The sequence below is a fragment of the Phacochoerus africanus genome, chromosome 2, assembly GCF_016906955.1.
Source record: "Phacochoerus africanus isolate WHEZ1 chromosome 2, ROS_Pafr_v1, whole genome shotgun sequence".
Taxonomy (NCBI): domain Eukaryota; kingdom Metazoa; phylum Chordata; class Mammalia; order Artiodactyla; family Suidae; genus Phacochoerus; species Phacochoerus africanus.
The window spans coordinates 32,870,199-33,014,377 of NC_062545.1; the positions used below are offsets into that span (position 1 = coordinate 32,870,199).

Consider the following 144,179-nt stretch of genomic DNA (forward strand, 5'->3'; position numbering starts at 1 on the left):
TCCTTTAATCCATCGTGTGGTGTTGGGGATGGAACCCTCATCTCCACAGCGGCCTGAGCCACTGCAGTTGGATTTCTAACCCACTGTGCCATAGAAGGAACTCCACAAAATAGTTTTCCTATCCTCTATGTTTTTAAAAAGATATACACAGCTTTTGAAATCACTTTGTTTATTCATTCTAGGGTCAAAAGACCAAGAGCACCACTGGATTAATTCCTTCTTTACCTTCCAGCAATTGGTTTATAGGTCAGTCCATGCCTTGTAGTCCAGTGAAACTTAAAATGTTATAACCAGCCACATATGTTCTCCCTTTCTTGTCATAGAGTCCTTTGCAAACTGACCCATAAACATAGGACAATGAAATATAGCCTGTATTTTCCACTGTGAAAAAAAAGTACCTTAATTCCATCAATAACCCCTGGGAGCCTAATATGTGTCAGCACTGTGCAAGACTCTGAAGCATTCTGATGGGTAAAGTTTGAAGTCTAGAAGAATAGAACTATTGAGAAAAGAGTCTACAAAGACTGGGTGAAAAATCAATTCCAGACTTCCCTCAATTTTCCAGTATATGGATCAGTGACACCTGAATTGACAATAAGCTCCATTCTGACCAAGAGTCAACTCTTGGTGGACTATGGCAACCAGAGTGAGAGAAGAAAAATAACAAATACAAAATGCATACTCTGAAATACCCCCATTGTAGCACGTTCTCAGATTTTCTCCCTTTGCTTCCAATGTAAACCCATGGCAGTGTTACTATGAAATGGCAGAATGGTCAACACCTCTCCTTTAACTCATCACCCAGAGGACAAAATCATCACACCCTGTTAACAAAAGTAGTAGTGAAAAATGTAAATAAATTTTAAAAGTTGAAAGAGAAGAGCATGAATAACACAGAGATTAAATGCTAAATAAGTAAATATGTGAAAGCAGGCACACTTGTAGGAATAGACCCTTTGGGTATAACTTTATAAACATACAATAATTGTGTATCAGAATTTCTTAGTGTATCATTGCCAGAACTCTAGAGTAAGAAAAGAATGGCTTGTATGAAATTTACTTTGTAAGCTGCTGGACAGCTTGTCAGCTAATATAAAACACAATGTAGTGTTCACACACCGAAGAGAATATATTTTACTTAGATTACTTCATAAGATAATTTTTTTCCTGTCTCTTAAACAATAATGATCATGCTAGACTGTAAGGGAGAATTATTTATAGCCTATATTGAATATGATCCATGTTCTAAATGTCCTCCATATTTTTTATTCATATATATTTTATTTGACCCTCTTAAAGCTCTGAAACAGTAATAGACTATAATAGTGAACTCATAAAACGCAAGAGCCTTTGAAAGATATTTCCTTAACTCAACTAACTGGCTGGAAAGTTAATTTGACTGCTCAGGTTATTAACATTGTAAATGATAACACAAGGTAACACATTTGGAATTTGGAGATGCTTTAGGGAAAAATATATACCTAATAAATACAGAAAATATCTGAGGGAAGAAAAAAAGGGATTTCATTTTTAAGATAATAATCTCTGAACAGCTCTGAGCTATTGATGACTCATTAGTGACAACCTCAAATTAATGATTAATTCCCTAACCCTGAGGGCAATTGATTCAAATAAGCTGGATAATAAACACTGTTCATGCCTACTAAAATATATTTTAAATCAACTAAGAATATTGTTTCACTGCTCCAGTGATTAAAAATTATAAGCTTGGTTTTGTTCCAAAATTAAGTATAAATGGAATACCCTTGGCTGTGCATGGGTTTTCAAAAAGCAGAAAAAAACATATGCCATTCTCTCCTATCTCTATTTCCTAAATCCCTCACTTCTTCCATCCCTCCTCGTCTTCCTGCTTTCCTCCTAGTATGTGTGGTTTGTTGAATATGGATACAAAGGACTCATTTTAGTTCCACAGATCTTGCTAAAGATAATATAATGGCTCAGAGGGGCATAATGGCATAATTTTCATGGCAGAGTTACATAGTTAAGCCATCAAACATAGGAAATCAATGTATAAAATAAGTACTGAAAATTCTCATTCTAAATTCTGTGGCTTTTCTCCTTTCATTCCCTAGTACATCACTGCCCCCATCAACCCTACACACACCTCTGTATGTGATGAAACAGTCAAACTATTTTCTGCCTGAAATGTTAGATACTTTTCTCTTTACCAGTCCTAATGAATCCAAAATCTATTCATCGGATTTCAAATGTGTGGTTTTTAAAAAACATTTTTTAAAAATCCCTTTTTGATTTTTTTAAAGTTTTAATTAAAGTGTAGCTGATTTACACTGTTCCTCCTATTTCTGCTGCACAGTAAAGTCACCTAGTCATACATATATATACATTCTTTTTTTTTTCATATTATCTTCCATCACGTTCTAACCTGAGAAGTTGGACATAGTTCCCTGTGCTGTACAGTAGAACTCCATTACTTATCCATCCTAAATGTGGAATCTAAAATATGGCTCAAATGATTCTACCTACAAAACAGAAGCGTAATTTGATTTTAACTGGTGTAGACACTGGGAATCAACAGTCCTGGATTCAAATCTTGATTTTGCCATGAACTTATGTGTCACCCTGGGTGTCGGTGCCCATGTCCTTATTGCTTCTTAATTTCAGGTTTGGATGTTTCTATTAAAAAGGATTCTATCTTTTGTGCCACGAATATTGTGACCTTGTCTAGATTATAAACCATCATATTATAAATAAAAGCTCTACATTTTGCTTAGAGTACACATGCTCCTGGGGACACAGTCTACACCATGTGGTGATTAAAAAAAAAAAAAAACTAGAGTTAGAGAGTTATTACAAACCTCAAATGGTGAATTAATAGAGGAGACAAAAATGAAAGTAATTTTCTTAATCATGTCTGTGATAAAGCAAGTTCTGAATTAACAGGTAGTAAAGGGAAAGGATAAGAGGAGAACACAGAAGCTTAAGGTTGTGGGAAAAACAAATGAGGTGAGAATGACAAGATCCTATGTGTAGAGATGTATCATCTTTATGACTTATTTTCTCTTTTCTTATATTGTCAGCAATAGAACAAACACAAATGTAAATAAGTTTATTAAGGATGTGTGTCAAGAATAGGAATTAACCTGCTAACAGGTTGAGGGACCTCATATTGTCATGTTAATGAGTCCTATCCTTGGGCAGGTCTGATCTTTATTTTTACTATTATTTTTAAATATTTTAAAATTGAAATATAGTTGATATACAACATTGTATTAGTTCTGGGTGTACAAATTCAGTTATTTTTTTTTTCAAACGCTTTTCCATTATAGGTTATCACAAGATATTCAGTATAGTTCCCTGTGCAACACAGTCCTTGTTGTTTATTTCATATATAATAGTGTGTATCTGTTAATCCCTAATTTATAATAACTTCCTAATTTATACTCCTCCCCGCTTTCCACGTTTTCCCTTTGGTAACCCTACGCTTGTTTTCTATGCTTGTGAGTCTGTTTCTCTCTTGCAAATAAATTCGTTTATTAGATTCCACACCCAAGTCATATCATACAACGTTTGTCTTTCTCTTTCTGACTTTCTTCACTTAATATGATAAGCTCCAGGTCCATCCATGTTGCTGCAAATGACAATATTTCATTCTTTAATTTTTAAGTTACCTCAGGATGACATCAGCTATCGAGTAAAAGACACTTCAGTTAAGTGGGCCTTTTTTCCCTGGTGCCATCATCCTGGGATAAAGAGCATATAGAGAGAAACCAACTGAGTTACTTTCGTTTTTGTTTGTTTGTTTTGTTTTTTGTCTTTTTAGGGACAAACCCACGGCATATGGAGGTTCCCAGGCGAGGGGTCCAATTCGAGCTGTACCTCTGGCTTATGCCAGAGCCACAGCAATGTGGGATCTGAGCCGCATCTGCGACCCACATCACAGCTCACAGCAACGCCAGATCCTTAACCCACTGAGCAAGGCCAGGGATTGAACCTGAGTCCTCATGCATGCTAATCAGGTTTGTTAACCACCAAGCCACGACGGGAACTCCCTGTGTTACTTTAGCTTGAATTGATTTCACAAAGGACTTAAATTATGAGATGGGGATCATCAAGCTTATACACCCTGTTATTGATATAATGTCTAAAACAGGATTGCTTATAAGGTGGGGGAAGGCTAACAGGGCAATTCATTGACAGTAAGAGACCGAAGAGTCTATGTTTGGCTCTTATAGTTCATGCCTAGAGAACAAACGATTAAGATCTTTGAATAATCTGAATATCATAGTTATATACCACTGGGCAGATCAACGTTTAGTATTTAAAATGCCTAAATAAAGTTTTAGTAAACTGATGGATTTTTCAAGAATCTATTTACTTCTTTTAGTTATTCATGGGGTGTTTCCGTAAGGATTAAAAATAGGTTAAATTCGAACCGCTAAAACAAGTAGCTAAAACCATCTTCATCTAGTAAATTGTTAAATGCTGGCACGATACCATTTTGATACAAAGTTGTGCTAAAAATGCTTTTCTGTTTACCGATTTTTACTGATTACCACCGTTTCCTCTAAAATTCTGTAGATAGAAACACTTCATTTGAGCCAGAAAATTTTATAACTGATGGAAGCTCTTAAACCATCTACAGGGTTTTCTACTTTTTTGTGTATCAAAATCAATATTTCCTGCTTCAAGGAAGCTCTACTGCTTTTGTTTAAATTGTTATATTATCAGTGCTAATGCTCATCTAAAATTGATCACCCAGAATTCCCATCGTGGCTCAGCAGAAATGAATCTGATTAGTAATCACGAGAACACAGATTCGATCCCTGGCCTTGCTCAGTGGGTTAGGGATCCAGCGTTGGTGTTGCCATGAGCTGTGATGTAGGTCACAGATGCGGCTCAGATCCAGCATTGCCGTGGCTATGGCATAGGCCAGCAGCTACAGTTCTGATTCGACCCCTAGCCTGGGAATTCCCATATGCTGTGGGTGCAGCCCTAATAAGACAAAATAAATAAATCAATTAATTAATTAAAATAAAATTGATCATCCATTCTGCTTTGGGCTACCTGCCATCACCTGGTATAGACACCTTTGACTCTGCTTCTAAGTCTGCTGACTACTGACTGGCTCACTGATCTGAAGCAGCTTATCTTGTTTGAGGCAAATATTAAACCCTTATGGCTACTGTAACAAGTTACACAAAACTAGTGGATTAAAAGGAGCTGTATTTATTCTCTTACATTTCTAGAAGCCCGGAGTCCATTTTCACCAAGCTAAAGTCAAGGTGTCAGCAAGGCTGGTTCCAATAGAGACCCTGAGGGCAGAATCCATTTCCTTGCTTTTTCCAGCTTCTAGAGCTTCCTTTCTTGCATTTCTTGGCTCATGGCCTCTTAGAGCCAGGACCTTATCATCTTCCATTCTTTCCCTGCTTTGGTTGCATCATCTTCTCCTTGTAGTCAAATCTTCAGAAGCCTCCTTCTTATAAGGACCTTTGTGATTGCATTGGGCCCACCTGCATAATCTAATCTAATCTCCCCCATTTTAGGATCCTAAATTTAGAGTTGAAAGTCCATTTGCCATGTGGGACATGGACATTTCAGAGGGCCTTTATTCACCCTACTACAAGAGGTATATATGTAGGGTGAGGACAGGGTAAAAGTTGAAAAGCTCTTAGGTGAAGCTTTTAGAGAGTGATACCTCACATAAATTGAGTGTTCACGATGTGCCCACAGTGGCACCATCCTGGACCCTCTGTGAGCATCAGACCATTTAATCTATGGCCATGGACCTTCATCCCAGGGCACCAAGAACCCCGGATGTTTAGAGTTAGAAAGGACTTTATGTTGTTAACTCATCTCACATCATGCTTGAGGAATAAATCTCAAATTTAAGAAATTAATTAAAATTGAATGAATTAAAATTGGAGAGATTAAGTGATTTATTCAAGGCTACACAGCTGCAGTGGCAAAGTCATTGGGGGCATACTCTGCTCTTTGCACCTAATCTAGGCTAAGACCCCTCGGCTTTCCCACTTCTCAAGGGCACACCTCACGTTATGAGCACATTCTCAAACTCATATATCTAAATCCTAACCTACTGTACCTCAGAATGCAACCATATTAAATTAACTTGTAAAAGTTAATTAAGGTGAAATAAGGCCTCTAAGGCGGGGCTTGAATCCAACACGGTCATAAGATGACAATGACACATGTGGTCATAAGATAACAATGACACACCAGAGGCACAAAGAGAGTGGCCTTCTGCAAGCCAAAGAGACAGGCCTCAGGACAAGCCAAACACTTTGATCTTGGACTTCAGACTTGTTAGAAAATAAATAAATTTTTATTGTCTAAGCCACCCAATCCATGATATTTTGTATGGCAGCCTGAGCGAGAGAGTCCATATACTCCAGGGAGTCCATAGGCCTTAGAACTCTAAAGGACTAGAGGCAGCCAGTTCATGGTCCAGATTCCTGGGATTTCCCAGAAGAAGAAATGGAGTTTATAAGCAATTTTCAATATTTATAAAAGCCTAAGGGAAATGCACAAATAAATCATAACTAAAATTCTAGGTTTCATTGCTTTGGGGTAGAATTGCATAGTCAATATGGCAACATCAGTTATGTCATATTTATCTGAAGCTCTACTTAGCAACACATGTCTTAGATTAATTTAAAATTAGAAATTTACTTATATTTCATAAAGTTGATTTGTCTTGTAAGTAAAAAAACTCAGGCTTTTGGACAGAAAGGAGGCCGAAGAAAAATCACTGCTTCCAGCCCCCAATTCATTTATTTAAATCTTCCAAGATCCATGCTGTTTAATCCTCTTCAAACTGCTAGAGCTCTTTCAGGGGTGAACTGAGAAAATTATATGGCTTTAGTCATTTGTCACATCAGGGGTGTTGAGAGCCTTTGTTTTCAAATCTGGGAGTATCACTGACATTTGCTAAAATGCTATGTATCTGGTTATTCTCCTGAAAGCCAATGAAATTTTAAGTGAAAATGATCCCAAGTGTATTAGTCAGGGTCCTCCAGAGAAACTAAACTAATGGGATACAGACAGACAGATACGTATTATGAAGGACTGGCTCTCCTGTTTGTGAAACTGAGAAGTCCTACAATCTGTCTACAAGTCAGAGAGGCCCAAGACAGCAGGTGGTGTTGTTCTAGCCCACATCCAAGGTCTAAAAACCAAGGGAGCCAATGGTCTAGGTCCCGGTCTGAGTCCAAAGACATGAGGACCAGGAGCACTGACCTCCTAGGGCAGGACAGGTTGGATGCACCAACCCAAGGAGAGAGAGAGCGAATCCTTCTTCTGCCTTTTTATCCTTTTCAGGCCTTCCATGAACTGTCATGTCCATCCGCATCAGTGAGGGCAATTTCCTTTCCTCAGTCTACCAATTCTTTTTTTTTTTTAAGCTGTGTATTTTTTTTCTTTTTTTTTTAATTTTTTATTGTTATTTCCCCAATAAAACTTTTTCTATTGTACAGCATGGTGACCCAGTGACACATACATGTATACATTCTTTTTTCCCACATTATCGTGCTCCATCATAAGTGACTAGACAGAGTTCCCAGTGCTACATGGCAGGATCTCATTGCTAATCCATTCCGAAGGCAATAGTTTGCATCTATTAACCCCAAGCTCCTAATCCATCCCACTCCCTCCCCCTTGGCAACCACAAGTCTATTCTCCAAGTCCATGATTTTCTTTTCTGTGGAAAGATTCATTTGTGCCATATACTCAGTCTACCAGTTCAAATGCTGGTCTCTTCATGAGATACCCTCACAGACACACCTAGAAATCTGGACATTCCTTAGCCCAGTTGACCTGACACATAAAAATTAACCATCTCATCAAAATAACAAAATATGAAAATAGCTTAATCCAATAGGTAGATGGGCGTAGCTCTTTAACCTAATAGAAGCAAAATAAAAAAGCTGCTGTACCCAGTGCATATGTTAGAGTATCAAGCACCTTCCATAGAACACATATGAAAGTTTGAAAAACAGCACTTCCAGCAGAAATGTATTTTATTCAAAAAATAAAAGCAACTATAAGAAGAACACAAACTTGTATTAAGACTGGAGATAATATTCAATACTTTATCATAAAATATTAAGCCCACTCGATTACAATACACGGGCTTAATGTTCTAACAAGTAATACTGTGCCTCAATCCAGGGAAGCTTTTGATGCCAATACAAGGTGGAACTGCGGGGAGCTACAAATACAAAGGTATCTTCCTTCTCCTTTTCCACAACAACTGCAATACTGATGTTCAGAAATGTTCAGGCGTTGGGAAAAACCTTTAAAATTTCCTGAGTATTCCATTAAATATTTTTTTAATTAGATTACCTTATTGAAAAACACGAAAAATTCTGACGGAAAATCCGTTTTCATAGTTATTCTCTTCGATAACTGAGAGCCACCATCCTAAGTATTTATTACACCATAAGAAAGTCTTTGGAGGTGTCATAAGGCTTTCTAGCACAAGGTAAATTTCAAGGCAATGTATCAAGGACTAAATTTTCTTCAACCACCAACTGAGTGATATGTGCAGATGAAAGAAATGTCAAGGTTCACTGATTCTTTTCCGAATAACAGGATCTAAAAACTATCGGGGGAGAAACAAAGATGTGGGAATTAGTGGATATTAGATAATTACAGAGATGACTAGAAGAAGTTACTTAAGACTAGTTAGCATTAACTAGCATATAATATATTTTCATTCATTAGTCAATATTTTCTTCATATACATAATTATTTCAAGATAGTACTTCTAAACACTAAATTGGTTCTTTCATGTTTCTAGTCAGTTGCAAAGAAATTCCTATCCTCAATATCTAAAGTTACAGCTACTAGAATTTTGATATTTACCCCTAAGAATATCTGGCTTCTCAGCCATTGCTCTTGAATACATGGTTTCTTATAAAATATCACTAAAATAGAACTGGTATTGAAAAAGATACCTGGAGTTCCCATTGTGGCTCAGTGGAAACGAATCTGACTAGCATCTATGAGGACACAGGTTCGATCCATGGCCTTGTTCAGTGGGTTAAGGATCTGGCACTGCCGTGAGCTGTGGTGTAGGTAGCAGACACGGCACAGATGCCCTGCTGCTGAGGCTGTGGTGTAGCATGGCAGCTGTAGCTCTGATTCGACCCCTAGCCTGGGAATCTCCATGTGCCGTGGGTGCAGCCCTAGAAAGACAGAAAAGAAAAGAAAAGAAAAGAAAAGAAAAGAAAAGAAAAGAAAAGAAAAGAAAAGAAAAGAAAAGAAAAGAAAAGAAAAAGATAACACCTACTTAGAGCTCAGGGCCCTAGACACAACCAACTTAACCATTTAGTTCACACAGAACTAAACTAATTTAACCAATTCACGTTTTTTAGCTTGCACAAAAGCTAGATCTTTTCCCTTTTAAATAATTTAACCAATACTATATAAAAACAATTATTCAGAAAATCACACCTAGGATTTACATTCACAATCATTTATAAATCTATATTGAGTTTTGGGCCCGAATTTGGTACTTCTCATCCACACCTTGGTACCCTGCCTTTTCCAAACTGGACATTTCGTTCTATGAATATGACCATCAATGAAAGAACTTTAAAGTAAAGAAAAGGAACTTTAATTTGGATGGAAGTATTCTGTATTCACATTAACAAAAGAAAGTGTGCTTTCTAAGGAATGGAAAAAACAAAATCATATGTGATAATATAAAGTACTGCAGTCATAAGTAACCCAAAGATATAACCATCTCCATTACAGAATTTAAGCAGCCAGGCCTAATACACTACAAATTATTTGATTAAAAAGGCTTATAACCAAGGCGTTAACAAGGAAACACTGGTGAAAATAGGTTTAAAATATATAGCCTTGTAAAATAATAAATTTTTCAACATTAAAACCTTGTTTCAGAAGTTCCCCGCTTCAAGCTGTTACTCAAAAACTCATCATGTTCAAAACTCAAATTATTGTGAGATCTTGAAATCATAAGAAGCTTCTCCTTATTGGTAAAGTCTTTCTTGATGGCAGCTTGGGGCACAAGCAGCCTCTCCACTGGGTCCTCTTTGTTCTCTAGTTTCATATATCCTTTGCTGTTGCTTCGATCCAACCGAGGCCAACTTGGATGTTTCCGCTGTTCTGCTTGAACAGTTAGGGTGGAAGGACCTCGGTCTAAGTCTAAGGATTTTGAGTGGGACGAGAGCAAATGCAAGGATGTGTTGGACCCAAACTGTCTTCTAGCAGCCCCAGGAGACAGGAGCTGTCCAGCTCCAGGTCCAAGGGCCACAGAGGACTTGTACTGACTTGACAATGACTCCCCAATGGAATTATTCCTTGGAAGAATCATACTGACTGGCTGGAAGGGCTGACTGCTGTTGGGTAGGGGGAGCATCAGGGAGTCCATTGACAAATTCCTTGACCTACTTTTAAGGGTATCAGCATCCTCAGTGATGTTGTCTATACTGGGCTCATCAATAACACAGTTATTAAGTTTGATCACAGGCAATGTAAAAGCACTGATGGACGATGACACAATTGACTTGGTTTCACATTTCTTAGGGCCACTGGACTTATCCTCAGCTGTCTTGGAAGGAGGTGGATAGAGGCCACACACAGAGGCAGAGCTGTCAGAGAGCAAAGGTGGTATAAGATGCCCCAAACTCTTACTTTCATTTATCACAAGCTCATCCTCCTCAACAGAACTGTCCATCCGAAAACTGCTCCTAAAACCTGAAAAAGAAGCAATGGTGTTAGCTGCCAGTCTCGAGGCACAGGAGTTCCCATTCTGTTTTACTTCTGTTTCTCCCATTAAACCAGTGTAGATGCCGTTCATATGCTTTTGCTCCTTGATTCTTAGCGTGTGGATATCAATGACTGTGGAATAGATATCCCTCATGTGTATGATTTTGGTTTCTTTGTCACGATTCTCATGAAGAATGGCATTAGCACAAATGAAAATGAAAATGCCAATCCCCATTGTGAAAGGGCCAAGCATTTTCATTTTATCGGAATGTAAATGCTGCTCAAAGAAGCGAACCACCACACCGCCTTGGTTCCGGATGACCTCAGTTTCGTTTGTTGACAACGTTGTCTCAGCATCAATAAAATGTTCTTTCTGGGGCCAATATCCAAGGACTGCCATTGCAATTCCTACAATGGAGATAAGTACTCCTAAAATGAGAAAAAAACCAGATGGGGAATAAAGCCGGATTTTGCCTCGAACAACCACAACATCGGCCCGTGGTCGACGTCTGACTGGTTTCTTTTCCTGGGCAGCAGGTGATGGGCTGAGGTTGACATGATGCTGTGATCTGGCAGAGTCTTGCCTTTTCAAGGCAGCCAGGCCAGTTATTACTCCACCAGTTGCTATCATAGCTCAGTCTTTTATTCTGAAAAGAGGAGAAAAAGGTGACAATGTAATTCCATTCTGAGGTATGTTCATCATTTCAGCCATTGCTTACATATTTTTGTTGTTGTGGTTTCATATACTGCAATGGGACAGAAGAATATCTTTTTAATTGACGTAGTTTGGGTAGAAGTTTTGTTTATCAACTAATGTAAAATTCTGGAGATGTCGGTTTTTTTGCTGAATTAATATTTCTATTAATAATGAAATGTGAGCTCAAGGTATATTTTACTTAATTTTATCATTTGTTACATAAAACAATTCCCTGGTCACAAGACACACATATTCCCTCCCTCCCTCTCTCTTTCTCTTTCTCTCTCTCTCTCTCTCACATACACACTATTTATTTTAAAGAAATAGAAAGATCCAGAAAACTTACTAGGCCCCAAACAAATGCTATATTTATAAACAGAATATATTCCAGCAACTCACAGTTCTAAGGCCACTCTTGTGAAAGTCACCAGTGAAGTCTTAACTATCGCATTTCATTCTCCTGCTCAATTCTCATCTTCCCTTCTTCTCTGTTTCCATTATATTTCTTGATGCCCTCCTTTCTTGAAACTCTTTTGTCCAGCTTTTTATGATACTAATCTTCCGGCTCTTCCCTGACCTCACTGACTATTTCAATTCTGGCTCATCTTCCCTCACCTAAAAGTAGACCTCTCCCTAAGTCCTGTCCTTGGTCATCTTCTCTTGGCATTCAGCTTCCCTCCTACCCCTCCACCATTGCCTTTAGGCTAATGAGTTCCAAGTCTGTATTTCAAACCACAGCCTGGGTTTCGATTTCACATTTTCAAGTCTCCATTGGGGAACTTATATACATACACTCATGCTCCACCAGCAAAGGTGAACTCACCTTTTACCGGTATTACTTGACTTGTCTGACTTTTTCAGCGTTCTCAGTTCTCAGGCTTGACTCCTCATAGTTCTCTTTAACTCCTCCCTTCTTCCTCTCATTTTACAACCAAGCTCTAAACCTTAGAAATATTCATGAAAGAATGTCTCTCAGTTCCATCCCTTCATTCCAATTCTGCTCCTCCCAGCCTAGTGCAGTTCTTATTAATTCTTACCATTTATTACCATTATAATAACTTTCCAACCAGTCTTCCAAATTCCATTTCTCTTCCTCCACAATCAAGCTTACATGCTGAGGGCGTGTTTAAAAAGTGGAAGCATGGATAAAATATTTCTCACTACCTGCCAAAGTTTTAATTGGGGATTTCAGACCCTTGGAATTTAGCTTTATCTCTGCTTGCTTTCATTTACATAAAACCAAAACCCAACAATATTCCCTATACTCCATACGAGACTGTTTCTGAGATTTTGTTAGTAAAATTTCATCTAACCCCCTTTTCTTCTCCCCCCATATTTCCCATATTATCACATACTCATTAAAACTAATATTCCACTTCCTTCACAAAGCCTTCTCAGAACTCACTAAGCAAATCCTACAAGAGTTCTTTCCTCAAAGCCTCTCATCAAGTTTTCTATGGTACCCACTGTACTATAATGTCTTAGTTCTTCCACTTCTTGTCGAACATCAAATTTAATTCATATTTTTATTACCAGAAACCTTTAATATAAAACACATAGCTAGTGTCACAAGATATTTGCTAAAATACTCAGTAAGAGAGTAATATTTTTTCCTGAGATTTGCTGGATGACCATCATATTACTATACTAGCTTTCCTAGTTAAAAATTTGAACAAATTTAATACCAAACCAAAGCAACATTTTGTGAGTTGGTAAAATATTTGTCTTTATTTACAGTGAATAATTCTCAAGCTGCCAAATCTGACTGGTAGGAAGCAGAGGATATTTTCAGACCCACAAGGTCTCTGGCATATTTCTGAGAAGGTTTCTTCATGGCACTGAATTCTGTCGTGTAAGTTCTCCTTTTGAATTTCTATTTATAATTTCTGAATTATGTTTAAATAAGAGAGTTGTGGATGGTATCTACAGTTGTAGCTAGCTAAATAAGCTGGTGAGTAAATTTAGCCTTTGTTGGAATTATAACCTGGAATAAAATAGTTTAATGTTGGAAGAACAAACCATATTATAACCTATAGCTCTGGTCTATGGAATGTATCCAAGTATACATCCTACAGTTTAGAACTTCTTTTTTTTAATTTTTCAAAAATTTATTTATTTTTAAAATTCTATTGGAATTCAGTTGACTTACAATGTTGTGTTAGTTTCAGGTGTACAGCAAAGCGAATCAGTTCAACATATACATATATCCATTCTTTTTGAGATTCTTTTCCCATATAGACCACCGCAGGGTCTTGAGTAGATTTCCCTGTCCTATACTGTAGGTTTTTGTTACTTATCTACCTTACATACGGTAGCATGTATATGCCAATCCCAACCTTGGCTAAAACAAAGCTTAGTGTCAACCTATGTTTTCTTGAACCAAAAACAGTTTCAGGGGTTTTGTTTTGTTTTGTTTTAATGCTTAGATAAGATAGCAGACATCCCACTCAATTATTTCCATATGGAAGGATAAAGATTCAGTCTGAAATCCTTCTGAATTGAATGAAAGCAAAGGCAAAAGGCTTTTAAATGGTTTGAAAGCAACCACCATGAATTCCCATTCCATAGACATTCCTTGTCCTCCCCAACTTGCTAAAACACTTTCTGCTAGTGATGCCATATTCTATTCCTGAAGCTGATAGAAAAAAAGGGGCTGGAAGAGAAAAAAATCTACATATTTTGAGAAAGACAGATGAGGAGAGGAAGGTGGAAAAGAGCAGCCAGTGACGAGACTTTTGTGAGCAGGCAAAGCCAGTTAGATGAGACGGGAAGAAAAGGCAAGGGCAGACTCAAGAGTGTGAATGAATGGAGGAAAGACCCCTGGAGGAGTTTAGAAATCAAGACTAGAACGAGGGGGAAAGGGAAGGCTCACACAGCTTCTGCAGCCAGTGGACCCTGGCCTGGCAGACAAGGGCACCAAGATGCCCAAGGGTTAGCGAGCTCAGGTTGGGAGCCAATGTTCTTAATTCAATTCAAGACAATTTGACACTAAGTGAGCCTCTTTTAGGACTCGGGGCCCCACACTTACCCTGAGTCGGGAAAGCAAAAGAGCACAAACTCAGTCACTGCTCCAAAGAGCTTGAAAGCTAACCAAGAGCCTGAAATAGCTACATAAAACAGAATGCAGTAACCCCTAGAATAAAAGTTTCGATCAGGGAAGACCTTGACAGTAGGCTTCATGCTGGCAATAGCATTCTAACATTTATCACTGTGAATGGCAAAAAAAAAAAAAAAATCAAGTGAATGGACTTCAGGTCAAGAGAAATATAGGCTGGGGATGGGAGCACTGGGCTGCCTTGAGCACACAGAATGGCTCGAGGGAGGGGGCTAGAGAGGAAGGAGAGAGCTGGGTCCTGGAAAGGAGCAAGAGTCATTCCCAAACACTTGAATGGTACTCTCACATGCAATGGGTTTGGGGGAGATTGCAAAATGCTGTTGTGGTCATCTTAGGAAAATTAACCTCAACTTGCAGATGAAAGCCTTAATGGGGGACAGATATTGGGAAATAGCATGTGGAGGCTAAAGACATTTTTCAGTAAGAAGCCTAGTGAAACTCTAAGACCTAGAGGCAGTGAGTACACACATCTTCATCTGCACCATCAACTTAGTCCAAAGTAGTCAGTATACACAAAGACAGCTTAAGTCTCCCTTTTTTATTTATGCTGCAAAGCCCCATCTTCTTGGACCACTTGGTTTGTGGGGTTTTTTGGTGGTGGTAAGGGGTTGCAGATAGGAATCCTGTCAACTCCAGTCTTCTTATTGTGACAAATCATAGCATTTTTTCTAAGTTTTAATAATGGCAATCATAGGAATAATAGCTAACGCACACTGCTTATAGCCAGGCACCATTCTAAGTGTTTTAGGCATAAAAATATATTTATTCACACAACAATTCTGGAAGTGGACAGAATCATGATGATCTCCATTTTACAGATGAGAAAACCAAGGCTCAGAGAGTTTAGATAACTTGCCTAAGGTCACACAGCTCGGGGGTGGCTCCAGAGCCTGTGCTCTTGCAGAATTTGAGATGCAGATGGGCTTCCAAATCTACTTTCACTTGAGGTCTTCTTTCCCTGTCTGTTTTTCTTATTTTGATTCCTGTTTCTCTCAAATCACCAGACCCTAAAGAATGCTTTGTGCCTTTAAAATTAGGACCATGAACCCACTGACTTGCATTTCTCAAATCACACTGACAACCTGGGGAAAACCACGGGGAGTAGAGGACAGTGAGGCCCATTCTTGGGTGAGCATCAGCTTGTCACATCTGCCAAGGTCCCCTTCAGCACCGGAAGGTGCCGGCTCAGAAGGGTCCACTCTCCACCCCCTCTCTCCCCTTCTCTCTACCCTCCTCGGTGGTGTAGGACCAGAACTTACTTCCTCAAACATCCATGCAAAGTGTTTTTGTTGATCAGTCTCTCTAGATCTGAAGCTTCATTCAAACTTTTGAAAAGCAAAGAAAGCCCTGTGGTAGGTATTCCACCAGAGACCCCCTCCTAGGTGGACATTGTTAATTTGTGTAGACATTCATTCATGCAATTAGTAAAAACTGATAATCTGGTACTGTAGTAGACATAGGACTCAAAATGTGTGTTCTATCCTAAAAAATATAATGATTAGCAGTGATCTTGTTGAGGAGGTCATTCAACTAGTTGTAAATAAACCTAACCATAGGGTCAGCCAGACTCAGCATTTCCATATTCTCCAAAAAGGTATCATCATTTTGTCAAATGCCAAAGTAAAAGACAGATATACTTGTGTTGACAACCCAAAACAAAAAACAATCAGTTTGGGTTAACTCTTGGCTGCATATAGATGATCCTATTTTTCATTCCCAGTGTTCATAAATCAGCTACAATTTTATCAGCAACAGCTATCAAGATTTCCAGCCTAAATTTTACACAACACGCCTTCTGCTTCACGGTACAAACCAGGATCCTTCTGGGCTATCTCCTGAACTTTGGAATCATACCCATTCATGGCAGATCTCAGAGATTACCAGTGGGAATCCAATCTCATTTGCTGTCTTCCTCACTACAGACATAGACTCCTGCGTTCTTTCAAGCACTACGTTACTGTCTACCTTGGGCGCATCTCCCCTCTGGACCTTGTTTTTTCTATGGCAAATCAAAGAAGCTCTTTGCTCTTGACTAAGAAGATTTCTGCCCATGTATCATGTATTAACACTACACCATCCCACCTAAGTGTCAAGTTCATCCTCTCCTATTCTTGCTCTGATTATATTTCTAAAAGCCTTATTGTTGTTGCCCTTTACCCTTTTCATAAGCTTAAGCTTTCTGGAATTTGCTTTCCATCGCACTAATCCATGCCAGTTTTTATTCACACCCCGTACACTTAAGTCTTCTTCTTAATGACCTACTAGTCTGACCACATGTGAGCCTGCTCTACACCAGACGTGATTCTAGATGCATTCTGATACTTATGTCTGCGGTAATGGTAGATGGTGAGACGAGCAGAGTTGAAAGCTTTAGAAAACTTTGAATCAAAACATTCCTTTTAGCCAGCTAAGAACCAAAAATGTTGTCTAAGATCCAACAGCGAATTAGAAGAAAGAATAGGATTGGAATTCAAGTTTTCCAACTCCCAGTCCAATGTTCATTTTTGGTTAGACATTCCTTTTTCTGTTTTTTTTTTTTTTGTTTTTTTTTTCCCATGCCATCTCACTCTACCTCACAGAGTGCTTGGAATGTAATAAGTTCTCAGCAAGTTTATCTGCTGATCGTGAACTGCCTTGATGAATGCTTGAATATGAGTGAAATATGTCAGAGAATTCCCATCGTGGCTCAGTGGAAAGGAGTATGACTAGTATCCATGAGGAAGCAGATTATATCCCTGGCTTCATTCAGTGGGTTAAGGATCTGGCATTGCTGTGACCTGTGGTGTAGGTCACAGATGCAGCTCGGATCCTGAGTTGCTGTGGCTGTGGTATAGGCTGGTGACTGCAGCTCTGATTTCAACCCCTAGCCTGGGAACCTCCATATGCCGCAGGTGTGTCCCTAAAAAGACAAAAAGTAAACAAATATACAAAATAAATAAATATGTTAGGCACCAGGGACACAAAGTTAATAACACCCAGGCCCTGATTTCAAGGAGTGTGGAGTCTAGCTGGAAAGCTGTCAAAGTACATGGTTTTTTTTGACCGAACCCATGGCATGTGGAAGTTCCCGGCCAATGATGGAACCCGCACCAAAGCAGCAACCCAAGCCACAGCAGTGACAATACCAGATACTTAACCTGTTGAGCCACCAGGGAACTCCAAGGTACACACTTAAAATGAATCAATTGCTCTGATGGAGGTATACCAGAGAATTCCCCTCCACACCGTCTGGAGGAATCAGGGGAGACTTTTGAGAAGCAGCAGCAGGTCACAGAGACACGGTGCATCAGGAGGAGTTAGCCACACAGATTCTAAATCATCCTCATTCCTCACTGTTTGACAAAGGTCCTTGCCCTATGGTTTTTCTTCCTCTTCTCAGCTGAAGCGTGCTTATTATTTTAAATACATTTGATAATTGTTTTACTTATACGTCTGAATTTTTATTCTTATCTCGAGGTTTAACAAGTTGCCAGACAGTAAGGCTATCTGCCAAAAGGAAGTAAAAATTAATCTAGGCCTTCAGGACCAAACAAAAGCATTACATAAAACCCCCATGTGGTATCCACAAATGTGACAGATGGAAATATTTTCTGTTCAAGCTAGAACAGTTTTAGGACTTCCTTCCCAGTAGAGACATTTTAAACTTTGAGAAGAGGATTTCTAATTTATATCTTTGCCAGAGTTGAGAGAGAAAATGCCTATGGGTGACTGATAGTTCAATCATATTAAAGTTTAAAAATAAGAATAGAATAGAAATCATTATGTCACGTGTCGCAGGATGGTTTTGTACATCGGCGTTGGAATCAGCAAGACAGGGGTTCACATGCCTGTTTTATCACTTGATACCATGCAATCTTGGACACATTGTTTTAAACTTTTCTTATCTTAGTTCCTCTACCAGTAAAGTGGCAAACTCCTCTTTAATTTGGAGTATTCAGTACAGCGGGGTCAGAAGACCAGGGAGGACTTGAGTCTCTACACTGCACTTAATAGTCTTCCTTGGACAACGGGCTCATCCTCTTGGAGCCCCGGTTTCCTCATCTGTAAAAGGAGGATAGTAATAGTACCTATAGGGTTGTTGTAAAGCAAAGGCAACAATAAAAGTAAAGCATAGCTCAGGGTCTCAGAACTAAGTTCTACACCAGTGACACAGCTGTGTCTGACTTTAAGGTCTTTTTAAGGATAAAATGCAGTAATTTACATATATAGATAGTGTTCCTTATGGCATTGTTTATAGTAACTTCTCAAGAAACAATAGCTACTATTATTAGCTCTTTGTTGTTCAGTATTATTAATCCCTTCATTGCTCAGCTAGGCAAACCAAAATATATTTTAATATATTGTGTTAAATAATTCATGACAGGAAATTATGACTCCAAGTTTGTACTGGGATTTAGAGTCGAAAACTATCTAAGTGGAGTCTACGTATTTTGGTGGCCGAAGCATTAATAAGTTGGTAGTTGAAGAGTTGAGTGTATGTAAGAGAGAAACAGGTGGGAAATATATTACAGAAAGAATAAAGCATGATTTTTCTTTTTAATTCATTCTATTTGTTGAGATTTGGAGACTTGTCTGTGTCAAAAATAATAGTACTAATTTAAAATCAAGGTAAGAAAGCCCAAACCGGTTCATCTGATGTTTTTCCTATTTTCATGATGCAACTGAATCAAATGCCTGGGTAATCTGATCAATTCTGCAAGCACCTTCCTGTTTCTACTGGACATCTAGACATTAAACAGTTTGACAATAAGAGGAGAATAGGGCTTGGGGATATGAGGACTAGAGAAGACGCTGTAAGAGTGATATAAATTTTGAAAATTTACAAAATGTGAATTTTGTAACATGAAGTTTAAGCTATGATTTTATGTATGTTCTGAAGACCTTTGCTGGCCTGCCTTGGAGAGAATGGTTTCTTTTCTTTTCTTTTCTTTTCTTTTTTTTTCTTTTTTGGCTGCCCTGCGGCATATGGAGCTCCCAGGCCAGGGATCAGATCTGAGCCGTAGTTGCAACCTAAATTACAGCTGCGGCAACACTAGATCCTTAACCCACTGTGCTGGGCCAGGGATCAAACCTGCATCCCAGCACTCCCAAGATGCCACCGACCCCTTTGTGCCACAGCGAGAACTCCAGGAACAGTTTCCTAATGCTTAGTATAGTTGTACTTCCACATGAATGCTAGAACCAAAGAGAAATATAGATTTTTTTTTTTATAATTAGCAGCATGATACTCAAATCATTAAAGATAAAATATCACATATACCCAAGTGCCTGCTAAACATGCAGACAATGCTAGGAATGAAGAATGCACTTGGAAATCTGTTATGTTCTTTGTTCCAATGCTTTCATAACCTGCCAGCCTGACAAACTCTAAAATACGAGCCTAAACCAATTACAAGCTCTGTAACAATGACATGGAGCAATTTCTCTCCAACGACTAAAAGCCATGAAGCCCACAGAACACAAAAATCTTCAGGAGGCCAAATAACAAATCCATAATGAGCTGTTAGAAAAAACCCTGCTGAGAGCCAGTAGGAGACATTTTCCACAGGAACAGAAAAAATCAGAAACCTATTTCCCCCAAAGTCGAAATACCCTCCCTGCCCTGGACCCCAATTCTTCACATCTGGACAAGTTCTTCCAATGACTGTCACAGTCAGTCGCTTTTTACTGCATTTCCTGGCAGGAAGTTGACTTGAAATTGGTGTAAAGAAACTATTGCTAAGGAAGTCACAAATTTACTAAGATGCAGGAAATTAGCTGAGATATTCTTGGATAAAGAGCTGAAGTATTTAATATCACCACCTAGACTTTTTATGTGGATCCATCCTCTATAGGAGAACATGTTTGGTAACTTCACCTCTAAGTAGTTGACCATGTTTTCGAAGACAGTATTGGTAAGTGAATTTCTTTTTCTTTCTTTTTTTTTTTTTTTGTCTTTTTGTCTTTTTGCCGTTTCTAGGGCCGCTTCCCACGGCATATGGAAGTTCCCAGGCTAGAGGTCTAATCAGAGCTGTAGCTGCCGGCCTACACCACAGCCACCGCAACATGGGATCTGAGCCGTGTCTGTGACCTACACCACAGCTCACGGCAACGCCGGATCCTTAACCCACTGAGCAAGGCCAGGGATCGAACCTGCAACCTCGTGATTCCCAGTCAGATTCGTTAACCACTGTTCCATGACAGGAACTCTGGAAAGTGAGTTTCTAATAGGTAGTAATGTCCTTTCCGGTGATTTTAAATGCCCAAAAATCTAAACAAACTGCTGACATAGCTAAAGGACAAGGGAAAATCTGGATGGCCATAGTGAGTTTCAATCCCAGTTGCTCCACTTTCTAACCAATATCTTGTATATGTCTATCAGTTTTGCACATAACACAGGTGTGCCAATACCGTTCAGAATGCAAAAGATCTTACCTTATTCTCTACTGCAAATAAGGAACCATCTCTCACCAGAGCAAAAACACCATCTAAATTAGCACTGAGCCATGCCATCTCTTAATCCATTGTAACAGTATGGTAGTACCTCAAATTTCTTATAGTTTTCCAACTGACAGTAGCTCTAAGCTACATAGCATTTTTAAAACCCTAGAAAAACATAAGGAAATAGTCCAAACTACATCGTTTCTACTAGAGAATTTACTTTTTTCCCCCATAAATAAAATCTGAGCAGGATTGCCTTTAAAGTAAAATGGAGGTATGGAGGCCTTATGAAGGATGGCAAAGTGAAACTGCTCACAACTCATACACACAAAAAGAATCACACAAAAAAAGTTATTGGATCATGCTGAATTTCTACATAAATATCAGGATAGCTGGCATTGTTATACTACTACAGCATCTTATCTAAAAAAAGGTTTATTTTATGTCCTACCTTTTTTTCTTTTTGGGTGTGCCCATGGCAAGTGAAATCGAACCTGTGCCACAGCACCAACTCAAGCCACTGCCATGACAACACTCCATCCTTAACTCGCTGTGCCACAAGAGAACTCCCTGTCATGGTTTTTTTTTAAACATTGCTCCTTCTCATTTTTTGTTACTTTTTGTTTCCTGAGTATTTTATCACTGGGTTTCTATTGCACATCAGTATTTTTTCTGTCATTATCATTTCTATCTTCAGAGGGTTGTTGTTTGGATGTAGAAAGGCGACTGATTTTTGTACATTAATTTTGTACTAAGCTACTTTACTGAAATCTCTCACTTAAAAAAAAAACTTTTCAGTTTATTCTCTTAGTTGTTCTAGAAATAGAATTATATCATCCAGATATATTTTTGCCTCCCTTTCCCCGATTTTAAACCTACAATAGCTATTATCTAACTGTATCATCTGGAGAGCAAAGGTGAAGAAGTAAAAACAGGGGTGACATGGACATTCTTGCCTCGCTTCTGGATTGAATGGGAACTGTTTCACCACAGAAGAAATACCAATCAATCAATGCCTGTTTTGACTTAAAAGATTTAAGAAGATGTAGTTTATATACACAATGGAATACTACTCAGCCATAAAAAAGAACAAAATAATGCCATTTGCAGCAACATGGAAGGAACTAGAGACTCTCATACTAAGTGAAGTCAGAAAGAGAAAGACAAATGCCATATGATATCACATATCTGGAATCTAATATATGGCACAAATGAACCTTTCCACAGAAAAGAAACTCATGGACTGGAAGAACAGAGTTGTGGTTGCCAAGGAGGAGAAGGGAGTGGGATGCACTGGGAGTTTGAGGTTAAAGGATGCAAACTATTGCATTTGGAGTGCATATGCAATGAGGTCCTGCTGTATAGGACAGAGGACTATATCTAGTCACTTGAGATGGAACACGATGGAGGAAAATGTGAAAAAAAAATATATATATATGGTGACTTTTCTGTACAGTAGAAATTGACATAACACTGTAAATCAACTATAATGGAGAAAGTAAAAAATCATAAAAATTTTGAAACTAAATTCATGGTTACCAAAGGGGAAATGTGAAGCAGGAGGGACAAATTAGGGTGTTGGGATTGACATACACACTACTATACATAAAATAGAGTGGTAACAAGGACTTACAGTATGGCACAGGGTAATCAACTCAATACTGTATAATAACCCATATGGGAAAAGAATCTGAAAACGAATGGATATAAGTATATGTATGACTGATTTACTTTGACGTACACCTGATACTAACAAAACTTTTGAGGTCAACTATACTCCAATTAATTTTTTTAAATCAATGCCTGTTTTACTGAGAGTTTCCACCTAGAATTCTGGGATTCAAAAATAGTTGATTCAGAGTTGTTGCTAGAGAGGAAGAGGAAGATGGAGAAAATGGGCAAAGGGTAGAAAAGAAAGAAGAAAGACAGGAAGGAAACGTGGAGGGCGAGACGGAGAAATGTACTGGGAGAGAAAACTATGGATTACTAGTGCAACGTTAACTATCCAAAAGCATGAACAACTCTTGCATACGTCCTTAAAGGTCCTTATTTCTTTTCATCTCTTCTTTCAAAAAAACATTTACATAAGGACAGGAATTGTCCTCCTGGAGTTGGTGGAATGACTGAACCTTCTACAATTCTGACTCTAAATAAATCAGCGAAAAGGGAAAAATTGACAAGAATGATAGGCTGCATAACACGTCAGGAATATGAAAAAGGCTGGAAAGAATGCGTGGCAGTAAAAATGATTCAAGGGAGACCTAACCTAACATCAACGGGGGATAAAACTCTGTTTCTAAAAGCATTACACATACACTTTATGACTTTCTACAAAGGTAGGTTATTTGGGGGGTCATGCCTGAGATATTTTTAGCTCCAAATATCTGTTATACTTTAAAATGGTTGGCTTCACTGGTAATTTTCTGTGAGAGGCATCAATCCAAGATAAAAATGGACAGAAGGCGTTAATAGTGAAATCATAGAAGAAAAAACCCAAATGTAGAGCTAACAAATGAAGAGCGCACATCAGTAGTAAGCAAAGAAATGCAAACTGAAGCAATTTCAAAAGTAAAGTTATAACTTCACTTGTTAATTGACATTGACACAAATGAAAAAAGAAGGATTGATTAGGCCCATTACTGGTGAGATGTACGAACATAAACTCTAATAAGCTGCCGGGGAGAGGACAAATTGGTACTTTTTGAGGTTAATTTGAGAATGTCTTTCAAAGTGTAAATATCAGTTCCCTTTGCCATGCCCCCCCCCCCCACATTTCACCTCTATGAAGACATCCTTTAGAAAGACTTGAAGAAGGATACATAAAAGTATGCATTCAGTGCTACAGTAAAGACAACAGCTTGAGAATAACTTAAAGGTTATGAGTAGAAGACTGGTTAAGTAGATCGTGTTATATCTCGGTAATAGATTATTATACAGATACTCAAAATGATTAATATAGACCAATAACGAAAATTTTCACATCGTGTTTTTGAGATTGTGCAACAGAAAGAGTGAGATGGTGTTTATGTCAAATATACAGACTTGTGTTTGGATAGGCATGAAGTAATGGGAAGGCCACATCACAGCTAACGGTGCTTGTGCTTGAAGAGTGGGATTGTGGGGGATACCTAACAGAACCCTCACTTTCTACATATCCAAATACTCTCCTTTTCGAGAGGTGCAGGCACTGCTTTCATTACATTTCCATCTGGGGGTTCTAATTAAATACAGAGCAAAAAAAAAAAATGCTGAAGCTTGAAAAATAAGAGTAAAAGGTAGACTAATTTGATAGATATTTAGGTAGTATGGTGGACTTATAAATTTTAAAACAAATATAATGTAAACTTTGAGGCAAAAACACAGGACTTGACAAAATAGAAAATGGCTAAAATTACAAACTCAAACCATAAATTCAGGAATGAAAGATGGACTTATGGGAACTCATAATCTTGAAGCACAGAAAGCAATTCAACCTACTTGGGTGACACCTGCATTTACTGGGTTCAAGGAAACAAAGGATGAATCAAGAATTGATATCTGTCTTAAGGAATTTATCATCTAGAACATGCTCAAGGATAATGCTGTGCATTGTCCAGCAAATCCTTTATCAGGACTGATCAGCTTCGTCTGGATCTGGGTCATCCCGACTTATTCACGCAGCTACTTCTGGCTTTCAGAGAGGATATGGCTTGATTTCTTTCCCCAAAGCTCAGTCCACGTTGATGACTTTTGGTTACTCTCACCATACAACTTTGATTCACTTAAGTAAATAAGCTTCTTACGGAGACTATCCTGCAACTTCAGAATTATTATTCTCATAAAGCAGGCAGCCACAGAGGCTGGACAGAGACCTTCAGCATCATTATGAGAAGGAAACTGGACTGGGACTCCAAAATGTTCTTCTACTTAAACTGATTTATATTCATCTCCTGATAAAGATGACAGAGCAAGACTAAATTTCATTTAATTTTCATGCCTTGCAATGACATCTCTGTTCTGCCCCCTCCATTTACCCTATTTCATCCTTTGTGAGCAGCACAGCCCAATGTCTAGAGTACCATGAGTCACCCCATTGGGTGAGGGTCTGTCTGGGCAGAACCTTATGGCAAGAGAAGGGTGGGATGGTGGGAAGGAGACAGTTCTGTACTCAAGGCTTACCCCATGCCAGCCTTCTCCCTGCTTAATCTGAACCTAAAGAACATATATTTACACTGAACTTTTCTTCAAGGCATTAACATCCCTAGGGCTTATTTAAGATTTTATGCTAAGGTTGAGCTGTCCTATAAATTCACATGACTTCAACCTGAATTTTTTAAATGCCTTCAATCAAATACTAATAGGATTATGATGGTATTTTTTGTAATGTCCATGCTTTTTAAATAAATACTTCACATTTGTTTACGTTTTTGATATGTTTTTGATCTTCAAACATAACTCCTATAGTACACTGAAGTATTTTTTAGATTTGCTGTCATTACATGCTATACCACAGGTTTCATTTGGAGTGTAACCAAACATTTGTTGGCTTATTCTCATATCAGCTCATTAAATCCTTACAATAACTATGAAAAGTGATTATCAACATCCCCTTCATACCGAGGAGCTAAAAGTCCAAGAAAAAATATAATTTGCATGTTCACTGCAAATATAGGACTTCTATATCACTTCTGTAGCCATGACATTACTTCCTGAAGAACTGGCTATCTTCCAAATGAAAGGGCATAGAGAATTGAAGCAATCACTCAGCTTGTTCAGCTTCAATATCCTTGGCTTTAAACTATGTATTTATAGTGTCTGGATTATCTTTGTATTTTACTGTTCAAATGATGAGGAAGACACTCCTTTCTTCCTAAAGCCTGCAAGATAATGAAATCTTGTAAGCAAATCAAATAACTTTCCTAACTCTTCCAGTTGAACACTGACTATGTGCCAGAGCTTGGAAGTGAATCTGACATTCCCTGTGCTCTTCTCAGGGTGAGTGCCTAGAGCAGAGGGACAAGCAAGTACTAAGAAGTGTTCCAGGCTTGATGATGGAAGTATTGATGGGGCACAGGGAAGGTCAAAAGGAGACAGTGACCTTGGGGTAGGGGAGGGGGGAGGGAATGAGCCAAAGAGATTTCATAAAGAAGGTGACCCTCAAGTTGTCTTAAAAGAAGGGAGGAGGAAAAGCAGAGAGGCAGAGAGGAATTCCCAGCAGAGCAAACAGAAGGAAAATAAGCCACAAGTAGATTTGCCATGAATTCAGACTGGTTGGGAGCTTAGACTCAAGAAACATCACTCTCCATCAGCAATCTCCCAAGTGGAACACAGAATTCAGTCGTAAAGTCCTTAAGCCTTGCTTGATGGGGATACTAGTCACCCTCATAGCTCCCCAGCCAGCCCTGCCTGCTTGACCCATGATCTCAGACAGTAATTCCTTCTCATAAAATAGCTGAGGACTCTGTTCTGCTTAAAAAGATATTTTAGGATTCACTCAGACTTAACCAGAATAAAGTTGACTAAACCAAGGTCTTTAGACTTACTAAGATCAAAGTAAATATCAGTTAAATGGTGACTTCTTAATACTGATGAATTCCAGAAAGAAGAAGAAAAGTTCTCTCTTGAATCTTTTCCGAGAGAACTGCCAAGAAGTTCAAATGATTCATCTGGAGATTCTGGGGGGAAGGACATAAATTGAGAAGAAAGAATCAAAAATTAAAAATGAGAAAGGAACTAGTGTTTACTGAGCTCCGATTTACGTTTTAGGGACGTAATACATATTATTGTATTTAATCTTCAGAAAAAGTCTGTGAAGGAGGAAAAACTGTACCATTTCACTGAAGATCAGAGCGTGTAAGTGATTTGTTCAATACACAGCTAGGAAGCAGAAAAGCAAGATTTCAAGTCTAGATCTGTTTAGCTTAAAATCACGTGACTTTTGCTTCAATCATACTGCATGTTAACAGCCATAGGATTAGGGGAAGGAGGCATAATTGGAGATCTTGAGAGAAAACAAGGAGATGAGGGGGAGAAAGAAGAGTTTGTGATTGTGAATTTAGGATGCAGTGAGGTAAAATACGTCATTTAAAGGAAAAATATGTTATTTAAAGCAAGACATCAAATGCACCTCTGAATTATGCAGCACAGTGCCATGCCCTCAATAACTTGCAGTAGTTGGTGATGACAAAATGAGCTCAGCTTCTAACCTTTATAAAAACCCTAAATTTATAAAAGTTATCAAGATAATACATAGGAAATAATCAAGTTCCTCAAAAACAAACAAACAAACAAATAAACCAAATACCACATCACCCAATGCATAGATAAAATAAATATCAAATATTCTCCCAAAGCAAGTAATAGATGGTAACACTGAATCTACTTAATTGCTTATGCATCCTATTGCTTTGAGGCATAATTTTTAGTATTTTATCTCTTTATTTCCAGAGATTTGACTGTCTCCAAAACTAAGAAGGAGATGAAAAACTGACTCCTAAACTATTACATTAGGATGGATAAGCAATGCGGTCCTACGTACAGCATTGGGAACTGTATCTCATCTCTTGTGAGAGAACATGATGAAAGAAAAGATGAGAAAAAGAATTTATACAACATATACAATATATACATGTTGTATCAGTTTCTGCTATGACTGACACAACATTGTAAATCAGGTATACTTTAATAAAAAAAATTTTTAAAGACAAAGAGAGGATTTAAAACTGAAAGTTACTGGAGTTCCCGTTGTAGCTCAGCAGTTAACGAACCCGACTAGTAGCCATAAAGACGCAAGTTTGATCCCTGGCTTTGCTCAGTGGGTTATGGATCCAGCGTTGCCATGAGCTGTGGTGCAGGTCGCAGACAAGGCTCGGATCCCACGTTGCTGTGGCTCTGGTGTAGGCCAGCAGTTACAGCTCCGTTTGGACTCCTAGCCTGGGAACTTCCACATGCCGCAGGTGCAGCCCCAAAAAGACAAAACAAAACAAAAAACCCTGAAAGTTATTGAAATATAATTTATATACAGCAAAATGAACACAGTAAATATAAAAAAAAAACCTGTCTCCTGTTACCCTAAACTGATAGATAATATTTTAAAATCAATCGGTTTAAAGATTTTACTTTTTCACCTAAAGTATCACATGAGAAGTATGAACTAAGGAAAAGTCAGCCAAAACATTTTACTAGCAATGTTTCTGCAAAAGTTTTTTCTTTCTTTCCAGAGGGTAATTTGGCAACATGTTTTTTCTTTTCCTTTTAATTATATTAACATTAATTACATATCAACTAATTATGATACATTCAAATAAAGGAACACTACATAGTTACGGTTTTTTAAATGCAGAAAATCATTTAATGACAGGAAGTAATGTTCAAAAAATATGCTAAATGAATATAAAAAACAATGTGGTGAGCAATCTCATTAATTTGAGAAATATATTTTACACACACACACACACACACACACACGGCTGGAGAACAGACACCAAAATGTACACAGTTGTTTATAGCCTACTGATTGAATTATACAAATGCCCCTGTTGTAACTAGAGATATACACAGAGAAAATACCCAGGATTTCCTACTGTGGTGAAGTGGGTTAAGAATCTGACTGCAGCAGCTTGGGTTGCTGCGGAGACATGGGTTCAGTCTCCTGCCGGGCACGGTGGGTTAAAGGATGCAGGGTTGCTGCAGCAGTGTGGCTTGGATTCAATCTCTGGCCCAGGAACTTCCATGGGCCATGAGTGAGGCCATTAAAAAAGAAAAACCCCAAATAAGCCATTTGGAAAAGAGCTGATTTTATGGTCTATATAAATATAATTTCTAGTCTGCTCATCTATTAATAAATACGCCAAAGAGAACACTTAAAATCTGGACTTTCATTTCTTCAGGCTCATGTGTGTCTTTATTTATTCTCAAAAGTCAGATTACTCTGTTGTTAAGTCGAGATCGACTTCAGAGCTACAGCCATGAATTTAAAGTTTGAATTAGTCAACTAAATGATAAAACTCTTTGAGCAAAATTGCAGACACATTAATTTTATCTCCTACCAATATAGTTGAAGTAATTTTTTGTAATGATTTTGAGAAGGCCGACCAACTAACTAGCTAGATGCCCTGAGTATAATAATAATAATAATAATAAACTCATAAATTTCTTAAATAGTTGGTTAAATGGTCCAAATGTTTTTGCTACAAGGAAACCATCCCTTTATTGTTCTGACCAAATACAGCCTTCATAAGCGATGGGCAGGCAACTCCCTTGACTTTCTCTCTCTACAAGGTCTTCTGGGATGAGACAGTTCCCATGCGTAGGAACTCATAATCCACAACAATCAAAATAATATTTGGGTAGACCCATCAAAGAGAAGACAAGTATTATAATATCAGAGAGAGAAATAACTGGGATCATTACAACTGTTCAAAAGCAACACGCAACACTGAGCAAAGCCAGAGGCTGGGAAGAAACCAGCCCTGGGAAATGGGGGGTATGATGGAGAAGGAGCACCAGAAGAGGGCAGATAGAGGGGTGCCGCTCAAAGCTTGGCAGCATTGGCAGAAATGCCAGCTTGTTAGAAATGCAAATTCAGCGACCCACTGCCACACCCTGCCTCAGGAACCCTGGGGATGTGCCCAGCAACCTGTTTTCACAAGCCTCCAAGTGACTCTGATGTGTACTGAAGTCTGAGAGCCACTGGGATGGAGGAATATTCTTAGACTCAGTCTTTACTCCAATGGAACAGTAGGAGAGACTGCTGACTGTTTCTTCTAAAACAGAATGCTTTTGGAGTTCTCACTGTGGCTCAGCAGTAACGTACCCAACTAGTATCCATGAGGATGTGGGTTTGATCCCTGGCCCCACTCAGTCAAGAGCAGCAGCATAGGCCAGCAGCTGCACCTCCGATTGGACCTGTAGCCTAGGAACTTCCATATGCTGCACTTGCAGCCCTAAACAAACAAACAAACCAACAAATAAAACAGAATGCTTTTTCAGGAATGGAAGGAGGTGGGAAAGGGAATGTTGTTGTTAGGGAAATATGGCTCAGAAAGACAGTGTCCAGCAGTGCTGTTGTATCACAGAAACGCCTCCTTGCTTCCCCAAGAATTATTGCCAGGCCACGAGGATGGGAGAAATGAGAAAGGAAAAAGTTAATTAGCATAGGAATCCAAGGTCCCTGCAGTGAGAAAATGTCCCCTCATTCTCTCTTTATGGCTGAACTTCCTTTGAATGGGTTCAATACCTTTGTTGCACAGTTATTCTGTTCTTCGTTCACAATTAATGGAGACAGACTAAGTTCCAGATGCTTCTGGGCACTGGGGATCCAAGGCTAAATGATGACAGGGTCTTCACTTTAGAGGTGCTCACAGGCTAGAATAACACATTTAAGATGAAAGTGCCAACTAACATACTTAAATATAATCAACCAACCATCCATCAAAAGACCCAATGGCCAATTCTTTGCTATTTAGCGGGAAAGAATTTTTTTAAAAAATAAGGCAAGAGAAAGGTCTCCTGCCAAGTAAAAAAGGGGAGACAAGAGAGGAGGATGAAGTGAACCTATTTTTGTCTAAACTGCTTTAACTATGATCTGACCTGCTTACTATAAGCAAGACTTTGCAGCTAAACATGGTGCAAAGGAAGGTGCAGAAACAGGGTTGGACACTCAAAAATAATGAACTTGGCTCCATACAGTGAAATGTATCATTCCAATTCTCTTTGTTCTTTAGCAGTTTATACATAACAGATTTCCCATCTGGACAGAAAAGAATAACCTGACCACTGTCACCTCTAAGTCATCTGAGTCCTGATGTATCTGTGTACCACACTGAGGTTTTTTCCCTCATGCAAAGTTAGGAAGTCTTGCAGCTCTTTTGTTTTCCAGACACAGGCTTTACTTTAAAAGTTTTATTTTCTTAGGGGACACACAGCCACAAACTGGAAGCAGATTCAAGTTATCATTATGAACAATGTTTGTAAGCAATGTAACTTATAACAATCTCTAATATTTACTCAGTCCTTGTAAGGTAGCAGGCATTGAGCTTAGTGTTTTATTTACATCCACTACATTAACCTTTCTGACCATCCTAATAGGGCAAGATGGTGATCATTAGGGCTGTTCCCCAACATTTCAGTTCTCTTTCCAGGTCTACAGGCCCATTGCTGGATTTCACTTTCTGAATCCTATGAATTTAGGGAAGAGAGGTGGCTTTCCTGGTTTGTCACATGCAAGTGAAAGGATGTATGTCCAAAGACAAAAGCCTTTAAGAGCCAGTGTGTGATTTGCTATGATCCCTTCTCCTTGCTATGATGATTGACAACCTCCCAGAAAGTAAAAAGTCAATCATCCCAGCTCCTCGTATGTATGATGCGAAAGAGCTACTGGTCAACCCACAATGGACATGGGTGAATGAGAACTATATCTTTAGTTATTCTAAATCACTGAGACTTGGGGATTGTTTGCTACTGCACATAACCTATTCTGACTGATACAGATAGGTACTACTGTTATCCTAATGTTATAGACAGAGAAAGTGAGAGTCTAATGGGCTGAAAAAATAACTTACTAAAACACAGAGGGTTGGTGTCATCAGGTAAATGTCTTTTGTTTAACACCTGATCCTCTGGCTTCAAGAGCCAATAGAAATTCATTAGCTGATTCCTCAACGATTCCCCCTAGTGGCTCTAGTTCCCACTTTGCCAAACTGATATGTGATAATATCGCATGACTATATCACTCAGTTTGCCCTCAACTAAAGAGATTAAGCACCTTGCCCACTGTGATTCAGCTGGCATGTGACAAAAGGAAGGATACATACCTAGATGTTTCCAACACTAAAGCTTGTGATTTTATCACAATGCTATACTGCTTTCATGGTTAAATGTATCCAGAAAAACTAAAAGTTATTGTCCTTAATGGCTGTAATCTTGAGGTAATAATTTTAAGTTACAGATTTAGGTTTTTACTTGTAAAGTGAAATCACTTACCCTCTCTTCCTTATAGGCTGCTATCAGCTAGGTTGTTCAAATGTTTGCAAACTATCCATCAATAGAATCAGAAGTAGTAAATAGTAAAACTTCAGCTCTGAGACACTCCATGGTTTTTAAATGGTTCTAAATAACGGAAGTCATAACTTTGGATTCAGCTCTTTTAGAAGAAAAGCTCTTTATTTCCATTATTGGGGATGAAAACATTTCTAAAATATAATGCTTCATTCCAGCCTCCTCAAACAATATTAAATATAATTTAATTTTCTCTAGATGACTCACAGTTGTTTTGCTTTGTTTTGATTATGAATATCACTACGGCATGGTTTTCTGTGATACTCTGAAAACCTTGTGAAAAGTCAAGGTCTTTCCTTAAGAGCTCATGATCAAGAATGGGAAATGGCTTTTTAAAAGCAAAATCATGCCACTAGGCTAATGTGGTTAGTGCTGTCACACAAGTGTGGTTCCACAGAAGCATGGAGGAGGGTGAGATGACTGCTATCAGCTACACTGGCACTGGAAACAGCGGGTAACTGCAACTACCTTTTCCTGTCCAGCTCTTCTTTGGGGCTTTGGCCTTAGAAATGAGAAAGCCAAGCAAATAGATTTATTGATACCGTGTGCAAATTAAAAGCAAGTGAAGTGGGAGTGAAGACTTGGAGGATACATACGCTCTGGGCTTTATGACGTCTATTTGACTTGTTTTTTGAGTTTGGGCATGTGTGCCTACTTCCTGGTTTTGCTGTACTCTTAATAAGCCTACATATTTCCAGTGAGCATGAAGTATTATCCCAGACCATCCTTTATATGTTAGAGAGCTGTTTTGACATGCAGCATGACTCCGAAAAAAAAAGTCTTTTCTAGATTTTGCATTTCGTAGACATTCTTATAATGGAAAATCATTCTCCTTTCTACCTTTAAGGGCTTACTGATACATTTAAATGCCTCCACCTGAAATCTTCTTTCTACATATACCCACACATTGCCAAGTCACTTTGAACCTAAATAGACAAGGTTGTTCATGATACTTTCAAAAAACTTTTAAAAGGCACCACTCACTTGTGGTCAAATTTTCATCATTTGCTTTTTTTTTTAAGCTCAAATTGTCATAATTCAACATCAAAAGTAACTATCATACCAGTCTTCCATTCATTCATTTTTCATTCATCCTCAAATATTTATGGCACATTCACTATGGGTCAAGTACTCTGCTAGGGGCCAGGGATGAAGTGATGGACAACTCAGACTTGATCCTCATCTCCTTGGATCTACCTGTTGAATGGTAAAGGTATACTTTGAACAAATAACTACAAGTGTTGTATGTATCAGGAAATGTAGGGGGCGTGGAAGTCAATATCAAGGTGACCTAACCTAGTCTGAGAAGTATGAGGTAGTGACTTTACACTGAGATAGAGCAGGAAACAGAGAGAAGAACAGAAAGTTTCAGGACTCTGAAATAGTAGAGTACACAGTTCTCAAAGAAATGAACAAAAGCACTGTGACTCAGGCAAGAGGTTGAATGTAAAGGTTGAAAGGTGGTAAAGGCAAGATCACGTGAGGTTTCATAGTTCATATTAAGGGCTTTGAACTTTATCGTAGGAGACACAATGAATGTGTTTTATGAAGGGATAGACCAGGATCATAATCTGCATTATTGTAAGATTCCTGCCACCATAAGAAAGGAGGCAAAAATGGATCTAAGAAGACCCATTAAGAATCCTACAGCAGGAGTTCCCCTTGTGGCTCAGTGGTTACAAAACCAACCAGTATCCATAACGATGTGGGCTTGATTTCTGACCCTGCTCAGTGGGTTGAGGATCCAGTGTTGTCATGAGCTGTGGTGCAGGTCACAGAGGTGGCTTGGATCCTGTGTTGCTGTGGCTGTGGCATAGGTTAGCAGTTGAAGCTCTGATTTAACCCCTAGGCTGAGAAACTCCATATGCTGTAAGGTGTGGTCCTTAAAAAAAAAAAAAAAAAAAAAAAAAAGAGGAAGAAGCCTACAGCAATCCAAGTAAAAGATGATGGTAACTTAAACCAACCAAGGTTGTGGCCATGGGGTGAAGAGGTAGACAGAACTGAGAAGGCAGTTCAGAAGGTAGAATAAAGAGATCTTGGCATTAGAACAGATGTGGGAGGTAAAGGAGAGAAAGTTGTCAAGATGATGCCCAGTTGCCGGCTTGAGCAATTGGATAGATGATGGCACCTTCTAGAAAAATAAAGAATAAATGAAAAGCAGCTGTTGGAAGGGAAAGTTTAGTTTTGAATGTTACTGGTTCTTACATTCCTAGAGACTTACTGTTAATTGACCATATGTATACACACACACACACATAAATCTGATAATCAAAAGCTGGAAATTTAATCCACTGATAAAACAAGCATGAGGCTTAATGACTATGAATCATAATAATGTTGTTTTTCTTAATGAAATAGAATCTTTGAATCATTACACTAGTCAAATACTAAATGATGAATGTGATTTTGGAACTAATTTCTGTTCTCTTGCAGTATTATTTATGTTATAACTTGAAGGGGAATCTCAGCAGCAATTAGCATGGAATAATTATTAAACTTAATTTATCATTAAGAAAACAAAAAACAAAAAAGCCTTATTCTAAATAAATGTCTTAATAAAAATCAATGTAATCATGACATTTAAAAAAGGAAAACAGCACCAAGGTCTATAAAATATTCAGTATGTGAAACACTTTGAAGGCTTAGAAGAAAAGCGAATTCAAAATGTTATTGTTATCAAATTATTTCTAGTTTAGTTTTCAAATGACTTGTTTCAATAAAGATGATAAATACAAAACAAAGTCATTTGAAACTTAAACTGGAAATAAATTTGGTAACAATAACAAAACAGAAACAGACTCACAAACAAAGAGAACAGACTAGTGGCTCCCAAGGGAGTGAGGGGAGGAAGGGAAATGGACAGGAGTTTGGGGTTGGTAGATGCAAACTTCTACATTTAAAAGGATAAGCAATGAGGTCCTACTGTACAGCACAAGGAACTATATCCAATCTCTTGGGATAGAACATGATGGAAGACAGTATGAGAAAAAGAATGTATATATATATATATATATATATATATATATATATATATGTATGACTGGGTTACTGTGCTATATAGCAGAAATTGACACAACACTGTAAACCAACTATACTTTAAAATAAAATAATCAAATGTGTTCATCTATCTGCAAAAAAGATGATACCTTTTCACTAATGACATTTATAAATACTATAATACTTCCTTACACACACATAGCACAGTAACTCTTTTACACATCAGATTGAAGTTTCCTTTTAAATAAGGGCATGACCACAGACACTCTCCAAGAATCATCTTGTGGGCAGCAGGGAAGGAGGGGTCTAATAACACTTAAGTAGAGAAAAAGAGATCTCATGAGCAGAAAAGGGGTGCCACAATTACTGTCATTATTTAGTAACCTAAGAAAGAGGGGTTCAAAGGAGTCCCAACGTCCTTTCAAAAGTTAAGGATATACTAAGTTATAAAAACTTTGGTTCCCTTTTTTCTAACTATTGACACTAGCTTTACTAAAATTATAAAGAGCTGACTTCTTCACCAAGCAATGATGCAATTCATTAAAAATGAAGCTTGCTGTTGGTCAGTCAAGTACACAGAATTGAGGAGCACAGAACACATGGTTCATCTCTTCAGCTCCCAGTTTTATCTAGTGGTCTCTACAGGATGCATGGGGAGTTACTCTCTTCTGTTCATCTTCCTGACTTGGTACTTTATCACGTACCCAGTAAGAGAAAAAAAAACCCTCCTCCTTTGGGCCAGACCTCTGATCTTTCCATCCCCAACTGTCTCTAATTCCCCGGCTCTCTTTTCCTTGCTTAGACATCTTCAGGGGCTAAATTTGCAAGTCCTTACATTCCACTGAATTCTATTCTGGATGGGGTGGTAGGGATGGGTTTTAAGTTCTCATGGATAGATCATCCACAAAAAATAAAATCTTTTATACTGCTCCCCAATAATTTGCAAAACAATACAATCATTTATAGTGTCTTAAAATGATTTACCTCCTATGAGTTAATCATGACAAGAGTCTCTGACTCTTCTCTTCCTTTAGATTTAATATCCAAAGCTCAGTTTGAAAATTCAGGATATTCCTGGCTCCAGAAAAACAGTGTGTCAAGCAAGGAAAAATCTCTCTCCAACCACATATATGCATTTGCTGGATGACTTGTTTATTATGCATTTCCTCCATCAGACCACAAGCTTTAAAAGAACATTTTTGCTCATAAATTCCTAGCATAGCACTTGATGCATAATATACTCTCAAATAATAGTTATCGAATGAAGGCGAAGTCTAGAGAACTGGATTTGACCAAGTGATGCTACACAAGTCATTTTCTGTGCTCATGAGGTTGGAATTCGAGAGACAATGTATGCACATATTCTTGTACCCTGGACTGCACAATGTACACGTAAAGAATTATATATAGTATTTCCAAACACACCATTAACAAAAATTCATCATCTTCACCAAAACGGGTCATGTGAAAGTTAAATGGGTAGTAATTTGGAAACAATAATACATTTAATTCCCTTTTCTTCCAGGGTTTCAACATGTATAAATATTCAATATACTGAATATTTTATAGATATTGTGGCTTCTTTTTCCTTTTTACATTTTAAATGTCATAATTACATTGATTTTTATTAAGATTTTTATTTTGGAAGCAGCTGGAAGCAGACTCTTTCTTGTGATTTTCTTAATAGTAAATTAAGTTTAATAATTATTTCATACTAATTGCTACTAAGACTCTCCCTCAAGTACCAACTAAATAATACTGTTAAGAGAACAGAAATTAGTCCCCAAATCACACTCATCCGTAAGCATCTGGCTCTAGTGTAGATTCCAAGGTTCTATTTGGAATAGGGAAGTTAATGATATCCTAGGCAAACGATGTTCAAAAGCTCTAAGGGAGCAAAACATTTGGTATGTTCCAGGAAAAAAAGAAGACCTATTGCTTGGGGGTGAAAAGCACAAGATGAGCCTGAAGAGATGAATGGGGGCTGGCCATGCAGCTGTACATAAGAAGCATGGAATTTGTGAAGTGTGTTTAAGTAGGTTAGTGACATGATCCTATATGCAGGCATCAGTTTGTCAGCTGTGCGGATAATGAATCACAAGGTGTCGAGAATGGCATTGAGAGGTACAGCAGGTACAAGAGGTTGGTGGATTGGACTAGGATTGAGACAGAAAGGGTTAAAAAGAACAGAACACCCCACAGAATGTAATGATCTAGTCTACATAAAGGATAAAGGAGAAGAACCAAGAACATTTCCTGATCTCTAACTGGGGCGATGACTGTCCCATTTATTGAGACTGGGAAGAAGAAGAAGATTTGTGATGCAGAGGGCAGTATGGAGCACCAAGAATTCTGGTGTGATCGTGCCAAGTTTGAGATGCCCATGGCTTCCAAATGGGAGATGTCACACAGGCACCGGCTATAGAAGCATGAAAATAGGGGATGCCTACTTGACATCTGCATTTTACATTTCACAGGCATCTCAATGACAAAAGTTTAGCACAACTGAGACTAAAGGGTAGTCCAAAGTAGAGGGAGTCTGAAAGTAGTTCCAGGGCCAAGATCTGGGCTGGAAATACAAATTCAGGGTCATTAGTATACATCCCACGTATAAAACGGGGAGTACCTTAGACCTTTTGTCTGATTTAAAAGGCCACAGATCTGATGGAATGTAAATGAGGAACTGTTGGTACCTGGACTCTGAAATTTTCATCATGGATTTGGGACACAAAATTCTCTGAAGACAAGTTACTCCTTACTAATTAATGCACATGTATATTTTGAAGAAGATATGCTATAAATATGTTTGCTTATCTCTGAAAGCAGATTCAATTAAACATCAAAGCTTTGCTTTATTAAAATATGTATCTTCATATTAAAAATAAATCTTAAAAAAAACTGACATGAGGAAACTCAAGAAATCATTTCTCTTCAATTATATATTCCAGAACCTTGGTTAAAAAATATGACCACAGATATTCCAAATTTGGCAAATTATATTAGGTAACTTCTAAACCCACATTTTTATTTTTATGTCTTTTTTATTTTTTGACTTTGTTTGTTTGTTTTTAAAGGCACACTTGCAGCATAAGGGAGTGCCTGGGCTAGGGGTCGAACTAGAGCTGGAGTTGATGGCCTATGCCATAGCCACAGCAATGCCAGATCCAATCCATGTATACGATCTATTCCACAGCTCATGGCAACACCAGATCCTTAATCCACTGAGCAAGGCAAGGGATCAGACCCATATCCTGATGGATACTAGTCCAGTTCTCAACCCAGTGAGCCACAGTGGGAACTCCTAACCCCATATTTTAAAATGGCACTGAGCTCCAAGTTCCTGTTGCAGCACAGCAGATTAAGGATCCAGCATCCTTTCTGAGATGGAGGTTTGATCCCCAGCCCAGCACAGTGTGTTAAGGATCTAGCATTGCCACAGCTCTGGCATAAGTCACAGATGCAACTCAGATTCATTCCCTGGCCAAGGAACTTCCATATGCTGTGGATGTGGTCATAAAAAATTCTTTTTAATTTTTAAATAAAAAAACATAGCTTTGAGTTCCATTCCCCTTCATGAAAAATCCATTCCTAAAGCCATTTGGTGAGGCTGAGCAAGGCAGAAATCCACACAGAAGTAGGGGAGCCATGATGGCTGAGAGTGGGGTGTCAGAGCTTAGCTAGAATGAGGAAGACATATACTCAGATGGGTGGCAGCCCCAAGCAGGGGGTCGAAACCCAAGTGGAGGAAAGAAGTCATCCCCACAGGGAGAGGGTTGGGATGCCCAACCATAAAGTTGCAGAGCCTAAGCAAAGAAAGGAGCAAATTCCACCTGCAGCTATGGCCCAGCACAGGGCATCACAGCCTGAGCAAGGTGAGGACTCCCTGTGTGAGGAAGAAAGGTGACCTGACATGGGTGTTGAGACCTAGAGAGCATGTGGAAGGAGTGCTGTTCCACTGCAGCCCAGTGCAGGGAATCAGAGCACTGACAACTAGGAAGGAGTCCCCAGGCAGTGGGGTGGGAGCAGCAGTGAGGAGAGATTGTGCACTTACTGAGAGGGTCTGTGAGCAGCAGCAACACTCTGCTGGCACACCTATCATCTAAATCTTAGTTTCTAAATACCATTCTCCACTAAAAGAAATCAGAGCTTCTGGGGAAATGGCTAATTTCAGAGCTAAGGCATGGAAAATATAAGATGATCTCAGGGCGTTCCCATCATGGCGCAGTGGAAACGAATCCAACTAGGAACCATGAGGTTGTGGGTTCTATTCCTGGCCTCACTCAATGGGTTAAGGATCCGGCATGGCCATGAGCTGTGGTGTAGGTTGCAGACGTGGCTCAGATCCTACGTTGCTGTGGCTGTGGTGTAGGCTGGCAGCTGTAGCTCCAATTAGACCCCTAGCCTGAGAACCTCCATATGCTGCAGGTGTGGCCCTAAAAAAAAGCACACAAACACACAAAAAAATGATCTCAGAAAAACATCCACCCCAAAAAAAGTAAGGAAATGCTCAAAGCATAATAGGAGGGTGTGTCAGAAAGGGATAAAAGCAAACTTGAATAAGCTCCCACTGGCCAAATATGGGATAACTGAGCATCAAAATAAATAATGATAGTAACAGATTATAACTCATTAAACTATGAGACTATAATAATATAAACTCATTTATGTGTAAACTGAAAGATATTCACATAAATTCCAAGTACCCCTCACAAAAAAACTTATTAACTAAAAATGGAAAACAACGTGAAGCTTTACAGTGGTGGATACCCATTTATCCAGTAACCAAAGTAAATATCATTATCATGAGACAAACTGAAATCATACACTGAAGGACACAATGAGAATACAGTGCCATGAGGGGATCCAGCATAAGCCACTGTGGCATAAAAATTATTTTAAGCTAAAGGCATTTGAGTTCCTGAAATCCCTTATCTGCCTAAAAGCAGAGCCTCTCAAAAGAACTCAGAAAATTCAGTTGTCATAAATCCCATCCCTGGGAACAACTCCAATCTTCTCTTTCAGAAAGAGAAGTTGGCACTACAACCAAACAGATATGGTCACAAAACTATTGTATCTTTCAGCTATTCTCCTAAGGCCTATTTATCTTTCTAAAAAAGTTATTTGTTTTTTCTTAAGTGCCCTTTCTCTCCACTTCCCTTCTAAGAAGTTATTTGTTCTCCCAGAAGCGTCCCTTTGGCCTTCCTCATGCCCTATGAAGATGGCCTATCAACCCCAAATCCTAACTCCCTCTTTGAGTCTCATTTCTTTGTGAACTCCTGTGCCTGTGTACATTAAATCTGTTTTTCTTTCCTCTTGCTAATCTGTGTTTTGTCAGCTTAATGTGAACTAAAACACTAAAGAGGGTAAAGGAAAGGTCATTTTCCACTCCATCCACCACTTCTGCAAGACTCCCACCAAAACCTGAATCTAAAAACAAGGGAGCATTAGACAAATCCCCACTGAGAGACATCCTACAACACCCGACCATGAAAGTTTTTTTAAGATCATGAAAGTCTAGGAAAGACTAAAGAGACACTCTAGATTGAAGGACACTAAAGAGACGTGACCACTGAATCCAACACATGATTCTCTGGACTGGATTTTTCTGTTATAAGTGGCATTATTGGGACAACTGGCAAAACTTGAGTGGGGTCAGAGAATGAGATGGTAGTACTGTATCAATGTGAATGTGATGGTTATACTGCAGTTACGTAGAGAAGGTCTCGGTTTGTAAGAAATACACACGAAAGTCCTTGAAGGTGAGGGTATCAGGCCAACAAGTTAATTTCAAGTGATTTAGGAAAAAAATGTCCTTTGCATTATATGTGCAAAATTTCTGTAAGCACAAAATTTTAAAAAAGTAAATGCTTCCAAAAAAATGGCATGGATTTGCTTTAGTGCCCCATCCACTCATCCCAACACTTAATTACTGGTTTGAAATAATTCTCCAGTGTCCACGTGAGGTGCCATATTGAGTTGTCCAAAACTTCCAGTGGACAAAGGCAGCCTCTTGATGTAGAGAGTTGCCAAGTCTACAATCCACTGTGGTTTCCCTAGAGCTACAACAACACTAACTTATTCTTAATTAAATAAGAAAGTCATGCCCCCCCAAATTCAATCTTATCAGAACGAAGATATAAGTTCATTAGCATTTCATTTGGGCTTTTGAAGTAATCACTCTTGTCATGTTCGCTGATTATCATTTAGCTTTGTTTAAACAAGAGATCTGCCACATGAACAGGAGCAACGTCTCAATTGTGCAGGGGTCTTAATACTGCAAAACTATATCGTACAAAATCCTTTCACCAGATAGACTTCCTCGCAAACTATTAGACAAGTTCACAGAAATAGGAGATTTTTCTTTAAGTAGCTCTTTTCCATACTTAAACAACCGATATGCATTCTTCTTAAATGAAAATTTGCCAGAAAATGCCCACAATCACGGTTAGAGCATTAGGACTTAATAGATACACATTTTTTTTTTAAAAGAAAAGTTAAAGGCATTTAGCCATGTATCATTCCGCAGATTTTTAATCCATTCGAATTTTTGTCAGCCTTTTAGTCATCACTTACTAAAAAGATCCTAATGCATAAAATGACAGCAAAGCAGTGCAGCCAAAACCACAAAGCTGGTCTTCGGTTCCTCCCTAAATCCTGGACCGCACAGGGAATCCCTGTTCTCAGAGAATTCACAAAAGAGCTCTGATCACAGGGACACTTGAAAGTCTTCCCAGGAGATTAGATAACACTCAAGTCTACAATTTAACTTGAACTGATTCATTTTAGCTTCAAGAATCATGATACTCAACCTAGCATTTTATTTTAAATTTATATATAAATGCAATGCACAATTTTGCTCTTAGTCATGTTATATAAACTGCAATATGACAGACCTTCCGAAAATTAACTTCCATATTTTTCTCATGGTGGAAGATTACAACTGACTTCAAGAACACAATTCAGTGTTTTTACTTAACATGATTTTTTTTTTATTAAAGAGGGGAAGTGTTTTTCATATATAAGGCGCAATATTCCAAACAGAAACATTGCCTCAAAAATCACATGGTGATTTACTATAATTAATCCTGTCTTCCCAAATGCTAGGTCATAGGCTTTTAAGACGCTGAATTATCTTCCTCTTTTATCTAACCACCTGCTAGTCATGAGATATCAAAATACTTTATAAGAATGACAGTCAGGAAAAAAATCCTATCTGTCTGAAGCATTTCCTATCCATCAGCTCTTTGAACCCGAGCCAATCCTGCCACGATGGGATGTGGGAAACACACTACTAAGTAGAATTAAGCAAGGCTGGCAGTTCTACCCTAGTCCTCCAGAAGCCTGTCGGATCCCTGGTAGTCATAACGATTAACTTGTATGGAGAAGCTTGGTGTGCCCAGGGGTCCAAAGTGTCCTGAGATCATTTATTTAAGAGGACTTCTGACTTTATAAAACAGTGTATTTCATATAGAGGAAAGCAGGCTAGTTCAGAGGATAAAACATAAACAACCGCTTAAAGATATACACTAAAATTTAAAAATAGACTTGGAGGCATCATGTGTCAGTTCATGTCCTATGGGAAGCAGGTGTCAAGACAGAATTAGAACTACAAGGGGGTGGGAGGGAAACACCTGTGACAGATAAAGAGGGCAGGGCTCAGGAATAGGCAGAGGAAGCCTCAGACCATCATGACTGCTTGGCACACATAAAAGGAGAGAGAAAGGAGAAGGATTGAGTAGGAGAAGACTCAGATGTGCAGCTCTGAGAAGGTCTTAGCCAGCCTAGCCTCAAGAAGACCTCCCACTGGAACAGTCCCCATGGGGCAGAACTGGCCCGGCCCTCACCCCCACTGTGCTCAGGCATTGCCCTGGGACCAGCCCACACAGAGAGTGGCCCTGTGGGAATGCTGTGACAGATCAAAAGATGTGGCACCTGCAGGCTGTTGGCCTACTATTCCTGCAGCAGTTTGCTCCAGAAGGGAGGTCAGAGCACTGCCTCTCACAAAGGGCTTCAACACAGAAACAATGAAAATAGCTGCACGGTACGCAGGTACTTACCACACAAGAGTTTTCCTGTCATTCTGCTACCTGAAAACTTTTTAAGGTTTTTCCATTTCCACTTAATAATGTGCAGACTCCTTAGCAAAGCACATATTTTTTTTTGGAGGTGGGGGGATATGGACCCTGCTTTTCTCTTCCTGGTCAACGCCATTTCCACCAAAAATTATAGCAAAAGTGACAGAGAAAAGAGATGAAGAAGGGCTCTTGCATACAAGCAGATAATCTAAATAGGCAGTGTTCATGGTAACTTAAGAAGATATTACATAAATAACATTCCTAACAGAGGAAAGCGTATTTCACTTCATTGAACATACATACTTTTAATAAACTATGCATGTCAACTCTGTAAAATTAAATAAATCATAAATCTAAGATTTATAGAAATCCCTCGAGTTTGTTATGAGTTGTTTAAACTGCACACACCATATTATTTCTTTTTGGCTTCTGCAGTATATACTGCAATAGGATATATACACTTTGAAAAATCTATATTATAAGCTGAAGGACTGGACCCAAAGAGGAAGGGAAAATATTGAAGATATAGAAAGGCAGGGATAATTCATAGAGTTAAACTCTGGAAGAGAAGAAGTTCCCATTGTGGCTCAGTAGTAACAAGCCCGACCAGTCTCCATGAGGAGACTGGCCTCGCTCAGTGGGTTACGGATCTGGTGGTGCTGTGAGCTGGGGTATATGTTGCAGACACCACTTGGACCCCACGTTGCTGTGGCTGTGGTGTAGGTTGGCAGCTGCAGCTCCAACTTGACCCCTAGTTAGGGAACTTCCATATGCCACAGGTGCAGCCCTAAAAAGCAGCAGAAGAAAAAAAAAATCTGAAAGAGAAATAGAATTATGGAACATTGAGGAAGCTAAATGAGACTTACCTCCTCCTAGAAGCTGGGGATAAGAATAAAAAGAAGACAGGAGGAAAGAAGGGTGAAGTTAAATATGAGGTTGAATCAGATGAAACTGCTGATACTGCAGAGAAAAAAGGTCAAATATCAGCAATTTCATATAGATCAATCTCATAAGCCAAAACAATCACCCATGAACTATTTCCTGGAGCACAGCAGGTAATCAATACATGTTTAGTGACTAATAAACACAAAAATTAAGTTTCCTTAAAGTTGAGTAGATGCCCGAGTAACTCTCATATGTATAATAAAAGGGTTCTTTTGTAGATCCCATCGAATTAATAATATATCCCTAGTAATATGGAAACAGATCAGTCAATTGTAGGGTTTATACTTCTTTCATCTTAGAATTGATAGGTCCACCAAGCCTCTTTTCTCCATTTTCTACTCAACTGATTGTCATTTTTCCATGAACAGTGTTGTTGTCTCTCCCCATCAGATGCAGAGGGTCTCACTTTTCATTCCTTAAACACTATTTCACTTTTAAAATTTCATTATTTTAATTATTTGAAATGTATCAATATATTTTTCCCATCTATCACAGAAACATTATTTTTTTTCATAATGGTTCATTTGCTTGTTATGTCTGATATATGTCGATTCTATTTGTGCTAAATACATTAAGTATGTAAACGTATGTGTGTATATATCTAATATGTATATATATTTATATATTTTTAAAAATCAGGAAATCTATGCCCAAAATATGCGTAATCAATTTCTCTGGAGAGAGAGCTTATAGCTGACTTCTATTTACTTCTTTATACTTTTCAGAGTTATCCAATTTGTTTTTTTAACAGACAAGTTAAATAGTATTTTCACAAAACCACACTACTAACAATCACAAAAACCTCATCTCTTCTTAAGAAATTTGATTTTTGACAACATTTATCTCACCAATTTGGAATATTCTTAGTTTAAAAAAAAAAGCTGATCAAAATCCAAAAAGTCTGAGGAATTTCTCAAAATTCCAATAAAAGCATAAGCAAACAAAGATACATAAAGAAAGAGTTGGTGCAAAAGACTCTCCTTAAAATTTTTAATCTTCTATATTACCACCTGCTAATAGCTGCAAAGCACCCATTGTGCGGTATGAAATGCCTGGCTTCAAGCCCATAAATGTTAGAAACATGAATAAATAAAACCTCTGAGAGTGGAGGAAGTTTTTACAAGCTTCGGTTGATATTTTTAAGCTCCTCCAAAATGTAAACCATATTGATTGTGCACACAAGTTCATAATAAAATATGTCTGATACTTTCTTTTGAAAATGATTTGGACACCAAATATCCCTCATCACTATTTTCACATTTACTCCAGGAAGGAAGATGACGATGTTGAATTAAAGATGTTAAGTTAAAGATGAAGATGACGTGTTAGGTTTTAGCCACTAAGGGCATGATCGCAAACTTGATATACCTGCCCTTTTGAGAACTGCCATCAAAAAATAATGATTGTCTTAAATGACCGCACCATGATGGTCTCTGTATATTAACTACCATTATGCATAGCACTTGCTTTAATTTCAATTCAGTCTTTGATCCAGCTAGGGTTACCTTCTTGGATATATAACACGATCCAGTCAAGGAAGTGTGTGGTGAGACTGTTCTAACATCGTTACTAGCGAAACCTTCTTCATCTGATCAGCGAATCTAAAAGTAATTGTTATGGACAGAAATTTAGTTCATTTACCTTTAAAAAAAAAAAATCACAGAGAACGCTACCCAAAAGTCTATGATAATCGGGTGGGGGAAAAAAAAAAACAGAAAAAGAATGGATGTGTGTACATGTATAACTGAATCACTGTGGTACAGTAGAAATTCGCACAACTTTGTGAATCAACTGTACTTCAATAAAACTTTAGAAATTGAAAAAAAATGAAAAAAATCACTTCTTAACATCAAGTGTAGTACGAACTTTGTAAAAATGACTTAATTAAGCAGTTAGGATTCTCAATGAGAATCCGAAATAATTTCTGAGCTACTTTCACTCAAATTAGTTGTTTATATAATCATTCCCTCTGAAGAAACAATTTCTGAGATCTGTTCTTCCTGAGCATGCCTTCACACATGTGCTACTCATGTTGCAGATAGTATAACAGAACACACTGTCCAGGGCAGGCGATTGGAGCTGCTTTTCCACAGCCTCCAAAATTACAGATTGATCTTGACATGTTTCAGCTGGCTGGCATTTCAACTAAGGGTTCCAAGCACTTGGGAGAGGGGGAAAAAAAAGACTGAAATGACCCCTCTTCCGCAACTCAGTCTAGCTACAAGAATTAGAGCCCATCCATCCAGCATGACTATATAGCTAGTTAGAACTGTTTTGTGGGGAAAGGAGTGAGGTTCTTTTTTTTTTTTCCTCCATTCTATATGCAGAAAGAACTATAAAGATAGATATTCAATATACCTAATACAATTTACTGAATACCCACTCCTCTCAAAACATTATTATATAATGAAAATAATACCATACAAAGAGAAAAGACCAGCGTTCTGGCACCGGCTCTAGCACTGGCCTATGGCAAGTGGCCTTAGGCAAATAACTTAAATCTGCTTGGCCTCAGCTTCCTGGGAAATAAAGGCAATGGATCATATGAACTTTCAAATCCTTTCTCACTTACAAGTGTAAGATTCTGATTCACTGTTCGCTAAAGGGTCTTGAGACTTTTGCAAAAAGGCAAGTAAATCTCACCCACTATCCTCTGTTTACCCAACACCATAACTATTCCAAAGAGAGAATGCCGAACATCCTGGAAGCTCCAGAATGTAAATTCAGCCTTCACGCCAATGCGCTGTACACACCATTTGATATCTTAACAAATGCATTAAAAATGCCAAAAAATAAATAAATTAGCAAGGGCACTGTCAGCCAGACGTGAATCGAAGAGGATAAGCTCTGCCAAAAAAACGTCCTCCCACATGTAAAGAAACTGGTAATTGGAAGTAAGAGGAATCCCCCACCTCCAGGAGCAGACCGTGCAGAGGCGGGGCGCCCCTGCCAATACCCAAACCTTTGCCAGAAGCAGAAGCAGCGTGGGGAGAGAAGAAAGCTCTTCCACCTCCACGACTCTTGAGTATTTACAGGGATTCATTCCAGTTCCTGGCAAGAAGCTGCTGGCAGAAGTAAGTATTCCCTTCTGTAGGAACAGAAGGGAATTTCAGTGTGATAGCTGTGAAACAGCAGAATCAGACCAAGCCTTAGCAAAGGGTCTCTCTTGCCTATCAGTCCAGCACTGCCCTTGAAGCAGTCTCAGCCTTACAGAGTCTGGGTTTAGAAGAAGGGTATTGGTTTCTTCCACATAAAACAGTCAAGAGCCTAATCTTCTGGGGTCAATATAGGTTTTTGGAGAAAGGGACAAATACTGACTTCAAACTCTAACTGACTCACAAATACAGTTGACTGACTCCCTAAATACAACCAGAGATGTGATTCATTGCTGCGTCACCTCAACAGCAAAGCCGTGTACAAATAATGGGGATGGAAACTCATTCATTATTCTAATTAAACAGCAACATGTGATACTCAATCTGTCAGATCGAAAAAGGAAGAGACATTCTTTCTCAGACAGTGAGGTGACATTTCAAAAGATAACATGTGATTAGAGATTTTTCCAATGTAAAAATTTATAAAAGCAGATATTTGAGCAATAAAGAAACACGTTCTTTGACCCAACATGGTTCCTTCCATGAAATCATGGGTTAAAATGGTTAGGGACGTTGGTGCTGAGAATGCTGTATTCCATGTTTCCCTGCTTTACATGTCAGATCTGAAAAATAATCTTTCTGGGAAGAGGACTCTTGAGACTATAGCTTTTAGCAGCAAACTAGTCTAAAAATGCTTAGGTAGAAAATGACAAAACACCAGCACCTTTTTTGGCTGAGGCCATGCGATCCTAAGAGAGTCTGGTCCACTGAACACAATCTTTCATCAGGCTCTATACATGAAGCTGTGACGGGCTCTGGAGGCTTGAAACGGATGGAAAACATCTGCCCACTGCACATGTGCCTTTGATGTTTGAGCGGGTCATTTCTGGCCCGCAGGCCATGATGTGACTCCATTTGTTGAAAAATGACTTCATCTCTGTTGCCAAAAGTATAGACCTTTTTAAACAGCACTCGACTGTAAGAATTGATAAATTTTTTCTTCTGGTGTTTCTCCCTCCTGAGATCAAGTTCCTAGAAACCAGCAAGAGTAAAAGGAGGCAACATGCCTTAACCCCCAGACCCTTTGATAGGCCTCCCTGTGCCACCTATTACAGATGATCTGCCTTAGCTAAGACTTCGAATTTGATCTTACCTTCAAGATGCCATACCTACTGATGACTGGATTCCATCCAATGGAGAACCTCCATGGTTTCCTTTCACTCCTAATTTTGCTGATTAATTTTGTCGATTTATGCTGATTCTGTTTTGTTCCTGCCATTTTGTAAGCCCACACTGCCTGATTCAATCTTCTGGAATCCTAGCTTTCATCAACTATAAATAGGTATTAAACCCTACTATGCTGCCAAGAAATGAGCTACTCAGTATAGAAACCAAAATGAGTGAGAAATCAAAACTAGTGCAATGTCAAAAACTCGCAAGTTAGGAGTTCCTGTTGTGGTGCAGCAGAAACGAATCCAACGAGGAACCCAGAGGTTGTGGGATTGATCCCTGGCCTTGCTCAGTGGGTTAAGGATCCATCATTGCCATGAGCTGTGGTGTAGGGTGAGGACACAGCTCAGATCTGCGTTGCTGTGGCTGTGGTGTAGGCTGTCAGCTGTAGCTCTGCTTAGATCCCTGGCCTGGGAACCTCCATATGCCGTGGGTGCAGTCCCAAAAAGCAAAAAAAAAAAAAAAATTCAGAAGTTAGTGAGGAGCATAATCAAGAAACATAGAGCATCCATAGTAAGTGCTAGAAGATACATATACAGAGTATTAGTAAGGTGAAAGCACAGAGTGCAGAAATTATCTTAGTGAAGAGTGGTCAAGTATTGCTTCCACAATGAAGAGATGAAGGACTTTGTCTTAAAGATGAATCAATGTTAACCTAACAAAGGAAAGAGCTGAAAACAGGGAGGTGGGAAGAATCAGCACGAAAGCATGGAAGCATGAGTGGACATAGCAGGTTGGGTTCTGATGGATAAAGGATGTTGGGATGCTACCCATGGTGAGCCAAAAGATAAGCAGGTCACCAAGGGCCATTTACATCAGGCTTAAGAGACTGACTTTCATGATAAAGGCAATAGGAGACACTAAGGAGTCTTATGACACTGGAGGCAGAAAGGCTGGTTTTAAAGACTGCTGTGATAATGCAATAAGCAAGAAAGGATCAAGGCCTTCACTGAAGCCATTGCACTTGAAATAGATAAGAAGGAGCCACACAGAATTGAAATGACAGATGGGATTAACTACATTTAGAATGGGTAAGCAAGGAGGTCCTACTGCACAGCAAAGGGAACTATAGCCAATCTCTGATTGGAAGACAGTATGAGAAAAAGAATGTATGCACATGTTTGATTGGGTCACTTTGCTGTGCAGCAGAAATTGACACAACACTGTAGATCAACTATACTCTAATTTTAAAAAAAAGAGGATTTGGAGGGATTGGCTGGGTGGAAACAGGGAAATGGTGAGGGAAAGAGTAAGAGATGGTTCTCAGGTACCTGGTTTCAGAGAGTAACATCATCTACCATTTATTAAGAGGGCCAGGCACTATTTTCTAAATGATCTGCATGCATGACCAAATTTGATCTTCCCAACAACCCTGGAAGATCAGTATCCATTTGATAAATAAAGACAATGAGGGAACAGAGGAGAGGTCATCTGCACAAGGTCACTGAGTTATCAAAGTGCAAAGGAAGATTCTGACTCCAGAGCCTAAACCAGTCCTTGGGATAAAGAATCCTGAAGGAAGTAAGATGATGAGTTCAACTGTATACGCACCGGGGTCTGTTTCTGGAGTTGTAATTTACATAAGACAAGATCTCTAGAGTGGCTAAGAAGCATGATTCCAGAATTAATATGGAGGTTCTAAGCTAAAGATACATACTTAGGAATCTTCAGGGCATGGGTGGTAGTTGGATTCTGGGTGCAGAAGGTGTTATAACTTTTAAAAAAGAGGTGGACATAAAGAGGTACCTTTGATCTCTGCTTAGACCTTGGAAGCCTAAAGTCTCAAGTATCTAAGGCCAGATTTCCCTCTACTTCGAGTGAACCCACTGCATGATGCTGCTGATGACCTGGACCTGGGAGAGGAAAATCTGAGAAGAAGGTGGTGGCATTAATGATTTCAGGAAAGAGACTTGAGGTGATGGCAAGCCCTTGCCCTTTGTGTCCAGAAGAAAACAAAAAAATCCACTACATATAACGAACCAACACAATCACTATAACTGGTCAGTTCTTTAAGTATCTTTTCCTTTTTGTCCTTCCATATTCATTGCACTTCTGCCCCAGTGGGAGCTGCGGCTCAGTGAAAGACATAGTACTGCCCTCTACAGGATGGGGGGAGGAGCACAGGCAAGCTGATAATCACACACAAACCCAGGGATGCCGCAGGACTGCTATACACAATGGTTCCCAACTGCAGGCAACTCTGTCCCCAGAGAACAAGAGGCAATATCTGGAGATATTTATTTTATTGTTCAACTTGGTCTGTTCTCAACACTGAAGTTACTGGCATCAATAAGTAGAGGTTCCCCTTCCTGGGATGCATGGGACCAATCTTCCACAACAAAGAACTGCCTGATCCCAACTACCAAGAGTGGGAAGGTTGAGAAATCCTGCTGTAATGAAGGAGATCAAAGCCCAGGCCAGCGGGACCAAACACTCAAGGCTGCCCTGCATGATCAAAACACTGGAACGGATTCCAGAAGGAAAATGCCAGGCAAGGAAAGGAGATCTGATCTTAGTGGACCCATGTTCCTTGCTGAGCAGTATTTTTGGCACAGTTCCAATCCATTATCAGAATTACTTAAATACCTACTATATGCAATGCATTCTCCCCATGATATGGAAGACAAATAGTCATAAGACAGGATTTGCCTCCTTAAATATATAAAGAATACTAACTCCTATCAAGTTTTTTCATATGCTTCATCATTTAATCCTCAGAGTAATCCTGTGAAGTGAGTAGTACTAGACTCACTTTGCAAATTCAGAAATGGCTCACTGAAATTAGATGACATACTTCAGACCCCAAAGAAAGTGGCTCTGAATGCTGGAGTCTCTCCAGTGCTCCTCCCACCCTCTGCATGACAGCACCCTACAGACTGTGGGTCACATTCACCTGATATGACAACAGACACTGGTCGTTTCACCAAAATGGGACACATTAAAGCTTGCTCTACAGTTACAGCGAAGAAATTCAAAATGCTTCTTGGTTAAAACTAGACGGCTGAGAGGTATCATAAGATCTCATTTCTCCAGGATCCAAACTGAGATAAAATAAATAAAACTGTATGACTGATAATCATGTCTATTAAGCTCTGAGATTTTGTAATCAAAGAAAAGTTAAACGATAGTCAAAAATAGTTTGAAGGCTGTGGTGTATTTAATTTTATATACTTTTTTGGAAACTGAGCGAGCATTCATAATAATTTTCAGTTTTCAGTTAACCAGAACATCCAAGAAACCAAACACTTCTGGCCATTCTTGATGTATGCTTAATGCACTCGTAAGCAGAATAACTTTTATGAGTAATTCTTAAGTGTCAGTATGAGCGCTTTTATGTAGCTAAGCCTTCCTAAGTAAGGTGTATGAACAAAGAACTGGAGTGAAGATCCTATAGCTTTTCTATAACAAAATAAGCCCATGTAACGAGCCCATGGAAGCTTGAACATATCTCCCTTTGCACAACTGACCCAGAAACTTTACCGAGAAATTTTGAAATTTCTGAGAAAATCTGAAACTTGGTAAATCATCAGAATCAATTGATGCTGTTCTGGCTGTGATCTCCTGTATCTAAAAGTAATGGTTTCTCAATATTCTGGAGCTTTATCATTGTTTTCTTCCTATCATATTCAAAATTTTTGGGTTGCGGGCCCTGGAATCCACATTAACTTTCTATATTACTTTCAACTTTATATACTATTTTCCTCTCAATTTTTTATAAGATGATAGAGTTGTCAGTTGAGGGAGGACATATTGTCAAAAAAGAAAGAGCTCTGGTGACTGACCCCTTATTCAGTGAGCAACCAAAGAGAAGATTGTTCACTTTTCCAGGATGTTCTTAGATGGAGAATTGTTACCTCACATGGTGCAGTGAGAATCAAATGAGAAGGCATGAACAAAGCAGCTCACTCACAAGGTACACGGAGTATCTGTTGTACGTACTAACAAATGTTAGGCATCCTTCACAGAAAGATGAAAGTTGAGTGCTAAAGTAACATCTTCCTTGCATAGCCCTTTATATTAGGAAAGGCTGCCTTTCAAGGGGTCATGTACAGTGCAGCTGGCTTGGTGAACCACACACAGTTCCTGGTCCTAGCTTTCCTTGACCCTTTTCTGAAGGTTCACACCTCCCTCTTTCTCAACGCTATGAACACTGGAATATCTACTCTCCTTATCATTCCCAACACAAGCCTTCACTGCCTGTTTCCAAATCTATACTTGGCATTCTGGACGGTGTGCTGCAGTAGAACATGCCCTGAGCTAGGAACAAGGAGACCCCTGGCCCCTTTCCAATCTGGTTCCTACTTCCACTAATATTCCACTGATATCTTGCTGTATGACTGGATCTCAATTCTAAATCCCTGTTCCCTCATATGTCACATCAGAGGACTATATTATAGTCTATCCAAATCCAATGATCTAGAATTATAACCTAAAATTATGTATTCAAAGGTCCTAATTTTTTTAAGAGGGGCCATGAAAATGTCATTGACATTTTTAGTTATTTAAAGATAATGAAGCTAAAATATAGTAGTATTTTCTTTCTTTCTTTCTTTCTTTTTTTTTTTTTTGTCCTTTTTAGGGCTGCACCTGTGGCATATGGAGGTTCCCAGGCTAGGGGTTGAATCAGAGCTACAGCTGCCGGCCTACACCAGAGCCACAGCAATGCCAGATCCGAGCCACGTCTGCAACCTACACCACAGCTCACGGCAATGCCGGATCCTCAACCCACTGAGCAAGGCCAGGGATCGAACCCACAACCTCATGGTTCCTAGTCAGAGTCGTTTCTGCTGTGCCACAAAGGGAACTCCTAGTAGTGTTTTCATATTATGTTTATTTTGTATTTATATTCAATGCACTTTTACTGGATCAATGATGAACCTTTTTTTTTTTTTTTTTTAATTTTTCTTGGAATTCCTGTTGTGGCTCAGGGGGTTAAGAACCCGACATAGTGTCCGTGAGGATATCAGGTTCAATCCCTGGTCTTGCTCAGTGTGTTAAGGATCCAGTGTTGCCACAAGCTGCAGTGTAGGTCGCAGATGCAGCATGGATACCATGTTGCTATGGCTGTGGCTCAGGACTACAGCTGCAGCTCCAGTTCAACCCCTAGCTTGGGAACTTCCGTATGCCACATGAACGGTCATAAAGAGGGAGGGAAAAAAAAGCTTTCTTGTCTTCTCCTTAAACATAATAATTGGTGTTAAAAATATTTCCATTTAGTGATGGACTGAATGCTATGAGTTAATAGTTATGTAGGTACCCATAACTGCGGTGATTAATGTAATTCATATAAACTATAATAAATATGCTTTTTGTAAGGATACTAAAGCACTTCTTTTTTTCAGTCTTGGTAATTTTAATGTTTATAATTGAGGGATGCATGCATTATTTAAGTACTGGAATTATTTAAAAAATCAAATATGTACTTACATACATAAAAACTAGTAGCAATTGTTTCTGATGACAGGATTGAGAAAGCATGATTATCTAATTATGCCACTCACTAAAAGAATCACCTTATCAGAAGTAGAAAAAAACAGGGTTATATGAATTTAGATTATGGAGTGATAACACACACAATCAAGAATGCACATATAACATCGACCGACACTGAACTTATCTAAGCAATGAGTTGTCATACTCTGAAGATAGGTCCCATTTTCCCTAAGGACAGATATAATACTTCTCTTGATAATTCATTCTGGGGATTATCAACTTAAGAAACATCTACATAGCTAACTTCCGAATGTTAAATTTAAGCACATTTCTTTTTTTTTTTTTCCTAAAGAGAGAGAGATCTGATTCTTACATTTGAAAGCTATTGATATAAGCCTTCTCTTCTCCAGAATTATCCTAGTTCCTTTCACATTGTGCAACTTCTTAATCAGGCCTTTCTGCTCACCTAGACTTCAACTCCCTCGCTTCATGCTTCTCGTGGAGATCACTCACACAGACGTGATGCTCTCCTCAGACTGTCCACTCGTGTACCATTTTTAAGGATGTTACTGATGTTTAAAAGTTCATTCTCGGAGTTCCCATCGTGGCTCAGTGGTTGGCGAATCCGACTAGGAACCATGAGGTTGTGGGTTCGATCCCTGGCCTTGCTCAGTGGGTTAGGGATCTGGCGTTGCCGTGAGCTGTGGTGTAGGTTGCAGATGCGGCTCAGATCCCTTGTGGCTGTGGCTCTGGCATAGGCTGGCAACCACAGCTCTGATTCAACCCCTAGCCTGGGAATCTCCATATGCTGTGGGAGCGGCCCTAGAAAAGACAAAAAAAAAAGTTCATTCTCCTCTTTCCTGAGTGTAAGCTATGTTTCTCCTTCCACACCCACCCAACCCATTTATGAGAACACCCACCTGTGAAAGGAAAATGATCCTGAGAAGCATAAACAAACTGTAAATTTTCAGTTCTCTGAGACAGTGGAACAGCTACCTCTCATATCTTTGTATTCTTTTCTAATTTCACAAAAGCAAACTGGATTTTGAGACTTCCAAAGAGAAACACCATCCCCGCCCCCTACAATTGGAAAGGGCTCTGAACCACTCTAGTCAGAGAGTATACACCTAAATGCTCCCAAATCTAATTGACAAAGAGCCTCAAGCATAACTGCTTCAAGGAAACATAGTTACAGGTTTGGAAACCAGCCCTACTGCAATTTTACTAGAGCATTTCCTCTATAGTTTGAGTCCCCTGGGCTGCACCACCTGTAAACAAAGTTGAAAAGTCATGTGATTGAGTCCACGGGACCATACTCCAAAGACACAGGGTGGCCCACTCTTTGAAAACCCTCTCCAAAGAAAATATCCCTCTGCTATAAAGGAATTATGGGAGTTTTCCCAAAGGCCTTTAATATTGTTATGTTATTCTTATTATAAACACAACAGGGCTGGGGGACAGTTACAGACAGGTAACACCACCTTCTTTCTTTTCAAGCATTTCAGAGCCTGTGTACCACCGACTTCACATAAGAAGACATAGTATCACAAGATGACAGAGCTAGAAAGGATCCTAAAAGTCAGATCATTAAAGGGCCCTCTGCTACCCTCTTACTTTAATAGCCTTAAAGGATTATTGATGAATGAGCCTTGTGGTGTGACTGCCTTCACAGCTGAAAGGTTTCCAGTTTTTCTTCACTCCCCGAGGGAGTGCCTGGGAGTTCTGCAGGATCTACAAGAGGACTTGGCTTTCAACTGCTGCTGATGAAGAAAAAGGAATACTGACTTTGGAGCATTGTTTTAAAATAACAAAGCAAAATTTACAAATTTGTTTCATCAGAAAATGTTCCAGAAAATGATGATGCGGTTTCCTTTAGTAACTCTAAAGGAAGACTGTAAACGTGAACTCTTAGGGCAATCAGAGCTTGCTCTGACAAACAGAATCCGTGTCCAACACAGCTTTGCCCATGGTGGCTCAAGGGGTTAAGAACCCAACTGGTATCCATGAAGATGCGGGTTCAATCCCTGGCTTCGCTCAGTGGGTTAAGGATCTGGCATTGCCACAAGCTGTGGTGTAGGTCACAGATGGGGCTTGAATCCCTTGTTGCTGTGGCTGTGGCATGTGCAGCTCCGATTCACCTCCTAGCCCGGGAACTTTCATATGCTTCAGGTACGGCAGGAAAAAAATGAAAAAAATTAAAGGAAAAAAATTTTTTTAAAAAGAAAATGTTCCAAGGTTATATCTGTTGAGATTACATTTTTACTGGATTCTTTTTTCTTTCTTTCCACTTTTTTTTTCCCCCCTTGGGGAGGGATGTGAAAAAATATTTCAGTACTAATCATCTAGAGCAGCTTTTAAAAACCTAGAGTTTCATTTCTGCCCAAGAAGGTTGAGGTTTGAAAGGGCTAGAGAGTGAGCAATGTTGCATGGATGGGGGTGGTAGGTGGATGGGTAAACTGGCATTTGAGCTGATGAGGTTAGAAGGCTTCTCTAACCACTTCCCCACATTCTCTCTACTGGTCTGAAAAGATAATCGATTCCCAAGTGCCAGTGTTTATGGCTGACAATAATAAGGTTTCCTTTAATAACTCTAAAAGCAGACTATAAACCAGCACTGTTAGGGCAATCACAGCTTCCTCTGACAAACAGAATCCGGGTCCAGCACAGCCTTCAGCTGTGCCCCCAGCAAACAGCCACCACCCTTTCGGCAGAGATTTCAAAACACCCAAGTGCATCGATACCACGCACCCTTCCTCTGAGCTTCAGTGAACAGAACTGGTTTGAGCCCCGTGAGAGATCATTTCAGGGATGGGGCTGGGATTGCCTCAGAGAATGGAAAGGAAAAAGGTCTTTCACTACACTAGAAATTGAAATATTTTTCAATACTTTATAGACGTCTTTCCCAACACTGCTGTATGGACCCAGATCCAGACACATGTGTGAAATAACAAATACAGGAAAACTCTAGATAATGTAAATGTAAGAGCCTTTTTCTCACACAATATATCAACAATTTTCCTTAAAATATCAATGGGATTTTAGAAAAAGAGGAGTTTCTTCCTCAACTGAAGAATAATTTGCTCAGTGTTCATTTTGCATTTCAAAGCATGACCAAAGGGTGAAAGTTTGCCCCTAAAAACTCATCTGAAAGTTCTTCTCTTGTGGTTTATTTATAATAAAGGGAGATTACATGGTGTGATGCATTAGCTGATGCTCAGACTCGTAGAAAAGGTTTTCAAAAAGGAGAATGACAGGCCAGATCACTGGTTGCCATGTTATCACCCTCCTTTTATTCCAATCAGAACATAATGCAATTTTAAAATTACAAAAGTGCAAAGAGATGACTATTTCCTTTAGACAATGAGCTTCTAATTAGGGGCATTTTCTTTGGGGGATCTGGGTGGAGATGAAAGACCCGGAGTGATGAGGAGCAGTCCTGCTCAAGAGCCTCCTCGACAAAACGGTCACTTGATGGTACAGAGCGTGTTTTACCAGAGTAGCGGCCTATCTTTATGGTCCATTAAAAGTATTTATTGGAGGAATTTTGATTTGGCGACATAAGACAACTGCTTTATGTAATAAGGCTAACAGAAGAAATGGCCTGACTAATCCTGACAATAAACTGTTCGGAATTTAAAGGAACTCTGTTAGATCACTGGAAGAATAAACAGATCATAAAAGAATCATAAAAAGCCATCTTCCCAGTGACAACAGGCCCCCAGAACCCTGAAGTCATCCTAAGCTGTCCCTCACTCACCTCCAGGCACAGGGGCCCAGTAGGGAGGCCTGCCCCCCATCTGATCTTGCAGTGGCTTCATACGATAAGAAATTGAAGGTTTTATTATATGATCTCCATGACTGGTAATTCCCCAAAAGTGCATGCTTGGAGCATAATGTTAACAGGGAACAAGCCCTTTCTAAATAAAGACCTTTTTCCTGACTACTTTCTTCTGTATTTATACCCAAAAGAGCGTATTAAACCTGATGAATGGTCTTCCTGTTTTTCTCTCTACCACTGGATGGGATCCTATTAGAGCGAAATCATTTTGCAAAAAGAAAATAAGTGCTCCCCAAATGTAAAATTTGGTAACATTAGGAGAAAAAAAATCCCCAAGTGTCTGACACTATAAGCTTCTAGGAAGAGGAAAAGAAAAAAATTCCATCAGAAAACTTCAGGAGACTCAACTACACTTTAATTTAAAAAAATAAAATAAAAAATAAGAAAATAAAAATGTAAAAAAAAATTAGGGGATCATTATTATTGACACATTATAAGTGTGATCTGATGATCACTTTAAATATTAAACTTCTTTTTTAAAAAAATACCAAAACGTCCAATGATTCATCTAAAAACATGCTTTTCTTTCCCAAGATTGCTAGGAAATAGAAAAGAAAGTTTTAACTATCCAAAGAATCAATATTTCCTTTTTAATTAATTAAAAACTATCATTAAAAACACAGGTAACAGACCATCATGCAACCTTCAGAAAAGTATGTTTACCAAAAATTCATCAATGTGACAAATGTTAATATTAAACTAAAAAATATATATTAAGAGTAGACTTATTTTGTATAAAATACTAATTAAAAATAACTTACAATCTTGAGAAAGTACTTAAGAAGTGACTTCTTTTTCATATTGTTTGAATAAATTATTTCTATAGACTCTGTGGGTCCGTGGGCCCTCAGAGTTTGAATATTTGTCAAAATTATTCAGAAAATTTGAAAAAGGGAGTAATAATCCTTTGTACTCATAACGACGACAGTGTTCACCACTTTTTGATGTCCATTTTTATCTCTATGCCAATCAAATGTGATTCACTAAAACATTAAGAATTAAAACTGAAGACATTTATTGGGTTTTGAGCATGACAGCTCATAACTTATTGATCTGCATTTTCAGAGAGACTGGAAAGTACTATCTAGATCAGAGCTGAGTTATGAATTATGTTTGGGGAACAAGATTATTTGTTAGTGCCAGGCCCTCAAGTGTTCAACTCTCAAGTGTATGAAGACGGCTTCACGATGTTTCAAAACATCACAATGCAAAAGGCCAAGTAAAGGACTGGATTATCTATTGTCATTGGTCATTGAATACTCCCCATCTGGCTATGCTCTGGAATGCCAGGGTGCCCAGCCTGGCTGCCTCATACTGTTTCATTCTGCTCAAGATGGCACCACTAACTTCTTAGCAACCACGAAGAAGAAAACTTCTAAGGTAGCTCCTCCTCTGAACTAGCTAACATGTTTGGCTTGATAAGACCTACCCGTCAATCAAGGTGACACTATCCCACACAGGAACTCCTCAGAGCTGCTGTCCTAAGTCAACCAAAATTGACAATTCAAAAACTACCTCGACAGGTCTTAAACACAATAGAACAGCACACCTACCCTCCACGAGCTCACACCACCCATCAGGTGAATTTGCTTCCAGTCTGAGCCCCTTAGGAGGCCGGAGCAGGTGACCAGAGGAGCCTGGCCACAGAAGGATGACTTAACAGAAGAAACTTAAGAGCAGAGATTTAGCAGACTTAGGAGCAGAAATGTCCCTGCCCAGAGAATCAGCTTTGCCTCTGCCCCCAAGAAGACAGAGAGAGAAGCTACCTGGGAGCAGGGAAAGAGCACTTCCTATTTTAAAAAGAAAAACTAGATGATTTATACTACTTACGCTATTATGCTAGTTTCAGGTGTACAGCACAGTGCCTCAGTATTTTTACAGATTACACTCCATTAAAAGTTATTCCAAAATTAATGGCTATAATTCCCTGTCCTGGCTGCTCACCAATTTTATACATAGTAGGTTGTATCTCTTTATCCCATACCCTCACTTCTAGTGGGGCTGCAGCCCTCCCTATCTACTGGTCTCCAAAAAGCGAGGGCTCAAGCTCACATCCCTGGACCCGAAATGGTTTTATTTTTCAGTAATATTGCCAGTGGCAACACCACTAATGGAAAAAAATAATTCCCCTTCCACTCTCCATTCAACTCTTCTTGTTGTCCTGAGGGAAGCAATGGGTCCGTTTTTACTATTTATACCCTTGGGTCTAGAATAAAGGTAGAAGGTAGACAGGTAACTCTCTGTGCATCAGGCTTAACTGCAGATGTGAGCAAAGCACCTTGAAGGTGCTGGAAGGTGCAACCAACTCTCCAGAACAAGTGCAGGAAGACTCCACAGAAAAGTGCCATCAAGGTGGGCTGAGAAGAAAGAAAAGTCCTCCCCCCGCCCCATGAAAGGATTTCAGCTGAGGTAACAGGCAGAGATGATGGCTGTTTCACACACAGCACGTGTGCAAAACAATGGCAGGGTGGTGGGAGTCAAAGGAGAAAAACGCCAGGTGAAGGACTGGATTATCTACTGTCACTGAATATTCCCCCTCTAACTATGTTTCGGAAATGCCGGGATGCTCAGACCTGCTGCCCTCGTGGTATCTGCACTTCGTGCCCCACGTTGTGCCAGATTCCTTCCTTACATGACCTTTTATAATCTAACCACCCTCCAAGGAAGCCACAGTGTCCCTCGCTAAGGACAGTCAACTGAGGCTCGGTAAGGTTAAGTAACTTGAGCAAGATCATGTAGTTTTTAGGGGGTAAAGCTTGAACTTTCCAATGATTTTCAAATTATCCCTGGCCATGGGACTCTTTTATCACATAAAATCTCACTTAAATCATATATGGTTCAGATACTCAAAAGTTGTCTATAGATTTTTAAAAATATCTTTGAAGGGGACCCACTTCAACTAGGCAGCCGGATGACAAAGATTTTGGAAAAAATGGAAAAGAGATTGTAGATCAGAGATAGGATCCCATTCAGAGATCATCCAGGCAGGTCGGGTAACAAGCCTTTCAAAAGTTAACCTTTAATTAGCAAGTCCTCATATCTCATTGGCTAAACTACAGAACTAAAGGGTAAAAAACAAATAAACCTTTCTGGTGGCTACACTTGAATTTTAAAATGACACTCTCAGAGTTCCCATTGTGGTGTAGCAGAAACGAATCCGACTAGGAACCATGAGGTTGCAGGTTCAATCCCTGGCCTCGCTCAGTGGATTAAGGATCCGGCGTTGCCATGAGCTGTGGTGTAGGTCACGGACATGGCTCGGATCTAGAGTTGCTGTGGCTCTGGCGTAGGCTAGCGGCAACAGCTCCAATTAGACCCCTAGCCTGGGAACCTCCATATGCCATGGGAGTGGCCCCAGAAAAGGCAAAAGGCAAAAAGTAAAATAAAATAAAATAAAATAAAATGACACCCTTTTTGCACAAACTGCTTCTTATATGTGCACCTCAACAGAAAAAAAAAGAAAAAAAAAAGACTGTCTCCCACTCCACAGGGATAATATCATGCTATAATTTATGTCTGACAGCATAAGGTAGCTTAGAGACTGCCTGCCACTCAATGTACTACAGTAGTAGAGAAAGATGGCTGACATTCTAAGAGCACTGAACTTGGGAAAAAGTCAGTGGAGCCCCCAGCACCATAATCCAGGCTGGTGGTTATTTTTCACTCAACTTCTGCACCAGGCACCAGTTATCTAAAGGGAAAGCAACTTTCTCTTTTATGAAAATCCTCTCTGAACTGGAAAACAGCCCCACTTCTCTACTCAAAAGATTATCTTCAGTGATGGTTCGCCAAAAGGCACAGAATTGAGGAAAAAGAAATTCTTTTTTTGGTTGGAAATAAGAATATGAATCACCAAATACAGCCAACAGTATCTGGCATTACTTCCCAAGTCACATTGTTGTGGTTTTACATAACTGATGGACACTTATGCCAGGACAGATAAAACCGTGGGTATGCTCACCTTCTAAGCATTCAAGTAAGAAGAGAAAGGTGCCAAAGGAGGTGTGAAGGATGGCCATTGACACAGGGGACCCTGAGCAGCATAGCACAAACTCCCAAAGGATTCAAAGTCCAGGAGAGTTTTTCCATTTTATATTTTTCAGTCACAACTTAAGAACCTGACATAGTGTCCATGAGGAAGTGGGTTCGATACCTGGCCTGGCTCCATGGATTAGGGACCCAGCGTTGCCACAAGTTGTGGCATAGGTCACAGATGCTGCTCAGATCCACTGTTGCCATGGCTGTGGTGTAGGCAGCAGCTGCAGCTCCAATTTGACCTCTAGCCTGGGAACTTCCACATCCTGCAGGTGCAGCCATTTAAAAAAAAAAAAAAAAGTACTATGGACATAATAAGCACTACTAAGGGTTTTGATAAGTTCATATTACAAATAAGGTTATTCTTGAATCTTAAATAATCTCAAAATGATTTAAAAAAATGAAAAGACTGTATTAGAAGATTAGCGAAACTGGAAACGTAGTTAATCACCTCTAATTTGACAATGCTCACGCAAGGATGATTTACGATTTTTGCACATTAGTTTCATGTACTACCAGTGACTCTCCACTGTGTCTTTCCCTGTAGGAAAGTAAGAACAAGGACGTGATGCTCCCTCCGGGTCCACTGTCACATACAGAATGGGCTAAGCTAATCTCCCAGATGGAGAGGCTAAAGGCAACCTCAAATACTAGGTGTCATTTCTCTTCCATTTTAATGAGCTGAAATGCATTTGTAATAACAGCCAGGGTAATCCTCTGAGTCTTCTGCTGGCTATCCAAGCAACTCTCTTTTCAATTATGTACTTTCCTTACAGTGTCTTAGAAAAGTAGAGAAGAAAATAGCTAAAACTTTTATTTGTGGGTTTTAAAAAACAGAAAAAATTAACACAACATTGTGAGTCAACTGTACTTCCATAACGTCTTTTTAAAAAATAAAATAAAATGAAATTTGAAAGAAAATTTATCACATAGATAATACATCCTTTAAAATAAAGTTATGGGGAGTTCCCGTCGTGGCGCAATGGAAACGAATCCGACTAGGAACCATGAGGTTGGGGGTTCGATCCCTGACCTTGCTCAGTGGGTTACAGTTCTGGTGTTGCTGTGGGCTGTGGTATAGATCACAGATGCCGCTTGGGTCTGGCGTCGCTGTGGCTGTGGCTGTAGGCCGGCAGCTGTAGCTTGGATAGCACCCCTAGCCTGGGAACCTCCATATGCCATGGGTGTAGCCCTAAAAAGCAAATAAAATAAAATGAAATAAAATAAAACAAAATAAAAAGTTATAAAACAAATAAAGTCCTGGGGATGTACTGTGCAATACAGCAACTTCAGTTAATAATTATCTATATTTTATATTTGAAAAATTCCTGAGAATAGATCTTAAAATTTTCATCACAAGAAAAAAAATCTGTAACTACACGTGGTGATAGATGTTAACGAAATTTATCGTGGTGAGCATTTCACAATATATACATATATTAAATCATTATGCTGTATACATGAAACTAATATATTACACATCATTTATATCTCACTTTTTAAGTATATATGCAAATGCTTTTAAAAGGTCAAAGACCTACTAAACTGGAAGGCAGCAGTAGACCTGATAGTAGAAATAGATGAGTAATCAGCATGATAATGAAACTGACCTTCAGATACACTATTCAATCATGATTTTACTGTGAAGATATGACGTGTGAATCTAGTCTGTGCTCATTTAGCATCAACAACTGGAATTCAAAAAAAGACTTCCAGAAATTTCTAATCCCATCTCACCCAAAAGTTTGTAAGCTTACACTGCATCAAGGTTGTACTGATAGGTTAAACTGGAGACAGAAATTGAACCCTAATCTTCAGAAGGACTTCAGAAAGAAGCATGCTGCAAACAAAGCTTTCTTGTTAATAGCATGTACCTTTTATCAGCTACACTCACCCCTGGCTCTTCTCCTACCTCCAAGGCTGCGACTTCTCTGTATGTTTCTCTAACCACCTTTAAAAATGTGGAAGAGGGAGTTCCCGTCGTGGCGCAGTGGTTAACGAACCCGACTAGGAACCATGAGGTTGCGGGTTCGGTCCCTGCCCTTGCTCAGTGGGTTAACGATCCGGTGTTGCCGTGAGCTGTGGTGTAGGTTGCAGATGCGGCTCGGATCCCGCGTTGCTGTGGCTCTGGCATAGGCCAGTGGCTTTGGCTCCAATTCGACCCCTAGCCTGGGAACCTCCATATGCCTCGGGAGCGGCCCAAAGAAATAGCAAAAAGACAAAAAAAAAAAAATGTGGAAGTCCCAAAAGCATGCTCCTAAGCCACCTTCTTTGTTCAGTCTTTATTCTCTCCATGGCTTTATTACCAAAGAGAAGCTAAGGACTCTCAAATTTACGTCTCCATTCTAAAAAGTTCTCATCTGAGCTCCACACCCATCTGTCCAAACAACTACTTGTCTTTTCCCCCGAGATATCTCACAAGCTATCAAATGTAACGTGTCCAAAGCTGAACTCATGAACTGAACTTAGGAAATGCCTTCCTCACCTATGTGAATATGACCACCGTCCATGCTCAAATCTGGGAGGGTCCTGGACCAGTCACCCACGTGCTATCAGCTACCAACGTTTGCGGATACTGCCTTCAAAACCTGTCTTTACTCTGTCCACCATTCTCGAACATCACCACCACCACCCAGTCAAAGGCCCTGTCATCTCTTCCTTTATACATTCTTGCCTCCTCCAGCCCCTTCACCAATAAGCTCCCGGAATGATGTCCAAATACAAAACAGTTCATGTCATTCCTCTTGTGTTCCAAGCCTGCTCTTTGGCTCAAGTCTCCAACCCTTACCATTTCCCTCACAGCACGGCATGAAGGCCCTAGCCTGGCTTGCAGTCTTTCCTTCCCCTCTCTGCCCTGCTCACTTTGACCTGGGAACAGGGCTGGCTTCCTTGTTCCTCAAAAACAATCCAACTCTTTGCTTCCTCAACCTTCCTGCTTGGGTCTTTCTCTCTGGCAAGCATCTTCTCCAGACAAGCTCCTCCGGTCACTGGTCCCATCTTATAAGTTGGGGGAGCCTTCGCTAACCTGTTACTCACGACCCTTTCTCTTAGCAACCTGTGTGTCTTCATAGCATTCATCATACCTATTATTTATGATGTACTTTTTGCTCCCTGTCCACGCTTTCACAGCCTTCTCCCAATATCACGCACAGTCAGTAACTAGAACTCAGCGGTTGCTGCATAAGCATCTGTTGACCAAATAAATGCTTATATTTAAGGTTGTTTTCTGGGCATGCTCCAAGTCATGAACCCTGACAGTTCATGACTTTAATCCTGTATCTGCACCCAATACTTAGTAAGTGGACTTGAGAAAAAGTACACCGCCTCTCCAGACTTCACATTCCTCCCTGTTGTATGAAAAAGTCTCTTCATAGCTCTCATATTATGATCTGTGACTGCCGAATGTTTTCAAACCACAACAAAATTATATTCACACTCTAAGTAAAACATCTCCTTTGGGATGCTCTGGGCTACTCCTGCTTCAGTCTTTATCAATGTCATTTTCATTTGATCATATCACTTCTGAGAATCCTGAATTAGAGCTCAGGCCCATCAGGCAGGACCTACAGGTGATGAATGCAGAAGCCTAGGTCTTCACTCACAGCATATTCCCTTCTGAGACTAGTAATGGCCTTGAGAACTAGACCCAGCAAAGCCTCCACTGTAGGTTACTTCCTGGCAGGTGCTTCCTAGGCTACTCAAAGTGCAAAGTTCCCTGGGGCACCAAGGCCCTCTATAAGCCCCTGCTTTGTTTTAATCACACTGGCCTCTTCCTATGCAAACATTCCAAGCCAATTCCCATTCCTGACTCCCTGCTCCTTCCTCTGGCCTTTGCACTTCCTGTTCTCTGCCTGGCACTCTCCTCCCAACGACATGCTAATGATTCCTCCCCTGCCTTTCATTCAGGTCTCTGCACAAGTATCAGACCTAAGGACAGGGGCTCTCCGTGCCTAGGCTGCACTACCAGCAACCCCCATCCCAGTGCTCTCTGTCCCTGAGCCGAGCTTCATTCTTATTTGTCACACCAGACTGCACGTGTCTTGTCTGTCTCCTCCAGCTGGAATATAGGAATCATTAGGAGAGGAACTTGAGTTTGTTGCCTGCTACATGTCCAGTGTCTAAATCAGGAGGTACTCAGAAAATATTTATTGAATGAATGAAGAAAGCAATGAATGAGTGATGCTCTGCTGGCAATCGAGAAGGCTGCGGATCAAGAATCTGTCCATCTAAGGCTGCAGGAGTATATGAAGGTCAGGAAATTCCCATGAAGAATTGGAAGTGGAGCTTAGGTCCCTCGACCCTAAAGCTGAGGAGTCAAAGAGGCAGGGTTCATGGGGAAGAAGGTAGGGCTGTGAGAGCCTGGGGGAAGCCCAATCAGTGGGTCTTCTGCCAAATGAGCACTGAGTCTCTGGCAGTTGGGGTATCCCCAGGGAAATATCAGTAGAAATGAGCATCAGGACACAGGTGGCCTTGTTACCTGAAGATGGATGACAAAGGCTGCCTTTCTCCTCTCTGTCTTCTGTTTATAATCTGTATTTTAAAAATCACTTAACCAAATTACAAACCAAGGGCTTCTGTGAAATTATTCACAGTTTTACTCACTACCATCTCCTTTCCCCAAGCTTACACTCAGAGAGACCCAAAGATCATCTTTCAAAATTCTCACCTTTGCTCTAAGGACTTACCAGATTGCTCTCTGGATTGTGAGTTGCTGCAAGAATCGTGTTAACTCCCAGCACTGCTCATGGTGGACGGAACTCTCCACAAAGGTCTGTTGACTCAATAAGTGTATTTTGGATGAGATCTCCCAGAAGACACTGAGCTAAACACTCATTAACAAACATCACTAATTATATCCTATTATCATCTATACTCCATTATGCAGGTGCTGGCAGAAGAGTTCTGAACAGAGATGGGTTCAAGGATTGGGAGACTCAAAATAAATAAGGAATTTTTACATGTGTAAAATAAAGTGTGATAACACCAGCTGATGCTCATGAAACTTTTATGTAACATGTAGACTTTCTAGAGATTTCCACCTATATTAGAGTGAGGGAGAAATATAGAAAAAAGATAATTATAGCTCTATATTAGATGTTATTTTCAATATTTCCATTTTTAATTTTGAATATAATTGCAAATATTGTTAATATCCAGAGTACAATTAACATTTTATTTAACTCTTTTTCAAAGAATGATTTGGTCTTTTCGTAAAAATAATGCGTCTTAAATGTGATTTTTATATTCTAGGGAGATATTTTACTGACAGTAGAGAAGAGCCAGTATAATTAATTCAGCAAACATTTACAGAATGCATACCATACACAAGTCACTCTGCCAGGCACAGTTAAAAAACTTTAAGCTTTACACAAAAACTTCAGAGTGGACTGATTAAACTATTTATATTCTATGGCGAGAACTCTATATTAATATGAAATATTTGGATTTATATTAAAAACGCTTTGAAGGCAGATACACTGTTTGTGGGATGTCTTCAGCCACATAATGATGTGGGGCGCATCTTAAGCAAAACTGCCCAGAGAATTTCTAACGTGAACATTGCTTTTGTTCCCAACTCCAGTACCATCATCACCATGAGGTACTGTTTAGCATCCTTAACCTCACCCTCTATTTTTATTTTCTTATTTTTTGTCTTTTTTTTTTTTTTGCCTTTTTGCCTTTCCTAGGGCCGCTCCTGCAGCATATGGAGGTTCCCAGGCTAGGGCGTCCAATCGGAGCTGTAGCCACCAGCCTATGCCACAGCCACAGCAACGCAGGATCCGAGCTGCTTCTGCGACCTACACCACAGCTCACGGCAACGCCAGATCCTTAACCCACTGAGCCAGGCCAGGGACCGAACCCGCAACCTCATGGTTCCTAGCCGGATTCATTAACCACTGCGCCACGACGGGAACTCCTCTATTTTTAATAAATGACCTCAACCATCATGCTCCAAGAGAAAAAACAACCCTTTAATGGCTTCCCAGTGCCCTGAGAATAAAGCCTGCCTCCCCTCCCTCGTATGCAAGGCTGGATGGACTTACCTCAAAAACCTCAAATGCACAGAGGTCTTTCCTGACCCTCTGATCTACAAAAGCCCAGGCGCTCTGTTACATCAGATTCCTTACTTTCTCATAGCACTTCCTACTTCCTGAAAGGACTTATCTTCCTCATTTAGAATGTACACTCCCCCACAACCTTCGTTTGATCCCTATTCTTTCCCCAGCAACCAGCACATAACATTTATTGAATCAATTACTAATTAATGCACTTCCCACAGCGCTTGCATTTACTACTCTATGCATGGTATGAGAACTTTTCTATGTCTCATCAGAGAGCAAATAATAAATGTATAGGTGACACTTTCCTACATGGTTTTTCTACATCATCATGGTGCAAGATGTGCTCCGCCACTGACCAAACGGGTCATGAACATAATTCAGTAGCAACTACTGGATGAATCTCACTAAATAATGATTTGGTAAACTAATGAATGAAAATAATTTTGCTCAAGAATATTGACTGAGATCCACAAAAGAAAACAGAGTCATAACACTATAATAATATTTTCCTCCAACTTTTAGAAGAAAACCCAAAGCATCTTTGTTGTAGTTGTGAATCATATCTGCAGCCAAATAGCTGTTGTGGAAAAACAGAAACTGGCACTCGAAAACCACCTCGAGTTGACTGCTGTGGTACATTCGATCATTCCCTTGTCATCTCAAGCAATGTTTGGGGGCAACGACACATGCCACAGAGGTTGGAGTAAGCTCCAGTTCCTCCTCCTTGTGGATTAAGTCAAGGTTTATCACTCTGAAAACTAGATACCATGATGGACTATGCGCATCCTTGGGAAAGGGAGTAAAAACAGAAGGTTCTAAATGCAGGATCTTTGTTTGGCTTGTGTTTGGGGAATCTGACTAAGCCAGCAGAGGACCTCTGGGAAAAGGGGTCTCTCAGGTGTTCAGATCCTACCTTAGGGCCCATCGCACCTCAGTTCTACCTGCAGGCACAACCTGCTCCTAAGCTGCCTGCTGGAAGCACAGCTATGAACAGAACAAACAAGGGCCTGGGCTCCCTGACTGACAGCCCCTTCAAACGGTGTAGGCACCATGGGCACAAGAGTTGCAAATATGGCACGATTCCAGGATGCTGGGTCCTGACCACCAAGCTACAGAGGCGAGGCTGGAGGAGGGTTTGCTCTGAAAAATGGGGTCCCTGTCCAGCGTCACCTTCATGGGCAGCTTCTCCACATCACCCTGACACTATGTGCTTACCATCCACTTTTTTTTTTTTTTTTGGTCTTTTTGCCTTTTCTTGAGCCGCTCCTGCGGCATATGAAGGTTCCCAGGCTAGGTGTCTAAATGGAGCTATAGCCACCGGCCTACACCAGAGCCATAGCCACGCGGGATCCTAGCCACGTCTGCAACCCATACCACAGCTCACGGCAACGCTGGATCCTTAACCCACTGAGCAAGGCCAAGGATCGAACCCACAACCTCATGGTTCCTAGTTGGATTCGTTAACCTCTACACCACGACGGGAACTCCACCATCCACTTTAAAAGTCATTCACAAGCTAATCTTCTCTCGGTCATGCACCCCTACTGTATATTCAGGACCACTTTGTGAATAATTTTTTTAAAGAGATCGGTTCATCACAACATTTGACCAGTCTCCATTCTAAAAGAGAGGTGTCAGTCACAAAGGAACAAAATCAGCAGTTAGCATACACTGTGACTCATTTTTAAATGGTGGCTTTCCTTATTTAAGAAAGAAAGAAATCCCACTAAATAGTACAGGGAACTACATCCAACCTCCTGGGATAGACCATAATGGAAATTTTTAAAAAGAAGGGGTGTGTGTGTGTGTGTGTGTGTGTGTGTACATAACACACACACATATACATGTATAAATACACATACATATATATATGTACGACTGAGTCACTTTGCTGTGCAGCAGAAACTGGCAAAACACTGTAAATCAATTTTACTTTAATAAAATTTTTTTACAAAAGCAAAAAGGAAGGAAGGAAGGAAAGGAAGGGGGAAGGAAGCCCTGGCATAGTGAGGGGTGATTTCCATGCACTGTCACTCCCAAGTTCACCTATTGTGAAAATCAGTTTGGCATTAGTACCGAAAGTCTCAAAATATTCAAAAGCTTTGACCCAGCAGTGACCGTCCATGGATTGTGCTTAAAGAGTAATATGAAATAGAAACAAAGACTTCATCGAAATCCCATTTATAATACCCGATATTTGGAAAGAGCCTAAAGGTGCAATTTTAAGAGAATAGTTAACAAATTATGGTAAATCTTATAATCAAATATTATATAATATTAATAAAGCTGGCAGAGAAGCTGGAAAATATTTAGGACATAAGGTTAAGCAAACAGAGCAGGTTGTAATATGTTATTAACTATGGAAAAACTTCATTAAAAATAAAGGGAATAAAATGCCAAAATGTTATGGCTGCTTTCAGGTCATGGAATTATAGGCAAATTTTCTCCCCGATTTTTTTAGACAATGTATTTTCCAAAATTTTCATTGGAACCATGCCTTGCTTTTATGATTAGAAACAATAACATTCCTCAGACATGCTAAGTAACCCTGCTGTATCACAAACACTTGCACATGTATGTTCTGATTCTTGTACTGAGCTGATCTGATATGTGGGTGAGCTGATCTGATATGTGGTTTGCTCAGTGAGCCAAAAATTTGTGCCTCTCCTATGCCAAAATCAGCTTAGAAAGAGGATTGAGATTCCTTGATTCATACTGCATTTCAGCCCAAAGATGCTGATTCTCAAAACCAAAAATATGCCTTAGCAGATGCCAACCTATCAGCACCTCTGTGATTAGCTCACTGTTTGCAGAAGAGCCTCCTCCTCCTCAGCATACCTTTTGTCCCAGGAGCCTCTATTATTCTTTATCTATTCACATATCTCTATGAGCTTTATTTAAATGCATCATAATCACTGATTTACATGTGGTTCTCTCATTAAACCATGAGATTTTTGAGATCTTTGTCAACCTGACATCCCCAGAATCTAACACAGTATCTGGTAAACAGTGGACACTTAAAAATTATAATTCAATAAATTTTTACAGTATAGGTAGAAAATCACCTCAGTAACCCACAAGAGGAGATTCACTAACAGTATCCAATTGTAACGGGGATCTTGGTTGGTGCATGAAAGCAGATACACTTTGGAATATAATTTCCAGGTTATGGAAGAGCAGAGTAGCCCTGATATCTGGGAGCTGGCCCTGGTCTTCTCCTGTTGAGTGGAAACAATTTCATAAAGCATCAATATTCACAATGCCACTGCAACCATGAGGGATCAGGACAGAAACAAGATCACAAATGTAATCATATCAGAACACAAACAAAAACACGAATATTATCCAACTCTTCAAATGACCAATATTCCCCTAATCCAGCAAATGAGTGTTTGCTGCTTCTTTGCCAATTACAGTGCCAGCCTCTCTAGTCTTGCTCCTTCTAGATAAGCTTTATTAAGATACACACTCATAGGATTATCCCTGCTTCAATGCAGAGCAAAGTCCTGCTGTGTTAAATCCTCTCCTAAATCACTACCAAGTCCAAATCCTACAATCCCTCATGTCCTACACACTTTTACTACGACCCCTGCTCCCAACATTTTCCTATGGTGAACATTTTCCCTCACTGTAACAAGCAGCAAACCCAACCTGTTCACCTGCAAGTCATTTTCCTGCGGCCCCCGGCTGCAGGACATGGAGAAATTGTTAGTTCTCCTACCTGGACCACTCTCTTCTCTTCGCTTTGCCCATACATACTCATCAGAACTCATCTCCTCCTAGAAGCCTCCCCTGATCAGCCTTCCAGGTCGCAGATGGTTCCATTCCTTTTCATTTCCATAACATTTATGTTCAACTGCTACTCTTAAGTATGTATTTCAAGATACTAGCTAGCACTGTGATCTTGATTACTCCTGAAAGAGCCTTCAAACTCTAAAATATTATTCTACTGTGTAGCTTTAAAAGTTTTAAGTATTTATCTCCCTAAACAGGCTATAAATTCTAGCAAATATGTCTCAGACATTTCTTTTCACTTACCTTTTTATTCTGCTTTCTCTTCTCATACGTATACACAGTCCACTGCACATAGAGGAATCTACATCCAGCCATAAATCTAGGCAGAGACCAATGTGACCTTGCATTTGTTGGAGAATATCACTCACATTCCATCAGTAAATAGTTTCATTTAGAGCATCTTCTAGCATAGACCTCTGTAGCTGGAGTCCACATACTGGCCACACTCAGTGTATGCTCGTACACTTCCTCTCTAACTTTCTCTTTATATGTATCTCTTTCTTATGTATCATATTTCCGGGCAAAGTACCTATATAAATAAAGGTAAATTCAGGCCATGGCAGCTGGCAGAGGTCCCTTCTCTTCAACTGAAATCAGTGACTAAAATTAAGCCCTCCAAACATCTGACTTGCTGATGTAACCGCCCTGCATAATGACAGCAATCCTGCACTGAGGGGGAAAAAACCTACTAGATTATTAGGTTTTCTGCCAAAGCTGGATCTAGTCCTGATGGACAATGCTGTCCAGATGACCTGCTCTCAGCTCAATTCAGATGTCTAAACGTTTCCCCACAGTCTCCCTTCCCAACCACATGTCCCTGCTGACTGCCCCATGTCTATGGCTCTGACTTGAAATTGACCTTGCCCTGCCAGGACCAGGATGACTCCCTGAAGATACAAGATGAGGCTGAGATTCAGAGAGATATCCGTTTCCATGACAGCTCCTTCATCTTCCAGTCTGCCTCAAAGAGCTTAGGCAAGTAATTTAACCTCTTTAAGCCTTCATTTCCTAGCCAAAAAAAAAAAAAAAAAGGCCATAATGTATCTCCTCTCAGGACTCTAATGAAGATTTGGTGATATTATGTATCTAAGGCACATGGCAGACACTCTACAAATGTTAGCTCTTTTTCTCCCCTAATCGTGCCTGAGGACTAATAGAAAGAACCTTGTCTCCCTTTGAGAAGCTGCCCATTATGTCTTCTTATTGACTTAGACCATGAAGGATATTTAAAGCAGGGCAGATGGTACAGTTCCTGTTCTCAGATTAACAATCAAGCTCTGGTTGTTCTATTGATCTGCCCACCTGTTCAACTTCCTGATGCTGCTCCCACCCACTTTCCTGGCTACACTCAAACCCCAAACCAAGAACCTACGTGTGTGCTAGTCTTTGTGGCACTCTGGCCCAGTTCTGTCGCTGAACGTGGACGTTCTTCACCTTCACCCTGATAGCCTCTCTTCCATCCTCCCTGTCTGACACGGACGTGCAACTCTGGATGCCCTATTGGAAGACCAAGTTTGGGGCCCATCCATCAATGTGGCGTGATATACTGCCTTCTGGCCTTGACCTTGAGAGGTGGTGTTGCATAGTTTAAGCACAGGCTTTTATTTCGGACTGCCAGGGTTTGAATCCCAGGTCTACCACTTAATGACCACATAACCTTGAGCAAGTTATTTACCTTCCTAACTTTTAGGTTTCTCACCTTAAAGGGCTTTTATGAGACTTCAATAATATCATGAATATACAGCATGTAACATGGGACCCAGCATACTAGGTAGGTTTTTAATAAATGTCAGTACTATACACAGAAAGGTTGTGCCCCTAAGATGTGTAGCAGCCAAAGGCCTCCTTTCTGTACAGTCCAGCTGCTATGAATCTACTTAGAACATGCAGCCATCTCACCTACTGGCCCAGCCTTACCTTCCTGGTATGGTCCTTCCTGATCTGTTTCATTCTACCAATGCTTCTGTCAACACACAGATTCCTTCGTCCTCACCAGACCTTCATAATGTTGCTTCCAAATGACAATATTCTAATTTGGGACCCATCCTTTCAGGTCTCCTAAGTGATAACTGTAGTCTGTGCCTGCCGCCTTCCCTCTGCACATTTCCCACAAACTCCATGAGTATGTATAAACAATTGGGCATTGATGCTTTGTGAAATTGTTTCCATTCACTTCCTTGTTCAAACTGTCCTGTGTCATTGGATCTACAACATCCAACTTCAGAGTCTTCGATCTCATGATCCCTAGATGACCAGGCACTCTGGAAACAAAATCCCTAGGCTGGAAATAAGGCGCAGGGGTATCTGCTGAAAGCAAATGGATATAGGTAAATGGTGGGCTCCTCTTTCAATAACATTATGAGTCTTCTCAGCAAAGTCTAGACATGGAGGGAAATTATCTCATCACCAGGCTTTGCCTTAGCCAAGAGAGAAGAGGTCCTACTTCTGGAATTTGCATGGCCTTGGGTACTTGAGTTGCTTGCATGTGCAAATTTCATACTGTTGTGCAAGGAGCTATCCCAAAAAAAGGAGGGGGCAATTTTTCCCAATAATAGACATGTTGTTTTTGATTGGTAGCATCATTGGCTTGGGAAGTCTATAAGATCTTGACAGAACTGTCAATAAAGGTGCACCTGCCAGTGTCTTCTTCCCCATCCCACTAAAGCACCACATGATCCAGTCCAAGACTATTGCAGTAACACCCTCTGCCAGACATAGATTGATTCAATGACCACATGGCAGGGCCAATCAGAGCCCTGTCAGGAGATTTCTATAAATGGGACCTGGATGAGACAAGACTTCTCCTTCTTATAGATCAAAGGCCCAGAAATGCAGGCTTGGAACTACCAACACTCACCTTTCTCAGCACGTAGAAAGGGGCCTCAGAATGTAGCTGATCCAGAAAGAAGAGAAGCTGAGGAATGGGGAGAGAGAGAAAGAACCCAAACAGACTCATGCGAGGTGTTGGTTATAGCCATGACCGAGGCAAAGTCCATGTCTGGACTTTCCAGTCACACGAGCCAGTAAAACCATTTTTGTTGCCTAATCTAGTTCAACGTAGTTTCCTCCTCGAAGGTATAACCAAATGAATCCTGATCAAGTCCCCTCCACAAGAACACAGGGTGGGGGGAAGGGGACTTGACCCCCTTTAGTGCCCTTAATGCTTAGAGTGACAAGGACACTGTAGGAAAGAATGTGCAGATCCACATCTTCACACTCTGCTCCCATTCTCATGAATTTTGTGTAATTTCACCTCTGGTGACAAAGTTTCCAAAGCACAACTTGTTACTGGAACATATCCCGTTAATTAACAGCACAGTGGTCCAAGAAATTCGCCCCCCGCTCCCCAAGAATTTCCTTTTTCCAATTGCACTCAAAGCTCTTGGAAGAGGAGTTCCCATCGTGGCGCAGTGGTTAACGAATCCGACTAGGAACCATGAGGTTGTGGTTCGATCCCTGCCCTTGCTCAGTGGGTTAACGATCCAGCGTTGCCGTGAGCTGTGGTGTAGATTGCAGACTCGGCTTGTATCCTGCGTTGCTGTGGCTCTGGGGTAGGCTGGCAGCTACAGCTCCGATTAGACCCCTAGCCAGGGAACCTCCATATGCCGCGGAAGCGGCCCAAGAAATGGCAAAAAAGACAAAAAAAAAAGCTCTTGGAAGAGCCTTATCAATGACTCTAGAATAATCATACCCCAAGACTTTCTGCTGGGGATGGGGAGGGGGGTGAGATGAGGAGGAAGCCCAGAATAGGAGTAATCAAACTAAAGATTAATCAGTGCTCAAGGGAGTTCCCATTGTGGCTCAGCAGTAACAAACCCAACTAGTATCCATGGGAACACAGGTTCGATCCCTGGTCCTGCTCAATGGGTTAAAGATCTGGTGTCCCTGTGGGCTGTGGTATAGGCCAGCATATGCAGCTATGATTCAACCTCTAGTCTGGGAACTTCCATATGTCACAGGTGCAGCCCTTTAAAAAAAAAGGTTAAAAAAAAATCAGAGTTCAAGACATTTCAGGTCTTGATCTCACAATTGGAGAGTCTTATCTTCCAGAATGTAACCTAAATTTTTACTCAGAAATTTGAAGCTCCTCTACAATGGGATGCCACTCTTAGCTCTCTCTCCCATTTACCCAGGGTTTCCAAAGTGTGTTCTAGCTTCTCCCATCTCTACAGATCCTGCAGAAAGGCAATGGAGCATACTGGTGCAAATGTGCTTTGCTGTACTAGTCTTAGTTTCATCACATTTCTGCTTGAATTACCTCTGGGGTAATGAAAATCAACCATTATTTGTGAAAATTTGCCATTATTTGTGAAAATTCATCAAAAGTCATCAAGTCCTACATAACTGTCACTGTTTATCATTTTATTACATATTTTGAGCTCATATAATCAGTGATGGGCCAGATGCCCCAGGTCAGATCTCTTTCACCTCCTACTATCATGGTCATTGCTTTTTCCCTGTGTCCAGCACAGCCTCCAGTCCGTCTTCCCCTAACCCAAACTCCACTCACCACACCACCTCCACCCCCACCCCCACCGCATCCTGACTTCCCCTCTTCTTAATTTCTCTAGGGCTCATCATGCAGCATTTTTAAAAAAGGATGGAAAGATCACAGTCCAAAGTCTTTGGTCTGTCGACGAGGGCAGAGAGGCCCAGAAAAGCCTAGAAATGTATTCAGAGCCACCTAATCAGTGTCTCAGCTAGGGTAACAACTTAAGTTTTCCAGCTCCCCATCCATCGCCCTTGGCATCCACCATCCTGCTTCCCAGTGTGACAGTCCCTTGATGCTTAAGGACCATGCCAGGTGCTCAGTAATTTATGGCACATTTTCCAATCCCCTCCCTGCCATCCTGTAAGCTCCCGTAGGACAGGCTACTTTGCTATCCATCAGCAAGTCTGGCACCACAACAAGGGTTCACCCCTGTTGTTTGACTGCCTGGGCACATATCAGACATTATCAGACAAAACACATATTAAGTCCTGAAATGAATACACTTGATAAAACTGCAGACCACATATTCCTTAACAAAAAGAAGGGTCGGTCCCACTGCAGACTTTTTTTTCATCTCCACACAAGTTCTTTTTGCAAATGTGTTCTGCTTGACATCGACTCCCTAGTGCTATCTCCTATTTAGGTAGAGTAATACCAAATGACATTTATTTTAAAATTGCCTCCTCTTTTAGACTCTATAATCTATTTGATCAGTAATATGCATTACCATGAGGACTTACTTCACCTTCTACCGATTTTAAGAAATGTAAAAAGTGACATCTGCTTTTATCTTTGTTCTTATCTACTTTTCTATATTAAAATGAGCTTCTTTTCCTTTATGCTGAAAATTATCATGGAAATCAGACCATTTAAAAAAATGATTCAGATCCATTCCCCCTATATGTCAGCAGTTATCTTTCTCTGCCAATGAGCTGTGGTCAAAATTCTGAAACTACAAAAGTCCAAATATAGCAACCTAACTCCTGGGACATTCAAAAGCTTCAGTAATAATTCCTCCCAAGTTGGAGCAACAAGTGCAGCCACCTTCTTTACAATGCTCACTCCTGAAGAATCCCTTCTGAATATGGGTGCCTTGGAAATACTACATTTATTTTCCTGGACCTGACTCAGAAGCAACAGGTAAGCTCTCTCAGTGCCAACTGCCTGGAAATTGCATACAGAAGCTTCCCACACAATCCCTTCCTCTGCAGACTTCCCCAGCCTAGGATACAAAGCTAATTATAACCAGGGTTACAAATTATAGCTAAATCATCTCACAATTATGTGCTCTCTAGTAGGACTTCATGAGAGAAAATGATTCCCAACACTCAGATATATATTTTAAGAGTTAAAAAAAAAATCCCATGACATGAAATTCCTAAAGCATTTAACTATAGCTTCTACCCAATAGAAACATAATTTTCTGTTTAGAAGAACATTCGTTCTTCATTTAAGCTGTTTGAAAAGCATGAAAGCAAAGCAAATGCTTCTGTATGGGTAAAAAGTAGTGGGAAAATAAAGTAAGGTTTCAGAAGTTTGGAAATTTAGCCTACCTTTCACAAAACAGTAACATACTCTAGCATCAGTAGTCAAATAACAAACTGAAGGTCATTTTACAAGTGTTTCCATAATGTAAGATGTGACAAGCCAGCAAAGTAAATAGCTTTCATAGGAGCTAGTAATATTTATTCATAAAGCACTACAGAAAGTGTATCTCAGAACTTGGTTGGACAGTAAAACCTAAAGAGTTCAATATTTTTACCTACAAATAAGAATATTTGTCAATTCTTTAAATGTTTTCTCTACATGCATCTGTCGACAACTACTTCCGAAGGTCTTCAGAAGGCAAAACAAGACAAGAGACACTTTAGTTGAACGTATTTAGTCCAACACTAGGTTAAGATGTGCTTGGATTGACTTCAATTAGTAAATTACATGTATAGGAAGCATCTAACTTTTTGGCATTACCAATGTCTCGTACTGAATAATGAATTGTTTTTATTACAAACATCACTAACTCGCACATACACATATTTCTCAATCGAAATCTAGGGGCAGTAAACACACACAGAGACTCTGTACCTACGAAATGTGAAATGCTGGCTTCGGCAATTAATTAGAGCAAAAGAATGATTAATGGAGCAAATCTTGCAAACCCCCGGCCCTTTCTCTTAAGGACAGAGTATACAGGGAGAAGAAGAGTGCTGAATTTGACAAATAATTGCTTCGCCTCTCCATTTTGCCTATGAAGATATTACCACATACAGATATTGCTTTAGGAAATCCTGACCACACTTCGCTCTTTGCCAAAGAGTACTATAAATTAACGCCGTGGACATCTTTACAGAGAATGCTGACTCTCTGGAACGGAGACAAAGGAGGGTGTAGCTTGGAGAATCCCAGCCAGGCGCTCTGAGGCTCTGGGTTCTGGGAGGCTGCCCCGCACGGCTCCTCTTGCGCTCTGGGGACCGGGGAGTCCAGAGCGGACAGCGGGCTTGGTTTATTTCCCAAACTTCAGGAGACAGTGTTTATCCTAACTCTGGGGGCCGAAGCGGGGCGAGGGGTTGGGTTGGGGTGGGGGGGGAAGTGTGAAGCAGCGCCCCGTTTCGGCTGCACGGATGGCCCACCCAGCCCGCCAGCCCCAGCAGCACCCTTTCCTTTCCCCTCACCTGTCCTGAGCGCGGGGCCTCGGGGGTCCAGTCACCTCTCGCGGCTCTGACTCCCGGAGCGGTGGGACGTCGGGCGCGAGCCGAGCGAAGGAAGCGATGGGGACGGGGGCGTCAGCTGGAATCTCAGCAGGCGCGGGCAGCCACGGTCTCCCTCCCCATCCCCGCCAGGCTTGGGCAGCGGACGCGGAGCGGCCACAGCGGGCGGATGAGTCAAGCGAGGGGGCGGGTGGCAAGGGGTGCTGGCGGGAGGCTGGGGGTGCGGGAGGCGGCCTCTGGGCCGGGCCCGGCAAGGGTCGCCGGGCGGCTGGCCGCAGCCATAGGGCGCCCGGAGTCCGAGCGCTCCTGCCCTCGGAGGTCACCCGGCGCGAGGCGCGGGGCAGGGGACAGGGACTCGCTGCTCTGTCGTCGCCGCCGCCACACTAGAAAGACAAAAGAGCCCCCGGGCGCTGGGAGGGGAAAAGTTTTCTGCTTGTCTCCAGAGAGATTTCCCCACCAAACCTCAAGCCTCAAGAGCTGCAGAGGCGGCTGGGGGCGGAGTGCAGGGTGCAGGGCTGGCTTCCAGGAGGGGCGCCACGCGATTGCGATCCGGGTGCGCTCCAATCTCCCGCCGCCCACGACCCGTGGGAACTCCCCCCCCCCAGCCCCCCGCCGTTCCACTCTCTCCACCCGCCTCCTCTTGGAGGACGCAGACAAAATCCAATCCTCCCCCTCCAGGACCCTCAACCCCCACTACTTGTGCCCCAGCCGCAAAGTTGCGCTTCCAGAGCAGGGAGCACTGCAGACAAAAATCTATCTTTGGGAACAAAATACCCGCTCTCAGGAGCTCTTCTTTGGGTTCGAAGGCCAGAGGGTGAAAACGGACACACCCACCCGCCGGGCGCGCCTCTCGCCGGAACCCTAGGTCCCAGAGTCTGGGTCCTGCCAGCTCCCGGAGCAGTGGAGAAGCCCCAGCTGATTCCCGGTTTTCCTAGAGCAGACGCTGCAGGACCCTTGCTCCACGCCCCTTGGACTCTTTCTTATCTGACTCCTCCTGGGCGGGTCGGGGTCCCCCTGGCGGGCTGCGCGGGCGCTGCGCGAGCCGAGCCAAACCCGTCGCCGGGCGGACACTGTCAACGTCCAGGAGCGCCCATCCGGTCTAGGCCAGAAAGGGACTCCAGGAGAGGGTCCCTCGGGCGAGGGTCATGAGCAGGGCGGACGAGAGAGAACCTGATCGTTGAGGACTTGGATGAGCAGTGCTCAGGTTCAACTCCAAACATCACAGCCAAGGAGGGGTGTAGGTTAATCCTCCTTGCCCCCAAACATCCGGTGAGTGGGGACTGTGCCCTATTCACAGAGTAACATGTTATGATGGTCACCTCCTATTAGGCAGAGTCAGAAGTGAGGATTAAATATATGCAGGTCAATTCCGTAAATAAAGTTGTATGTTAAACTCTGGAATACCAGATATCCCACCCATGACCCTGGCATGTACAGAGCATAGCCGCCCCCAGACCTGGGCGTGGGGTTTACCTGTGTGTCTCCAGGTGGTGACTGGAAGGCAAATATGGCATTCTAGTGCACTGTATCTGTGTTTTTCAACGTGCAGTCTACTAATCTCATTTTCACTTAGAGTTTGTTTCTGGATGTGGAAAATGTGTTGGGTGAGGGGGACAGAATTCCATGCAAAACTTTAACATTTAAAAAAATCTTGGAGGAATTCCAGTGGTGGCTCAGCGGGTTAAGAACCCACGTTGGGGGTGCGAGCTGGATCCCTGGCCTCCCTCGGTGAGTTAAGGATCCTGCAAGCTGTGCTGTAGATATGGCTGGGATCCGGTGTTGCTGTGGCAATGGCTCTGGCATGGGCCGGCAGCTGGACCCTTAGCCCAGGAGTTTCCATATGTCACAGGTGCAGCTGTAAAAAGACAAGAAAAAAAAATCTTGGAAATCAGATATGTGTGGCAATGAGGAGAGACTGCTGTAGAAATGGATTTCTTCAGTACAATCTTCCTGGCTTGACTAGAAGAATTTGGAGATTTGGCACTTTTAGTAAAAATTTCACAATCAAAATGTTAAAAACAGCTAAAGAGGTTGGAAGTTGGAAGGGGGTGGAGAAATGAGTCACCCCTGTAAACCATCTGTAGTTTTATTTTTGCCCCACCTGCTCCTATACTCTTTAGCCCACAGCCACCTGCTCAACTGCTTAGGTGTTCTCACACATTTGTCCAGGCATCCCATCAAAGGGGTGTGATTCCATGGGGCCATCCTTCTAGCTGTAGCCTCTACATTTCATAAAGAAATATCCTGAAGCCACATGTCTCTGTAAAGCCCCTGAGAAAGGCTATCTCCTGGTTATGTTCACTAGCTTCCTAGGGAATGAATAATGGGCTCATAGTTCCCATTAAGATCATTAAACATGACATCCTAAGACAAGCAGTGACACATTTAAAAGGGTCATCTAATCATTTTACACACTGAAGGACTGAACTTCACTCAAAGAGGGACTGGTGAGGGCCATGAAAAAAGGAATAAGCACATTCTTTTGGCCACAAATATTGATGATTCACTTCTGAACTTAGATTTCAGTGATTCAACCAAAAAAGAAGAAGTAGAAAAATGGACTATTTAAGATCACCAGAAGGGAATTATTTACATTCCTTTTTGAAATAATTACTATTAGTCTCAGAAAAGATGGGGTAAAATGTCCTATAAAAAAAAAGGATTATCTACAATTCAGTAGACCAAGCAACTCCCAAGATACTAGTTATAAATTCTGCTCCGGCATTGAGTGCTCAAGACAAACCCAGGTAAATTATTTAATCTCTGCTAATGGCCAGTATCTCTCTGTCTGAAAAAAGTGCAGTGAAAATACTATGCCAGTAATGGATTTTGAATTTAGCTCCATATCCTCTTTTGAGATAATGGATGGGACCTCTCAATATCAAGCTGCACTGCACTTCACACATAATATTATTTTTGCAGTGTCCTTCTGAGATGTGTAAATTTCCACTAGAAAATCCCATCTTACAAGAGTGCATAGTGGGAACAGAACATTCCCTATAATTCAAGCTCAACTACCTACTAACAGAGGGACTTTGAACCTCATTTCTTCCATCCCTTTAGTCAGAACAAAGTACCTATTTCAAAGAGTTCTTGCACAAATTAAATGAAATAATACACATAAGACTGTGACACAGATTCTTAACACATACTTAGTTTTACATGCATAGTAAAAAAGAAGACTCTTCCTCTGAAATCAAGAATTAACTTGAGGAGTTCCTGTCGTGGCAGAGCAGAAACGAATCTGACTAAGGACCAAGAGGTTATGGGTTCAATCCCTGGCCTCACTCAGTGGGTTAAGGATCTGGCGTTGCCATGAGCTGTTGTGTAGTTTGCAGAGATGGCCAGGATCCTGCTTCGCTATGGCTGTGGCGTAGGTTGGCGGCTACAGCTCTGATTCGACCTCTAGCCTGGAGACCTCCATATGCGGCCCTAAAAAGCAAAAAACAAAAAGCAAAAAAAAAAAAGAATTACCTTGAAAAAATGTTGAAATATGAAGATCAATATTTTCATTCTTGGTATACTATAAATGTAAGCTGGATAGATGGCAACAGATTTTGAATGGGTTAATTTTGAAAACATACACTGGTATGAAAAATAATGTCTTCTTAAATGAGGAGATCATGTAACAAGGCTAAGGGAAAGCTTATTAGAAAGTTTGTGTGGAATTATACTCATTTGCTTTTGCCATAAATGTAGCCCATAGCATCTACAGACCTGAGAAAACTGAAAAAAAAAGCAAAACAAAACCACTCAACCAGAAAATAAAAAATATCTTCAATGGAAAGCAAATGTGATTGTTTACCAGACTCTTATCTGAATTACTTTGCTCCAGCTGTGAAATAAATTGCCCCTGAGGAATCCTTGCTGGAACCCAGAGTTGCTGTTTCAAAGAGGTAAAGAAAGACAAAGTCAAAGAAAATTATCTATCTGAGATTATCTTTAAAATATGGAATTTGGTGGAAGGAATCCAAGGAGAAAGAAAAGATAGCAGAAATACATTTAAAAATAAAAATTTTAAATCATTTTTATTTTACTGTTATTTTGACTAGTATTTGCCAAGTTTAAATTTTTCTCTCTCTCATTTGGTGCTATTACTTGACTAATAGTTGAGTAGATTTAACAACAGACATTGCTACTAATTTCTCTTCATCAGATGTGCAAGTTAGATATTTCAAATAGATATTTTATAATGTTGAGGCTGATAGTATTACTTAAATATTTTATGAATTCTGTATTAATGCCCCATTTGATAATAAATCTGATTACTATCTACCTGAGGAGTACTAGAAGCATACATTTTTAAAATGCAGAAGCAGGTCCCCCCTGTCCCTTCTAAGCCCCAATTCTTTCCTCTGGACAGATCTGTACCTATCTCTATAAAGGGAAGGATCACCACATAGCTTCTGGCTATCCAAGAAGTACTTTAAAAAATATTCTGACTGTGTGTTTCATTACAAGAATCTACCCACAGAAGATATTAGAGATTTGACAGAAATGGCAGAGAAGATGGCTGTGGCTACCCACCTGTTCCACTGTCCATGGTACTGAACCAATCAAGGGGCATTAGCACCTGGCCACTCAAAGTGTGGCCTGGCATTTGGCAACATGGGCATCACTGAGGAGTTGTTAGAATAGCAGGATCTCAGTCTCAGTTCTAATCTACTGAATGATATTCTGCAATTAATAACATCCTTATGTGATTATTCTGTTGAAATTTGAGAAGTGTTGCATAAGGACACAATTTTCATTGCCTTGTGACTCTCCTGGTGCTCTGCTTATATCACCTCTCATTTTAGTCCCTCCAGAGGCATATCCCAAAGGTTGCCCTTTTAGCTACATTTATTTGCTGATGGCAGCATGCTGTTACACAGAGAACATAGCCTGTGAATCAAACAACAAGGTTAAAATCTCAACTCATACTGACCATTCTGAGCTTGAATTGTTCTCATTCGTACTGTTAATAATTATAGTATGACCTTATAATGCTGTTTTAAGGATTCGATGATAATCAAATTGTATTTTTTAAGTACTTGGCCCAATACATAGCAGGTGTTCAACACATCTCTCCACCACCCTGCGAGTGCTCTATCCACTACCCTGGAGGCGTGCCCTCTCAGCATAACACTCTCAGGCATGGTGAAAATTTATTGTAAAACAGTTTAATCTCCACTTTATGCTGGAGATTAATCAAATCAACAGCACATGGACATTAAATTAATAATATTCAATAAAAGAGAATTTCAAAACCTACCAAATCTTTCAGTTTGGTATTCTCCACTCATAATTGCTGATCTGGAATAAAGAAAGATAAAGTCTTTCTTGACAATTATATTAGATATGTTTTTAATAATCTAGTACAAGATGACTTGGCATTTTGAATTCAAAAATATTTATAAATATCTGGATGCCATAATTATACTACCAACAGAAATCTGTACATCACACGGCTGACTTTGTAAACAGTAATCACTTACACTTATGTGTAGACCTTAATTAAGCCACAATGTTGGTAAAATAGAAAGCAGTTTAAATTGTGCTATTTAAAAGCCCGGGGAATACCCTTTCACACATTTTTTTTAGAACAGGAGGAAATGTTGACATATTCATTTTTCAAAAGAAATGTCTAACCTGATCATCTGTTCTATCACAATAGTCATTTAATGAGTTTTGACCCTTAGGATCATTGCTCATTGTGTACTGCTGATCTAAAAACATTCATTTCCATAAGGGAATGAGCTGTAATGAACTTGAGCAGGTCAAATCTTCTTTTAGGCACTACATTTCATTCTTAAAGTTGCTGGAAAACAACAACTTTAAAATACCTTAGCTATCATTCTTTTCAGCTGCCTCATTTTAAAATTTATGAACACAAGATAAGTGCCTGTCTCAAAATCGTAAAACCAGAGAGTGGGAGAGCCATGACCAGAACCCAAGTCTTTCCTTTCTATTCCTATTCAGTGATTATTCAACACTTGTAAAATATGACCAATGATAGGTTGCTTTGAAGTCCCTGGGGGATTGAGAGATGTCAGCATATCCCTAGAAGGCTATGCATTTCCTCACCCTAACTATGTCTCTACACCTAAGGAAATGGCCTTATGATAAAATAAGTAGAGCTTTGTAAGTTTTAATTGTTCATTCATTGATTCAGAAAGCATTCACATAATGCTTTGGACATTATATTGCATTAGGTTTCTATAGAAATGAGAGGTTCAGAGCCCTTTCTTCATATCTGTGGACTGGTATGTTTGGCCCTCTCATAAGCATATCATTACAATATGAAAAATGCCCTAATCAGGGTACAAGATGGTGATATAAAGTAAGGTAATCCTTTCAGAAGCTATACCTCAAAGGAGATTTCAAAGACATGGAGATACAAGATCTTGGCCTTAAAAGACAAGGAGGCTTCAAAAGGTGGACAATGGGGGAAAGAATTCAAAGGGGAAGAACCGCTCAGTTTCCAGAGGAGAAAACAGTGTGGTACATTCAGAGGTGTGTCAGTAAAGCCAGTATGGATAGAGTGTGGAAGTAAGCCAGGGCTTTATAAAGGAGTTCGGAGAGGCAGGCAGGGACCAGCTCACAAAACATCTTGCATTCCAGGTTAATGGGGCTAAGTTTTATCTTGGAGAAATTAAGGAACGGTAAACTATCCCTTTGGTGGCAGTGGTAGAGCTTGGTTAGAAGGGATGGGAGACTCAGAAGCAGGCAGGCAAAGATGGTAGAGGATTTTGGTAACAGCCCAGGTAGGTAAGGGAAAATGATACACTGAACTAGGTCTTTGAGAATATGGATAAATGTGAGAAATTCAGAAAATAAATGTCTTTATATGCAGTTTCTAGCACTGGTATTCAATGATCAGAGCAATGCATCACCTTTTCTCTTCAGACTACTTCTGTTACGTAAGAAATGAAGACTAAGAGTTCATTGGCTGTTTTAACCTCATCTAATTCTGTGTCCTCAAAAACATCTGATTTGTTCAAAGTTGGTAGCTGGGCCTACCAATGGGGAATAAAATTAAAGATTGAAGATTCTTCTAATTTTTACTTCATACAATTTTGTCCTTTAAAAAAAAAATTGGGGGGGGTGCAGGTGTGGCATATGGAAGTTCCCAGGCTGGGGTCAAATCAGAGCCATAGCCCCTGGCCTATGCCACAGCCACAGCAATGCTGGATCCGAGCCACATCTGCAACCCACACCACAGCAACACCATCTGGAAGCAACACCAGATCCTTAACACACTGAGCAAGGCCAGGGATTGAACCCCCATCCTCATGGACACTAGTGGAGTTCATTACTGCTGAGCCACAATGGGAACCTCTTTTAAATAGCTTTATAGTGACATCATATTATTTTTATAACAAACATTCAAAAATTGACAATAACAACCATTAAGAACTTTCACTCCTCTCTAACTGTGGACCTAGCAACAAGAGAGATCTTCCTTATAAATGCCAGATTTGGGAAGTTCACCTCCATATTTTCGGACCTTTTCTCCAAACCTGACATGTACAAGCAACCACAAATTTAACAGCCAGTCTTCACCATCCAATTCATCAGCTAAAATACAAAATTTCTGAAATCCTTCCTGAGATCTGCAAACTGAATTGAAATCTTCCTGAACTTTCACTGTATCTAAAGAACGTCCCAAGGAATCTCTTGCAAATGCAATCCATCTGCAGCTTTACTGTATTTCCTTCTTTTAGATGTGTGAAAAAATAATTTACTTCAAAATGTGGAAAAAGCAGGAAAATGTTTGCCTGATTTTTCGATATCTTTCTAACAAGAACATTATCTGCTTATATTCTTCTGCCTCTATGGGAGAACTTTTTGCTATAGTATATTTGATTCGCAGCCATCAAACGATTTTTTAAAAAGACAGAAAGTGATACATTATTGCTATTAGAGACATTAATCCTATTAACTAGCCTTATACCAAATTTAGCATTTCTTCTCCTGACAAGATAAATCCCCATTCTTCAAGTGTTTGTCAAATCAGCTCTTTTGTCTTCCTGTAAGCTTCCTCATTAATTACTTAAACAAAAGTTGACACATGCCAACAAGAAATGGTGAACAGTGCTTTCACAAAGTTTACCAAATATAATCCTGAACAATGTTCTTTTACAGTGTTTTGTAAAGTGTATAGCGTGCCAGAAGGCTTTCCTTCACAGATTGATTAATTACCCAATGGAGAATTTGAAATTACTTTTTTAACCTTGGGCAAGAAGATACACATTGAAATGTCTGGAATTCAAAGAGTTTAACTTGCCCAGATTCTGGCACCTAATAAATGTCAGGCCTAGAATAAAAATACAAGTTCCTTGTCTTGTTGCTCAATACCCTTTCTCTTCTGGAAAATGACCCTAGTGACAATATAGGTGATTTGCCAGGGGTTACTACAAGTCAAGAGATTAAGGGCCCAAAATCTACTGGGCCCGAAATTTTGAAGGAAGTTTTTTGTTTGTTTGTTTGTTTTTGTCCTTTTAGAGCTGCACCCACAGCACATGGAGGTTCCCAGGCTAGGGGTTTAATCAGAGCTACAGCTGCCAGCCTACACCACAGCCACAGCAATGCTGGATCTGAGCCATGCCTGTGACCTACACTGCAGCTCAGGGCAACACCAGATCCTTAACCCACTGAGCAAGGCGAGGGATCGAACCGGCAACCTCATGGTTCCTAGTCGGATTCATTTCCGCTGTGCCACAACAGGAACTCCTGAAGGAAGACTTTTTAAAATGGAAATGAAAAGATGATTTATGAGAGACGTTTACAAATCCAAGGACATTTAAAGGCAAAACACTGTATCAAAGAAACTCTGCATTCACATCTAATGATTTGATCTATGCTGCTAGTTTACAGCACGGGAGATATAAAAGTAAAAATCCGCTTTCTTCAACAGAAGGAGTATTTTGATAAAAGTGTTTGAATCACTTGCAATATGAAAAGTGAAGTAACACTAAGCTGAGCCACTCAGGTTTGAGAACTATGAATTAATTACTGCAAGCCAGAAAGAGTCTGATTGTCCTCTTATTTTTTCCCTACTGTTCCAACAGGTGAACAAATATTCCACAGGAATGGGAACCTACTGGATCTAGAACAAGGTAAGGGATTGAGGGTAGAGCACATTTTGATGAGCTCCACGTCAGGGAAAAAAGAAAGCCAAGAAGGCCATTGGGGCCTCTGGTGCCATCTTTGGGAAGGCTAGAAGCAATAAACTTGCGATAACAACTCTTTGCTCTTGTATTCAACACACCTTTCATGAGTTCCTATTATCACGTGCCAGGCCCTGTTCTGGGCCAGCTGCTCCCACCTTTAATAACTTAACTCCCAGAGGGGCCGAAAAAATCATTACCTGCAAAACGTAGCATCAGGAAGTGATCAGTGCTATGGAGAAAATAAAGCAGGGAAAGAGGCTAAAGAGTGGTCTCCGGCTGAGAGCGCAGTTTCATACAGAGGCATCAGAGAAGTCCTCTCCTGGAGAGGATTATTAGGGAAATATCTGTGTGGGATAAGGCTGGGTCTTGCAGATATAAGGTGGAGGGAATGGCAAATGCAGAAAGACTCTGAGGTAGAAAGTTCTGGGCGTGTTTGGGTACCATCTGGAAGGGCAGTGTGGTGATGCGGAGGAGGGAGAAGCGAGTGTTAAGAGATGAGAGCGGTGGAAGGGTCAGGAAGCCCACTCATCAGGGCCTTGCAGAATTCACGCTTTAATTCTAGATATGATAGGAAGCCAGGGAGGCGTTTGAAACAGGGGAGAGATGTCCATTTTTTACAATCAATTTGCATCATCATGATTCTAAAAAAAAAAAAAAATGGAATAGATGAAAAAGCACCTCAACATGGAAAAGACCCTGCAGCATTTTAATTGGCACAAACCTTTTGTGGTTTCTCCAACTATTCAACACCCCACACCACTGCACACCCAGGGTGAGATGTTTTACTAGCAGCCACCACACTGAAGTTTCTTTGTTTCTGCCACTGCCTTTCCTGCTCTGATCCCTCTGGCTCCTACCACCCCTTCCCTGTATCTGTCACATCATCTGTCCTACCAAGGATAGGCACCTGGGCTGCCCTGCTGAAGCACAGTCTCCTTTCATTGCCTGGTGGGTTCAGCATTTTTCTTTTCAGAAAACAGAACTCCTCACCAGGAACCATATCAAGGGATCACAAACTTTCTCCACTAGAGAGGAGCTTATTTCTTTTCACAGCTTTTCAGTGAAATCACCTGGATAAACAAGGAGACCGTGGCTAAGGAAGAATCCAACACACCATCCAAGTTTAGAAACAAAAGCGACACCCAAATCAGTTGGGTCCCCCGTTAGAGACACACTGAGGGAGCTGCCGCTGAGGGCACGTAGGGGGCAAAGATCTGAAGTGCAGCTTCCCCTGACTCAGTGCTGAGAGAACCAGGGGCTTTAATAGTAGTCTATCCGGTTCTTAAAAAGCAGCTCAATTCCGCAGGGACCAGTGGCTCTAGAATATCATACTTTGAAGGGGAACCCATGTCTGAGTGAAAGCTGTTGACCTGTGGACACATCTATGTTAGTATGTTTTCCTCCACGAGTCTCAGGTTTTTAGGGTCCTTATTATGATCCTCTTTCTGGCCTCATTCTCCTTCTCCTACATTACCCTAAAATAATGTATCTGAGACAACCAGACACACATAGTCAAAGGTCACTTTGGGGAACTGATTGCATTTTGTAATAAATTTGAGGTTTCTAAAATCTGGGCCAAGGACAGGACAGACAATCCCAGCAAACTCCCTAATTTGTTGCTGGAGGGTGATCCTAAATCATGTCCTTTTAAGTTGTAGCCTTATTTCCTTTAACAAGTGCAGTGACAGAAATTGGAATTTTATTTCTAAAATTCATTTCAATCTACAAAATACCCATATTAATAACCTAAATCAATAAAATGAAAAAGTGTCACAGGCACTTAGTTTCTAGAACTCTCTTCTCAACTCTAGGTTTGATCAACTGCATGGACACAGAAAAAACTGGCACCACGTAGAAGACAGATGGTCACTTCTGTTCGTGGCTGTGAAGATGCATGAAGTGACCTTCAAAATGAAGCGCTATCAAGGAAAAGTTGAATTGGAAGCACTACTCTGGACCAAATTATTCTACATCCCCTTATCTCTCCATCACTGGATACTCTGTCTTGGGCAGTCAAGCTACAGCAGAGCAATGGCCTTCTTAACTGATGGGGAGTTGAGCATTTCAGAGGTAAAGGGTTGTGGACTCAGGGAACCTTCATCACAGAGACCCCAAAGGAGTCAAGAGAAAAGTGAGAAATATGTACTCCAATACCTTACCAAGCTTTTTGCCCATACGAACATGAGGAAATGGAAAACGAAGGCTTCACGTCCAGCCGTATAGTTTTTCAACAGTTATGAACCAAAAATATACAAGTTATATCACAATGGATCCTTTTGGTGGAGGCCTATTACTATAAAACCTCTTAAGAATCTCAGAATGAAGTCATGCTGTTATAGGTAAGTCTCACTAGACCATAATGTGTACTTTCTTTGTTGCTCACAGAAACCACGAATTCCACTCCAAATAAAAGTTTCCTCTTCAGACACATGCACCTGCATGTTCATGGCAGCACTATTCACAATAGCCAGGACATGGAAACAACCCAAATGTCCATTGACAGATGATTGGATTCGGAAGATGTGGTATATATACACAATGGAATACTACTCAGCCATAAAAAAGAATGACATCATGCCATTTGCAACAACATGGATGGAACTAGAGAATCTCATACTGACTGAAATGAGTCAGAAAGACAAAGGCAAATACCATATGATATCACTTATAACTGGAATCTAATATCCAGCACAAACAAACATCTCCACAGAAAAGAAAATCATGGACTTGGAAAATAAACTTGTGGCTGGCTGATGGGAGAGGGAGGGAGTGGGAGGGATCGGGAGCTTGGGCCTATCAGACACAACTTAGAATAGATTTACAAGGAGATCTGCTGAGTAGCATTGAGAACTATGTCTAGATACTCATGTTGCAACAGAACAAAGGGTGGGAGGAAAAATGTATACATGTAAGGATAACTTGATCCCCTTGCTGTACAGTGGGGAAAAAAATTAAAAAGAAAAAGTTTATCAGACACAACTTAGAATAGATTTACAAGGAGATCCTGCTGAATAGCATTGAGAACTTTGTCTGGATACTCATGTTGCAACAGAAAAAAGGGTGGGGGAAAACATGTAATTGTAACGTACACATGTAAGGATAACTTGATCCCCTTGCTGTACAGTGGGAAAATTAAAAAAAATTAAATTAAATTAAAAATAAATAAAATTTTTAAAAAAAGAAAAGAAAAGAAAACCATCTACTTACAAAGAGGTGAAAATAAAAATTTCAAGGTAAATGCAAAAAAAAAAAGAAAGAAAGAAAAAGTTTCCTCTTCAAAATGTTTAATGTCGAGCTCTGTGAGCATGAAGACCCCAGACATCTTGCAACGATAAGTTTAAAAGGAGACATTTTCACACTCTTCAATGATCTTTAAGTGCAGCACTGTTGCCTTCTCCTTGACTCAGCATTAGCACTTGTGTTGATGACAGAAGGGATATTTGAGGCTCTTTTCACTGGAAGTAATTTATAAGAATAAATGTGACAATTGGTGGTTATGAGTGGCAGAGGTGAGGGTTCAATTACAGTGAGAAAAGTCATAAAGTGCAGAGGTTTCAATTCAAAACTTAAGTTGTGAGTCACACTTGGGCTTTTAAAGATGATGAGGAAAACCACGTGCTCGGTAATTTGAATGGCCTTTTACTCATGAAGCCTTGATATCTTTCTTCGTTAACGTCGCTCCGCGGCTGGAGGTGATCCTCCCCTTTCTTTCTCAGAAGGACCACATTAATTTTTAATCAAGTCACTTTCTTGCTTAAAATTTTCTATGGCTGCCTATTGCAACAAGATAAAACACAAAACATTCAGCTTATTGTGGCAAACTAGGGTGTGCTTGACTTTTCTAGATATCTCTATAACCCCTCTCAGGGCATTAACAGAACCACTTTACCTGGTTGTCCTAATATTCGGCTTGAGAAATGGGCCCAACCCACGATCCATGACAGGTACTGAGAACTTTCCAGTCCCAATTACAAGGGTCTGTTACCACGTTTTTCTTGAGCCCCTTGTGATCATACGGGAAGTTACGCAGCCCAACTTCTTTTATGCTCTTTGGAGACAGCTGATGAATTTTCACTTCCCGGCTGGCAGAAGCAGCTTAAAACTGCGTTTCTGTGTTTACTCTTGCAAGGAATGGGTGCCCACAGCCTGCCATGCGCCAGGTACACGGACTTGAAAGCGCTCTGAATGGGCTCTGGGGGGATTTCGGGAGCCCCGGATTCTCTTCCTATCCCCCCCTCCTCTAAACCCATCTCATTCACCACTTTGCCTAAGTCTTGTCTTAGCCTAGCCTAGGGAATTCTTTTTTTTTTTTTTTTTGTCTTTTTGCTATTTCTTTGGGCCACTCCCGCGGCATATGGAGGTTCCCAGGCTAGGGGTCGAATCGGAGCTGTAGCCACCGGCCTACGCCAGAGCCACAGCAACGCGGGATCCGAGCCGCATCTGCAACCTACACCACAGCTCACGGCAACGCCAGATCGTTCACCCACTGAGCAAGGGCAGGGACCGAACCCGCAACCTCATGGTTCCTAGTCGGATTCGTTAACCACTGCGCCACTCCTAGCCTAGGGAATTCTTATTCATCAACCCCAGTAGTTCTATCTACAGCTCTTCCTATTTCATCCAAAGCACCCCTTTCAGGACAAGGAACCCCCTCCCAGACAGGAGAAGTGAGGAGTTTTTTCCATAGCTTTCAGACAGGAAATGCCTCAGTGGATGACCGCGCATGCTCCTTTTCACGGATTGATAAAAAGAGATGGTGAGTTTTGGAAATTTTGTCCTTTTCCTCTCTAGGCCCCTTTTTCTAATATCTTCCTCTTGAGTGGGTACCCCACTACCTCCACGTCCAAACAGGCACTTCAGGCCTTCCTGTTCGCTTCAGGGTTCTCCCACCTCTCCCTGCCCTCTCCTCACTCAAAAAATTCACCTCAATTCAGCACCCATCCATGAAGTGCTTATTAACTATTGGGCCACTTGGTTATCGTCCCAGTTTGAGAGATTTTGAGAAAATTGTTGGATTAATTTGACAGAAATTTATTCACAGCACAATTTGAGGTTGATTAGAGTCCCTTTTTCCTCCATTTGTGTCCTATTCTGCGTTTGGGGTTCAAACAAGGTGTGCAGAAATTTCAACAGAGGAGATGGAGGGAGTGAGTTGAGCATAGTGGAAGCAGGTGTTCTGAAATGGCAGAAGGAAAATTTCCTAAGCCAAAGTAAAACTAAGACTCTCTCTCTCTCTCTCCCTTGCTGCCTTCCTGCCTTCTTCCCTTCCTTCTTTCCTTTCAAATATGTATACATAGAGGGTGGGGAGTCAATAAGATGGATGGTCTATCAGAACCAGGGAAATTCAGAAGCAAATGTTTCTGGAGAAATCTTTACACATACTTCATTAAGAGATAAAGTTGCATTACCATTTAGATTTTGGGATTTCGTCAATGTGCAAACATATAGACGGATAGCAGTAGACATGTAGCAAAATTACTGGGAGGAAAAATAGTAATGTGTCAGTAGGTGGTCTTACTGGTAGGGGGTAAATTTTTTAAAATATATTAACAAATTTTCTTCAATTAATATTTATTATTCTATGGTAAGAAAAATAAATTGTTAAGACAGAGAAAAGGCCGAAATAGTTTCCTCCCTGAGGGTTGAGGCTTGTTGGCGGGGGAAATCTAGCAAGCCCCTCTGTTAGGGGATTTACTGGGGCAAAGACGTGTCCTTGGCCCTTTGTCAGATGGGTCCTTTGTCTCCCACCGTTTCCCCCAGAACCCCCAGCCTCTAACCCATCCAGCTCCTATTGTGCCATTTGTCTTTTGCTCCTGGCACAAAGTTCCCCCCATAGTGAGTCAGCATTCATCTGACCCCCCCACCCCAGTGGAAGAATACATGGACTATGTTTAAATCAGAACAGTAAAGGAGAATCAGGGCCATAGGATACACTTAGCTTTGTGACAGTACTGCAGAGACGCGTCTTTCCTTAAAGATTTCTCCACCCATACACGGGCATGCTATTTTTGTGCTACCCAGAAGTTTCCAACAAAGCCCTCTGTGACTGGAAAGCATCTGACCATCTCTTGGTCATGATGTAAAATGTAGATAATTCACTTAAGATCCCCAGTTGTGGAGATTTGGGGCTGACTCGAGGGATGTCAGAGAGAATGGAGAGAATGACTGTTTAATGAAATGAAATCTTTTCTAAATTAAAAAGGTCATTTAAAAAAGATTCTGAGAGCTGTTGGTAACACATCCCTGAAATTGCCTTTTGTGCCAGATTCAATATAAAATTACACAAAACCCCAATGTACATAAAAATCAATAACAACAATCCTTAAAGTAATTAAATGCCATCATCATTTCCAAAAAGTTGTCTTCTTCCAAAGTTTTCTAAAATTACTTATTTGCCTCTGTCCTAGGAAAGTCAGGTTTTGTTCCTAATAGTTTTGAACCAAGCTCCCCACCCCCCTGAAATTTTCTAAGTTCACCAAAGCTTGGTCAACATTTCCTTTTCTTTTATACACCATAGATAAAGACTTTGATAACCTCCTAAAATTTTAATAATTTTGTTATTGCTACCTTTCAAGAAAGCTATTTAGCTTCTTATAGTAGGTCAAGAATGGTTAAAAATCAATTAAGATACTGAGTTACATATGAAACATTATGTAATTACAAATGGGTTAATTTTCTTTTTTCTTTTTTAACAATAGAGTCTTGAGGAGTTCCCTTCGTGGCTCAGTGGTTAACGAATCCAACTAGGAACCATGAGGTTTCGGGTTCGGTCCCTGGCCTTGCTCAGTGGGTTAAGGATCCAGCATTGCCCGTGAGCTGTGGTGTAGGTTGCAGATGCGGCTTGGATCCCGCGTTGCTGTGGCTCTGGCGTAGGCCAGTGGCTACAGCTCTGATTCAACCCCTAGCCTAGGAACCTCCATATGCTGCAGGAGCGGCCCAAGAAATGGCAAAAAGACAAAAAAAAAAAAGTAGAGTCTCTCGTTTTAAGCTATGATTAAAGAAAAAATATATACATTTCTGGTATTATGGGACTCTGTCAAGGTGATATGTCATTTCATATTTTTAAAAAGAGAGATCCTTGAAAAAACAAAAACACCCTGTGGTTTGCAAAGCTTCTAAAGTGAGTTTTAAAATGATTAACTTTAATTAATTACAAATGTGATTTTAAGATGTTAAAATTAATAGCCCAATTCTTAGCTAAAATTAATTGAAAATGATGCTTAATGCACAGGTTGCTTAGCAATTACATTTTTATGTTTTCATATTAATTTTCCAAAGTGGCTGCTCAGTTTATGCATGATAGCACAAAATAGCTCATTGCAGATTCCAAAATAATTTTTTCTGAGGCTTGTAAGCAACATCTTGCTAAAAAAAAAAAAAAAAAAAAGATTCTGAATCTCTGGTTCTTAAACATTTAATTTTATTATTTATTAGACACTGGGCTGCTTGAAAATCTGGTGAAAGGCATGGTTTCTCATCCAGAAAAAGACATGTGATCATATCTACAATTTTTTCCTATACTTAGAATTCACTGTTGGCCTGCTATCCTTTAGGGCCATCCAATTACCATCCAATTATCCACAGACGTGAGGTTAAGCACCCTTGTCCAAAGGCTAGGTCCATGTTTTATGTCCAGATCAAGAGACATGTCTGTGTTTTTGCTTTGTAGGAACCATTTCCCTGCCAAGTTTAATCCATTGGTAGAACAACAGGAATAGTTATGATTGTTTAAAATTCATCGAGCTAAATTTATGAAGGTGTTTGGATGTGGAAAGCACTTAATTATGCATTTTAACATTTCAGACAGTCAGCAGGCTTAGAGAAAGCAGAGAAGACATAGTGAAATGACATCCTTTAGCCACTGATTCCCTGAAAGGCTCCCAAAGAGCATGTTTCAGTGTGTTTAACAACCTGCTACAGTACCAACAACTTCCCACTCATCTATCCTGCCATCAACACCACTTGTGTTACGTCAATTCGAAGACACCTTGCAGATCCTCAAGGACAGATAAAAGTCATTCCACATTGAAGTAAAGATCTGACCACAAAGACACCTCTATCATCTGTGCCCATGGAATCTGCAGCCCCAGAGATCCTCATTCACCTCTACTTAAAATCAAAATGTCACTGGAATTTTTAAGCCAGGGTGAGCCTACACTAACTAGAATGGATTTCATTTGCTTCTGAGGCAAGCGAAGTCTGATTTTATTCCGTTTCCTATACAACAAATCTCAATAGGTTCATGAGAGAGAAACAAACAACCAGCCAACAAAACTAAAACCTTAATTAAAAACAAGAACTCGGCATTCTTACTGTGTCTTAACTCTAAACGTTATTAATGTTGGACCACTTACATCATCCATTAGAACTGTCTGCGTCGTCAATTAGCTGAAGAATGCTGGTGCCATGTGTTAAAGCAAGGTAGCGTGATAGACCATATTATTACCACTCAGTTTTTCTTTCTTTCTTGACAGCAAACTGTCAAACAATACACAAACAGACCCTAACATTGAGAGTTTGTGGAATCTAACGTTAGTAAGGCTCAATCATTAGAGGCACCTAACACTCTGTGCAGCCCAAATGTATTGGAAACCTTTTAATGCTTCTGGCATCAATTTCTGCGTCCAGACAGATTTCACTCAAAGAGGACACACCTTGTCTGGAAACCTGACTCCATCAGGGAAATTAAACATCATCAAAAAAAAAAAAAGTTTCAAGAAGAGATAAGCAAAATTTGAAGCAACATAACCTTGAACTTAATCATAAAGGATGCCAGGTGGCTGGCTACAATCGCAGGAAACAAAGTTGTCTGTGAAAAAAAAAGTCTTAAAATGATATGAATATAAATATGATCAGAATATCAAATTTGATTAGATCTAGTATTTTCTTTTCTATAGAGAATCCAAGGAATTTTTGTAGAATTAAAAGATGCGATTTGAAGACTCCATCCTGATTTTACCTTAACTCTTTTTATTTTCACTGAAGTGATTAGCGTTTGTGGTAAGCAGAGTAAGGCTCCCCATAGATCACCATGCCCCAAAGCCCTAGGAACTCTGACTGTGTTATGTCATATAGCAATGAAGAATTATAGCTGTGGATGGAGTTAAGGTTACTAACTAGCTGGCCTTGAAATGGGGAGTTTATCCTCAATTATGCAGGTAGGCCCAGTACAATCACAGTGAGCTTGTAAGTGAAAGAGAGGATAGGAAAGACAGAGTCAGAGAGTAATTTGAAAATGCTATACTTCTGATTGTGAAGATGGAAGAAGAGGCTACAAAACAAGAAGTGTTGGGAAAGGCAAGGAAATTGATTTTCCTCTAGAATCACCATAAGGAGATAGCCCTGTCTCTGTGGGGACACCTTAACACCTTGAATTTAGCCTAGGCAGACTCATTTTGGAGTTCTGACCTCCAGAATTATAAGATAATAAATTTGTGGGGTTTTTGTTTTGTTTTGTTTTTAGGGCCACACCCGCAGCATGTGGAAGTTCCCAGGCTAGGAGTTGAAAGGGAGCTACAGCTGCCAGCCTACACCACAGCCACAGCAACATAAGATCTGCGCCATGTCTGTGACCTACACCACAGCTCGTGGCAACAGCAGATCCCTCACCCACTCAGCAAGGCCAGGAATCGAACCTGTATCCTCATGGATTCCTTCCTGCTGTCCCACAATGGGAACTCCTAAATTTGTGTTGTTTAAATCACTAAGTGTGTGGTGATTTGTTATAGCATCAGTAGGTAACAAATAAAGTATTATGGACACATATTGTTTAACCAACTCTGCATTCAAGATTGGGTACAGGAGCTCCCACTGTGGCTCAGTGGTTAATGAACCTGACTAGTATCCATGAGGACTCAAGTTCAATCCCTGGCCTTGCACAGTGGGTTATGAATCTGGTATTGCCTTGAGCTGTGGTGTAGGCCAAGATGAGGCTCAGATCCCGCATTGCTGTGGCTATGGTGTAGACCAGCAGCTACAGCTCCTATTAGACCCCTAGCCTGGGAACTTCCATATGCCACAGGTGCAGCCCTAAAAAGACAAAATAAAACAAACAAACAAACAAAAAAGACTGGGTACATACTGAGGTATAAATCATGGTCCAACACACTCAAAAAGTTTAGTGGAGAATAAGACTATATTTTAAAAATATCTGCTCTACATATCATGTAGTGAGTCCTATAGGGGAGCTTTCATGATATCAATTGCCCTGTGACTTTTGAGGAGCTTATTAGGAGGATAAATGTGATCTTATAAACTGAGAGAAATAGAAATTTATGTCAAGGGAGTTCCTGTTTCGGCTCAGGATGTGATCCTTAACTCAATTCTCACTCAGTGAGTTCAGGATATAGCGTTGCCCCCAAGCTGCAGCAGTGGTCGCAGATGCAGCTCGGATCCTCTGTTGCTGTGGCTGTGGCATAGGCCAGCAGCTGCAGCTCTGATGCGACCCCTGGCCCAGGAACTTCCACAGGCCACAAGTGTGGCCCTAAAAAGAAAAAAAAAATATATGTCAAATATTTGAATTGGAAAGGCCAGCATTTTACATTAAATTAGGACTGGTAGCCAGACTACTAATATTCTTTCTTCCACACCCAACCATCTGCTGCAGAAGTTAACAGTGTGAACCAATTCTTAGAAGTCTTATTTTCTGAATGAGGGGGTTGGACAAGAAAAAGTGTAATCATAGTTTCAGGTGTCCAAGTGTCCTCAGTGCAAATGGCAGGTGGTGGATGCTGGTGGCCCTGAAAGTCAACATCCCCCAACTTGTGGCTTGCTTCAGCCTGGTTTGACATCTGATGGTCTAGGTGTGGTCTCATTATAACTTAATTCAGGACTTCAGAGCTGAGTCACAACACTTTATATAAATGCTTTTTGAGTATAAACAGTACCTCACATCTGAGGTGGCTGGAAGTCAATCCAGGGCAGAGTCCATCAAAAGACTGTGTAGCATACTCTAAATTCCTTATCTTGCACATAGGAATTGAGATTTGAAAAAGAGTGTCTTGCACATCCAGAGTCTGTCATACATACCAGGAAGCGCTTCCTCCCCCTGAGAGGGTCACAATTTATAGCAAGTACCCTTCCCCCTGTCATAGAGACTCAAAGACTCATCAAGGATCTTTCTATCAGTTGTTTGGGCACCATATACAGATGTGAAGAACAGTGATGGCAGATGCTCCGCCATTATTCACGTGAACAGCTGAATTTTTAGGTGCTGCTCTAACTTACAATGACCAGCATTTCAGATAAAGAGTTCTCCAGCTTAGTACTCCATACACTCGCATTTTAGAGCACTTATGGAACACTATCTGCTGTCGAAATGTTGATTACTACATTTTCAGGTAGGGAATGATTCTATTACAATAGGTGCTTGCGTAAGACTACTCCTTTACAGTGTGTAGGCAAAATATGGTGAAATTCTCCTCTGACTATTTCTGAATAGAAATCACTATGAGATGCTCATTTGACTTATGGGAAATACACAAATACAGAGTCAGAAATGTTACTTCCATGGGGGAGTTCCCGTTACTCAGTGGGTTTGATCCCTGGCCTTGCTCAGTGTGTTAAGGATCCGGCATTGCCATGAGTTGCAGTGTAGGTTGCAGATGTGGCTCAGATCCCGTGCTGCTGTGGCTGTGGTATTGGCCAGCAGCTACAGCTCCAATTCATCCCCTAGCGTGGGAACCTCTATATGCTGTGGATGCAGCCCTAAAAGGACAAAAAAAAAATGCTACTTTCATGGGAAAGGAATCTGAAAAAGAATGGATATGTGTATATGTATAGCTGAATCACTTTGTTATACAGCAGAAATGATCAGAGCATTGTAAATCAACTATACTTCGATAAAACTTTTAAAAAAATGTTACTTCTCCTCAACCGGTATATTCTCTACAATTGTAATTAGCACCCCTCTTTCCTTCTTAAGAATGAAAATTTCCCAAAAAGAGTCCCATGCACTAGGTTGGAACCCTCGAGGGTAGTGTAATACAGTGATTACACACAGACAAATCAGGATTTGAATCCTGGCCCTACCACTGTGCATGACCTTAGCAATCTGAACCTCTCTATAAAACTAGAAAATATTTCATAGCTTTTTTAATGATTGAATAGATAACTCAAAGTCCTTAATAAATTGTATTAATAAGTGCTAGCTTTCATTTGAATAGCCAAAGCATAGAAATCTACTGACACTGAGTATTTGTTGATAAGGTTGGCTTACAAAGTCCCAGGTTTGCTAATATTTGAGTGAATAAATGAGTTAATGATTGTAGATCTGATTTGCTTAAGTCTATAACATGCAGTGAGTACACTGTTCTTTTCTGAGTAGGATGTAGGTGCTGGTCCTCTCTCCGGAAGCTGCACTAATGGAATTGTCTCCTTGATGGTGATTGGCCTGGGCTGAGCCAGCCCTTCCCCTGAAGCATTCCCAGTGACAGGTCATTCACATTTGAGAGTTGGTCAGTCAGGCTGAGGGCTGGACTCATCAGTCTTAGCACATTATTTTCCCTTTCTGGAATATACCTACCCATGAATGGAGAGAACTCACAACCTTGGCCTCATTTCCAGTCCCCCATGGAACATGACAAATGCTGCTAATCAACCGCCTGCTGACAAACTGGCTCATCTGGGAGAATAGGGAAGCCAGCTTGAGAGAAATAAGAACAGTGGCTTGACCCTTGGCTACTCTTGAGCTTTGGCCAAGAGTAGCCAAGGGTCCCCTCCAGCTTAAAGACAAAGGCAATCGGTGTTGCCAAGTATTTTTGCAAATGTTATAAATCTTTTAAATAAAACGCGCTGACTGATAAATGACATGTTTCCTTTTTACACTGAGTATGCACACTACCTGTCTGTTGGTAACAGATTATCATACTATTTAGAAGGACTGGTTGTTGATATTTCGCTACATTTCTTCAATGACCACACTGATGGTGCAATATGGTCTTGATGGAGGGGAAGCTGGGCTTTTATTCTGGATCTGCCACACATCTGCCCCTGGCTTTGAGCAAGGGGAAGGAAACTAGCATTGTTGAATGTCTTCTATGTACTAGTCTCTGGGTGAGATACCATGGGTGCAGGTAAGTTCTTTAAATCTTCCAGCAGCTCTCCAAAGTAGCTATAATGGTCCTCATTTTGCAGATGAAGAAGTTAAACCTCAGAGAGACTATACAACTTGTCCAGGATCATTGAGCTAGCAGATTAGAAAACTAACAATTCTGCTCATTGCAAAGCCTTTGCTGTTTCTACTATACCACATTATCTCTAAAACTTAGTCATCTCATCTATAAAATAAAAGAGATGAACTAGATGGAGCATTCATGTTTTCTCAGTACAGAATCACACAAGATCGATATCCAATGCCATATAGATCATAGCCTTTTTTTTTCTTTTTCTTCCTTTCCTTTTAAAGCCATTTTCTTTAATAAAATGCCCATGCATTACGTAGAAGTATTGCAGAATTATTCCCTGAGATAGTAAATTTGTTTAAATACATTTTCCTCCTCCCCCCTTCTCCCACTGCTATGTTCAAGCAATGGGCAAGTCTACGCTCCTTTAACTCAGACAGTATTTGTGGCAACTTGGGAAGCAAAGGCCACGAAATCAGAGAATTTGCCTAGTTTTTGTAAAAGCCTAAACCCTTTGACATTATTATGATGAGTGTTCCAAGGAGCGATGAGAGAGAAAGAAAGTTGGTGCCTTTGAGGTCAACAGCGGGAAAAGGAAAGATTTCGACAGAGAAGGAAAAGAACAGAGATCTGTGTGCAGGAACCTGAGTGTAGCTCCAGGGCAGAGTCCTAGAGAAGTGGCAGTTCACAGAGGGGCCAAGTATCCTCTGGGTCCCATTGTGGCTGGGCCTCAAGCATGGACTTTGCAGCCTCCATCTGGCATAAAAACAAAGAGCACATGGGTATAAAGCATGAGGATGACTGTGATGAACTGGAGATGAAACAACCTTCCTTCAATTTGTCAAGTACCGCATTCACTTCCTTCATTCTCATGCAGCCTAATGACTAAGACTGAATTTCTCTCCTGTCTGTATAGGAGCTTAGAATAGATTTTATATGAATTTAAAATAATAAATAAAGGTGTTATTTCCTGCCACCAGAGTTTATAGACTGAATCACACCTGTTCTACAGCAATGGATGTGACTCAAATATGAGTCAAGTGCGTACGGAAGCTTTTTTCAAAACCGTCTTCCTGTTGTTTATAATCTTTCATAAGGCCCCCCTTCTATGGTTTAATTTTAAAAGAATTAAATATGAGCCACTCAAAATTCTATATTAAATTATACCGAGCTTCAGTTAGAATTGCTAATTGATCCAAGCCAATTTAACAACATAATAGCTAGTCATCACTCAAGAAGCTATTGCACAGAAGGGCTTAAGAAGCACTGGGTCACTAGTTCATACTTAGACTGCAACACACAGTTTTGAATCTCGGTTACTTCTGGGGAGGAGACAGAGCACTGGGATCAGGGGAGAGGGCACAAGGAGATCAGTGGGCTGTGATCAAGTTCTAACGTCTAGATCTCAAATGAGTGGTAAGAGGACAAGGCTTTCCTTTATTATATATACTTCATAACTTAACACATGCATAACAAATAATCTTTTGCATGTTTCAAATATACATTAAAAACGTCTAAAGCTGAAAACCTCCAGCAAGATCTAGGGATTGACATCTCCATTTGACTATATAATATACATCTCAAACTTCGTATGTCCTCCCCCCAAAAAATTGTTCTTTACCCATGTAACACCTGCTCCTCCCCCCCCAAAAAAATTGTTCTTTACCCATTCTCCTTCTCTGTAAGTAGCACCACCTTCTACAGACTTAGTCACTCAAAAAGAAAAAAAAAAAAAAACAGGAACTATACTTCATTTCCTTCTCCTTCCCTTTACACATCTTAATTCTCACATTCTGTCAATTTTACCTCCTCAAATATACCCCCAAAATCTCAACTTTCCTCCATTTCTACTACTACTGTTCTAACCTAGTCTCAGCTTCTGCAGGAGCCTCCTAACTGGTTTCTTGCTTCCCCTTTGACATCCTCATAAACCACCCTCCACAGAAGAGTCAGAGGTACTTGAAAGCATAAATCAGATCACATCACTGTGGAGCCTTTGCAGAGGTGGTCAGGAGTAGGTCATAAATCCTCAATGGCAATGCGATCTGATTTATGTGACCTACTCCTGACCGTCTTTGCCACTTCATCCCCAACCACTCTTGCCCTGCTGTCTGTTTTGTTTTATTTTTCATTGCTTGAGCTTGCCAAGCTCTCCTCCCTTTTTTTAAAAAAAAATCACTGTTTTTTGGCTGCATGCAGAAGTTCCCGGGTCAGGGATCAAACCTGAGCCACAGCAGCAACGATGCCAGAGCCTCAACCTCTAGGCCACCAGCGAACTCCAAATATGTTCTTACCTGTATGTCTTTGCTCTTGCTGTTTTCTCCTCCTGGCATGATTTGCCCCTAATTATTACAGAGCCTACTTCACCTTGATGTCCACCTCTTGTCATATTCTAAGAGAGGACATAATTTGCCATATTGAGTAAAGTTGTAAACACATGCACACACACATATACACATACAACAATCATCCCTGTCATATCAGGAGCCTTCTTTGATTTGCCTCTTTACCCTATTCCCAGGGCCTAGAATACTTGCCTAATGGATAGTAGGCACTCAGTGATAACTTGTTGAATAAGGGAATAGTGGCTATTCCAAAACCATATGGTTATAAGGTCTCACATTTCAGCTTAACTTATTTCTAGTCATTTCATGGCTCATTTTTATTAATATAAATGGATCTTTATTTTTACCATTTTTTTAGCTGGTTAGTATGGGTACTTAAAAACTAATTAATTTTGTATAATTATTTTGTATCCAGTCACCTTCATGTGTTCTCTCTTCAAGTCTAAGATTTTTTGTTTTATTTTGCTTGGCTTTGGCCACCCTGCAGCATATGGATTTCTCAGGCCGGGGATAAGATTTGAGCTGCAACTGCAACTTAAGCCACAGCTACAGCAACACTGATCCTTAACCCACTGTGCCAGGCCAGGGATTTAACCTGCCTCCCAGTGCTCCTAAGATTCCACTGTCCCACAGTGAGAATTCCAAGTCTAAGATTTTTTAAGTAAATTCTCTTGAATTTTCTATTATACAATCTTATTTTCTGAACGTAATGTTAGTATTATCTTCTTCTTTATCACTGTTATATGTTTTATTTGCCTTCTTTGTATTATTGCATTGGACGGAAAATTCAAAGCAAACAGTAAACAACAGTCTTGTGATTCTGATTTTAATAGAAATAACTGGTGGCATCTTTATTTGAAGTCTCCATGCAAACTCTATTTTTTTCTGCCTGTTGATTTAATATGTAATATCTTTGAGTTACAATTATCTTTCATACTCAGTTATGGCTTAATGTAATTTCTATCCCCTTTTACTTCAGCTCATATTCTAAGAAATCTATCCTTTAAAATGACTTCTGCAGATCGCTAAACTCATCCTTACTGTGCTAATTTTTAAATCAATGTCAGCAAATAATCTTATTTTCATGTTCTTAAGAGGGATAAAGAATCTGGAGGTTATATAAGTGATAGAGATTTTGATGTTGGTTTTTCAGAGCAACTATTTTCCCAGTTCTTCCAAGCCTGATCAAGGAATCAGGTAGCAGCCTCAGGGCCAACACCTATCCAGCTCATGAGGAAGAGATCCTAAGACATCTTAAGTAGACCCTTTCCACCAGTGAAGTTTGATACCCCAGAATCCTCTTCCTTCATCTTTTTACTTGTCACTACCAATTTCTGAATTTTTACTTTTATTTTTTTTAAAAAGTTATTCTAGCTCTGGAGTGTCTGTTGCACAATTCTCCCCCTTTTAATGCACTTGCTCAATAAAATATTTATTTATGCGTTCCTCCAGCTCGCTGGTCATGGAAGCCATCCTGGTCCCTTTGGGCTGCTGTAATAAATGACCAAGACTGAGTAGCTTAAAAATAATAGGAATCTACTGTTCACAGTTCTGGAGGTTGGGAATCCAAGATATTGGGGTATCAGCAGAGGTTGGATGAGGGGCTTCCTCCTGGTTCCTCGTCAGTTTATTTTCACTCTGTCCTCATGTGGTAGAAGAGTCGAGAGACCTCTCTGGAGCCTCTTTTATAAGAGCCGTGATTCCATTCAAGAGGCCTTTGCCTCATGGTTTAAGTACCTCTCAAAGCCCCACTTACTAATACGGTTACATAGGATGCTGAGATTTCAATGTATGAATTTAGGGGCTGGGGACTCTAACATTCAGACTATAGCAGATGCACTTGAACACTTTATTGACATAGCGTAATTTTCCCCTTTCCCTCTTTTAAGCTCTAAACCATCTCTAAAAACATAGCTACAAGATTAAATCTCTGTTTTGCACCCACTGAAGTCCTGATATTGGTAACTTTTTGATTCGTTATATAGAATAAAACTTTGGTAGCAATATAAACACATAAGTACATTTTAAGTGAAAAGTTTTTAATACAAAATATAATCATTTTAACTGCATCCTGACACCACATCAATACTCCACCACTACCCTCCAATGTCATTGTATCCTTATATTATTCCCCCATATTCTTGTATCCATCGCAAGCCTAGACAATATATTCCCATGCTCTGGGCCTAACTTTCAGGTGACTATTCTCACTCCATCTTACGTGAGAACTGTTATCCTCAATTATTTATTGTTCCCGCATTTAACGGAGTAACTGGACCATTTAGCTTCATTAGGATACCCCTCCGGACCTCACGTTGGGTGATGTGTATCTGAAAGCTGATGGCAAAGGTGTCAGGCAGATGCCATTGTTCCTTAAAGTGAATGTAGTTTCAGTAACAGAGGCAAGTCTAGTCAGCTGTGCAGAACTCTTCTAGACTTTTTTATTTTCTGAGATTTGTTGTTCAGGCTAATGTATTTAGCTATTATAAACAAGGGAGTGGTGATGACAAGTCACCACCATATTGAAGATAATTACAAAAAATATGGCCTGCCTAATCCAAAACAGGAAGAGGAAGTGGATTAAAAGTGATCAATACATATAAATGTGCCCACCTCAAATCAGTCTCCTCTGTTCTGATGTCCCTCTGATACTCTCAGTCTTGTCTTAGTAAATCTACCATCTTTCCTTTGTACTCTTAAACCTTATACTTATTTTCTCTCCATTTAAATTTCCCCATGTAAAATCCGTCTACTTGGGATCCCAAATGAGTTTACAGATTTTATTATGCATATGCCTTAACGTTGACAATAAATAGATGCCATGAAGAGAGAGTTCTAGCAAACTGGGTCAATATTTGGATGACTGAAATGAACGAAAAATATTTTCAAGGTTCAGGGATTGTAGTTTACTAAACAGTCTTAGCCTCAAATCGTTCTGTCATCCTACCAGCAGCCTGGGGGAGGTGAGCTGAGAGTATGCTGGGTAGAAACTAAGAGAACCCAGCTTGCTTTGGGGTTGATCTTGTGTGTTGCTGTCTGATAGTAAAAGGTCAAAGTCCAAGATGACTGGGCAAGTGCAGTTCCCTTCTGGGCTGATGTGAATAACCAGAAGGTCTACTCTTTTAGATGACGTGTAGAATCAGTATTTCCTAGGCACTGATGACATTTAAGTGGTAGCATCTGGATCCTAAGAGAGGTGGGGAAAAAAGGGAATTTGGAATGGAATTAGAACCCCAGCCTGTATCTCTACATAGGAGACAGAGTTCAGCCATGAGAAAGCAAGGATTGGCAAAGGCTGGGCAGTTGTTTGGTGATAGCCAGCAGTCAGGGTCCAGAGCACACATCTCCAGGCCCAGAAGATCCTGCAATATGAGTCAGAATTGGGCATGAGTCCCATCCCGCAATAAAACCTACCAGTAGAAATTGTGGGAAGAGTACCAGTCAATCAGCCCATGGATTTGCTTCCAGGAACCCCACCAGATCTGCAAGGCAGGGCAGCAGGCAGATTTCCAAGCTCAGTTTCTGTGGAAAACTCACAAAGTGAGTAGAAGACAGGCAAGAACAGACAGGGGCTGATGGACCGTATGTGGGGAGTTATATCCTCCTCAGCTGGTTCATATTTAACCTCATTTCTAGGGATAGACAGTGATGGTCTCCTTAATGTTAACTGTTGATTTGAAAATATTTACCTTTTGGTTAATTTTTCATTCAGTTCTTCCTTATTTATTTACCTCTCTACTCATATGTTTCTCCAATCATAATATGGGCATTGTAATGATTTTTATCTTATAAATTCTTTTGTGTATTAAAATGACAAAATTAAAAGTATATAACATTGAGCAGAGTGCCTGTTATGTAACCCTCAATATGGTGATTATTATAAATATTAATATCCATATCTATTCCATACAGATTATAAACACCAACTGTTAATAAGTCTGCACTAGGCTTTATGCTGAGTTGACCATGTATCCACTTTTTACTTTGATACCTTTTTGATGCACAAGTTTAATAGATATTTTCACTAGATTCATTTTCTTGAAATAGTTATCTGGGTTTTTGTCCATTAACTTATAATTTGCTAGCTACTAAATATGGAATCTCATGTTTTTTAGTCCTAAATTCTCTAAGAGTTAAGCTTTTCAATTTCCTAGAGAAAATTAATATCCCTTTTAAAGCTATAAATTTGAAATTTAATGGTAAAGTCAATGACTGGGTCTAATTCTAGAATCTGGAGGAATGTAATATCTTTTTACTGGTAGCTTTTTTAGAATTAACTCTCGATCTTCTTATTAACAAAATAATGTTCTGATTTTGATTGATTCGTTTTGCTGGAAATAACTATTTTACAAGCCAATGTTTATTCTTCATCGTGAAACCAATTGGCTTATATCTGTCCCTCTATACAAACTTTGTGTTCCAGGGTTTGCAGATTCAATCAAGGAAATGAGTATATGCTCCAGGAGAGGAAGGTTAAACATTTCACAGTTTATGAGGTGCATACTGGGAAGAAATATGTTATGCCAAGACAAATGTTTTCCTATGAAAAGAGACAGTAACAGATAAGTTATCACAGAGTTATTTGTTTAGTGAATATAGTTCTGATTTTTAAAAACCCAAAGTAAATTTCAATTTAAAATATAACTGTCTGAGTTCCTGTTGTGGCTCAGTGGGTTAAGAACCTGACTAGTATCCATGAGGATGCAGGTTCAATCTCTGGCCTTGCTCAGTGGGTTAAGGATCCAGCTTTGCTGCAAGTTGTGGCGTAGGTCACAGACACGGCTCAGATCTGGTGTTGCTGTGGCTGTGGCATAGGCCGGCAGCTACAGCTCCCTTTTGACCCCTAGGTTGAGAACTTTCTATATGCCACGGGTGCAGCCCTAAAATTAAGGGGAAAAAAAGCATAAAATGTAACTCTCTTGCCGTTAATATAGTTGCTGCAGTGTTTCTTCTAGCTAAATCAGGGCAACTGCCTGTAGTGAGGCAACTTGTGCAGTTTACAAGTCAAGGGATAGAACAGACATTTGTATTATAATCTATAGCACTAGTACCACCCTCTGAGTTATACAGGGCACAATATATACAACTGTACTCAGCCTTAGATATGTACATATTTGAAGTGTTTTAAATTAGTAACAATATTAAATTCCTGTTTATTCATTCCACAAAGAGAAAAATACCCACATTTCAAATAACAAATATTTATGAACTGACTTTTGTGAACAAATATTTATGAATTGAGCTTATTACAATGCCAAAGAAAGAATTCCTACCCAAAGGGAGCATAGAAGGAAAGCTAGACAGATAAACAAACAAACAAACAAAAAACAGAATATAATGCATGTATTCAGTTAAGGAAATTCACAAGATGCAATGGAACAAAAGAAAAGGGGCATTTACTACAACCTGGGATTACAGAAAAGAATTACTGGAAAACGTGTTACATGGACTGTGCTTGCAGATGACCAAGAGTTTGCAAATAAACACAAATTAACCAGGTATTTCTAGAGAGAGAAACATCAGGAGTAAAGTCATAGAGGCAAAAAAACACAATGGTGTATAGGAGATACAACCAGCTTAATACTATTTAAGTTGAAAAAAATAAGGTCAGGAGTGAAGAAAAATGAAGCTAGATTTAAGGCAGGTCCAGTGAAGTAGGAATAGAGTCAGAGAGTCCAAATCAGAGGCTGTTGCAACAATCTACACAAGACTGTGGGGAATGTTTAAACTATGAAAAATATGGCAGAAATGGAGAGGAGGGAATAAATTAGATAAATATTCATCATTCATTCATTCCTCAAATATGAACATTTGGGACTGTGATAGCCCCTCTGAGTTTGTAGACCAAGTCCCAGTCCATGTGGCAACTGCAGTCACATAGGGGAGACACACAAGGGAAAAACTCAAGGGTTAGGCATCTGAGAAATGTGGACATGAGCAAGTACAGGCAATACAGGCTGCCTTCTGGATTTCTGGGTGAACAACTGAATAGATTTCAGACACATTCCCTGAAATCAGTAATACTGGAAAGGAGAAGGACAATGTCAAGTCCAATAAGGGACACGTTGAATTTGACATTTAAAGAATAATCTCAGTTGTTTAACTAAACCAAAATTACAAAGAAACATAAATTCTAAATGAACAGCAGTGAGATTTCTGCTAAACTAAAAACCTGCTAGGTACAGCTTTTGTTTGCAAATGGATACAATTCTCCAGGGACAAATTGCACCTGCAGAATTTCATTTAAGGCTACACTGATATTTTTGGCAATAAAAAAATACCTAACTTTAAAATGGCAAGATTATCATTTTAAAGAGCAGGGGGAAAAAAAAAAAAAAAAACACAAGACTTCCTGATTCCTCCTCGGCAAGCTTTGCAGGTTGGGTCCCAGCCTAAGACACAGTAAAGGATTAGTTCTTGTGTGAAGGTTGCACCCAGGCCAGATTAGGTGATGCTGTCTGGGCAAGTCTTATGCATGAATTAACATTTTTCTGTTCCAAGAAATTTTCTCCAAAATGTAATTTTGGTTATTTTAGTCCCAATTGTTTTCAAGAACTTCTTTAGGGTCTAGGAATTTACTTTGTCTATTTAAAAGATCATTTGTCAGAGTTCCCATCGTGGCGCAATGGTTAACGAATCCGACTAGGAACCATGAGGTTGCGGGTTCGGTCCCTGCCCTTGCTCAGTGGGTTGACGATCCGGCCGGCGTTGCCATGAGCTGTGGTGTAGGTTGCAGACACGGCTCGGATCCTGCGTTGCTGTGGCTGTGGTGTGGGCTGGCAGCTACAGCTCCAATTAGACCCCTAGACTGGGAACCTCCATATGCCGCGGCAGCGGCCCAAGAAGTAGAATAAAAGACAAAAAAAAAAAAAAAAAAAGATCATTTGTCAAAAAAAAAAAGAAAAGAAAAAAAGGAGTTCTCGTCGTGGCACAGTGGTTAACGAATCCAACTAGGAACGATGAGGTTGCAGGTTCGATCCCTGGCCTTGCTCAGTGGGTTAAGGATCTGGCGTTGCCATGAGCTCGGATCCCACATTGCTGCGGCTCTGGCGTAGGCCGGCAGCTACAGCTCCAATTCAACCCCTATCCTGGGAACCTCCACATGCCACAGGAGTGGCCCTGGAAATAGCAAAAAGACGAAAAAAAAAAATAGTTTGTCTTCCTCCCAGACTAATTTTCCTAATAAACAGAGTTTTAACCTGGTTTTTTCAAGGGAAGAGAAATGGCTTTATTAAGGAAGAGAAAAACACACAGTAAATTGGTACAAATGTCCAGAAAGTGCTTCATAATTTGAAAAAAGCTAAGAGCAGATCTAAGACTAAAATTTTATATTTTTATGATAAGGGAGTCAGTTCCAAAATTAATTATGTTTCAATATTCCATAAATTGATACAACCATACAAAAGCATAGAATGCCAAGAGTGTTCTTCACATTATTTTTAACAATAAAATCAAACACACTTAACATTCTCATGCTATGGCAAACTGGGGTAGCAATGTGGCTTAAAAAGGAAAAAAAAAAAAGAATTACTGAATTTAAAGTCCTGATTTTGAGTCTGAAAATAAGAGAGCTGACCTAATTATTTCAAAAGTAATTTCTCATTTGAAAACTCTACTATTCTAAATCAATGTTTTGGGATTCAACTAATCTTTCTTAACTATTACCCTAATATTTAATAACATTTGATCTATCTAAAATGTAAAGAAATATTTAAAAGCCTTTCTTACACCTAAAGTGTTCTGTTTTTTAATCATACAGGTATATTATGCTTATAAAAAATGTTTCAAATGTTTACAGCCATCTTGTATGTATTGTCTTTCTTTCTGCATCTCACATGCACCATCATATTTTAGCCATTCATTTATTAACACTCACTGATTTAAATAGTTATTGAGCATATGCTGCATACCCAGCACTTAGAAGGCACTAACAAAAGGGAACAAGAATGCACAGTCTTTTTTCCCCTTTCCCTTACATTCGGATTGTGAAACTGAGCAGGACCCTGCAAGGCCTTCCTGAAAACAGACCTCCTCACCCCTCCCGTGTCTCTTATTTGTAGAAAATCTTTAGCCTCTTAGACCTTCCCCAAGTTCCAGGAGCAAACTGAATCAGAGTGGGAGAATATGCCGAAGCAAAAGAAAGCAGTCAAGCAAGACAAAATAATAATTGTTTAGCCATAAAACAAAATCAAGGACTTTTGTTCCTCTTCAAGGGCTGTTCCTAATATTCTAAGCAATATTCCCATGTTATTTTGCAGATGCTAAAACCCCCATCAGGTAGAAGAAGTTAACTGCATGCTGACCTCCAGCACATGGAACCTAAAGTGATTGGAACCAGAAGGTTGATGATGCTGACTCCAAAAACACGACCTGATTACCTCATTACCAACGAATCAGAAGAATATCCATGAGCTGATCGGGCACCCCTCAACCCTCTCCCTCATCTTCCCTTCCTCGAATTCTCTTGAGGAGTTCAGATCTTTTAAGCATGAGTTGTCCACTCTGACTTGCCTTCACCACAACCTGGTGTCAGTAGATTGGCTTTACTGCGCATAAGGCAAGCAGACCCAAGTTTGGTTCAATAAAATTTAGGAAGAAAACTACTATGTCATGTTTTCCATGTGTCCCTTTAGCGTAAACACTTTTATATTAACACTTGCCCTATGAGGTTAGTCCTATTGTTATCCTATTTTACAGACATAGAAAATGAGGCACAGAGGGGTTAAGTAACTTGTCCAAGGTCACACAGCTAGCTAGTAGAAACAGAAAGGAACAGGGAAGATTAACATTGCAAAATGTTAGCGTGTCTTTGTACATAGTTTCAGAGAAATACAAATGGGGAGAGTGAATAAGACAATCAGATGAAGTGACTGGTCAGGGATTTATCTCCAACAGCATCTCAGAAGGAAACAGGGAATGTGGATTGATAAGGAGGAAGAGGAGCCTGAGGACACAAACCCCTTAAAGCCTGCTAGGCACCGCTAGGGAGCCTGGCTTTTGTTGGGTTGTCAAAGAGCTACCCATCATCCTATTTTCTCCCAGTCTATTTTCTTTAGATATGTCTAACACTTATCTATCAGAAGATTCATTAAAGAACATAGCAGGCAACATTCTTTGCTGTTTTGACTTTTATAAAATGTTTCATTGTTAACTACTTGTAAAACAGTTTTATTTCACACGTCAATGGCTGTTGGCATGATAGTCATTGTTTGACTTTCCATCTATTATTCCAGGAACATTTTCTATTGTAAACTTGTAAGTGTCAGAAAGAACTAGTAGCTTGAGATTCAACTCTAGTTAAGTCTGTGTTTACCAGCAAATCACAACCACACTGCCACCTAGTGGGACTTAGCAGCAGCCTCCAGGATTGACAAATTATAATTCAAAGATCATGATTCTTTTTTTTTTTAATTTAATTTTTTTCTGGTTTTTAAATATATATTTCTCTTTTATTTTTTTAATTACTCAATGAATTTATTACATTTATAGTTGTACAATGATCATCACAATCTAATTTTATAGGATTTCCATCTCACATGATTCTTTAAAATTTCTGTTTATAGATTCGTTGCTTGGAGTACGAAATTCATTTGGCTATGGAAATGATATCATGAGTGATTGTTAGATTTCCAGCTTATTCACAAAATCATTCACCTCCTAACATATTCTGAAGGAACACCTTCCAATTCCGTTGACCCATCTGCAGGCACAGGTTCTCGGTCTTCCTGTATCACACGCATGCTCCTTCTGCTTTTACTATTTTGATAGATCCTGAGGAAGTGCCTGGCTCTCAGCCCTCCACTCCAGCATGTTGTCTCAAACTGTCCTCTGGCCTTGGGCAGAAAAGGAATCTCCAGGGAGGGAGGGGTCAGTCTCTTTCTCGCAGCCTGCTGCTGGTTCCTGGTGCTGGCCCAGCCTCTGTCCCCTGCCCACCCCCCCAGTTCAGGGCCAGCCTGCTGTGAGTCTCCCCACTTCTGCCCTTGCCTGGCCCCATCCATCCCCCTGCATACCTGCCTTGCTGATGGCCCAGAGGCACCTCACTGATGAGTTCTTATCAGTGACCCTCACCTTGCCTTCCTGGCTCTGCTTGACTGGAGAAGTAGTTTTCTTCCCTACATATTCCTCTATCTGAAATACTTTAGTGCATAGTGAATTAATACCTCGGTTGCCTTATATGGGGAAAAAAGAACATGGTCACTTAAGAAATTTCCCATTCTTCTGATTTCCTGTGAAAGCCTTTCTCCTAGAGTTGTGATCAACATATGTCTATGGGTCTATTAGCTAAGGAGAAGCTGCCATACAATCCAGACCTTTGTTTAAATCTTTGTTATTAAAATGTATTCTATTCTGTGACTTAACCTATGACCACGTGAGAGAATTTCATATACTCTATTGCATCGCCATTGCCACCGATAGTATCAATCACACAGCAAGTCTTCAAGACTCACTTGTGTGAATGTTCAGTGAGCTCTAATTCCTCTTGGGAAGATGCTTGTGGACTGGCCACCTATTCATTTCAATCTGGACAATCGCCTTCCCATCAGTACTTCAAGATTCTAGGAAGGAGCTGGACTCTGCCACTGTCTTCTTTCTTCCACTCCCTTGTCATCTCATTGCTAATGGTTGCTAGGGAAAATGACAACCCATGGAAACTGTAAGAACAGCAAGGCAGATGGTAGCTATGAGGTAAAACCAAGTCGTGTCTCTTAGGATTTCTCATTAGTCCACCCGCATTGAATTCTTCAAAGATCATAGACTAGGAGTCAGAAGATCTGCGTGTGCAGATCTGTCACCTGTTGGCTGTGCAAACCAGGGCAATTAACGAACTTCCTGAAAACATTTTCTCATTTGTTAAATGGGGATGACAATAATAGAGACGTACAATCCCCCATTTGCAGTTCCAAAATCCTAAAAGCTATGAAGACCAAATGTTTTTATTTTCTTTCTTTTTTTCCTTCTTTTCTTTCTTTCTTTCTTTCTTTTTTCTTTCTTTCTTTCCTTCTTTCCTTCTTCTTCCTCCCTCCCTTCCGTCCTTTTTTTTCTTTTTAGGGCCATACCTGCACAGCAGTATGTGGAAGTTCCCAGGCTAGGGGTTGAATCAGAGCTGCAGCTGCCAGCTTATGCCACAGCCACAGCAACGCCAGATCCTAGCCAGATTTGTGAACTACACCACAGCCTGCAGCAACACTGTGTCCTTAACCCACTGAGCAAAGCCAGGAAATGAACCCATATCCTTAACCCACTGAGCAAGGCCAGAAATTGAACCCACATCCTCACAGACACTATGTCAGGTTCTTAACTCATTGAGCCACAACAGGAACTCCCAATGCTTTTCCATGGTTCATTTGGTATCAAGATTTGACCTGTATGGTATGAATTAATGTAAGCTTCTTTAGAACTTTTATTTATATTCTTGGTGTGTTTTTTAATGTATGGTAAAGGCACCAATGTATCTTTCTAAAAAATTAAAAATTCTGAATTCCAATTTTAGCTCCAATGTCCACACTTTAAGCATACACTTGGCCTTAAGCATTTCCAAAAGGGGACTACAGATCATGGGGTTGTTGCAGGTGTAATATTATCATTAATGAAAGCTGTTATCACAGTGCCTGGATATTTTAAGCCCTCGGTAAATGTAAGTTATTATTATTTTTAAATTTTAGCACCTACAAAAGACATTTTCTCAGTCCTGCATGGGCACAACCAAGAGCTCCCTCTTCCCGGCAATGTGTTTAAGTTTTCTACTCCCCATCTTTTCTCTTTCTTTTTCTCACATTTTCTTCTCCTTCCTTTCTCGCCTCCTAATATCTGCCCCCCATCTCTTTGAGAATGTAATAAAAGATAAGGATCTTATTCCCAGGAAACTGCTTCTTAACGCGTATATACACACTTCCCATGCACTTCAAGGAAACCTCAAAGTTCTCTAAAGTCTATCCTGCTTTGAGGAGCTCATTTTTATGGAATTAAGTGATATTATATGTGTAAGGGAAAAAAATCCCATTCACATAGTGGATTTTTTTTTTTTTTTTTTTAGGGCTGCACCCATGGCATATGGAGGTTCCCAGGCTAGGGGATGAATCAGAGCTGTAGCCGAGGGTCTACAACACAGCCAGATGTGAGCTGCATCTACAAACTATACCACAGCTCACAGCAATGCTGGATGAGGCCAGGGATCGAAACTGCATCCTCATGGATACTAGTCAGATTTGTTTCCACTGAACCACGATGGGAACTCCTGGAATAATTTAAAATTATTTTCAGAATGATTTCATACTAAAAAAAAAATACAATGCCCTCTTTTAATAGATACAGTTGTGAAGTGTTTGGAGAAAATTGAAACATCAAAATAAATAAAAGAAATATATAGATAAATTCCTTTCCTGAACGGCCTAGGCAGGTGAATAAACCAAATAACCTTTTATGGATACTAGTAGTTCTAACTTTTCCATGATTCTGTTCTTGTCAAAAACTTACATTCATCTAATATGTTTAGTTTATAGAGTGATTTCACATCTATTATATCTATAAATTCTTCACAAACCTATTGGGAGCTAAGAAAGGCAGATATTATCATCATTTTACAGACAAAAAAATTGAAATTTCAGAGATGCCAGATGATTTGTTTCTAAGGTCACATAACTGGATCTCCAAAGGTCCAATCCAGCAAATATACCACCATATATCACTGGCTCTTATGATAATGATTTCCAAGTAAACCGTGTCCATTCGGAGCGATCACTGACATTCTAATTCATATATGCATTTGAGTTTTTTTCGATATACATATTAGATTAGTTTTATATATATATATATATATAAAATATATCCATGTTCCGCATCTATCCCTACTTGTGACATACTTATAAGATGGCTATGACCTCTTCTCTCCCCTCCCACACTTCCACTGACTTCCATCCCAACACTTTCAAGTTATAGAGCATGTCATTGTGAGTCAACAGATGTTGTGAAAATCAAGGACTGGAACACCATATTTCTCAATGCTTGTTAGCTTGAAATCACAATATACTACATAATTTCCAAGGCACTTCTGGACTGTCCATATGTTGAAAGTCAAATAAATCATAATGCAATAGAAGTATTAGATTTAGTGACTATGTGCTAACCAGAATTTTTTAAGGTGCTAGTATTCAAAAAGCACTGATCATTCCTAGAAGTAGCTGGAGGGCATTTTGTCACATATAGCTATCCCTGGAAAAAGCTCAAAAGAAGTCAAATGCCAAGTCAAAGTTTTATTCATGGGACACTTAGTCTATTTCAGCTGTGATGTCTTTATGATTCTCCTACTGAGAGAGATTTAATCCTGAGGGATCCAGTCATTTTCCCACAGCCAGATATTTATGTAGAAAGAATTTCCACCTGTCATTTTGTTCATTATTGAACTTAAATTCAATATCCTCTTTGGTTACTTATGGCTAAATGCCACCTGATCCTCAAAAGTCACCAGTTGGGCTCTCTCAAAAGTAAGAGGAGTTATACGTGAGCAAGTATGACTAATACCTAAATAACACTTTCAGAATGTGTTCAGATTTCAGATTGCTAATATTTGGGGAGAAGCAGCCAAGTGGTTCCACTGACTAGAATATTAATAACAAATAAACCAAAAAAATCTCTAAATTCTTCAAGGGCTTTTAAACTCATTCTTAAGCTGCTTGGATTACTGCCAGTGTTATTTTCAAAGCAGAGAGCAAGTCTACTGTAAGAATGTATGGCTTTGATTCTGTGGGTAAAATGAAGACCTATAGTCTTTATATTTTTAAATGAGGAATTATGACCTATCATAGGTGCATATCTGAGATTTATAAAAGATTTTAGTAAATATAGTCTTGCTCAAAGATATCTGTTTTGGGGGGTTTCTTCATTTCTGAACCTCTAAAGGGCTATATTTGCCACTTCAAATGTTGTTTTTAACTGAAAAGATGATAAAAAAATTATAACAATCAGGGATTTAGGCAAAAGAAAAAATGAAAAGAATGTATTTTGTGCCTTTAAATTCCTTTTCTTCCTCTTTAACCGAAATCATTAATAACACCTCCCCAACTCACATACTTTTATGTCCTTTCCATCCTCCCTTTCACCAAAACCTAATAGCAAAAAGGCAGCGGGGAATTTTGGTGATTTACAGTGGATTAAACACCTATGTTTATTATCAATCCTTTGTAATACTGCAAAATGAAAAAAAAAAAAAGCACAAAGGGCATAAATCTTCAAAAACAAAGAAAATGGGAGAACAGATAACATCAGATGAAAGATGTCAACAAACTTCGGGCTCAGGGACGCAGATGGATGAATAGTAATTGATTGAGCAGATCAGAGAAAACAGAAGTGTGAGCTTGCAGGAGACAAAGTTGCTTAGCTTCTGCTGAACCTCAGAAAGACTCAAGTTTTAGGGACAGTAGATATTTCTGAAAGCAGAACTTGAGCACAAAACTGCAAACTGGAGGAGAGGTTGAAAGTTTATGTCAGGGTTGGTTAGGACACCCTCACTCCCAGATTCCTTCTCTAAGAGTCTCACCCTTTTCTACTTCTGTTGAAGAGACTTCCCTTTGGAGAGATTTACAGTTGGAAATGGAGAGTGAAGTGGTATTGATGAAAGGCAAAACTGAAAAAAGGCTATTAAATAGAATCTTCTAGCTTTACGGTAAGACTCTGCAGGTCCTCGTCCTCCAAGTTGCTTATAATTGAGCTTTCTTTTCTAGGCCAGAGACAGAAGAACTCCTTAAGGTGTTTAGCGATTCTCAGTCCAGGGTAATTTGTCCCTTAGGGGACCTTTGGCAATGTCTGGAGACATGGTTAGTACTAGCATCTAGTGGTAAAGGCCAGCCATGCCCCTAAGAAGTCTACAAACACATAGACTAGCCCCACACAACAAGGAATTACCTGGCATAAAATGTCAACTCTGTACAACGGCAGTGATTTTCAAAGCACAGTCCCCAGATCAACCCATCTGGAAACTTGATAGGAATGCAGATTTTCTCAGGCCTCTCTATAGATCTGCTGAATCACAAACCTTGAGCAGTGAAATGAGTGATGCGCAGCCCTCTGTTTTAACACGTCCTCCAAGTCATCCTGATTCAGGTACTGTTCGACAACTACCGCTGAACCATTGCTCCAAGAAAATTGCAACTCAAGAGGTAAAGAACGGTGAGGGTTGGTGATCCTCCCAGACAAAAGTCTGTCCCTGCCTCAACAGCCTCTCATGGCATGCAAAACCTCACTCCTCCCCCAAGAGATCCCCATCAGCTTGTTGGTGCTTTTTTCTTTAAAAAGAACAAGCACCCGGATAAATCACAAGATTCACAAGAAAGTCACGGGCCAAAATAAACAAAATGCCTGTGCGTGGGTGGGTGTTTACATTGCTCCTTGAACACTGTGGAGGTCAGGACTGAAAATATGCATATAAGTTGGCCCATCACATCAGCAGTTCTGCCTCCATGGATTCCACCAAGAACCGATCATATAGTACTATAGTATTTACCATTGGAAAAAATTTACATATACATGGACTCGAGTAGTTCAAACCCATATTGTTCAAGGATCAACTGTATACACACACACACACTGAAATTCCATACAAATGCACCTCGGAATATTCCAGGTTTTGGTTCTCCACTAGCACAGTAAAGCAGATGTCCCCATAAAGTGAGTCACATGAGTTTTTCATTTCCAAGAGTATATAAATGTTAGTACATTAAGTGTGCAATAGGATTATGTCTGAAAAAACAATGTGCTTACCTCAATTTAAATGTGTCTTATTGCTAAAATATACTAACCATCATCTGAGCCTTCAACAAGTCATAGTAGTAACATCAGAGATCACTGATCACAGGTCCCCGTAACAAATATCACAATGAAAACATTTGAAACATTGCATGAATTATTAAAACGTGACACAGTGACATGAGCAAATGTTGTCTGAAAAGTGGTGCTGATAGACTTGCTTGATGCTAGGTTGACACAAACCTTCAATCTGTAAAAAAAGAAAAAAAAATATATATATATGAAGCACAATAGAACAAGTTTTATCTATAATTAACATTGACACATCAGGGTTCCCATCTTGGTTCAGCAGTTAATGAATCCAACTAGTATCCATGAGGATACGGGTTTGATCCCTGGCTTGGTGGGTTGGGGATCCGGCATTGCCATGAGCTGTGGTGTAGGTCGCAGACCCGGCTCAGATCCCAAATTGCTATGGCTGTGGTGTAGGCTGGCAGCTACAGCTCCCATTCAAACTCAAGTCTGGGAATCTCCATATGCCATGGGTGCAGCCCTAAAAAAGACAAAAAAAAATTTGTCATATTAATATTCAACAAAGGCAATTTTCAAAAACAAGGCACAGAATCAGAACAGGGGTCTCAAAATTAGGGCACAAGTTGTCACAAGAACAACCTGATGCTTAATCCCAGCGCACAGAGTAAAATAACTCTCTTCTAAGGACTGAGTTGGTTCCGGACACACAGGTGGTTCAAATGATGGCACTTCAGCTCTGGCTGAGGGGAGGTGCAGACCTTAGGGACCAGGAAGGTCCTTCCTGCCAAGGAAAGAGCACCTTGCAACAGTATCTTGAACCATATGACTCAGGAATCAATGCAGGACTTTGTTTCCCATTGTAGTTTTCAAATGTATTCAGTGAAAGTTGTCTTCAGTTTTGGGATAAAACATTTAGCAGTTTCATGACTTCTCACTCTTGAACTAACAGAACATTCTACCATCACAAACCAAAACCAAGGTCTCACTTTGCACATGAGAAATATCCGGCTCGGTATATCCATCAACACTTCCACGTTTATTTGTTCTGTATCTATTCCCCTCTCTCTTTCAGCTACAACCCTCAAGAGACAAATGCTTTTGTTGGAAAGAGGTGTTTGTTAGCTGTGACCTCTCTCTTTCTTACTCTGCTTCTACCATCCTTGCTAACTGTTGTTTAGCACCTCAGATCTGGGGAGTGAGAAGGAAGGGGGAAGGGACACTCTCCTGCAGGTCGCAGACTTGGCTCAGATCTGGCGTTGCTGTGGCTGTGGCATAGGCCAGTGGCTATAGTTCCAGTTAGACCCCTAGCCTAGGAACCTCCATATGTCTCAGGTGCGGCCCTAAAAAGACAAAAAGACAAAAAAAAAAAAAGAAAAGAAAGAAAGAAAAGAGATGAAAGCAGACTGAATCCTACTCTTACTGACTTAGACAATTATACATATGGAGGAATGTGGGAAGCTCCAACAAGGAAATAAATGTGTGGTAAGTCAGCCTCCCCCCAATACATAAAATAACCCCTGCTCCAACTCCAGGTTGTAATGATCACACTTTCCTTGACTAAAGACTGAGTAGTTTGCTCTTTTAAAAATTCAGTCATGGGAGTTCATGTTGTGGCTCAGTGGTTAACAAACCCTACTAGTATCCATGAGGACGCAGGTTCGATCCCTGGCCTCACTCAACACGTTAAGGGTCCAGCATTGCCAGGAGATGTGGTGTAGGTTACAGATGCAGCTCAAATCCCGAGTTGCTGTGGCTGTGGTGTAGGCCGGCAGCTGTAGCTCCAGTTTGATCCCTAGCCTGGGAACTTCCATATGCCACGGGTACAGCCCAAAAAAGACAAAAGACAAAAGTAAATAAATAAATAAATATAAAAATAAAAGTTCAGTCATGATTCAGGGAGAAAAAGGACCTAGGACTGGATGCCCCATAAATTGGGTCAGGCCTCCAGATCTTAGGCTAGGAAATTTGAATTTAGCAAAGTATTTCCTTTTATGTGTTTTTGATCCTTCTCAATGGGATGTTTCTGGACTAAAACCTAGATGAATCAGGAAAAAAAAACCCAAAAAATAGTAGTCCCACAGATGTCTTGACGAATTTTATTTTTAACATTTCAGGTGTTCCCCTTGCTCTAAAGTCTTCATGGATTTTAAAAAGTATAGGATGCTTAGACATTCCCAGTGTGGCTCAGCAAGTTAAGAACCCAACGTAGTGTCCAGGAGGATGCCGGTTCAATCCCTGCCCTCAATCGGTGGGTTAAGTGTTGCTGTGATTGCCATAAGCAGGCAGCTGCAGCTCTGATTCCACTCCTAGCCTCAGGCACTTCCATATGTTGCAGGTGCCAGCGTAAAAGAAAAAGAAAAAGCATGGGGATGATCAGCCACTGGAAGATGCTTCCCTCGATTTTTGAAGGAAGACTCAGAATACCACTCTGCAGGCACGCAGTACCACAAGGGTGGCAGCAGCAATGTCCAGGGCAGGATGGTTGGCTGTGGTAAGGACTTTGGCCTTTGGCTGGCGCACAGCTTCTCCAAGCCCCAGTTCCCTCATCTCTTATAAAATTGCAACTTTAATAAAATTTAAGTGATTTCTAAATAAACTTCCAGTCCTAACACGCTCTGATTCTGACCATAAAATAAAACACGATTTGGTAGCTGGATGGATAAAATCAATAGTCACAGTAGAAAAGGCTCGATTACAAGAATAGATTCAATTCAAATAATTCTAACCATTTCCAGAAGTATGAAAAACGGAAGAATGAGCAGGAGGTCGATTCTGTTGGCTTACTTGCTCGGTTTTCCTTTTTAAATATAACTCCTCCTCTCTGCAGCTGCGTGATTTGGCGGAGGAGGTGAGATGGAGCACAGAATGTGTGGTTCTTTGTTGAGGCTCCCTGGCTCTGCTTCAGTCTCCCCTCCATCCTCCCAGCACTGCTCAGCCTGGGCTGGCACAGGTGTTCCTGGCTAGGACCTTCCATTGGATGGACCACCAGCAGACGCCCTTCTCAGTCCCTAGGAAAGACTATTAGCTATCACTTGGGCTTATTTTTAAAGATCTAAACCTGCTAAATCCAACATATTGCTGTGGGTTTTTGAATGCCTCATGCCAAGATCAAGCCAATGCAGTAGAAAAACCTAGTGGCTGAGTTCACAGATAGACATTGGCAAATCTGGCTTCAGTTCATTATTTTTTGCAGTATAATTCAGATCCTTAAGCCTTTGAGATATGCAATCTACAATTGTAGGGCTTGGGAATTTACAGGTATCACATTATCTGCACGGAGCACATTTACTGTAATTTTGAATTCAATAGAAGTACATTACTTATTGCCAGGAAAAATTATAGGACTAAAATAGAATAGAAAAGCTATAACATTCAAGGAAATTGTGTTCCCTAGCTCATGACCAGCACTGTATATATGCACAGTGTGTTGAAATTTTGTTAAAATGTGATATATTGTGCCTTGATTTTTAAACAAAAGAATCTAACAATTTTTATTAACCAAGAAGTGTTTTTAGAAGACAAAGGTAATTAACCTTGTAAAGCAAAGCATTCCTATGTCAATAATGAAATAAAATATATGAAGTACTTTTATTAATATAAATTCTACCCATGAAGGGTTCTAATATGCATTACTTGTGAAATGAAATCTTCTCACAAGGCAATATAGGTTTTCCTAAGATTACATTCACATTACAGATATTGCAATATTTATAAAGATATGGAGGCAATTATGGTGAGGGTGTCTTACCTTCTTTGAAACAACTGAAACTCCTCGAAACTAATCATGTGACTCAAATGCAAAGGACAGCCAGAAAATTCTGGGAGATTATTATTCCCTCTTATAAGAATAGAGAAACCATGGGTACACTATTCTCTCATTTTTCTTTGTGTCTGCAGCCTATTTAAGGTTTCAATTTAGGACAGGAGGTTATGCTCGGTAAAGGTATTATCTTAATTGGATAACAGAATTACCTGCAATTTTGTAAAATTGAGAAAGTTTTTCCTCCTTCGTATGATAGTATTAGGTGATGGTTCTCTGAGCCTGAAGGGAAAAACTGGGAAGGCTAAAGTATACAGTTAAAAAGGAGTCAGGGGAGTTCCCATTGTGGCCCAGTGGTTAATAAATCCGACTAGGAACCATGAGGTTGTGGGTTCAATCCCTGGCCCTGCTCAGGAGGTTATGGATCCAGTGTTGCCATGAGCTGTGGTGTAGGCTGCAGATGTGGCTTGGATCACTCATTTTGCTGTGGCCCTGGTCTAGGCTGGTGGCTACAGCTCCGATTCGACCCCTAGCCTGGGAATCTCCATATGCCACAGGAGTGGCCCAAGAAAGGGCAAAAAGACCAAAAAAAAAAAAAAAAGAAGGAGTCAGGTATGGAGCTTTTCCTTCCCAATGGCTGAGGCATATAGAGGAGGAGGATTGAGGACACTTAACAAAATGCAGTGGACATGAAAATGTCCAGACTCTGACTCCCCTCTCAGCACAATGATCAGTGCCCCAAATCTGGCAAATAACCTCCTTCCTCTGGCAGGGTACCAGGAAGCTCATACTTCTTGGTGACTTTCAGGCTTTCTGCTGCTCTGTTTCAATTCCACTGCTTGGTGGCCATATGAGCTACAGCTTGTATCTCTCGGTCTGATTTACTGACTCTGTAGCTTATGATGTCCATGATCTTAAAAACACTAACTCTGACCTTGTGGCTCCAATATTAAAAGCCACAACAACAGGAAGATAATCAACAAAAAGAACTACTCTTTCTTGAGCATTTTTTTGTGTGCCAGGCAGAGGGCAAACACCAGCACCATCTTATCCGATAACAATGGCAACCCTACAAAGCAAGGAAAGTTATTTTCCCTATTTTACAAGTAAAGAAAGTGAACGTGGAGTTCCCGATGTGGTGCACTGGGCTAAGATCTGACTTCAGTAGCTCAGATCACTGCGGAGGTGCAAGTTCAATCCCTGGCCTGGGAATTTCCATATGCCATGGATGTGGCCAAGAAAGAATGAAAGAGAGAAAAAAATGTCTGAAAGTTACACAACAAGTTGGGTTGCAAACCCAGAAGGTAGACGCTCGCACCTGACCTCTTATCCCTTACCTTCTAGTTTTCTGCATCATAAGAAAGAATATTTTCTGACTGCTTCCAAGATGCAAGGCATGACATCAAAGACACTGCTGGAGTTCCCGTCGTGGCTCAGTGGTTAACAAACCCGACTAGGAACTGTGAGGTTGTGGGTTCAATCCCTGGCCTCGCTCAGTAGGTTAAGGATCCAACATTGCTGTGACTGTGGGTTAGGCCTGCAGCTGCAGCTCCGCTTAGACCCCTAGCCTGGGAACCTCCGTGTGCCACAGGTGCAGCCCTAAAAAAGACAAAAAAAAAAAAAAGACTCTGCCTTTATCTTCCCACTTGTGACCATAGTACCTTAAAAAATCCTCTGACCTTCCCTCCATGAACTTGGAGTAGGCTTTCTTCCCACTGAGGTCAAAATCACATAAAAAGACTGCTGATGTAGTAGCCAAGACTTACCATCAGAGGTTAGAATAGGAGTCCTGATTTTGTCACTCACTCATTTTGTAAAGTTATTTAGACTTTCTCCGCCTAAGATTCTTTACCACCAGAATAAGGGTAACAGTTGTATGTGTTTCATGAGTTATTAAGAGAATTAAGAATTATAACATCTAAAAAAAATTTGCACTCCTATTAATCTCTCAATAAATGTTGGCTATTGAAATATTAATATTGGTATTTTTCCCCTGAAAGGTGGCCTCATAAATCTTTCTCCGAAGCACCCTGGGATTTCTTTACGTGGAATTAGGTCAAATGGCCATTGTGAATCAGCATCTAGGAAGAATTTTCAGCACCATGATTTGCTTCTCACATCAAAGTAACTCTACTTCTCAGGAAAGGAATTTTTGCCTTGATTTGAGGCAGTGATTATCATTCCCTTGTTCCAGAGTCCTTCCCCCCCCCCCCCCCCCCCCCGGGCTAGGGATCTAGTCAGAGCTGTAGTTGCTGGCCTTTGACACAGCCACAGGAAAGCCAGATCCAAGCTCCATCTGCAACCTACACAATTTGCAGCAACACCCAATCCTTAACCCACTGAGCAAGGGCAGGGATTGAACTTGCATCCTCATGGATACTAGTCAGGTTTGTTACTGCTGAGCAACAATGGGAACTCTTGGTTCCATTACTTAATCTTTTTATCTAGGACCTACCCACCAGCCACCAAATTTACTCCACCTGTATCTCTTACAAGGAATGATGTGTCACCATCAAAATTGGGGTCTTGGAATATTTCCACATCTGTTTACAGATGAGATTTCCCTCCCTACTATAGTAGAACTTTTCCTACTGTAAATAGATGTAGTGGCATGAATTTTCGAACTTGCCAAATCAAGGAGGTTGAGATGGAAGGAGGGCATCTTGGCCCTCTCCAGAACAGACATCTAAAAATTTTCTTTCTTTAACTTTCTGAGAGAGATTTGCCCAGGAAATTGTTGGTCATTCACTCCAGTTCCCTGGTTTTATCAAGACTAACATAGAGATAAACCAAGCAAACCCAAACAAATAAAGTAAAAAACAAACAAAACCTTGTTCAGTTAGCAAGGGCTAATATGAGTAGAAGATGAGAGAAGAGGCCTAGGAATTTATCATATATAACTCATCAAATTCTTTATGTTTCCTAAAAACTTAAATTTAAAATAATGACTAGGAAGTCCTTAGCTCCCTGTAAGACAGAACTCTTCTGCCTCATGGTCAGCCACTTATGTCAACGGCAAAAGACATTACGAAAGCATAAGTCTCAATTGACAATGCAGAAACAGACTTTTAACAATCTTCAGTACTGCTATAACTAGCTTAGTATCCCTCATGGTTCAGCGGGTTAAGGATCCAGCATTGTTACCACTGTGGCTCTGGTTGCAACTGTGGAGTGTGTTGGCTCCCTCTTTCAGGAACTTCCACATGCTGCAGGTGTGGCAAAAAATAATAGTAATAAAATAAAAAAAAGTAAAATTAAAAACTAGCTCATTCTTGATAGACGCCAAGCACTTTTAGCCCAGCATCTATCTACTCATATTTTAAAAATTGATTAGAATGATCAAATTGAATAAAGTATTGGCCTACTACGTTTTATAACCAAAGCTATTTAAAACTTATTCTCACTTATGGACGTAATCATTAACAGCCAATTGACCTAAATTAACTCTGTAATAAAATCCTACAAAAATGTACTGGGGATAACAGTTACTCAATTTTCAAAAGTAAATTCTCCTTTTCTCCCACGGTTTGTGGAACAACCCAACTGAATATTGGATTTAAGTCATTTCTCCTTTATTAAATTGTAAACCTAGGTTTCCTAAATTAATACTCTAATTCCTCTCTTAAAGAATATTTGAGTTATATTTTTAATAAGGCCTTAGAAAGAATACTTGCTTTCACAGCTAATGAATACTTTTTAGCAATTACCAAAAAAAGAGGGGAGAAAAAGCTTAACTCTGCCAAGACCAGCTCAGCAGAATGGGGCTGAAGAACGGGTGCTGTGAAACTCAAGGAAAAATGTTAACATAAAACAAGACAAAGAGACATTTATCTTAAGGTGGGAACCAGGGAACTCAAGGTCTCAGGGACCAAGAACCCTGCCTCAAAAAACCACACCGCTTTTATGGTGCTCTTTAGGATGACATCAAGTGAGGAGGGGCTATGGGTGGAGGATATAGGGTTTGTTTACTATTTTATAAATTCTTTTATTATTTTAAAAGCCACTTAGCTGGTAGAAGGTTAAGCTTTTACTCTGACCTTTAGGCACATAACAATCATTAGCATTTGAGTTAGCTATCTATGCATAGCATTTCAGAGAATCCTCACTGACCTTCCGCAAAGGGCATGCCTATTTGTGGCAACCCAGGCGTGCCTAGGTTTGCACCTTGGTTCTCTTTGCTAATGCATATTCTGCTAACGACCGCTCATAAACCACTTGGCCATGAGGTTCCTCTTTCTCTTATTTTTTAGAGGACATATCACGCTTGTGCAAACAGCGTGCCAATCTGCACAGGTCCAGGGTGCCTAGACCAACGCATTATGTCCTCATTCAGCTGACCCTCTGAATAACTTATGCCTTTAGGTCTTTGTTCTTAAGCTTAAGTCCTTTGCCAGCACTGTGACTGTTTTTCAAGCAGGAAGATGGGATAAAGTAAAGCAAGACAAGATGGAGTTTTCAGCAAAGAGGCTAAGAAAATATTGCATAAACATGTCTCACGACATAACTCCAAATATATCTTCCAATGCTCACTATAGAACCAGGTATATAATTTGCAGGGCCCAATGCGAAATGAAAATGTGGGGCCTTTTTTTCAAAAATTAAGAATTTCAAGACAGAAACAGCAGAGGGATAAACCAAGACTGGGCCTTTCCTAGCCTCGGGCTCTGTGCAATGCCCAGATCACATGTGCATGAAGCCAGCCCCATCACAGCTGTAATAACCCTATATGTGGTCTCTCACAGTTAATTGATGCTTCCTTTTTCACTGTATGGTAAGTTTAGATATGAGTATAAAGTTTGAACTCCATGACTTTATCACAGAATATTTTAGATACACTGAAGTGTGTTCAGGAGCACAGAAAATACAGGGGAAAATGGATTAAAATAATTCAAAAAATTAGGAGGAAGAGAGTGGGATAGAGAATAAGTCAGATCAATTCCTAGATCATGCATATCCTTTGTCACATTATAGAAATAGAACCTCAGTAGTGAATCCATAGTTAAAATTTAAAGAGTAGTTTAAAATATTTACAAAAAAGAAACAATAGTCTCAGATGATTTGTCAGCTGGTTCTACCAAATATTCAGTTAACTAATAGTTCCATGTTCATGAACTCTTCCAGAGAATAGAGAAAGAATATTCCCTAGCTCATTATATGAGGCTAGTATGAATCTTGTTACCTGTTTTGGGTAATGTTGTCCCTCTACTTTCCACTTGCCTTCTCTACTTTTTTTTTTTATATATATCCCTGGGGCTAGAAGCCTGCAAACTACATCTCAAAGACTTTGTCACCTGACTTTCTGTTAGTTTCTGCTGACTTGAGGCATTGACAAGAGTTTGAGAAATCAGAAAAATGGAGAAGTGACTACTTGTTTCTGGCAGCCCCTTCGGCAATGGCAGCTTCAGCTGGGCAGTGGCAGACACCCAGGAAAGTGGGCTAAGTGCTTAGTCAATGCTCTTTCAACTGTAGCAACCACAGAATCATAACAATCATAGGTTATAGATATCATTGAGTTTTTTCTTTTGTGGTCCTCTAAATTGTTCAATAATTTTGTAACCAATTTTATTGCCCATAGTATGTTTCCTCTTCTTGCAATATCTAAAATGGTCCTATATTTTCTTGCTTGGATGCTGAGTTAGTCAATGCTTAAATCATCTGAGAATAGTTTGAGAAAGAGTTAAATATTTTTGTATGAGTGCAAAAATCCTAAAGAAAATATTAACAAATCAATTTAGCAATGTATTTAGAGAGATAATGTGATTGTCAACTTGTATTTATTCCAAGATTTCAAGGTTGTTTGAATGTGGGCTGATCAATCAATACATTTCACACCAATAATATTTGAAAGGAGAAAAACCATTTGATCTTTCTTATAGACTCAGGAAAAGGATTTAATAGAATTTAGTATCCATTTATGATTAAAATTATTATCTAACTAGGAATCCATAGCATGATAAAGGAATCTACAAAGGCTTTATATAGCTATCATTTTCTTTAATGTCAAAATGCTATAAACATTCTCTTTAGAATCAGGATCTAAAGGATCCTTGATGAGTCCCACTATTACAATTTCTATTCAACATTTTTCTGGACATCACAGTCAGGAAAATAAGGCAAGAAAAATATAAGCAAAATGATAGAGTATTGAAATTAAAAATGAATACTGTAATTTTTAGATGATATAGATAATATAATTGATTGTCTACACAAACCCAAATAATCTATAGAAGAATTATTATTTGATTAAGAGTTAAGCAGAGTTGCTGAAAACAAAAAACAAAATTAATGTAAATAAGGTAATCTTATTGTTTAGAACAGCAATAAACAGAAAATGCAATTTTGCTATTTATAATAGCAATCAAAAATCCATAAAATGTGTAAGCACTTTGTAGAAAAATTATAAAATTTTATTGAAAGATATTTTAAATCCCTGAATAAATTGAGCAATATGCCATATTTTTGGAAAGAAATATTCAACATAACCAGATATATATATATATATATATATATATATATATGTATAAATCTTAATCTCATTAACTAAATATTTGGATAGAATTTTTTTTTTTTTTTGGTCTTTTAGGGCCACACCAGAGGCATATGGAGGTTCCCAGGCTAGGGGTCCAATCAGAGCTGTAGCTGCTGGCCTATGCCACAGCCACAGCACCTTAACCCACTGAGCGAGACCAGGGATCAAACCCACATCCTAATGGATGCTAGTTGGGTTCGTTAACCACTGAGCCATGACAGGAACTCCTGGACAGAATTCTAATGAAAAGTTAGTATAATTTTTATGTGTGTGTTAAACCTGACAAAGCAATTTTATGCATTGAAGATCAGAGTCCTGAGAAGAGCCAAAATTCTCCTGATGTGAAAGAAGAGGTCAGAGAGATTTGCTTCAACTGTCGTAAAAGGTATGAAGGTCTACTAACTAAGATATTCATGTGATATTAGCATAGAGATAGAGAATTTGGCAGAGGAACTAAAAAGAGAGCCTCACTGCTAATCCACACATTAATAGAAACTTGCTTTATGAACAAATTTAGGATTTCAGATCAGAGAGGAAAGGAGGGGATATTTAATAATGTTGGCAGAACAATCATTCAACCCCATGGGGAAAAAGGAAATTGATAGGTACCCGGAGGTTTAAAAATTTAAATTTGAAAGGGAAAATACTAAAATGTTCAGGAGAAAATATGGAGAAATATGTTTAGACACTCAAGTTAGAATTTATTAAGGTAGAACAGAGATGACAAACTTTAGAGGAAAAGATTGATACATTCAATCACTTTAACAGTAAAGCCTTGAATTTCCCATGTAACACAGCAGGTTAAGAGTCTGGCATTTTCACTGCCGCAGCTCAGATTGCTGCTATAGTGTGGGTTTGATCCCTGGCCTGGAAACTTCCACATGCTGTGGATGTAGCCAAAAAAAAATAAAGTTCCAACAAAAATTGACAGAACGTTGTAAATCAACAATAATTAAGTAGTTAAAGCCTTATGTTCATCAAAACTTTTTTTCTTTTTAGGGCCACACCTGCAGCATATGGAAATTCCCAGGCTAGGGGTCGAATCAGAGCTGCAGTTGCCAGCCCACACCACATCCACAGCAACTCAGGATGCAAGCCACGTATGTGACCTATGCCACAGCTCACAGCAACACCAGATCATTAACCCACAGAGGGAGGCCTGCATCCTCATGGATACTAGTCTGGTTCATTACCATTGAGCCACAATAGGAACCCCAATCAAAATGTTTTTAGAAGATGAAAAGCTGGACAGACACTGGAAGAACATACTTGCAACACATATGAATAGTTAGAATTAAAAGCTAGAGTACATCCAGGAGAGAAGTGATGTGACTTTATACATAGCTTTGAAAGCTCACTAGGCCATTGCTTGTTTAATAAGCTGTATAGGTGCAAAAGTGAAAAGTGGGAGAACAGTTGAGAGGCAAGTTAGGTGAATAATGATGGAATTTTAAACAGGTAGCAGCAGAGGAGAAAAGAGAAGTAAACAGATTCAAGATATGTTTTTGCCTGTGTGAGCTTGCTGACAAATTAGACATGTGCTTGGAAGAAACACACACACAAAAAAAACTTTAATATGATTCTAATTTGATTTTGAGTTTGAGCAACTGGATAATGGGGTTCTATAAATAAAAACTTTTATTTCTATTTATGGCAATGCTGAGGGAGGAAAAGTGTAGGACTGAGGAGGAATCAAGAGTTCCCTTTGATATGTCAGGTTTGAGTTACCCATTAGATATCTCAATGGAGATCGAGGCCCATTAAAATAGATACTGGTTGCTTTGACTCAGAACAGAGAGATCAAAATTAAAATACTAATTTGGAAGTCAATGGCCATATACGGTGTAAGTGTACTTCTCCCATCCTTACCCCCCACCCCAGACTGTGATCTGGAAATAAAGAAGGTTGTAATTTTTTTACTTTGAGGAAGAGAGACAAAGTGAAAAGGACCCCTACTTGGTGGAAGCATGCTTCCCCAGATGATGAAGGCAAGAGAGGTATTAAAGACAGTAAATACAGAGAAGGCACTCAGCTGATCAGCTCCAGGAACAGTAATGCATGATAGTCTGTATCACGTTGTATTACCAAGCTGTAGTCTTCTAATGTCTTCACGGAATGCCTGTGTAAGGGATAATTAAAATTGCTCTTGTGTCCGTGGCTAGGGCCAAGCAGGGAGAGAAGTAACTTCAGCCTGGAGAAGTAGGTATGATGTAATAAGTGAAAACCAATAGAAAAGCCTAGAGCATTCGTCCCTACTGCATGCTATGGAATGACTGACTACTCAGTACCCATTTCCTAATGTCTGAGGCAGGGGTTGGGAGGAAGGGTCAAGAATCACTGATTAATATGGGCCAATTGCATTTATTCCATCTCCCCTGATGGAGGCTGTTGATAGAAATGCCTAAGCCAGGAGTTCTCGCCCTGGCGCAGTGGTTAACGGATCCAACTAGGAACCATGAGGTTGTAAGTTCGGTCCCCGGCCTTGCTCAGTGGGTTCAGGATCTAGTGTTGCCATGAGTTGTGGTGTAGGTCGCAGATGTGGCTCAGATCCCACGTTGCTGTGGCTGTGGTGTAGGCCTGCGGCTACTGCTCCGATTCAACCCCGAGCCTGGGAACCTCCATATGCCACAGGAAGTGGCCCTAGAAAAGGCAAAAAAGACCAAAAAAAAAGAGAGAAATGCCTAAGTCTGTTTACACCAATGAAAAGTGGGGAGAGTTTTGCTGGAGGCTTCTGGAAAAGAAGCAGCTTGACTTTTAAGAGAAAGCTATAGAAGGCCAACCTCCTTCATCTTAGAGTTGAAGACAGAATTCTGAAATTTCAGTTTTTACTGACCCCCATCCTATGATGACATGACAAATTTGGGATGAAATTGATCCAGATGATGTAGTGGGCAAAGACAGTAAGAACCCAGTCTTTCTTATCAAACAATCAGCTCTGAGGCTGGCTTAAGATCCTCTGATATGAATCAATATATCTCTTACTTTCTTGAGCACAGTTTAGGTTGGATTTCATGTTGGTTAAAGCTAAAAACACTTCAACTGAAACAAATGTTGGTACACAAAAATGAGAAGGATGTATGGAAAAATTAAATATTTATGGAGCTCAAAAACATGAAATAAGAAAATCCAATAACAAGAGATGAAATACCTGCAGAAATTCTAAATGAATGATTGGACTGTAGTGGTTAGATATTAGAAAATGACTTTAGAGATAAAGTTCTTGGGGATGTTTGGGATATTCAGGGTACTCAAAAGTGTACAATTTTCTGAAGAACCCCAAATCAGGGGACTATGTAATTTTAAGACCATCCTAAAAGTCATATTGAAAAATAGATAAATAGGAGTTCCCACTGTGACTCAGTGGATTAAGTACATGACATTCATTGTATCTGTGAGGATGCAGGTTTGATCCCTGGACATGATCAATGGATTAAGGATGTGGCATTGCCACAAGCCACAGCACAGTTCAGTTTGGCCATGACTATGGTGTAGGCTGGCAACTGAAGCTCTAATTGGACCCCTACCCTGGGATCATCCACATGCCAAAGGTGCAGTTGTAAAAAGAATAAACAAATAAATAATAAATATTGACAAAATAAATCCTTGAAATTAGAAATATTAATAAATATGTAATAATAATGATGAATGTGGTATTAGAAAATGTAACGCAAGAATAATAAAGGAATAATAATACTTTACGTCGGTACTTAATTATTATTCCTTCTTCCCGAAGAGTCTAGAGAGCTTCACAAACAAGGTAAACATTAATAACTGGAAACTGAATAGAGTTCTTTCTTAAAAAATACACACAAAGAACTGTTCAGGCAAAGATGTTCTTAGATAGATTAGTCTGAAATACCCTGAAGAAAAGCTTATTCAAAACTCTCCAAAGTAATTTTCAGAGTTGTGTAAAAGTATAAAGCCTGGAGTTCCCGTCGTGGCGCAGTGGTTAATGAATCCGACTAGGAACCATGAGGTTGAGGGTTCGATCCCTGCCCTTGCTCAGTGGGTTAACGATCCGGCGTTGCCGTGATGTGTGGTGTAGATTGCAGACTCGGCTCAGATCCTGCGTTGCTGTGGCTCCGGCATAGGCTGGCAGCTACAGCTCCGATTAGACCCCTAGCCTGGGAACCTCCATATGCCGCGGAAGCGGCCCAAGAAATGGCAAAAAAAAAAAAAAATGTATAAAGCCTTTTGAAGTCTAATATATATATATATATATATATATATATATATATATTATATGACATTCTTAGGCTAATCTCAATCGAAATACAAAAAATATATCTTAAGTTTCTCTAAAAAGTATGATTTTAAAATGAATGGTTTCCTCTTACTCATCAGCTCTTCAAATTCATAACCTTCAATGCCTAATACCAAAAAAAAAAGGCTTGGGAGTGTAATCTCTGCTCCTTACAGAATATCAAAGAGCATGTAAATTAAGGCAACCCAAGAGGTTGTCTGCCCTCTTCTGGTCGTTCATGAAGCCAAACCAGACTCAGCCAAACTCAAAGACCAGCCTGTAAGCATCTCTCTTTGCTCATGTAGCACAAAGCTTATAGAAAACAAATGCAATTCTTATCTAGAAAAGTTTGGAAATTTGGGAGACAAACTATGAAGTCTTTCTTAGTATGAGGTACTAAAAACAAGTGATCAGGTAGTTCTCTTGTGGCACAGTGGGTTAAGGATCTTGTGTTGTCACTGCTGCAGCTCTAGTCACTGCTGTGGCTCAGGTTCGATCCCTGGCCGGGAACTTCCACTTTCCACGGAGATGACCAAAAAAATATTTTTTTTGCTTTTTAGGGCTGCGAACACAGCATATGGAAATTCCCAGGCTAGGGGTTGAATCAGAGCTGCAGCTGCCAGCCTACACCACAGCCACGGCAACACAGGATCTGAGCCACATCTGTGCCCTACACCACAGCTCAAGGCAACGCTGGATTCTTAACCCACTGATCAAGGCCAGGGATCGAACCTGCATCCTCATGGATACTAGTTGGGTTCATTACTGCTGAGCCACGATGGGAAGTCCAAAGAAAAAATTTTTAATTAAAAATAAATAAATAGGAGTTCCCATTGTGGTGGAGTGGTTAACAAATCCAACTAGGAACCATGATCTAAGAACCAAGGTGGGTTCAATCCCTGGCCTTGCTCAGGGGGTTAAGGATCCGGCGTTGCTGTGAGCTGTGGTGTAGGTCGCAGATGCGGCTCGGATACCGCCTTGCTGTGGCTCTGGTGAAGGCCAGCGGCTACAGCTCCGATTCAACCCTAAGCCTGGGAACTTCCGTATGCCGCAGGAGTGGCCCTACAAAAGGCAAAAATAAATAAAATAAAATAAAATAAAATAAAATAAGAAAATAAATAAATAAAAGCCAGTGATCAGCATAAGGTAGCATGGAGTGCCCTAAACTTGAAGATGGAGTCAGTCCTCAGTGAATTAATAATATGTCAATATCATGCACAAATCTTCTATTTTTGAAGAATGGGTTTTTAAAAATGTTTATGGAGACCATGGAAATACCATAGTTCTGGGCTGTTCTTAGGACTATAATATAATTAAAGAGACCTCCATCCTACTTAAGGATATTGTCACCCGCCAGAAAAATGTGGTCACGGGGTTTTCTGCCAAAGAGTACTTAGTTGGATAAGATTTTTTTCAATATTTGCCTAAGGGAAACAGGCAGTGTATCTGGAAGACAACTGCATTCTAATGACTAGAGTGAAATGAGTACAGTGAGGCATTATATTATGGGTCAAGGATATTTGTGAACTTTTTTCAATAGCTTAGATCAAGGGTGACAGATGCATGGAATGCTGGACTCACACCAGGAATCTCAGGCAGATATAAGACACTGTCATTCAAAAACAGCATTTCTTTTTCACTGGCATCAGAGGCTGTCTCAAAAGGCTTCTCAATGCAGCACCCCAAGGAAATAGGGTTGTTTCATAATATAAAACCAAATAGCTCCTCTAGCATAGATGCAACTGTCCACTTCCTTTTACCCTAACTGGATTTCCTAAATATAATTTAAATGCTAATTCAGGGTTTCAGAGACTTTGATAGCAAAAGAGGGTCGTACCCTAGACTAATCTTTGGATAGAAATAATCTCCAGTATAATTACATAAATCGATATTCTAAATAAAAAGTAACCATTTATGAGTTTGATCTGGGGTGGGGGAAAGCTGCACCCATGGCATGCAGAAATTCCTGGGCCAGGGATTGAACCCATGCTACAGTAGCAACCCAAGCCATAGCAGCGACAATGCTGGACCCCCAACCTGCTGAGCCACCAGCAAACTCTATGAGTTTGATTTTTAGGAATTGTTCCTGAGAATCAAATTGATTGAGGAGTGATGAAATTGAGGTGATAACGTGAAAAGCCAGGATCCAGGCCCGGGGTCAGAGTGGTCCTGCCATCTCAATGCCAACCTGTGATAGATTCTCCTTGGTGGCTCATTTGTGCTCTCAGCTCTGTAAGTGCAACAACAACAAAAAAATGACTTATTTTCAGTCACTATTTAGTAAATCTATGTTCAAATTTTGTTTCAAAATCAGGTAAGTTTTAGATTAAAACTTAACTGACTTTTAAAAAACTTGAATTCCTTTTTAAATTTCTATCTTCTATCTTCTCATCCTAAGCTAAATTATTTTTCATCTAAACAGAACTGGCTTAGAGACCCATTAAGAACCCATAGATCTGCCCACATACAGTTACTTTAATGGAATGGGGAACTTATTAAATATACACTTATGCGACTGAAGGAAAACTCACAGTTAATTAAGTAACTGAAAAACCAATAAGATTTGGAAATGGTAAATTCACATGAGAATTTGCAAATAAAATCACATATCAACAAATTGTTTTAGATGATGCTGATATGTTCAGATGCATAGAAATAAACAAACAATATCCCTCTGAGATGGTAGCAAAAAGTAATGAATAACTTTGCATGAAATTAAGAATCCATTAGCAAGACACTGCCTACAAAGCAACGAGGCTTCTTAGCTGACAGATGGCTAACTAATTTGCGGTTCTCTATTAAACTATAGAGTAAACCATGAGTCTGAGTAGCAAGGCTTACCTACCATAAAGGTCAATTATTTTTGATAATTCTAGCACAAATATTTTGTAAACCAAACATCAGGATGGAAGTTCTGAAGAACAGAGTGTGCTAAAGGCAATAGTAGAGCAGAATATTGAAATTATGATTGTTCCAATAAATCCAGGATGATTGGTTACTATCTTTTTACCTGAACCCTAAGGAGAAAGAAAACAAAAGGATTAATAAACATAAAATTTTATTTTCCATTTCAGAGTTTTGCCTTGGTATATTTCCAGACTTTAAATAATAATAATGATGGGTGTTAAATAAATAATAGCCATAATTTTCTGCACATTTATTCTGTGCCACCCTATTCTGAACACGTTACTTGTATCATCTAATCTCATAAAAACTCTGTAAGGTGCTTTAGCAGGAAAGGAGATTGAATTACAGAGAGAATATAATGTTTACTCAGGGAACTCAGCTCCCAAAAGGTGACGGTGGAATTAAATCTAGGCAGCTTAACTCAAGAACCAACCATTAATCACAGTGCTGTATTGTGATGATTAATTTGACATGTCAACCTGGCTGGGCTATTGCACCCAGTTGTTTAGTCAGACACCGGTCTAGATGTTGCTATGAAGATGGAAAAGATGTAACTAACATTAAAATCATTACACTTTAAGTAAAGTAGATTAGCACTCATAATGTGGGTGGGCCTCGTCTAATCAGTCAAAGGCCCTAAACGCAAAGACTGAGGTTTCCTGAAGAAAAAGGAATTCTGCCTCATAGAAACCCTGTATGAACTCCCAACATCCAGGTATAAGTCAGGGCTGCAAGATCACCTCTTCCTCGAGTTTCCAGGAGCCAGCCTACTCTACAGATTTCAGACTTGCCAGCCTTTATCATTGCATGAGCCAGATCCCTAAAATCAGTCTCTCTCTTGCACTAATACAGGCATATTGGCATCATCTGAAAGTTCTGTTACACAATTGAATTTAACCCTCACTATAACCTTATGCCCTAGGTAAAACAAGTATTATTAACATGTTAGAGACAAATAAAATGAAGCCAGTGGAGGATGAATTATTTCTCTAAATCATAGCTCTAGTAAGCAATAAAACTTGAACTAAAACATGAGTCAAAGATTACAAGATCTGCAGGCAGATGTGTTGTGTTTGACTGCAGCTGATGTTACATTTCTGTAAGGATTTGAGTTTACCACCACCTACCTAGGTCTTCCAAATCCATGGTTTAAAAATATTTCCTCTACCTCACACCACCTCTCAAATAAACAAGTACCACTTATCAGATAATCCAAACCAACATAGGGAGAAGAAAACACTGAGTCAAAAGTTTTAGATGTATTTTGCCTCCTTGCCACTTTCTGGGACACAACATGCAAACAGGCAAAGATGTAAGAAATAGAACCAAGAAAACTAACATCTTCATTTGTTATTTAAATACATATGGAGTGTCTGTTGCACAGTATGTAAGCCTGTACTTTGAGAGATGGCAAAAGGAGTATGTTAATATTGAGTTACAGAGCAGTGGGTCTGTGCTAAAAGCCTATAAAATACTTCTAGCATTTAAATGTCCCAGTAGTCATTTCCTTCTCCTTAAGGATACACTATGTCATCTGTTTAAAATATTAAATTTTTATATTTATCATATGCATAGTGCTACAAGGCAGACAATGATAAGGTCTTTTAGCCAAGCAGACTGCAGGTCATATACTTAGGTCTAATAAATAGAATAAGACGTTATATTAGGGAGCAGTGTGCTTAACTGAAGAGTGGTGTTTACCAGCAGAAAGTAAAGAGCAACAGTGTATAAATACTCATAAAGATGTCATGGCTATGGCGTGAGTATTTAGGAAGGAAATTTTACTACTCATGCTATGGTGATTACCAGCCCTTAGCTCTGATCTGCAATCTGTCTCTGTTTCACTTGGCAACTCACACTTCCCCTTACATCAGTGAATTTTGCAAACCTTATCTTCTATCCTCCAATCTTCACTCCCTTCCTCCAATCCCAGAAGAGCTCATCTACTTTATAGAGAAATAGAAGCCATCTGAGGGACCTCACTAATCTCCACATCAGTACCCATCCTCACTTTCCCATTTATGTTGGAGGAGCCGACCCTTATTTCTAGAGCCAAACCTTCTCCCAATTCCTTGCTTCCATCCCGTGATGGTGAGTTTTATGTCTCTGCTAGGCTATGATGCCCCGTTTTTGGTGGTTGTGAAAGTGTTGTTTTAGAAGTGACTAGTATTTAAATCAGTAGACTTTGCCTAAAAACAGATTATATTCTTGTAATAATGAACCTTATCCAATGGAAGAGGCTTATCCAATGGAAGGTGAAAGTCTTAAGAGAAAAGACTGAGGTCTCCAGATAAGAAAGAAATTCTACCTCTAGATTTAGGATGAGATCATCAGCTCTTGCAGAATTTCCAGCCAGCCAGGCTGCCCTGCAATGGTCAAACTTGCCAGTCCCATGAGTTGACGCCTTAAAACATGACCCCTGTGGAGAAAAGGGAACCCTTCTACACTGTTGGTGGGAATGTCAACTGGTACAGCCACTATGGAGAACAGTTTGGAGATACCTTAGAAATCTATACATAGAACTTCCATATGACCCCGCAATCCCACTCTTGGGCATCTATCCGGACAAATCTCTACTTAAAAGAGACACATGCACCTGCATGTTCATTGCAGCACTATTCACAATAGCCAAGACATGGAAACAACCCAAATGTCCATCGACAGATGATTGGATTCGGAAGAGGTGGTATATATTCACAATGGAATACTCCTCAGCCATCAAAAAGAATGACATAATGCCATTTGCAACAACATGGATGGAACTAGAGAATCTCATACTGAGTGAAATGAGCCAGAAAGACAAAGATAAATACCATATGATATCACTTATAACTGGAATCTAATGTCCAGCACAAATGAACATCTCCTCAGAAAAGAAAATCATGGACTTGGAGAAAAGACTTGTGGCTGCCTGATGGGAGGGGGAGGGAGTGGGAGGGATCGGGAGCTTGGGCTTATCAGACACAACTTAGAATAGATTTACAAGGAGATCCTGCTGAATAGCATTGAGAACTTTGTCTAGATACTCATGTTGCAACAGAACAAAGGGTGGGGAAAAAAATGTAATTGTAATGTTATACTGTAAGGATAACTGACCCCCTTGCTGTACAGTGGGAAAATAAATAAATAAATAAATAAATAAATAAATAAATAAATAAAATATGACCCCTCATCCTTCCTATTCTTTTTTCCTTTTTTTTCTTCTCTTTTTTTTTTTTTTTTTTTTTTGGTCTTTTTAGGGCCACACCTGTAGCGTATGGAGGTTCCCAGGCCAGGGGTCGAATCGGAGCTACAGCTCCTGGCCTATGCCACAGCCACAGCAAGGCAGGATTCGAGCCACATCTACAAACTTCACCGTGGCTCACGGCAACACTTGATCCTTAACCCACTGAGCAAGGCCAGGGATGGAACCCACATCCTCATGGATATTAGGTTCATTAACTACTGAGCCACGACTTGAACTCCCTTCCTATTAGTTCTGATGAACGAGAACTCTAATTCACTTCCCCATCTACCATCTACAAAATGGGCTGTATAGACACAATAATATTTCTATAATACGCTGGCTGCCTAGGGCTGGACACTCCTGCTACCTGGAGCTGAAGACACCTTGACTTTTTAGCTCTATTGAAAGCTGCACCTATAATTTTTAGTCGAACAGCCCTAGAAGGAGCCTCTGACTCCCCATCTCTTTGTTTGCCTCTCTCCCTTGTATGTTCTACTTCTCCTTGGGTTTTAAATAAGCACAAGCAATCAGGTTAGAAAAATAGAATATGAATTTCCACAGCACCTTCAAACGGCCACCTTATTTCTCTTCCCCTTGAAGCATGTGCAAACCACCAGGCCAGGGATTGAACCTGTGCCATAACAGTGACTATAGCCACAGCAGGAACAATGCTGGATCCTTAACCCCTTAGGCCACCAGAGAACTCCAGAAAAAACCTAGCTTTAATCTTTACTGCTGTCTGATCCTGAGCCAATTACTTAAATTTCATGGGCCTCACTTTCTTCATCCCTGAAACACAGACAATACCTTCCTTATTGGTTTGTTACAAGGTTTGAATGAAATAAAATCTCTATACAGACACCTCTATGTACACAAGGTACGCTATCATTTTTATTATGATACCAAAATAATGTTTCTGAAACACTGCCTTTACTACTCTTCATTGGTAATCAAAAGGCTTCAAGGCCCAGCCATTTCTTTCCACTTGGCACATATATTTCTCTCTTGGACTATGTCTCACCCTGTCTTAGTCATCTCTGTAACCTAGTGAACAGCTTGATATATTTATTTAACACAAACTTCCTTTATCTAGGAAATACATGGAATTGTTATAATGTCAGTAGGATAGAATAAGATGCTTTTGGCCTCAAGTCGCAGAAAATAAAGCTAGTGGTGAATTTACAAAATAGATGCTTCTCTCATATAACCAAATTCTGCAGGAGGTCAGTGTCAGTTTCCAGAGGAGTCAAGTGACTCTCTGATGTCAAATCCTTTCCTTTATTTATTTATTTTGTTGTTGTTGTTGTTGTCTTTTTAGGGCCACACCCTCGGCATATAGAGGTTCTCAGGCTAGGGGTCGAATTGGAGCTATAGCCTCTGGCCTACACCACAGCCACAGCAACATCAGATCTGCGTCTACACCACAGCTCAGGCAATGCCAGATCCTTAACCCACTGAGCCACGACAGGGATCGAACCTATGTCCTCATGGATGCTAGTAAGATTTGTTTCCGCTGAGGCACAACGAGAACTCCTCAAATTCTTTCCCAATCCATCATCCTCAGCATGCTGACTTTTCACCTTCAAGCTTCTCTCCCTCATGATTCCAAAGTGGCTACATAGCTTTGGGCATCAGATGGCCTCACAGGACAACATTCAAAGCAGGAAGGCATGAGGACAAGAGCTTTCCTTTTTTGTCTTTCTGTTTATCACTGAGGCTGTGTTTCTGGATTTCATTTGCTTGAGTCTCTACCTCTCAATTTGCTCTGTAAATGTTGGGAAGCCACAGGGTTTCAGAGGAATCTCTTCTCTACTTAACCCCACTTGGGAAATTTATTCGTTCTCGTGCTTTACAGAGATATACGCAGACAATTGCCAACTTTATATTCCAACCCAAATCTCATCTCCAAGCTCCATTGTTCATACAAACAATTCATATCTCACTCGGCATCATATCGTATATGATATTTGTCATCTTTGTTTTGTCATCCTGCATCATGTTTTAGAGATTGTCCATGTTGTCCTTGAGATCTGGTCCATTTTGGGTTTTCTTGTTTTGTTTTGTTTTGTTTTGTTGTCTTTTTGCCATTTCTCGGGCCGCTCTCGCGGCATATGGAGTTTCCCAGGCTAGGGATCGAATCGGAGCTGTAGCCACCGGCCTACACCAGAGACACAGCAATGTAGAATCCAAGCTGCGTCTGCAACCTACACCACAGCTCACGGCAACGCCGGATCGTTAACCCACTGAGCAAGGGCAGGGACCGAACCCTCAAGCTCACGGTTCCTAGTCAGATTCGTTAACCACTGCGCCACGATGGGAACTCCGAGATCTGGTCCATTTTTAACCACGAATACTAATCCTATGTAGAAATAAACCACAGGTTAGCTATGGATTTGCTTGGCTTGGGACAGTTGTCCTACATTGCTATTGCAAATAGCGTTGCAAATAAAGAATTTTTACATATCCACTTGATCTACTACTATGCAATAAGGAGCACTTACTTCCAATATAATTGTGAGTTTGTCCATTTCTCCTTCTAATTGTATAAAATGTTCTCTTTATATGTTGTGGAGGTGTATATATTTTGAAATGTGATCACTTACTTGCGACTTGAAGTACAGCAATGCATAGTAACCATCTTTATCCCTCTTAACATTTTTCCTGTCAAAGTGCATTTAATATTTTTAATTTAGCAACACTAGCTTACTTATGCTGATTATTTACCTGTTCTTTTTTTCATTCTTTTACATTGCAGTGTTCTTTATCAATATGTTTATGCTCCCTTATAAAGAGAATTTTATTGGATATTTATTTATTTGGTCTTTTTGCCATTTTCTTGGGCTGCTCTCATGGCATATGGAGGTTCCCAGGCTAGAGGTCCAATCGGAGCTGTAGCCACAGCAATGCGGGATCCAAGCCGAGTCTGCAACCTACACCACTGCTCACAGCAACACCGGATGCCCAACCCACTGAGCAAGGCCAGGGATCGAACCTGCAACCTCATGGTTCCTAGTCGGATTCATTAACCACTGAGCCACGACAGGAACTCCAATATTGAATATTTAAAACACTGTTATAGCCTTTATTCTCCACCTAAAGAATTGTACCCTTTAATATTTCTTATAATTAATGAAATGTTGGGGGTTTATCTCTATCTTCTCATTTTTTCTCTTTGTCTTTATAATGCTTTTATCTTTCCCTATGTTCTATAATATTGACCAAGTTATCTTTATTCCTTTTTATCCTTTATTTAGATATTATACAGTCAATGTTTTTATTATTTAAGTAATTATGTTGAAATTGTTAACATATATGCTTGATTAAATAGGAACAAAAATTAGTAATTCTATAGCACAGGGAACTATATTAAATATCTGTAATAAGCTATAATGGAAAATATTGGAAAATCACATATATATGTAAATATAACCAAATCACTTTGCTATACATCTGAAACTAATTCAATATTTCAAACCAACTATACTTCAAATTAAAAAATAAAAATAATTCTAATCTTATTCTAGATGATAATTACAAACTTTCTTTATTAAATGTTGTAGATGTTTGGAGTTGTATTAGATCTTAGTGTTTTGGGGGTTTTTCCTTTAGGTTTTATTGAGATATAGTTCATACACAGCTCTGTATAAGGATAAGGTACAGCATAATGATTTGACTTACATATATCATGAAATGATTACCACAATAAGTTTAGTGAATATTCATCATCTTATATAGATACAAAATAAAAGGAAAAAAATTGTCCTTGTGATGAGAATTTTTAGGATTTACTCTTACTTTTTTTTAATTTCCCAAATTAATAACTGTTGAGGTAGCATTGTCATTTTCTAAGTACAAAATGCTTCTTTAAATAGACCCACATGTTTACTAATTACTTATTGTGCTATTTGAAGCCTATTCTTCTTTCTGGATTTTTCCTTACTTCTTTTAAAAGGTTTTTATTCATCATGGCTAATTTATTCTAGAGTAACAATTTCTTTTCTCTTAGAATTTTGAAGAAAAAAAAAATTTTTTTAAATACCATTATCTTTTAGTTTCTATTCTTGCTCTTGAAAATTTGTTCCAGAATAATTTTTGTTTCTTTTTACTTTCTTGAGTCCTTTCTTGCTCTGCGATTGCCTTCAAGAGCCTCTCTTTGTCTTTGGTTTTCTACAGTTTTCCTATAAGGGTCTAGGTGTGATTTACTTTTATATAATGCGCTCATAACTCATAGTGTTCCTTTAATCTAAGAATTCATATCTTTCACCAGTTCTGGAAAACTCTTAGCCATTACCTCAACACATAAGGTTTCTCTCTTTTTCTCTCAATCACCTGCAACAACTCCTACCAGCCCCCATATCTCAATTTCTCCTTCCCATTTTCTAACTCTTCATCTCTCAGTACTTTATCCTGTGCAATT

The 144,179-nt window shown here is 39.9% G+C and overlaps 1 protein-coding gene across 1 annotated transcript; it reads right to left on the reverse strand.

Annotated features, from left to right (window-relative positions):
• Positions 1-9,228: 9,228 nt before the first annotated feature.
• Positions 9,229-79,259, reverse strand: TMEM200A (transmembrane protein 200A). Its single transcript, XM_047758809.1, has 2 exons — positions 78,670-79,259; positions 9,229-11,381 (listed from the first exon to the last, which is right to left on the reverse strand). The coding sequence occupies exon 2, from the start codon at positions 11,363-11,365 to the stop codon at positions 9,890-9,892; it is 1,476 nt and encodes a 491-aa protein (XP_047614765.1). The 5' UTR covers positions 11,366-11,381; positions 78,670-79,259; the 3' UTR covers positions 9,229-9,889.
• Positions 79,260-144,179: the final 64,920 nt, after the last annotated feature.

Excerpts from the sequence above, each read along its gene's own strand:
- TMEM200A (XM_047758809.1), bottom strand. The coding sequence starts at position 11,365 with ATGATAGCAACTGGTGGAGTAATAACTGGCCTGGCTGCCTTGAAAAGG.